Source organism: Hyla sarda, chromosome 2 (assembly GCF_029499605.1).
Source record: "Hyla sarda isolate aHylSar1 chromosome 2, aHylSar1.hap1, whole genome shotgun sequence".
Classification (NCBI taxonomy): domain Eukaryota; kingdom Metazoa; phylum Chordata; class Amphibia; order Anura; family Hylidae; genus Hyla; species Hyla sarda.
In genome coordinates this window covers 350,064,886-350,209,064 of record NC_079190.1, presented here as the reverse complement: position 1 = coordinate 350,209,064, position 144,179 = coordinate 350,064,886, and the positions used below count along the sequence as shown (strand labels likewise).

The 144,179-nt window shown below is 43.7% G+C and overlaps 1 protein-coding gene and 1 long non-coding RNA gene across 2 annotated transcripts; one reads left to right on the top strand and one right to left on the bottom strand.

Annotated features, from left to right (window-relative positions):
* Positions 1-63,480: 63,480 nt before the first annotated feature.
* On the bottom strand, positions 63,481-120,304 carry RAP1A (RAP1A, member of RAS oncogene family). Its single transcript, XM_056558265.1, has 9 exons — positions 120,145-120,304; positions 94,236-94,297; positions 88,389-88,478; positions 81,361-81,429; positions 80,672-80,728; positions 76,917-77,057; positions 70,659-70,802; positions 65,815-65,933; positions 63,481-64,177 (listed from the first exon to the last, which is right to left on the bottom strand). The coding sequence occupies exons 3-8, from the start codon at positions 88,443-88,445 to the stop codon at positions 65,844-65,846; spliced, it is 558 nt and encodes a 185-aa protein (XP_056414240.1). The 5' UTR covers positions 88,446-88,478; positions 94,236-94,297; positions 120,145-120,304; the 3' UTR covers positions 63,481-64,177; positions 65,815-65,843.
* Positions 120,305-120,404: 100 nt separating this feature from the next.
* On the top strand, positions 120,405-122,203 carry LOC130356566 (uncharacterized). The gene is made up of 3 exons (XR_008888921.1): positions 120,405-120,495; positions 121,711-121,842; positions 122,034-122,203. It is a non-coding gene; the product is annotated as an uncharacterized LOC130356566 (long non-coding RNA).
* The last annotated feature ends 21,976 nt before the right edge of the window (positions 122,204-144,179 follow it).

The window sequence follows — 144,179 nt, the reverse complement described above, 5'->3', positions numbered from 1 at the left end:
CGCAGAAGGGCATGCTGGGAGATGTAGTTATGCAACAGTGGGAGGTACACAACTACAACTCCCAGCATGGCGAGACAGCTGTTTGCTGTTTGAGCATTCTGGGATTTGCAGTTTTGCAACATCTGGAGGGCTACAGTTTATAGATCACTGCACAGTGATCCCCAAACTGTGCCCCTCCAGATGTTACAAAACTACAAATCCCAGCATGCCCAGACAGCAAACTGCTATGTGGGCATGCTGGGAGTTGTAGTTTTGCAAGATCTAGAGGGCCACAGTTCACTGCACAGTGAAGTCCATTTTGAAAACTGTCCAGAGCAGCATATGTTTGCTATGGGGATTTTCTCCTGCTCTGGACAGTTACTGACATGGACAGAGGTATCAGTAGAGAGCACTGTGTCCGTGACAGAAAAGAAATCCAAAAAGAAAAGAATTTCCTTTGTTATATACAGACTCTAATAAGTACTGGAAGGATTAAGATTTTTTAATAGAAGTAATTTACAAATCTGTTTAACTTTCTGGCATCAGTTGATTTAAAAAAAAAAAAAAAAAAAAAAAAAAGGTTTCCAGCGGAGTACCCCTTTAACATACATAACACGAACATATAATCTATATGTATATATATATATTTATATATATATATATATATATATAGATATAATCAATATTAATAGGAGTCATCTAGAAGAACATAGTATCACAGTATTATTACTAATCATCCAATATCACTGCTCTACATATCTCCCAAAAGATTTAGGGTCTGCACCAGCAAACATCAACCTTGGAGGAAGCTACAACCGGTGGTGTTATGCATGGGGTCTCGGACGGTACTAGCACTTCTCAATGTATAGGCCACCAAATAACTATACTTTTTAGAGTTTCCTTTTTTTGTGTTTGCACTTTTTTTTTTTTTTTTTTTCGTTTTTCTTTTTGCAAAATGTTGCACTTTTACTTTGGTCTATTCGAATATTGTTAGAGCAATTTATTACATATTATGTATGGAATGTTTAATGCTTTATCATTCTGAATACAGTTGATAAAATCTTTGATTGGCATCTTGTTTTGTTTTGTTGACCCTTTCGTGCTGCTACTCATTTGTGGTAGAAAAGAACCTATAACATAGGTTATTGTCAGATTTATTTTTACTCTGTCTGTGTTGTGCGAATATATTTATATTAAAATAAAATGATTGCTTTTTGTGACTTTTGGCTACAAATATTTACACTTATATACTTTTAACATTATATATATATATATATATGTTATTATTATTATTTTTTAAATATATATATATATATATGTACATATATATATATATATATATATATATATATATATATATAAATGTTCACTACTCTGCTTTGAATATTCCAGCATTTTTTTCTCCTGCAATAAAAACCACATAGTAGTAATTCCTCCAGTAATTGACAACAATATACATTGCTCTCCATATGGAGGGTGTAACGTGCCCCCAGGCTACTGCTTAGGAATACTTGATATTGGCTCAGAATGCAGGGTTCCCCTTCCTGAATAGCCGAACAATATGCTATTATTTATATAAAGCATCACATTAATTCCCTTTCCGCCGTCAATCCGTATGTCTATATTCTTAGCGCTGAACATCTGTACAGAAGATGAACAATGAGCTTGGTGTGGCCTCCACCAAAAACATAATTGCCAATGTCTGGAAGAGGACGGCAATTACCAGATGACAAAGCGCAGTTAGTTCTGTTTTCATAGCGTGATGAATAATACATTGTTCCCCGCTGAATCAAAGATTATTCCAGTCAGCTGCTGACATCATAGCCCAGAGAGTGTGAATCCAAGTCATGCTAGAGGCCAATGCGGGACTTTATCATTTCTATCTGATAAGCGTTTCTTATGAAGCTTCTAAATATCATGTTAGGCGGAGACCAGGAGCATCATGTGTTGTGACAGTGACATCAGTTCCCTACCTGGCTTGCTCAATGTGACTAATATGCCTTGCTTCCAATGCTCTTATTGTAATGATCATGGAGTTAAGTTGGTGTTTGCAGAATGACGTGACACCTTTGACTTTCTTTTTGTTAGTCATTTTCTCACTTTTGAGTTTTTTTTCCTAATTTCGTAAGCAACGATTGAGAAAAAATACAGTTTCATTTATTCAATGTGCAAGTGCATCACAGGGGAGGTTGTAGTAAATGCTAGCTGGGTGAAGTAGTCCCTTGGAAGTAGATGATGATGTCATGTGACAGGGTGGTGCAGCCCACCTGATATTTCCCTATGAGCCCAAGTACATTTTTGTCAAAAAAGTTGTCCCTGTGGTGTGGAGTGCAGGAAGGATAACGTAGAAATAACTATGCAGCAGATGAGTATAACGTTGGTCACTGTCCCTTTAAGAGTTGCCTACCTAGCAGATACTGTACGGAAAGTCTCTGGTGTGCATTTTTCACGTGTAAGTGAGGTTACTAGTGAAAAGCAGTTGATAACAGGATATAGCACAAAAAAGTTCACACTCTACTGCTGATGTCTACACAGGTTCGTTTACTGTGGTGCAATCACTTGAACCTTTGCGGCATGATACCATATGTGTAGGGCATATGCTGAAGACCTATTGTGGTGTGTTCAAGCCACACATCACTAACTCCAACAACACATCACTAAAGAAATTAGTGTATACAGAGGGAACCTTGTTTAGCCTTCTCTTCCTCTGGCTAAGCAATACTCTTTTGGGAGCTGGAAACTTGAGCATGATTTCTTCTACATCAAGGACTGGAGATGACCTTTTGGGCAAATCCCATTAGGACACTGAAATCACAGTATGCTTGTTGCTATGACCTCCAGTATTCAGTGGAAGGGTACCTGCCAGCATGTGTTCAGTTTCCCTGCTGTGCCACCACAGGACAAATTAAGAATTACATGGTGCCATTTAAACTTATTGAGCTTTCTTTGTGGGGTCTGCAGATCCTGAACACAGCACGAAAAACTTGATAGCTTGTAATTACACATACACCATATTGCGCTTATTCAATGCACATGATTTAAGGCTGCAGTGTAAAATCTGCAGCTTCAAATCGTGCTTATTAAATATTCACAGAATACTGTATATGTAAATACACCCCAACAAGTTAAATAATTTTTGAAATTTATGTTTTATCACTATATATAGGCTTTATTTCCTGCATATATACAGTGAGTTTTAACATGATAGAAAACATTTCAGTCCAGTTTTAATACAACGTCACCTGCACTTGCCCTGAATCTGTGGTAACATAGTAAATTTTGTGTGATTCCAGTCTTTAAAGTCATGTATTTTATTACACTGAGATCACAGATGTGCACGGGAAGGTGTTGCTAGGGATTACACTAAAAATAAAAATATTCATGGAAGATGCATCTGCTGATGAGTCAGTTTCCTGGCATAGAAAAACCGATAAAGATAAAAGAACATTCAACCTTCTCTGCATCAGGAGACAAGTAGAGGATAGAGATAGACGACATTTTCAAGTTACTGTGCACCCAACACATAAGTAAATTATTCAACATGTCAATTACATGTGGCAGTTGTAATTCTGCTTGGATCATGTTCATACAGAGCTGATTTTAATGTTGTTTTTTAAAGCTTCCATTTGGAACAACACAGAAGTGTACAGCTAAAAAAAATATGCATAGGAGTGGACACGCATTGGATAGATATTTGTATGTGGCTACTCTAACAATATGTGGGCAATTCACTTAATGTGCATAAAGAATCCAAGGAAAGATGGAAAAATCTCCAAAAGGCATCAAATTACAGATTAGACATTCTTATAATATGTCAACAAAAGTTAGATTTTATTTCCATCATTTGCATTTTCAAAATAACAGAAAACAAAAAAGTGATGTCTGCAGAAGTTTGGGCACCCTGCAAAGTTAATATCTTGCACTGCCCCCTTTGGCAAGTATCATTGTAAATGCTTTTTGTAGCCAGCCAAGAGTCTTTCAATTGTTGTTTGAGGTATCTTTGCCCATTCTTCCTTACAAAAGTCCTCCAGTTCTTTGAGATTTCTGGACTGTCTGTCATGCACTGCTCTTTTAAGGTCTATCCATAGATTTTCAATTATGTTGAGGCCAGGAGATTGTGAAGCCATAGCAAAACCTTCAGTTTACGCCTCTTGATGTAAACCCCGTGGATTTCGAGGTGTGTTTAGGATCATTATCCATTTGTAGAAGCCATCCTCTATTTAACTTCAGCTTTTTCACAGATGGCATCAAGTTAGCATCCAAAATTTGCTGAAAATTTATTTTTTATTGAATCCATTTTTCCTTGTACTCATGAGATGTTCCACGTGCCACTGGCTGCAATACAACCCCAAAGCATGATTGATCCACCCCGATGCTTAACAGTTGGACAGAGGCTCTTTTCATTAAATTCTGTTCCCCTTCTTCTCCAAACGTACCTTTGCTCATTCCGGCCAAAAAGTTCAATTTTAACCTCATCGGTCCACAGAACTTGTTTCCAAAATGCATCAGGCTTGTCTATATATTCATTTGTAAAGTTCAAACGCTGATTTTTGTGGTGAGGACATAGAAGAGGTTTTCTTCTGATGACTTTTCCATGAAGACCATATTTGTACAAGTATCTCTTTATAGTGGAATAGTGTACCACAACTCCAGTGTCTGCCAGATGTTTCTGGAGGGATTGTGCAGTCAAACGTGGGTTTTGAATAGTTTTTCTCACAATCCTGTGAGCTGTTCTGTCTGATATTTTTCTTGGTCTTCCAGATCTTGCTTTAACTTCCACTGTTCTTGATGACTGCCATTTCTTAATTACATTCCGATCAGAGGACATTGACATCTGAAAACGTTTTGCAATTTTCTTATATCCTTCTCCAGCTTTGTGAGCGTCAACTTTTTTCAGTTTCAGATTTCTAGACAACTGCTTAGAAGAACCCATAGTGCTGATTGTTGGGGCAAGGTCAGATGAGTCTGGGCATTTAAAACCTTTGAGATTGACTTCACCTGGTCTTCCCTGATGATGGTTGAAACAATCCATGACACTGGCAGGTCTCAGCTTTGCAAAGGGGCAGTGCAAGCTGTAAATTCTGCAGGGTGCCCAAACTTTTGCAGACGCCATTCTAACTTTTGTTGACATATTATAAGAATGTCTAATCTGTAATTTGATGCCTTTTGGAGATTTTTCCATCTTTCCTTGGCTTCTTTATGCACATTAATACAAATTTTTACCTGGGGTGTCCAAACTTTAGATCCCCATTTTACACTCATTGATGCAAATAACGCACCAAGAAAGAGGTGTTGGAATATGATGAAACCTTATATGTGTGTATGTAACGATAATACAGTAGATTTATAAACAATATAAGAATGAAAGGAGCCGTCACGCCCCCTCCCATAGACTTACATTGAGGGGAGGGGCATAATGTCATTAGGGGGCGGAGTTACGAGATCACGAGATCCTGGCGCCAGCTCCAGCGTTCAGAACAGTTTGTTCCAAACGTGGAGCTGCAGAGTACCCCTTTAAGGGGAAACTGTACAATTGAAACTGTACAATTGAAATAAGGATTCAGTACCCTGTACCCCTTTGATAACCACCTGGAAATGTTCTGAGACAGGAACAGGGGGTTTAATGATGGTGCCACCTGTGTCTGGATGGTGGACAAGGAAACTGTGGGAGCTGCTCGTGCTTGTCAGTGGATCAAACAATTCTCCCTACTGGTGGTAAATTCCAGAGCCTGTTCACCGTGTGTGCATCCCTTCACATAACCACTGTGTCCAACACCTCCTATAAGCTTGGTAAGCAATTTTATTCCCTCCTGTGGCAGGACCCAGTGTCTAATCAGACCACAGCATTAATACACATCTGCCCGAGACATAACTGCATGCTGAGTTTTGCAGCAATTCGACATTTCAATCTAGATGCATTATTCTTTTTTGCCAGTTAGTGTAGTCTGTGGCCCAGATTTATCCATCTGCAGGAGACAAAAATGTGTCTACTTTACCCAGAGCAATCACAATTGAGCCCTAAGATGTGATTGGTTGGTATGCGCAAAGCAGACACATTTTTGTCTCAGGCATATTGGACAAATCTGGGCCATGACTTTGTTTTACCATTTGTATGAGTACTGTGAACTGTCTTACTGGTTGCTGTGTGTTTTATACAGTAATAAAGATAATATATATTTTATGTAGGTATATTAGATATAAGACTATGGACTGTATTAGGGTACGTACGGATCCACAGGGTATTTTACGCTGCAGATCCGCCGCTGAAGGACCCCTACAGGGTGCCTTTAGATTTGCCTGCTCGGAGAGGCAATACGCTGCTACTAGCAGACACTGCACAGACAGTGTACTCGCACACATCGTGGCCGCTCCCCCTTCTCCCTGAGCTAGGCCGAGAGCAGTTGTGATGTGCAAGTATACTGCGCATGTGCGCGACAACTCACACATCGCAGTGTGTCTGCTCGTAGCGGCGGATTGCCGCTCCGAGCAGGCACTTGTAAAGGCAGCATACAGTGGTCCTTCAGCGGTAGATCCGCAGCTTAATAGATCCGCTCGTGTGAACGTACCCTTAGACCTGATTTTGTAGCACGTAAAACAATGTATTCATCGTTTGTTGGGTGATCGCTGACCCTTTACATAGGGAAATATTGGCCAGTTGGACTGATAAAAGCCCTGTCTAAAATGACTCTAAAAACAGACCCACCTAGGTTTCGTTTATGTGATATTGTTCAGTCGGAACTGACATTTCGTACTGTGCCTTATTATATGTATGAAAATGAAATCACGTGTAGTGAATCTCATATTATTAACATAAATCTTGTTATTATTATGTGTAAATGGGCTTCAGAGGAACATTTTGGGAGAGGTTGTACTGTGATAATGCACCTACATGTCTGACAAGATAGTTCTGCTCAATGCCTAATAGTGTGGGGAAGAACTGCAGGAGCTAAACAGAATGATAGAGCTCGAACTGCAAGGGTTAACTAACAAAGCTATAGAGGGATCAATTATTTTAGGAAATTTACAGGGAATGTATTATCACAAAAATGAAGAATTATTTCAGATTCTTAGTTTAAACATATTTTACTAATTTTTCACATGGAAGCCATGAAAGTACACTGACAGCAGTATGGGCAGAGAGAATGAACTAAGTCAGGGGTACTCTACTGGGGGACCGCAGACCAGATCCGGACCGCGGCCGCCACCGCCCCTCCCCTCATTCCTTTGTACAGGTGTCTTTAAGACACCGATACAAATGAATAGTTGCGGCCTGAGCAAGGGAACACTGTGTCCGTGCCCAGCCGCACTTCTCATGTAATGCCGGCGGTGCGATTGGTGCTGCCTGCATAATCTGCTCCTTCCAGACCTAACAAGAAGAGGCCAGCGCAGCGCAGGGCCTGGGACGGGGAGCCAAGCTCTGAGGTAAAAAATGTGTGTTCCCCCACGTGTGACTTTCCAGTTGTTGTAGAACTACAGCTTCTATAATGTCCTTCTGTCTGTGCATGATGGGAGTTGTAGTTTGCAACAACTGAAGAGTCACAGTGGCAAAGTTCATGTGGGGGCACAGTGGCATCCTTAATTCTGGGGGCACAGTGGCATCTTTAATTCTGGTGGCACAGTGGCATCCTTAATTCTGGGGGCACAGGGCATCCTTAATTCTGGGGGCACAGGGCATCCTTAATTCTGGGGGCACAGGGCATCCTTAATTCTGGGGGCACAGTGGCATCCTTAATTCTGGGGGCACAGTGGCATAATTAATTCTGGGGGCACAGTGCCATCATAAAGTCTTGGGGCACAGTGGCATCATTAATTCTGGGGGAATAGTGGCATCATTAAGTATGGGGGCACAGTGGCATCATTCATTTTGGGGGCAGCATGTGGCAGTAATATTGCAGGGGAATAGCATGTGGCAATTATATTTCAAGGTAATAGTGTGTGGCAGAAATATACCAGGGCATAGTATGTTGTAGTAATATAACAGGGGCCCAGTGTGTGGCAGTATTATATTCAGGGGGCCCAGTGTGTGGCAGTATTATATTCAGGGGGCCCAGTGTGTGGCAGTATTATATTCAGGGGGTACAGTGTGTGGCAGAATTATTTTCAGGGGCACAGTTCTTGGCAGTAGTATGTTCAAGGGTACAGTGTGTGGCAGTAATATACCAGGGGCACAGTGTGTGGTAGTTTTATATTCAAGGGCACAGTGTGTGGCAGTATTATATTCAGGGGGTACAGTGTGTGGCAGAATTATTTTCAGGGGCACAGTTCTTGGCAGTAGTATGTTCAAGGGTACAGTGTGTGGCAGTAATATACCAGGGGCACAGTGTGTGGTAGTTTTATATTCAAGGGCACAGTGTGTGGCAGTATTATATTCAGGGGGTACAGTGTGTGGCAGAATTATTTTCAGGGGCACAGTTGTTGGCAGTAGTATGTTCAAGGGTACATTGTGTGGCAGTAATATACCAGGGGCACAGTGTGTGGCAGTTTTATATTCAAGGGCACAGTGTGTGGCAGTAATATACCAGAGGCCCAGTGTGTGCCAGTATTATATTCAAGACGTGCAGTGTGTGGCAGAATTATATTCTGGTTGCGCAGTGTGGTAGTATTACAGAATATTCAGGGGATACAGTGTGCGACTGTAATATACCAGGGGCTCAGTATGCGGCAGTATTATATTCAGGGGTGCAGTGTGCGGCAGTATTCAGGTCCTACATCCTCCACACTTCAGTCGCTCGTTTGCTATTTTCTTTATGGCACTGAGGTCTCTAGCTGTAAACCAGGCCTTAGTATTCAGCTCGGACCTTTACCGGATGGCAGATATCAATAAGCGGACCCTCACTAAAAACAGTTGAGTACCCCTGAACTAGGTAATGCCTAGGGGTGTGTTACGCTGAGCGCTCCGGGTCCCTGCTCCTCCCCGGAGCGCTCACAGCGTTCTCTTATTCGCAGCGCCCCGGTCAGACCTGCCGACCGGGTGCGCTGCGATAATACTCCCAGCCGGGATGCGATTCGCGATGCGGGACGCGCCCGCTCGCGATGCGCATCCCGACCCGCTTACCAGACCCGTTCCCCGTCTGTGCTGTCCTGGCGCGCTCGGCCCCACTCCTTAGGGTGCGCGCGCGCCGGGTCCTTGCGATTTAAAGGGCCGGTGCGCCACTGATTGGCGCATGAGGTTTTAATCAGTACTTTCACCTGTGCACTTCCCTACTTATACCTCACTTCCCCTGCACTCCCTCGCCGGATCTTGTTGCCATTGTGCCAGTGAAAGCGTTTCCTTGTGTGTTCCTAGCCTGTGTTCCAGACCTCCTGCCGTTGCCCCTGACTACGATCCTTGCTGCCTGCCCTGACCTTCTGCTACGTCCGACCTTGCTCTTGTCTACTCCCTTGTACTGCGCTTATCTCAGCAGTCAGAGAGGTTGAGCCATTGCCGGTGGATACGACCTGGTTGCTACCGCCGCTGCAAGACCATCCCGCTTTGCGGCGGGCTCTGGTGAATACCAGTAGCAACTTAGAACCGGTCCACCGACACGGTCCATGCCAATCCCTCTCTGGCACAGAGGATCCACCTCCAGCCAGCCGAATCGTGACAGTAGATCCGGCCATGGATCCCGCTGAGGTCCCGCTGCCAGTTGTCGCTGACCTCACCACGGTGGTCGCCCAGCAGTCGCAACAGATAGCGCAACAAGGCCACCAGCTGTCTCAACTGACCGTGATGCTACAGCAGCTTCTACCACAGCTTCAACAATCATCTCCTCCGCCAGCTCCTGCACCTCCTCCGCAGCGAGTGGCCGCAACCAGCCTCCGATTGTCTTTGCCGGACAAATTTGATGGGGACTCTAAGTTTTGCCGTGGTTTTCTTTCACAATGTTCCCTGCATTTGGAGATGATGCCGGACCAGTTTCCAACTGAAAGGTCAAAGGTGGCTTTCGTAGTCAGCCTTCTGTCTGGGAAAGCCCTGTCATGGGCCACACCGCTCTGGGACCGCAATGATCCTGTCACTGCCTCTGTACACTCTTTCTTCACGGAGATTCGAAGTGTCTTCGAGGAACCTACCCGAGCCTCTTCTGCCGAGACTGCCCTGCTGAACCTGGTCCAGGGTAATTCTTCTGTTGGCGAGTACGCCATCCAATTCCGTACTCTCGCCTCTGAATTGTCCTGGAATAACGAGGCCCTCTGCGCGACCTTTAAAAAAGGCCTATCCAGTAACATCAAAGATGTGCTGGCCACACGAGAAATCCCTGCTAACCTGCATGAACTCATTCATCTTGCCACCCGCATTGACATGCGTTTTTCCGAAAGGCGTCAGGACTTTGTTCGCACAAGGCGGTTTCTCTCCCCGGCTCCTCTCTCCTCTGGTCCACTGCAACCCGTTCCTGTGCCTTCTGCCGTGGAGGCTATGCAAGTTGACCGGTCTCGCTTGACATCTCAAGAGAGGACACGACGCCGCATGGAGAGCCTTTGCCTGTACTGTGCCAGTACCGAACATTTCTTGAAGGATTGTCCTATCCGACCTCCACGTCAGGAAAGACGCACGCTGACTCCGCACAAAGGTGAGACAGCTCTTAATGTGAACTCTGCTTCTCCACGTCTTACTGTGCCTGTGCGGATTTCTTCTTCTACCTTCTCCTTCTCAGCTATGGCCTTCTTGGATTCCGGATCTGCAGGAAATTTTATTTTGGCCTCTTTCATCAACAGGTTCAACATCCCGGTGACCAGTCTCGCCAGCCCCCTCTACATCACTTCTGTTAATAATGAAAGATTGGACTGTACTTTGCGTTACCGCACAGAACCCCTCTTAATGTGCATCGGTCCCCATCACGAAAAAATTGAATTTCTGGTCCTCTCTAACTGCACTTCGGAAATTCTTCTTGGATTACCGTGGCTTCAACGCCATTCCCCAACCCTCGATTGGACCACCGGGGAAATCAAGAACTGGGGTACTTCTTGCCACAAGGACTGTCTTAAGCCTGCTCCCTGTACTGTCAGTCAAGACCCTGTGGTTCCTCCGTTATCTGGTCTCCCCAAGGCCTATCTGGATTATGCTGATGTTTTTTGCAAAAAACAAGCAGAGACTTTGCCTCCTTACAGGCCTTATGACTGTCCTATTGACCTCCTCCCTGGTACTACTCCACCCCGGGGCAGAATCTATCCTCTGTCTGCTCCGGAAACACAAGCCATGTCGGAGTACATCCAAGAGAATTTAAAAAAGGGGTTTATCCGCAAGTCCTCCTCCCCTGCCGGAGCTGGATTTTTTTTCGTTTCCAAAAAAGACGGCTCCCTACGCCCTTGCATTGATTACCGCGGACTTAATAAAATTACTGTAAAAAAACGCTATCCCCTACCTCTTATCTCGGAACTCTTTGACCACCTACGAGGCACCCACATCTTTACCAAGCTGGACTTAAGAGGTGCACATAATCTCATCCGCATCAGGGAGGGGGATGAGTGGAAGACAGCATTTAACACCAGAGATGGACACTTTGAATATCTGGTCATGCCCTTTGGCCTGTGCAACGCCCCGCCGTCTTCCAAGACTTTGTTAATGAAATTTTTCGTGATCTCTTATATTCCTGTGTTGTTGTGTATCTGGACGATATTCTGATTTTTTTCTGCCAACCTAGAAGAACACCGCCAGCATGTCCGCATGGTTCTTCAGAGACTTCGAGACAATCAACTTTATGCCAAAATGGAGAAATGTCTGTTTGAATGTCAATCTCTTCCTTTCCTAGGATACTTGGTCTCTGGCCAGGGACTACAAATGGACCCAGACAAACTCTCTGCCGTCTTAGATTGGCCACGCCCCTCCGGACTCCGTGCTATCCAACGTTTTTTGGGGTTTGCCAATTATTACAGACAATTTATTCCGCACTTTTCCACTATTGTGGCTCCTATCGTGGCCCTAACCAAGAAAAACGCCAACCCTAAGTCCTGGCCTCCTCAAGCGGAAGACGCATTCAATCATCTCAAGACTGCCTTTTCTTCTGCTCCCGTACTCTCCAGACCTGATCCATCTAAGCCCTTCTCGCTGGAGGTAGACGCCTCCTCGGTGGGAGCTGGTGCAGTACTCCTACGAAAAAATTCTTCCGGGCATGCTGTTACTTGTGGTTTCTTTTCTAGGACCTTCTCTCCAGCGGAGAAAAACTACTCCATTGGTGATCGTGAACTACTGGCCATAAAATTGTCGCTTGAGGAATGGAGGCACCTGCTGGAGGGATCCAATTATCCAGTTATTATATACACTGATCACAAGAATCTCTCTTATCTTCAGTCTGCCCAATGGCTGAACCCTCGCCAGGCTAGGTGGTCGTTGTTCTTTGCCCGTTTTAACTTTGAAATTCATTTTCGCCCTGCTGACAAGAACATTAGGGCTGATGCCCTCTCTCGTTCATTGGATGCCTCTGAAGTGGAAGCTTCCCCGCAACACATTATTCCTCCGGACTGTCTGATTTCCACTTCTCCAGCTTCCATCAGACAAACTCCTCCAGGGAAGACCTTCGTCTCTCCACGCCAGCGCCTCAGGATTCTCAAGTGGGGACACTCCTCACACCTCGCAGGCCATACTGGCATCAAAAAGTCCATCCAGCTCATCTCTCGATTTTATTGGTGGCCTACCCTGGAAGCTGATGTTGTTGATTTTGTGCGGGCTTGTACAGTCTGTGCCCGGGACAAGACCCCTCGCCAGAAACCTGCTGGTCTCCTCCATCCTTTGCCTGTTCCTGAACGACCATGGTCTCAGATATGGTCAGGTATGGACTTTATTACTGACTTACCTTTATCCCATGGCAACACAGTTATTTGGGTGGTCGTTGATCGATTCTCCAAGATGGCACATTTTATCCCTCTTCCAGGTCTTCCTTCTGCAAAGTTGGCAAAGCAATTTTTTATACACATTTTTCGCCTTCACGGGCTGCCCACGCATATCGTCTCGGATAGAGGCGTTCAATTTGTGTCTAAATTCTGGAGGGCCCTCTGTAATCAGCTCAAAATCAAATTAAACTTCTCATCTTCTTATCATCCCATATCCAATGGGCAAGTAGAAAGAATTAATCAGGTTCTGGGTGATTATTTGCGACATTTTGTTTACTCCCGCCAGGATGACTGGGCAGATCTTCTACCATGGACCGAATTCTCGTATAATTTCAGAGTCTCCGAATCTTCCGCTAAATCCCCATTCTTCGTGGTGTACGGCCGTCACCCTCTTCCCCCCCTTCCCACTCCCATGCCCTCTGGTCTGCCCGCTGTCGATGAGGTGACTCGGGACCTCTCCACCATATGGAAAGAGACTCAAAATTCTCTCTTACAGGCTTCATCCCGGATGAAAAAACATGCCGATAAGAAAAGAAGAATTCCCCCCATTTTTTCTCCCGGAGACAAAGTATGGCTCTCCGCCAAGTATGTCCGCTTTCGTGTCCCCAGTTATAAACTGGGACCACGTTATCTTGGTCCTTTCAAAATCAAGTGCCAGATCAAGCCTGTCTCTTACAAACTCCTTCTTCCTCCTTCTCTCCGTATTCCCAATGCTTTCCATGTCTCTCTCCTTAAACCACTCATCCTTAACCGCTTCTCTCCCAAAGTTGTTTCTCCCACTCCAGTTTCCGGGTCCTCTGACGTTTTTTCGGTGAAAGAAATCCTGGCATCCAAGACGGTCAGAGGAAAAAAAAAATTTTGGGTGGATTGGGAGAATTGCAGCCCAGAGGAGAGATCATGGGAACCTGAGGACAACATCCTGGACAAAAATCTTATCCTCAAATTCTCAGGTTCCAAAAAGAGGGGGAGACCCAAGGGGGGGTACTGTTACGCTGAGCGCTCCGGGTCCCTGCTCCTCCCCGGAGTGCTCACAGCGTTCTCTTATTCGCAGCGCCCCGGTCAGACCTGCCGACCGGGTGCGCTGCGATAATACTCCCAGCTGGGATGCGATTCGCGATGCGGGACGCGCCCGCTCGCGATGCACATCCCGACCCGCTTACCAGACCCGTTCCCCATCTGTGCTGTCCCGGCACAGGGTCCTTGCGATTTAAAGGGCCGGTGCGCCACTGATTGGCGCATGAGGTTTTAATCAGTACTTTCACCTGTGCACTTCGCTACTTATACCTCACTTCCCCTGAACTCCCTCGCCGAATCTTGTTGCCATTGTGTCAGTGAAAGCGTTTCCTTGTGTGTTCCTAGCCTGTGTTCCAGACCTCCTGCCGTTGCCTCTGACTACGATCCTTGCTGCCTGCCCTGACCTGCTGCTACGTCCGACCTTGCTCATGTCTACTCCCTTGTACCGTGCTTATCTCAGCAGTCAGAGAGGTTGAGCCGTTGCCGGTGGATACGACCTGGTTGCTACCGCCGCTGCAAGACCATCCCGCTTTGCGGCGGGCTCTGGTGAATACCAGTAGCAACTTAGAACCGGTCCACCGACACGGTCCACGCCAATCCCTCTCTGGCACAGAGGAGCCACCTCCAGCCAGCCGAATCGTGACAGGGTGACGCATAGAAGAAGATATGTGTCTGACATCTCGGGACTGCACTTACATGGAGCAAAGAGTTAAACTATGACAACCAAAGAAGAAAAGAGTAATGCGCTCACCCGATAATAGATGGAAATAGGATGTTCTTTCTTTTATGGTACTTGGTACAATAGTGGGAAGAGGAAGGAAAAGGAGATCAAGAGCTCCGTGGTGCTTGTTGATAAATGACACGCATCCTGTCTTCAGTAGCTTTCTTTCGGCTTTGCTGTATAGATTGAGTCAGAATGGGCACTTTGACCCTATCACTCTACAGGAGTTAGCTAACCAATTGCTTTCATACTGGTTTCAGACTAAAATAGAAAGGTTGAGAACACTTAAAGTCCACCCTCACACTCTCACTACTTTAAATGGGTATTCTGTCCCTAGACATCTTTTCCCCTATCCAAAGGATGGGGGATAAGATGTCTGATCACGGGGGTCCCAGTGGTGGGATCTTTGTGCAGCACCCAGCATTTTGAACAGTACGCTGGGGCACATTACACCCCCTCATGATGTCACGTCCCCTCCATTCATGTCTACGGGAGGGGGCGTGATGTCCATTACATCCCCTCCCATAGACATGAATTGATGGGGCGTGGCTTGATGTCACAAGGGGGCGTGGTGTTTTAAACGTACTGTTAAGCAGGGGCGTTGCTAGGACTCCAAAAGACCGGGGGCCAGAGCCCATAGCCCAAGCCATGCCACCTCACCTTACCCCAGTCACGCCCAGGGGTGGACTGACAAAACTCAAGGCCCCCGGACCAAAATAAGCAAGGGCCCCCTGCGATGCTTCTGCCCCTTTTCCACTCAAATCTCTCCACCACCCCTACACACAAAATTAACTACATTCTATACACTTTAAGGTAGGTAAAATAATTTTTCATGACCAATGATACCAGTATACAAGGAGTGAATATATACCACCACACAATAACTGGATAATACCGCCATACTGTACTAAGTAAAAACACTATACACAGACCAGTATACTATACAGGACCTGTATACTATATAAATGATTATATACAGAATCTATAGCGGTAGATACCAGCTGTACAGAGATCTGTATACAATATAAATTATTAAATATAGGACCATATGGCGGTAGATATCAGCTGTACACAGGATATGTAGACCATATAAATGATTACAGTTACATCAAGGGACTCACAATTACATATTTTCTGATCAGCAGCGTCCTCTTTCCTTTTCTGTCCGGATCAGACCGCCATGTCGATCTCTTAACATCTGCAAGACAAACATGTTAGACTCTGCATTGTTCCAGTGCTGTACCTCCTCTACACAATCTTCCCATCTATAGGCCCACATACTGTAATAATGCCCTCCTTGGTATCCTGCACAGTAAAAGGGCAGGTAGGTAGGTAGCGAGGTAAATAGTTTACTAGGTAGGTAGATCAGGAAGACAGTTATGTAGGTAGGTGACTAGCCAGGTAGTTAGGCTGCTAGCTAGGTAGTTAGGCAGCATGTATGAAGGCCAGGTATGTACATAATTATGTAGCCAGGTATGTAGGTAGGTATCAAAATATGTAGGTAGGTAGTTAGGCAGTCAGGTATGTAGGTAGTTTGATAGCCAGTTATGTAGGTAAATAGTTAGTCATCCAGGCAGAGGCGTAGCGTGGGGGGCTGCAGGGGGTGGGGCGGCCACACCGGGCGCAACATCTGGGGGGGCGCGCTCTCTGGGATAGGAATACTTCTTTTTATGTGCCCGGGCCGGCTCCCGTGTGTGGCTGCAGGCGGGGGCCGGCCAGAGCATATAAAAACTAATACTGTATACTAAAAACCAGGGGGCCTCCAGCTGTTGTGAAACTACAACTCCCAGCATGCCTGGACCAGCAAAGGCTGTCCGGGCATGCTGGGAGTTGTAGTTTCACAACAGCTGGAGGCCCCCTGGTTTTTAGTATACAGTATTCGTTTTTATATGCTCTGGTCGGCCCCCACCTGCAGCCACACACGGGAGTCGGCCCGGGCACATAAAAAGAAGTATTCCTATCCCGGACATCCCTGTGTCCCGAAAAATCTTTTCAGGACATAAGGATGTCCGCCGGTCACTCACCATTCCCCGGCCAGCGCGCGTCCTCCTTCGGTCCTTCGCTTCTCCGCCTCTATGGTTGTACGCACAGCACGGGACATCCCGTGCGTACAACTATAGAGACGCAGGAGGACGCGCGCTGGCCGGGGCTTGGTAAGTGACCGGTGGCGCGTCATCTTCTTCAGTGTTCCGGTCACCGCTCCCCCGATCTCGGCACCTACTGCTATGGTACAGAGATACAGGATTGAGGAAGTTGGCTAGCCCAGTCTTGGATCATCTCCAGGGTATGGTTCCATTTTGATGTTTAGTTTCTGTTCTTGATATTTTTTGTCGTTTACGATGGTTGTGAGACGACATATAATAGCATGGCCCATGCTATGTTACTACATTTGAAGATTTGTATTCATAGACAAATAGGAGAATGTGTAATGCATGTTTGCACTCAATAAAGTGTTTGAAAATAAACTTGTATTTAGATGCATTTTACTTTAATTACATGAGTATTTTCATAACAAACAATACATGTGCTTAGTGGGTAAGGGTTTCTTTAACTAATATAGTGGAAGAGACTCGAGTGCTAAAATTCACGGGTTAGGGGGCGCAAATTACTTGCCTTGCCCCGGGTGCTGACAACCCACGCTACGCCACTGCATCCAGGTACAAAGTTAGATAGCCAGGTAGTTAGTCAAGTAGATAGCCAGCACCCCTCCACCCAGTGGCATATCCAGAGTCTAGTCTTGGGAGGGGCACAGAGTATTTTATGTTAGAGAACAGAAAATAAGGTGTTGCTTACGGAACTTACAGGTAATGTCCCCAGGAGGTAGTGGCCCCTAGTAGATCATGCCCCCAGGTAGTTAATGTCCCCCAGGTAGGTAGTCATGCCCCCTGTAAGTAAATCCCTCAGATAGCTGCCTCCTGTATGAAAACCCCTTATATAGGTAGCCCTCCTATGAGTTTGGTAGTTTGTCCCCATATTAGCTAGGCAGGAACAAAGTAGATACTCCCTCACATTAGGTGTAAGCAGCAGAGTTCCCCCACAGTGGGTGTAGGCAGCAGAGTTTCCCCACAATGGGTGTAGGCAGCAGAGATTCCCCACAATGGGTGTAGGCAGCAGAGTTCCCCCACATTAGGTGTAGGCATCAGGGTCCTCCCACAGTAGGTGTAGGCAACAGGGTCCCCCCACTGTAGGTTTAGGCAGCAGGGTCCCCCCACAGTAGGTGTAGACAGCAAGATACCCCACAGTAGGTGTAGGTAGCAGAGTTCCCCCCCCCCAGTAGGTGTAGGTAGCAGTTTTTCTCCCTCTCCAAAGTAGGTGTAGGCAGCTGAGTTTTTCCCCCAACCCCCATTCCCAGGTTGAAAAAAATATGATTACCTGATGTCCCACATAGTGATCTTCTCTGGTGGAGCACAGTAGGGGCCCGCGTCTTCCTTCCTTCACAGTGCAGGTGCCGATGAGTGGCATCATTGGTGCCTGCATTGCATGCTGCGTGGGGGCGGAGTTCACGTCTCCTCTCTCTGTAGGCTGCAGATGCGGCTCACACAGAGGGGACGCCTTCTGCTGTAGGTGCGTGTACCGCCCTCTCCATACTTCCTTCGCAACACTATGACGGACCAGGTCCGTCATGTGTTGCCAAAGGGTTAATTGATTAAAAAAAATTATAATAAAAATAAAAAAAAGACCAGCCAGCAGACCCAGGGCTATAGCGGCGATCAGACATCTTATCCCTTATCCTTTGGATAGGGGATAAGATGTCTAGGGGTGGAGTACATCTTTAAGTCTCCAACTAAAAACATTTTTTTTAAATCAGTCCTTTCGCAGCAGGGACATAGTGGGGCCAGTCATTGGGATCACTACGATCAGGAGCCACAGATCCCAGGTGGGCACCGCTTTCATCTGTATCCCTGCCTTCAGGGGAAAGATCCAGTTGGAAACGATAGTGGAGAACAGAGCCATGGGCAGTCTATGAATGACTGCAGGTGTTTAGGGAAAAGGGACTTTGGATAGGACTCTGATTTATTGAGCTCATACAAAGTCATGTCATGGAAAATGTGACGACAATGATGATCTGTTTAGAAGGAGATAACTGAATGAAGCGAGTTCTACAGACATCCCCTTCATCATATGTCACCTGTACAGTAATGTCTATGGAGGCATGCAATGTTAGCACTGATAGTAATGAGATATGATAGCACAGATGTGGGCACCGTATGTGTCTGTAAACAGGAGCAGAAGTGTTTCTTTTCACTTTCCATTAATTCTCAGCTCTGTATTAGGAATGGAAAGAAAGTTTTCTCCTTTGCACACACACGGCTCCATAACTTCAATTGTCATTAAACATAGAAATCTGGTTATAGTGGTACTCCGGAGGGAATTTTTATTTATTTATTTTTTTCAAATGAATTGGGGTCAGAAAGTTAAACAGATTTGTAAATTACTTCTGTTTCAAATCTTAATCCTTGCAGTACTTATCAGCTGCTGTATCCTGCAGAGGAAGTTGTGTAGATCTTTCCAGTCTGACCACAGTGCTCTCTGCTGACACCTCTGTCCATGTCAGGAACTGCCCAGAGAAAAAGCAAATCCCCATAGCAATCCTCTCCTGCTCTGGACAATATTTTAAATAGAAGTAATATACACCAGTATATTTCTGGCACCAGTTTATTAGAATTTATTTCCCTCCAGAGTACCCCTTTAAGTCCATAAACATATATTTACTGAAATAGGTCATGCCCCCTTTATAGGATACTCTATTTTATGCTGTCAAAATACAGTGTTTCCCAACCAGGGTGCCGCCAGCTGTTGAAGCCCTCCCATTCCCCAGCCGAACCTGGACCCCTTCTCATTCATTTAAATGAGCCGATTGGAGTCAAACAATGACTCTGGTTGGCTCATTTTTGCCCTGTATCCGGTTTTGTGACCGGACCTACGGTTTTAGGTCCGGTCACAAAACCGGATACAGGGCAGAAATGAGCCGACTGGAGTCACTGTTTGACTCCTGTTGGCTAATTAAATTGAATGGGTTTCAGCGCCAGATCGGCTGGGGTACAGGAGCGCCCGGTTTTCCCATTCCCCAGCCGGATCCGGCAGCAATCGTGATGTGAATGCAGCCTAATAGGGGCAGTGCGGGACATTCCCCTGACCACCTGGGACAGTAGGGCAGCACCTTCATTCTGGGACAGTTGGGAGGTATGACATTAGTTATATCATCTGGTCATTTTTAGGCTGTGTTCACATCAACGTTGGAGATCTCCATTCCATTCACTGATTCCACTGAAATGACAGGAGTTTGGCTGAGAAAAAAATCCTGCATGCTAAAATCATGAACAAATAATGGAACTAAGATGGACCCCATTTAAAGTCAATGGGACCTGTCAGGTTCCGTTGATGCACAGTGTCACAACCTCTGCCCTAGCCCGTTGTTTGCAGTTGTAACGGAGCTCGAGAACACGTGCATGGACTGTAGGCTATGACAGAAAGTCCTGCCGTATAGGGTTTTCATTAATTTCAATCTATAGTACACATGCTATATAGTAAATATACATATCGCACTATAAGGCGCAGCTCTACAAGAAAGTTTGAACAGATAACCACCCTTTAAGAACCCTCCCGATCATGTGACCAGACTGCCGTGTTATTTAGTCACAAAACACTATGACCCTTTTGTCTTACTGCTGCAATGTGTCACAACGATACCTAGACCACGGATCTTCCCCTGTTATTGTAAAGGGAGTGTGAAGATAGTAAGGCAAATTATAGACATGATAATGCAGGCCTCATTTCATTCATGTTTTCTTTGTAGTAGTCATAAAATAATACCCATCATCATGATTACTAATACATGCGGATATAAAAGCCTATAGGCATTTACAGGGTGTATAGTCCTGTGTATTAAAAAAAAAGAAAATAAAGTAATTTTACTAATTGTCCTATAAACCTTCCATGATTTTGTGTATACAGCTCCTCTGTAGACCCATGTGTCCAGGGCTGGCGTTAGGACAGGGCAAACCAGGCAATTGCCTTGGGCCCCCATCCCCCAGGGGGCCCCCTGCCAGCTGCACAGCAGCGGATCAGCAGCCTGCTGCAGCCCGGCCACAGCCACTTTAAAACAGCGACCAGCGGCGAGCCCGGACACTCCTGCTTTTTCTATTTGTTCATATTTCCTTACCTGGCCATGCTCGGCAGGCTCAGGTAATGCGGCGGGTCTTGTGGGCTGTGTGGATAGTATGACGAGCTCCTGCCGGCTCCTCTGCACAGTGTCAGGGTCGTCACTCATGATTGTCTGCAGTGGCGGCTGCTTAAGTTTAGCAGTCCAGCCACGGCTGCAGGAAATGATGAGTGACGTCCCTGACACCGTGCAGAGGAGCCAGCAGGAGACGTCACTCGTCATACTATCCACACAGCCCACAAGACCCGCCACATTACCTGAGCCTGCCGAGCGTGGCCAGGTAAAGAAATATGAAAAATAGAAAAAGCAGGGGGAGAGGGGGGACCTCATGTGGGGGAACTATACTTGTAACCTAATGTGGGGGGAACTATACTGCCTACCTAATGTGGGAGAAACTATACTGCCAACCTAATGTGGGGGTAACTATACTGCCAACTTAATGTGGGATAACTATACTGCCAACCTAATGTGGGGGAACTATACTGCCAACCTAATGTGGGAGAAACTACACTGCCAACCTAATGTGGGGGGAACTATACTGCCTTCCCAATGTGGGGAACTACAACCTAATGTGGGGGAACTATACTGCCTACCTAATGTGGGGGAACATACTGCCTACCTAATGTGGGGGAACTATACTGCAAAACCTAATGTGGGGGAACTATACTGCCAGCCTAATGTGGGGGAACTACAACCTAATGTAAGGGAACTATACAGCCAACCTAATCTTGGGAAGCTTTGCTGGCAACCTAATGTGGGGGAACTATACTGCCAACCTAATGTGGGGGAACATACTGCCAACCTAATGTAGGGGGAACTATACAGCCAACCTAATGTGGGGGAGCTATACAAAAATATAAAATTGTACTATTCTGATCCCTATAAATCTTTTATTTTTCTGTATATGGGGATGTATGAGGGTCATTTTTTGCGCTGTGATTTGTAGTTTTTAGCGGTACCATTTTTGTTTTGATGGGACTTTTCAATTGCTTTTTAGATATTTTTTATGGTATTTGAAGTGACCAAAAATGTGCAAATCTGGTTAGTGCACTATTATGACTTTTGGGGCCCCTCTTTTGATTTTGCCTAGGGCCACACTAAGACAATCATTTATAAACAAACAATAACTTACCTTCATGTACTGGATGTAGATTAAGCAAATACTATAGATTTTGTTTTGCCATGTTTAAGAATGGGTTTTTGTTAATCCCCATTCACTTGTATCACACTGTTATTTGTTGCAGATTGTTGTCACTGAATCTGTAGTGAAAATCTATAAACGTTCACCACGTTTATCATGACACTTAGTTTATTGAGCTTTTGTAGCAGAGCTGAGTTTCTGTTATATAATATGGGACAGAGGTTAAATGGGTACTCTGATTATGTGAAACCTATACCTACTCTACAGGATAGGCTATAGGTGTCTAATTGTGGGGGGTCTGATCGCTAAGACCCCATGAGATCCCCAGATCGGCGCACAAATCTCCCTGTGCACAGAGCGCGGGATCAACACGCCCCCTACATGCATTCTTTATGGAAGCACCAGAGATACACAAGCACTGTACTCGTGTATCTCTGTCGCTCCCATATGGAGTGCATGGAAGGGGATCCCAGTGATCAAATACTTATCCCCTATACTTTTGATATGTTTGCAAACACTGGAGTACTCCTTTAAAGCCACAGATGATGCATTAAAGGACATCAGCAGCGTTAGACACTTATCCCCTATTCAGGGATAATTCGACCTCACAGGTATACAGCGCCCTTGGACACTTAGGGGGACATGTATCAAAGATTTTACCCCTGTTTTGTGTGTATTTTTTTTGTGCATAATTTTGCGCAAGCCCTTTGCGCACGTATTGGTAGAGCATGTCCTCCAGATGTGGCTGAATCAGGGTAACTTGGAGTGACATCTATAGTACACATGGATTTATTAACTGCGTACTTTTCCTTTACACCAAAAATTTTGCCACAAGAGCTGTTTTTTTTGTGCAAATATAAGCCATCTTGGACTTAACGTAGCAAGATGCTTTAAATCATCAATTCTATTTTCCAAAGAGTGGATTGAGGAGATGACTATATTTACCCCCAATTTATGAAGCTCATTGCACTTGATTGATAAATTTAGCACTTCTGCACATAATTTAGAATTCGGGAAAAGGGGTAAAATGCTTCTACCATACACAAATAATGATACATGTCCCCCTCAGTCCGTACACAATCCACCGGGGTGCTCAATCCAGAGACAAGTAAGACATATGAGCTGAAAGAATGACGATGGCACTCACCGGGGATGATGAAACAGTGACTCTTCATTGGTGACAACCGGCAGACCACAGCATAGGGATGAGGGACGCCGTGACCCCTATTCAACCTCAGTGAGGTAGACAACACGCGCATTATCCATGCAGAGCCACGGCAATGCCAGGTCCCTGTGCGGGTGATTGCGGCGGGTCCCAGCGGTCAGACTTCCTCCGCGATCAGACACTTATCTTCTATCTCTTGAATATGGGATAAGTGTCTAACACTGCAGTACTTCTTTAATGATATAGCCGAAAGGATATTTTCATGTATCATGGTGGAATCATAGTTTTACTGCAATATTCCTATTTTTGCACAACTAAAATCTCCGTAAAACATGACTCTCTATAAGGCTATGTTTACACATTGCATTTTGCTCAGTATTTGAATCCAAAACCAGGAATGAACGCCGGAGAAAACTCTTTCTGTTTTGTGCTCCTGATTTTTGCTAAAGATACTGACTAAAACATAGCCAAATTAGTCCTGTGTACTAGAAGGAAAAGGGAGTAGTAGAGTGATCTTGGTTTCAGATAAGGACGTATCCATGTGCCCATTATAAGGAATAATGGCAGCCTCTGTGTGAATAACATGACACAATAGTAATGACACTTTTCCAAACCGCTCATGAAGTGGAGCGGGACACTTTATATAGCTTGTGAGTATGGCTCCATCTAGTGGTAGAAATTGAGTAAGCATTTCAAGTGTCTGCTCCAAGGAAAATCTACAGCATGGAATTTACTGTAAAGGCAAAGTGGATGTGATTTAAATAAATGTCATCCACATGTCAAAAAACACAATCTATCAGCAGTGTAACTGTGGTTGCACATATGGCTTTTTTCTGAAATATCCCTGCGTCGAGATATTTTCTGAAAGTCAGATTTACCAACCAGAAAGCCATTTCCAGCATGTTTGGAGTTTTCCCGATTTATTTGGGAATTTCCTGATTTGAGACTGACAAAACAGCTCAGAGGGGGCATGCCTTTTGTTTTTTCATACGAGCTGAAAGAATGACGATGGCACTCACCGGTGATGATGAAACAGTGACTCTTTAGACTTTAGACTACAGTATAGGGATGAGGGACGCCGCAAGCTGACGTCACTGACGTCCCGTGCGTGCGCCCATAGAAACTAAGGCGCCGAGGACCGGAGGATCGAGAAGGAGGAAGATGCGCGCTGGCCAGCTTGGTAAGTGACCAGCGGCACGTCATCTTCAGTGCTCCAATCACCGGTCTCTGGACCTACTACTATAGCCGGAGTGGTGGTTGGAGCACTGAAGTGGGCAGTACACAGGCATACAGACTCCAGCCATACACTGTATATGGCTGGAGGCTGTATGTCTGTGGGGGAACACTGCCTATATAATGTGTGGAGGAACACTGCCTGCGCCTAATGTGTGGGGGAACACTGCCTGCACCTAATGTATGGGGGAACACTGCCTGTGCCTAATTTGTGGGGGAACACTGCCTGCGCCTAATGTGTGGGGGAACACTGCCTGCGCCTAATGTGTGGGGGAACACTGCCTGCACCTAATGTATGGGGGAACACTGCCTGTGCCTAATGTGTGGGGGAACACTGCCTGCACCTGATGTGTGGGGGAACACTGCCTGCGCCTAATGTGTGGAGGAACACTGCCGGCGCTTAATGTGTGGGGGAACACTGCCGGTGCCTAATGTGTGGGGGAACACTGCCGGTGCCTAATGTGTGGGGGAACACTACCTGCTCCTATTGTGTTTTGAATTTGAAAAAATCATATTTTATTTTTCCAATTAAGAAGGGTTCGGTGAATGCGCATATGAAACTGGTGGGAGTCAGTACCTCCAACAAGGTTAAGAACCACTGCTGTAATATAATAGCAGCTTTCAATGTTTGATCTCAGTGGATAAAAATCTGCAGTGATCATGTGATAAGCGCACAATGACTAGTATTGTTTTTTTTTTTTGTTCAATACTGTAAAGTCATAGGTTCGTTGATAGGACCCGCACCATTTGAGAAACCTTGGCGTTGGTGTGCGGGCTCAAGTGTGTCCTTCATATAAGGATACACTCACTGGCTACTGTCTCAATTTTACATCAGTTTTGAGGGTTAGTTAATGTCATTGTTTACATTAACCACAGTTGTGAAACCACATTGTGATCCATAGGTACAGGTCCTCCACTCCAACGTAGGTGCACAACTGCACTTGGGGTTGAGCACCTTGTATCACCTTAGATCACATCAATGTAAGTGTTTGTTTAAAGTCAGTCATGTTTAACGCATCCACATACACATTTATCTAAAGTCATAGGTTCCACTGTTTGTTTAATTTGCACATTAAAAATGGAATATACACTAAACGCATACTTTTTTGTATTGCAAATTTCTAAGGAAGCTAACACAAATGGATGGTGGACATTCTTTTTTTCTTAGTTACATTTATAATACCCTTTCCCTCAAACTATACTGTTTTCAACATATATATATATATATATATATATATATATATATATATAAATATATATATTATGTCACTGAGTTCCAGTATAATGCAAATTTTTGTTAGTGGTTTCCTGTTTTGTAAAAGCATGGGCAACAAGGTTTCTCCTAAATGTTACTGCAATAGTCTGTATGTTGTAGGTTTTTATGGCTATAAGTAGAACCTTACATTGTAAAGATGTTTTCTTCATGATGTGAGGTTTGTTAGGTTTAACATTTGGGCAGCACCCTTTTGAAACCTTATTGGTTGGGCTTCTGATTTGTGTAGTTTATAAATGGAGTCTTAACACCTTAAATGACAACTCCGGAGGGAGTCTTATAAAATAATAAAGGGAGATATAATAAAATAAACCACTACTTACCTCCAGCGCTCCCGCAGTGTTTCCAGTGTCCTGCTGCGGTCCCCCGCAGCAATTTTCTTCTTAAAGCTGCAGCGTGGCTGTCGTCTACGGAAGCCCTATGTGTCAGACTGCAGCTCAGTGATGTCTTGCCTCAGCCAGAGATTCACTGGGCTGCAGTGTGATGAATACTTCAGTAGACAAGTTATGCTGCAGCTTCAGAAAGATGATCACTGCGGGGACCGGAGCAGAACACTGGAGCACGGCAGGAGGTAAGTATGCATTTATTTATTTACTTTTTAATCCCAAACAATGCCCCTGTTGTGCTAAGAGTGGAGTGTAGTCTTCTTTGTGTTTTTTTTTTCCAGACAGGTATTTTTTTCATGGTATTTACAAATTTTTCCCTACGTTTTGTTTTTATTACAACTGCTCTGAGCTGTCAGGTTTTCCAGAGCTCAAATCCACCTCATTTTATTTCAGAACATTAGGAAATGTGCTTGGGATTTTATATATATATATATTTTTTTTTTTAACTGTCGGATACACACACCTTTTTTCAGCAGCCACTCCCCCTTTCCATTTTTTTTATTGGGGGGAGGGGGGAGTTAGTAAAATGGAGAGTTGGACACTTTTTCTGGTAGCAAATTCTGGCGCATGAACACAATTTGGGCGCGAAATCCAAGAAAAAACTGTCGGAAAATGACCCACAATGGTTACCGTTTCAATGCTTTCAAAAGATAACAATGATAACACACCCCACCCCCTTATATGTTCATATGATCGGGATTAAAGGGGTACCTTTAAAGGGTAATGGATTAAAGGTGGAAAACTTTTTTTTAAAAGGGGTTGTGCGCTGCCCTGACTTTCAGAGCTCCGCTCACAGCATCCGGAAGTTCATTACTCCAAATGCTGTGTGCGGGCTTCCTTGTTCGCGGCCGCCGGGCGTGATGTCACGCCCGCCCCCTTGCGACGTCTGGCCTGCCCCCTCAACGAAAGTCTATGGGAAGGGGGCGCGACCGCGACGTCACGAGGGGGCGGGCGAGACGTCGCGAAGGGCCGGGCCTGATGTCATGCCCGGCGGCCATGAACACGGAAGCCCGCACACATCATTCGGAGTAATGAACTTCCGGACGCTGTGAGCGGAGCTCCGAAAATTAGGGCAGCGCACAACCCCTTTAACCTGTTCAGGACCCATGACGTATGCATACGTCTTCACACCCTGGGTCTTAAGGACCCATGACGTATGCATACGTCATGTCTTTTCCTGGTCTCCGCCGCTCACCCGGCGGAGATCGGAAGCGGATCTCTGCTGAAATCCTTCAGCAGGGATCCAGGGCAGACGCCGAGGGGGGTCCCGGGACCCCCACATATCGGCGATCGTCACAGATCGCTTGCGAAATTACGCAAGCGATCTGCTCCGATTCCGGGTATTCGGGTCACTTCGGACCCGATGACCCGCAAAAAAGAAGGTGATCAGCGGTGTACGATACACCGCCAATCACCTTCGGTTGCTGGGAGCGGTGACAATACTGTCACCGCCCCAGCAACGCTGCTATTGGCCGGCGATCGTCCGGCCAATAGCAGCGCGGCAGAGGAGGGGTTAACGGACCACTCACGCAGCTTTGCGCGCTCGCTCGAGTTCAGTAAGCGGGCAAAGCTGTGTGAAGAGGACCGGGACCCCCCCTCTATGATCCAGAGCCCCCTCACAGGAGAAGATTGCCCCCCTAGTGCAGGGAAAGTGTGTCCCTTAGGGAAAGGTAGGTAAACTGAAAGTAAAAGTAACCTAAAAGTAAAAAAAAAAAAAAAAAAAATCCCCCCCCCCACCTGACCCCCTAATAGGCCCCTAGGGTCCTGTGATCAGTGTCACCCGGGACCTATTAGGGGTTCAGGGCGCTGCGTGCGCCACCCCTTTTTTTTTGGCCGCAGCGTGTTTTTTTATTTTTTTCCATTATAACGGTGTGTGAGTGATAATCACACACCGTTATATAAAGTATTACACCAAGCACCACACTACATACTTCCCCACCCCCCCCCCCCCGCACACCTCCCCCCCGCCACCGCCCCTCCCCCCGCCACCGTAGAAAAAAGGCGATGGCTCGCCGGGCATTTTCGGCAGTGGAGGCTTACGCTTTTTTAGCCTCCGACTCCGAATCTGCCAGTGAGGACGATGAAGATCCTACATTTTTGTGTTCTTCATCGTCCTCCTCATCATCTAGCAGTGATGATGAGTCCCCTGTACGGCGGCGGAGACGCCGCCAGGCGAGGCCACAAACCCCCCATGAGAGTGACCCAGTGGCCGACACTAGTACGAGTGGCAATGCTGCTCGTAATAGGAGTCCGGCCCCCCAGACAAGTGCACCGGAGCCCCCTTCCGATGAACCTGTCTGGAGCCCCCCAGAGGGTTATCAGCCACGGATTCCTGAGTATGTTGGCGACTCAGGAATCCGGATTGACACGGCTGGCTTCACTGATCTGGACTTTTTTAAGTTTTTTTTCAGTGACAGCCTGGTCAATCACATGGTGGAGCAAACGAACTTGTACGCCCAGCAGTTCATTGCCCACCACCCAGATTCGTTTTTGGCCAGGTCCAATGAATGGCGCGCCATTGATGCAGCGGAAATGAGGACATTTTGGGGCCTCACGCTGCATATGGGCCTGGACAAAAAACCAAGTGTCCGTCATTACTGGAGCGGGGACGTCCTCTACCAGACCCCACTTTACAGTATGGCGATGACACGGAAGCGGTACGAGGCGATTCGGAAATGCCTGCATTATGCAGATAATGCGGCATGTCCGCCCCGAGGTGATCCCGCCCATGACCGGCTTTACAAAGTGAGGCCGGTCATCGATCACTTTGGGGCCAAATTTTTGGAGGCCTATGTACCGCTCAGGGACCTCTCGGTAGATGAGTCTCTCATCAGTTTTAAGGGGAGACTCATCTTCCGCCAGTATATTCCCTCGAAGCGGGCGCGGTATGGCGTGAAGCTCTATAAACTCTGCGAGAGTACCTCCGGGTACACTCTCAAGTTTAGAGTGTATGAGGGACGAGATTCCCGTATTGAACCCCCAGATTGTTCCCCCACTCTGGGTGTTAGCGGGAAAATCGTTTGGGACCTTATGCACCCATTGCTGGATAAGGGTTACCACGTGTACGTGGATAACTTTTATACCAGCATCCCTCTCTTCACATCCCTTGCCGCCAGATCCACGTCCGCTTGTGGGACCGTGCGGAGGAACCAGAGAGGCCTCCCTCTAAATTTGGTCCAGACGCCTATCCCCAAGGGTGAGTCCCGTGCCCTTACCCATGATAACCTGTTGTTGGTCAAGTATAAGGATAAGAGGGATGTCCTTATGCTCACCACTATTCATGGGAATGGCAGCTCACCTGTCCCTGTGCGAGGTACCGCGGGACCGGTCCTCAAGCCCGATTGTATTCTGGACTACAATCGGTATATGGGGGGAGTTGATCTCTCAGATCAAGTCCTCAAGCCATACAACGCCATGCGGAAAACACGGGCATGGTACAAAAAAGTTGCGGTCTACTTGGTACAGGTTGCCATGTACAACGCTTTTGTACTATCCCAGTACGCTGGCAACACAGGGACATTCCTCCAGTACCAAGAAGAAGTCCTAAGGTTCCTGATCTTTGCTGACCGGGAAAGATCAGGCCGGAGTTCCCAAGGGTCTGGAGTTGTAGGCGCCAGGATCGTCCCAGGCCAACACTTTCCAGGTGTGATCCCCCACAGTGGAAAGTCGGGACGATCCCAGAAAAGATGCAGAGTGTGTCACAAGAAGGGGAGACGGAAGGACACCACGTATCAGTGTGACACTTGCCCAGATAATCCGGGCCTCTGCATAGGCTGCTTCAGGGAGTATCACACTTCCATGGAGCACTAAATTTTCCCTTTACATTTTAATTTTCCATAATTTGACCAATGTACAAAGTCCAGAGTACATTCCAAATTTTAAACCCCATAAACCACTAAATTGCCCAAAAAAACTGAAAAAAAAAAAAAACCTGATAAGACCTCTAGGGGTGTTTTTTTCAGAAATGGGTCATAGGTCACTGAGTCACTATCATCGGGGACTTTTTATGTTGCCTCAAATGCACAGTGCTCTCTCTCCACCTGAGCGGGTGCGCATTTGAGGCAACAGGTTAGGGACGGCCACACACATCACATTCCCAGAATAATGACTCAGAGCATAGGGTTTGGGGCGGGCATATTTTTTTTTAGTTTTGGCTATGCTCTGGGTCATCATTCTGGGAACATATCCTGTTTTATTATTTTATGATTTATAGTTTTCTGGCCCACTGTACCCCATATTATGGGCCTCTGTACCCCACGTGTCTACCCCAGTTACGGCCCGTTGTCCCCCATAGTGTTCCCCTATTTTAGGGCTCAGTGCTCCCCCCATTAATGCTCCTTGAGGGGGGGGGGTCCCACATCCTGGCTGCTATAATAAGCTCAAGGCCCCTGACTGACTTCCCACTCCAAGACCTGGTGTGCACCCGCGGAGCGAAAATCATAAAAAATTAAGGTATGTCCTTATTCCAAAGAAATGTATTTACACATTTTGTGGTGTCTTTTCTGCTATTAACCCTTGTAAAAATGTAAAATTTTGGGGAAAACCCACATTTTAGTGAAATTTTTATTTTTTTATTTTACATGTGCAAAAGTCGTGAAACCCCTGTGGGGTATTAAGGCTTACTTTACCCCTTGTTACGTTCCTCAAGGGGTCTAGTTTCCAAAATGTGATGCCATGTGTTTTTTTTTTGCTGTCCTGGCACCATAGGGGCTTCCCAAATGCGACATGTCCCCCCCATTTCAGCAAAGTTTGCAAATGTGACTCCTTCTCTTCTGAACATTGTGGCGCTCCTGCAGTGCAGTTGACGTCCACTTATGGGGTACCTCCATACTCAGAAGAGATGGGGTTACAAATTTTGGGGGGTATTTTCTGCTATTAACCCTTGCAAAAATGTGAAATTTGGGGGGAAACACACATTTTAGTGAAAAAAAAAAAAAATTTTTACATATGGAAAAGTCGTGAAACCCCTGTGGGGTATAAAGGCTCACTTAATTCCTTGTTACGTTCCTCAAGGGGTCTAGTTTCCAAAATGGTATGCCATGTGGGGTTATTTTGCTGTTCTGGCACCATAGAGGCTTCCTAAATGCGACATGCCCCCCTAGCAAAATTTGCTCTCAAAAAGCCAAATATTACTCCTTCTCTTCTGAGCATTGTAATTCGTCCGTAGTGCACTTCAGGGGAACTTATGGGGTACCTCCATACTCAGAAGAGATGGGGTTACAAATTTTGGGCAGTATTTACTGCTATTAACCCTTGCAAAAATGTGAAATTTGGGGGGAAACACACATTTTAGTGAAAAAAAAATAAAAAAAATGTACATATGGAAAAGTCGTGAAACCCCTGTGGGGTATTAAGGCTCACTTAATTCCTTGTTACGTTCCTCAAGGGGTCTAGTTTCCAAAATGGTATGCCATGTGGGTGTTTTTGCTGTTCTGGCACCATAGAGGCTTCCTAAATGCGACATGCCCCCCTAGCAAAATTTGCTCTCAAAAAGCCAAATATTACTCCTTCTCTTCTGAGGATTGTAGATCGCCCGTAGTGCACTTCAGGGGAACTTATGGGGTACCTCCATACTCAGAAGAGATGGGGTTACAAATTTTGGGCAGTATTTACTGCTATTAACCCTTGCAAAAATGTGAAATTTGGGGGGAAACACACATTTTAGTGAAAAAAAAAATAAAAAAATGTACATATGGAAAAGTCGTGAAACCCCTGTGGGGTATTAAGGCTCACTTAATTCCTTGTTATGTTCCTCAAGGGGTCTAGTTTCCAAAATGGTATGCCATGTGGGTGTTTTTGCTGTTCTGGCACCATAGAGGCTTCCTAAATGCGACATGCCCCCCTAGCAAAATTTGCTCTCAAAAAGCCAAATATTACTCCTTCTCTTCTGAGCATTGTAGTTCGCCCGTAGTGCACTTCAGGGGAACTTATGGGGTACCTCCATACTCAGAAGAGATGGGGTTACAAATTTTGGGCAGTATTTACTGCTATTAACCCTTGCAAAAATGTGAAATTTGGGGGGAAACACACATTTTAGTGAAAAAAAATTTAAAAAAATGTACATATGGAAAAGTCGTGAAACCCCTGTGGGGTATTAAGGCTCACTTAATTCCTTGTTACGTTCCTTAAGGGGTCTAGTTTCCAAAATGGTATGCCATGTGGGTGTTTTTGCTGTTCTGGCACCATAGAGGCTTCCTAAATGCGACATGCCCCCCTAGCAAAATTTGCTCTCAAAAAGCCAAATATTACTCCTTCTCTTCTGAGCATTGTAGTTCGCCCGTAGTGCACTTCAGGGGAACTTATGGGGTACCTTCATACTCAGAAGAGATGGGATTACAAATTTTGGGCAGTATTTACTGCTATTAACCCTTGCAAAAATGTGAAATTTGGGGGGAAACACACATTTTAGTGAAAAAAAAATAAAAAAAATGTACATATGGAAAAGTCGTGAAACCCCTGTGGGGTATTAAGGCTCACTTAATTCCTTGTTATGTTCCTCAAGGGGTCTAGTTTCCAAAATGGTATGCCATGTGGGTGTTTTTGCTGTTCTGGCACCATGGAGGCTTCCTAAATGCGACATGCCCCCCTAGCAAAATTTGCTCTCAAAAAGCCAAATATTACTCCTTCTCTTCTGAGCATTGTAGTTCGCCCGTAGTGCACTTCAGGGGAACTTATGGGGTACCTCCATACTCAGAAGAGATGGGGTTACAAATTTTGGGCAGTATTTACTGCTATTAACCCTTGCAAAAATGTGAAATTTGGGGGGAAACACACATTTTAGTGAAAAAAAAATTAAAAAAATGAACATATGGAAAAGTCGTGAAACCCCTGTGGGGTATTAAGGCTCACTTAATTCCTTGTTATGTTCCTCAAGGGGTCTAGTTTCCAAAATGGTATGCCATGTGGGTGTTTTTGCTGTTCTGGCACCATAGGGGCTTCCTAAATGCAATATGCCCCCCAAAAACCATTTCAGAAAAACGTACTCTCCAAAATCCCCTTGTCGCTCCTTCGCTTCTGAGCCCTCTACTGCGCCCGCCGAACACTTTACATAGACGTATGAGGTATGTGCTTACTCGAGAGAAATTGGGCTACAAATAGAAGTAAAAAATTTCTCCTTTTACCCCTTGTAAAAATTCAAAAATTGGGTCTACAAGAACATGTGAGTGTAAAAAATGAAGATTGTGAATTTTCTCCTTCACTTTGCTGCTATTCCTGTGAAACACCTAAAGGGTTAAAACGCTGACTGAATGTGATTTTGAATACTTTGGGGGGTGCAGTTTTTATAATGGGGTCATTTGTGGGGTATTTCTAAGATGAAGACCCTTCAAATTCACTTCAAACCTGAACTGGTCCCTGAAAAATAGTGAGTTTTGAAATTTTGTGAAAAATTGGAAAATTGCTGCTGAACTTTGAAGCCCTCTGGTGTCTTCCAAAAGTAAAAACACGTCAATTTTATGATGTAAACATAAAGTAGACATATTGTATATGTGAATAAAAAAAAAAATTATTTTGAATATCCATTTTCCTTACAAGCAGAGAGCTTCAAAGTTAGAAAAATGTAAAATTTTCAAATTTTTCATCAAATTTGGGGATTTTTCACCAAGAAAGGATGCAAGTATCGACAAAAATTTACCACTGTGTTAAAGTAGAATATGTCACGAAAAAACAATCTCGGAATCAGAATGATAACTAAAAGCATTTCAGAGTTATTAATGTTTAAAGTGACAGTGGTGAGATGTGCAAAAAATGGCCGGGTCCTAAGGTGTAAAATGGCTGGGTCCTTAAGGGGTTAAAATGAAATGGTGCCAGAAAGTTAAAAAGATTTGTAAATTACTATTTCAAATTCTTAATCCTTTCAGTACTTATAAGCTGCTGTATAATACAGAGGAAATTCTTTTCTTTTCTAATTTCTTTTTTGTCTTGTCCACAGTGCACTCTGCTAACACCTCTGTCCGTGTCAGGAACTGTCCAGAGCAGCATAGGTTTGCTATGGGGATATTCTCCTGCACTGGACAGTTCCTGAAATTGGCACCAGGTGTCAGCAGAGAGCACTGTGGACAAGACAAAAAAGAAATTAAAAAAGAAAAGAATTTCCTCTGTAGCATACAGCTGCTAACAAGTACTGGAAGGGTAAAGATTTTTTAATATAAGTAATTTACAAATCTGTTTAACTTTCTGGCACCAGTTGATTTAAAAAAACACATTTTTTCCATGGAAGTACCCCTTTAACCACTTAAGGACCCAGCCAATTTTCACTGTAGGACCTGGCCATTTTTTGAACATCTGACCACTGTCACTTTAAACAATAATAACTCTGGGATGCTTTTACCTTTCATTCTGATTCTGATACTGTTTTTTCGTGACATATTCTACTTTATGTTAGTGGTAAAATTTTGTCGATACTTGCATCATTTCTTGGTGAAAAATGCCAAAATTTGATGAAAAAATTGAAAATTTTGCATTTTTCTTTTACTTTGAAGCTATCTTCTTATAAGGAAAATGAATATTCCAAATAAATTATACATTGATTCACATATACAATATGTCTACTTTATATATGCATCATAAAGTTGACATGTTTTTACTTTTGGAAGACATCAGAGGGCTTCAAAGTATAGCAGCAATTTACCAATTTTTTACAATATTTTCAAAATCCAAATTTTTCAGGGACCAGTTCTGTTTTGAAGTGGATTTGAATGGCCTTCATATTAGAAATATCCCATAAATGACCCCCTTATATAAAAACTGCACCCCTCAAAGTATTTAAAATGACATTCAAAAGGTTTGTTAACCCTTTAGGTGTTTCACAGGAATAGCAGCAAATTGAAGGAGAAAATTTAAAATCTTCATTTTTTTACACTTGCATGTTCTTGTAGACCCAGTTATTGAATTTTTACAAGGGGTAAAAGGAGAGAAATCATCCTAAAATGTGTAACCCCATTTCTCTCGAGTAAGAAAATACCTCATATGTGTATGTCAAGTGTTCAGCGGGTGCAGTAGAGGGCTCAGTAGGGAAGGAGCGACAGTGGGATTTTGTAAAGTGAGTTTTTCTGAAATGGTTTTTGGGGAGCATGTCACATTTAGGAAGCCCCTATGGTGCCAGAACCGCAAAAAACAAAAAACCCACATGGCATACTATTTTGGAAACTACACCCCTCAAGGCACGTAAAAACGGGTCCAGTGAGCCTTAACACCCCACAGGTGTTTGACGACTTTTCGTTAAAGTTGGATGTGTAAATTTTTTTATTTTTTTTCCCACTAAAATGCTAGTTTTCCCACAAATTTTAAATTTTTACAAGGGATAATAGGAAAAATGCCCCCCCCCCCAAATTTGTAACCCCATCTCTTCTGAGTAAGGAAATACCTCATGTGTGAATGTCAAGTGCTCTGCGGGCGAACTACAATGCTCAGAAGAGAAGGAGCCCCATTTGGCTTTTGAAAAGCAACTTTTGCTGAAATGGTTTTTGGGGGGCATGTCTCATTTAGGAAGCCCCTATGGTGCCAGGACAGCATAAAAAAAACATATGGCATACTATTTTGGAAACTACACCCCTCAAGGCACGTAACAAAGGGTCCAGTGAGCCGTAACACTCCACAGGTGTTTGGATGTGTAAATTATTTTTTTTTTTCACTAAAGTGCTAGTTTTCCCTTCAATTTTTTTCACAAGGGATAATAGGACAAAATGCCCTCCAAAATTTGTAACCCCATCTCTTCTGAGTATGGAAATACCCCATGTGTGGATGTCAAGTGCTCTGCTGGTGCACTACAATCAGAAGAGAAGGAGCACCATTGAGCTTTTGGAATAAAAAATATTTGGAATGAAAGTCATGTGCTTTTACAAAGTCCTCCGTGCTGCCAGAACATTGGACCCCCCCCACATGTGACCCTATTTTGGAAACTACACCCCTCACCCCTCACAGAATTTAATAAGGGGTGCAGTGAGTATTTACACCCCACTGGCGTTTGACAGATCTTTGGAACAGTAGGCTGTGCAAATGAAAAATTAAATTTTTCATTTTCACGGACACTGTTCCAAAAATCTGTCAGGCACCTGCGGGGCGTAAATGCTCACTGTACCCCTTATTAAATTACGTGAGGGGTGTAGTTTCCAAAATGGGGTCACATGTGGGGGGGTCCATTGTTCTAGCACTATGTGGGCTTTGTAAACACACGTGGCCTTCAATTAAGGACAAATTTTCTCTTCAAAAGCCCATGGCGCTCCTTTTCTTCTGAGCATTGTAGTTTGCCCGCAGAGCACTTTACATCCACATATGGGGTATGTTCTTACTCAGAAGAAATGGGGTTACAAATTTTGGGGGGCTTTTTTTCCTATTTTCCCTTGTGAAAATGAAAAATTTAGGGTAACACCAACATTTTAGTGAAAAATGTATTTTTTTTTTTTTTTCATTTTTCCATCCAACTTTGAAGAATTTTCATTAAACACCTGTGGGATGTTAAGGCGCACTATACCCCTTGTTACGTTCCGTGAGGGGTGTAGTTTCCAAAATGGGGTCACACGTGGGTATTTATTTTTTTGCGTTTATGTCAGAACCGCTGTAAAATCAGCCACCCCTGTGCAAATCACCAATTTTGGCCTCAAATGTACATAGTGCGCTCTCACTCCTGAGCCATGTTGTGCGCCCACAGAGCATTTTACGCCCACATATGGGGTATTTCCGTACTCAGGAGAAATTGCGTTACAAATTATTTTTTTTTTTTTTCCTTTTAACACTTGTGAAAATAAAAAGTATGGGGCAACACCAGCATGTTAGTGTAAACAAAAAAATTGCATATGGGTGGACATAGGGGTATTCTATGCCAGTGATTCCCAAACAGGGTGCCTCCAGCTGTCGCTAAATTCCCAGCATGCCTGGACAGTTAATGGCTGTCTGGAAATGCTGGGAGTTGTTGTTTTGCAACAGCTGGAGGCTCCGTTTTGGAAACACTGCCATACAATACGTTTTTCATTTTATCGGGGGGGAACAGTGTAAGGGGGTGTATATGTAGTGTTTTACTTTTTATTATGTGGTAGTGTAGTGTAGTGTTTTTAGGGTACATTCGCATTTGCCGCAGCTCAAACTTCAAGCAGGAAACTTACTGGAAACCTGTACCCTGTACATTCACATGGGGGGCAAACCTCCAGCTGTTTTAAAATTACAAATGTACTGACATGCTGCTGGTGGGAGTTGTACTTTTTCAACAGCTGGAGGCACACTGGTTGGAAGACCTTCAGTTAGGTTGTGTTACTTAACTCAGTATTTACCAACCAGTGTGCCTCCAGCTGTTGCAAAACTACAACTCCCAGCATGTACTGATCGCCGAAGGGCATGCTGGGAGATGTAGTTATGCAACAGATTGAGATGCGCAACTACAACTCCCAGCATGCCGAGACAGCTGTTTGCTGTTTGGGCATGCTGGGATTTGCAGTTTTGCAACATCTGGAGGGCTACAGTTTAGTGTCCACTGCACAGTTATCTCCAAACTGTGGCCCTCCAGATGTTGCAAAACTACAAATCCCAGCATGCCCAGACAGCAATCTGCTGTGTGGGCATGCTAGGAGTTGTAGTTTTGCAAGATCTAGAGGGCTACAGTTTGGAGATCACTGTGCAGTGGTCTCTAAATTGTAGACCTCCAGCTGTTGCAAAACTACAACTCCCAGCATGCCCAAACAGCTGTCTGGGCATGCTGGTAGTTGTAGTTTTGCAACATCTGTAGGGCTACTGTTTAGAGACCACTGTGTTGTGGTCTCAAACTGTAGCCCTCCAGATGTTGCTAGGTTTCCATAGGATCCAGGGAGCCAGATGCACGATATCGCCGCCCGCCGATCACCGTCGCCCGCAGCCTCCGCAGATCGGTAAGTGTACTTCGGCGCCGGACCCTGTCAGTTTTCCTGTCCTGCCCCGCCTATTGTGGGTGGGCAGAACGGGGAAACCGAAAGTAACCCCCCCCCCCCCGCCCCCGATCTGCTATTGGTCGTCGTGTCTATACGACCAATAGCAGGGATAGGAGGGGTGGCACCCCTGCCACCTCACTCCTATCCCTTCAGGGGGATCGTCGGTGTATTGGACAACCGCGATCCCCCTTATATTCCGGGTCACCATAGACACGTAATGACCCAGAATCGCGCAAATTGCAAGTATGAATTCTGAATTCACTTACGATTTGCGGTGATCGCCGACATGGGGGGGGGGGGGTCTGATGATGCCCCTGGGCATTTGCATGGGATGCCTGCTGAATGATTTCAACAGGCATCCCGGACCGATTCCCGCGCGGCGGGAACCAGAATTCTCCATGACGTACACGTACGTCATGGGTCCTTAAGTACCAGGGTGTCATGACGCGTACGTCAAGGGTCCTTAATGACAATGGATGTAAATGTACATCATGATGACATGGTACTTAGTGCACCATGACGTACATTTACGCGCTGCCATGATCGCGAGCACCGGAGTGGTGCTCGCGTCATGCCTGGCAGGTCCTGGCTGCTATCAGCAGCCAGGGACCCGCCGGTAATGATGGAAATCTGTGATCGCGCGGATGTCCGCCATTAACCGCAGCAGTGCGGTACTTTGAATGGATGATCGGAACACCCTCAGCGATCCGATCATCCAGCATGGCAGCCGGAGGTCCCCTCACCTGGCTCCGGCCATCTCCCGGGGTCTTCTGCTCTGGTCTGAGATCGAGCAGACCAGAGCAGATGATGACCCATAATACTGAGCAGTGCTATGTCCTATACATAGCACTGCACAGTATTAGCAATCAAAGGATTGCTATGAATAGTCCTCTATGGGGACATAAAAAGTGTAAAAAAAAATAAATAAATAAAAAGTATAAAGATGTAAAATAAAAAAGTAAAAAAATTTGAAAAATCCCCCCCCCCTATAAAAAAAAGGAAAACGTCAGTTTTTTTCTATTTTACCCCCAAAAAAGCGTAAACAAAAATTAATACACATATTTGGTATCGCCACGTGCATAAAAGTCTGAACTATTAAAATATATTGTTAATTATCCCGTACAGTGAACGGCATAAACTTAAAAAAAATAAAAAAGTCCAAATTGCTGCTTTTTTGTCACATTTTATTCCAAAAAAATCTATAAAAAATTTATAAAAAAATAAAACCTAAGCAAAATTGGTACTGATAAAAACTAAAGATCATGGCACAAAAAATGAGCCCTCATATCGCCTAATATACGGAAAAATGAGAAAGTTATAGGTGGTGAAAATAGGGCAATTTCAAACATACTAATTTTGTTAAAATGGTTTGAGATTTTTTTTTTAAGCAGTACAATTATAGAAAAGCATATATCATGGGTATCATTTTAATCGTATTGACCCACAGAATAAAGAAGACATGTCAATTTTACCGGAAAGTGTACAGCGTGAAAACAAAACCTTCCAAAATTTGCTAAATTGTGATTTTCTTTTCAATTTTCCCACATAAATAATATTTGTTTGGTTGCGCCGTACATTTTATGGTAATATAAGTGATGTTATTACAATGTACAATTGGTGATGCAAAAAACAAGCCCTAATGTGGGTCTGTGGATGGAAATATAAGAGAGTTATGATTTTTAGAGGGCGAGGAGGAAAAAATGAAAATGCAAAAATAAAATTGGTCTGGTGCTTAAGGCCAAAATGGGCCTAGTCTTTAAGGGGTTAAGAGGTTAAGTACATACTGAGTAACATAACATATTTTTTTTTTTTTGGGGGGGGGGGGGGAATGTGACAGGTACTCTTTAACCCCTTAAGGACCAGGCCATTTTACACCTTAGGACCAGAGCATTTTTTGCACATCTGACCACTGTCACTTTAAACATTAATAACCCTGAATGCTTTTAGTTATCATTCTGATTCTGAGGTTGTTTTTTCGTGACATATTCTACTTTAACATAGTGGTAAAATTTTGTGGTAACTTGCATCCTTTCTTGGTGAAAAATCCCAAAATTTGATGAAAAATTTGAAAATTTTGCATTTTTCTAACTTTGAAGCTTTCTGCTTGTAAGGAAAATGGATATTCAAAATATATTTTTTTTTATTCACATTTCCAATATGTCTACTTTATGTTTGCATCATAAAATTGACGTGTTTTTACTTTTGGAAGACATCAGAGGGCTTCAAAGTTCAGCAGCACTTTTCCAATTTTTCACAAAATTTTGAACCTCGCTTTTTTTCAGGGACCAGTTCAGGTTTGAAGTGGATTTGAAGGGTCTTCACATTAGAAATACCCCACAAATGACCCCATTATAAAAACTACACCCCAAAAGTATTCAAAATGACATTCAGTAAGTGTTTTAACCCTTTAGGTGTTTCACAGGAATAGCAGCAAAGTGAAGGAGAAAATTCACAATCTTCATTTTTTACACTCGCATGTTCTTGTAAACCCAATTTTTGAATTTTTACAAGGGTTAAAAGGAGAAAATGTATACTTATATTTGTAGCCCAATTTCTCTCGAGTAAGCACATACCTCATATGTCTATGTAAAGTGTTCGGCGGGCGCAGTAGAGGGCTCAGAAGCGAAGGAGCGACAAGGGGATTTTGGAGAGTACGTTTTTCTGAAATGGTTTTTGGGGGGCATGTTGCATTTAGGAAGCCCCTATGGTGCCAGAACAGGAAAAATAAAAAACACATGGCATACCATTTTGGAAACTAGACCCCTTGAGGAAGGTAACAAGGAATAAAGTGAGCCTTAATACCCCACACGGGTTTCACGACTTTTGCATATGTAAAAAAATATATATTTTTTTTCACTAAAATGTGTGTTTCCCCCCCAAATTTCACATTTTTGCAAGGGTTAATAGCAGAAAATACCCCCATACTCTTCTGAGTATGGAGGTACCCCATAAGTGGACCTGAAGTGCACTACGGGCAAACTACAATGCTCAGAAGAGGAGGAGCACCATTGAGCTTTTGGAAAGAGAATTTGTTTGGAATGGTAGTCAGGGGCCATGTGCATTTACCAAGCCCCCGTGGTGCCAGAACAGTGGACCCCCCCCCACATGTGACCCTATTTTGGAAACTACACCCCTCACAGAATTTAATAAGTGGTGCAGTGAGCATTTACACCCCACTGGTATTTGACAGATCTCTGGAACAGTGGGCTGTGCAAATGGAAAATAAAATTTTTCATTTTCACGGATCACTGTTCCAAAAATCTGTCAGACACCTGTGGGGTGTAAATGCTCACTGTACCCCTTATTACATTACATGAGGGGTGTAGTTTCCAAAATGGGTTCACATATGGGGGGGGGGTCCATTGTTCTGGTACCATGGGGGCTTTGTAGACACAAGTGGCCTTCAATTCCGGACAAATTTTCTCTTCAAAATCCCAATGGCGCTCCTTCTCTTCTGAGCATTGTAGTGCACCCATAGAGCACTTTACATCCACTTATGGGGTATGCTCTTCCTCAGAAGGAATTGGGTTACAAATTTTGGGGGCTTTTTCTTAATTTCCCTTGTGAAAATGAAAAATGTAGGGTGACACCTGCATTTTAGTGAAAAAAAAATGTTTTTTTCATTTTCCCATCCAACTTTAATGAAAATTTGTCAAACACCTGTGAGGTGTTCAGGCTCACTATACCCCTTGTTACGTTCCGTGAGGGGTGTCGTTTCCAAAATGGGGTCACATGTGGGTATTTATTTTTTCAGGTTTATGTCAGAACCGCTGTAAAATCAGCCACCCCTGTGCAAATCACCAATTTAGGCCTCAAATGTACATGGTGCGCTCTCACTCCTGAGCCTTGTTGTGCATCCGCAGAGCATTTTACGCCAACATATGGGGTATTTCCGTACTCAGGAGAAATTGCATTACAAATTTTGGGGGTCTTTTTTTCCTTTTACCTCCCGTGAAAATAAAAAGTAAAGGACAACACCAACATGTTAGTGTAAAAAAAAAAAATTTTTTACACTAACAGGCTGTTGTAGACCCCAACTTTTCTTTTTCATAAGGGGTAAAAGGAAAAAAAGCCCCCAAAATTTGTAGTGTAATTTCTCCTGAGTACGGAGATACCCCATATGTGGCACTAAAATGTTTCCTTGAAATACGACAGGGCTCTGAAGTGAGAGAGCGCCATGCGCATTTGAGGACTAAATTAGGGATTGCACAGGGGTGGACATAGGGGTATTCTACGCCAGTGATTCCCAAACAGGGTGCCTCCAGCTGTTGCTAAACTCCCAGCATGCCTGGACAGTTAGGGCTGTCCGGAAATGCTGTGAGTTGTTGTTTTGCAACAGCTGGAGGCTCTGTTTTGGAAACACTGCCGTACAATACGTTTTTTTTTTTATTGGGGGGACAGTGTAAGGGGGTGTATATGTAGTGTTTTACCCTTTATTTTGTGTTAGTGTAGTGTAGTGTAGTGTTTTTAGGGTACGTTCACACTGGCAGAGGTTTACAGTGAATTTACCGCTAGGAGTTTGCATTGCGGCGAAAAATTTGCCGCAGCTCATACTTGAAGCAGAAAACTTACTGTAAACCCGCCAGTGTGAATGTACCCTGTACGTTCACATGGGGGGGGCAAACCTCCAGCTGTTTCAAAACTACAACTCCCAGCATGTACTGACAGACCGTGCATGATGGGAGTTGTACTTTTGCAACAGCTGGAGGCACACTGGTTGGAAAACCTTCAGTTAGGTTCTGTTACCTAACTCAGTATTTTCCAACCAGTGTGCCTCCAGCTGTTGCAAAACTTCAACTTCCAGCATGTACTGATCGCCGAAAGGCATGCTGGGAGATGTAGTTATGCGACAGCTGGAGGGATTGCAACTACAACTTCCAGCATGCAGAGACAGCTGTTTGCTGTTTAGGCATGCTGGGAGTTGCAGTTTTGCAACATCTGGAGAGCTATAGTTTAGAGACTGCAGTGGTCTCCAAACTGTGGACCTCCAGATGTTGCAAAACTACAACTCCCAGCATGCCCAGATAGCAAACTGCTGTCTGGGCATGTTGGGAGTTGTAGTTTTGCAAGATCTGGAGGTGCACAGTATAGAGATCACTTTGCAGTGGTCTCAAACTGTAGCCCTCCAGATGTTGCTAAGTAACTCACCGGCTTCCGTCGGATCCAGGAAGCTGCGTCGCGGTCCTCTTCTTCCGCCGATCGTCGCCCGCTGCCGTCGCCGATGGGGAAGTGGATCTTCGGCGCCGGTCCCTGTCGGTTTCCCCGTCCTGCCTCACCTATTGTGGGTGGGCAGAACGGGGAAACCGAAAGTAAACCCCTCCGCCCCCGATCTGCTATTGGTGGTCGCGTCTAGACCACCAATAGCAGAGATAGGAGGGGTGGCACCTCACTCCTATCGCTACAGGGGGATCGTTGGTGTCTAGGACACCCGCGATCCCCCTTCTATTCCGGGTCACCGGGTCACCATAGACCCGTAATGACCCGGAATCGGCGCAAATCGCAAGTGTGAATTCACTTGCGATTTGCGCCGATCGCCGACATGGGGGGGTCTAATGACCCCCCTGGGCATTTGCGCGGGGTGCCTGCTGATAGATATCAGCAGTCACCCCGGCCCGGTCCCCGCCTGGCGCGCGGCGGGGACCGAAATTCCCACGGGTGTACAGGTACGCCCTTGGTCCTTAAGTACCAGGGAGCAAAGGCGTACCTGTACGCCCTTGGTCCTTAAGGGGTTAAGCACTATGGGGGAGATTTATCAAAACCTGTCCAGAGAAAAAGTTGCTGAGTTGCCCATAGCAACCAATCAGCACACTTCTTTCATTTTTAACAAGGCCTCTGCAAAATGAAAGACGCAATCGGATTGGTTGCTATAGGCAACTGGGCAACTTTTCCTTTGCACAGGTTTTGATAAATCTTCCCCTATGTCTGTGGCAAATTGCTATTACTACAGGCACCTGTCAGGTTAACCCCTTAAGGACAATGGACGTACTCCTACGCCCCGTTTCAGAGTCCTTAAGGACCGAGGACGTAGGAGTACGTCCTGTCCATTCTCGGCCCCCCGCCGCTAGCCGGAGGGGAGCCGGTGCCCGATGCCTGATGAAATCGTTCAGCAGGCATCGCGGCATATCGCCCAGGGGGGTCATTATGCCCCCCCACGTTGGTGATGGCCGCAGATCGCTGGACAATTCAGTCCAGCGATCTGCGGCGATTCCGGGTCAATCGGGTCTCCAGCGACCCGGAACTACTGGCTGATCGGGGCCGTCAGAGACTGGTGCCACCTCACGATCGCCCTGATTCGTCGGCCGGTTTACCGGTCAACCAATCAGGGCGCCTGCTGCGGGTGTCACTCCCGCAACCCGCTCCGCCCCTCTTCCGGAGGACGTGAGCGGGTGCGGGAAGAAGACCCCGGGTGCTGGGGACCCCGATCCCCGGCGTCAATGTTGGGATCGGGGCCCCAGGAGCGGCGGCGGCGGTGGCGAGGGACTGACCTGATGCGGCGTGGAGCAGCAGCAGGAGGTGAGTGACAGCCTCCTGCTGTTGCTTAGCAACAGCTCCCAGCATGCAAAAAGGGCATGCTGGGAGCTGTAGTTATGCAACAGCAGGAGGCAGACCACCACAACTCCCAGCATGCCCTTATGGGCATGCTGGGACTTATAGTTTTGCAACAGCTGGAGGCACATTTTTTCTATGGAAAAGTGTACCTTCAGCTGTTGTATAACTACAACTCCCAGCTTGCACAATCAGCTAAAGTGCATGCTGGGAGTTGTAGTGGTGCATCTGCTGGTTGCATAACTACCTACAACTCCCAGCATGCCTGTTGGCTGTCGGTGACTGCTGAGAGTTGTAGTTTTGCAACAGCTGAAGGCACACTGAGTTAAGTAGCAAACCAGTGTGTCTCCAGCTGTTGCATAACTACAATCCCCAGCATCCCCAGTCAAAGTAGTATGCCTCCAGCTGTTGCATAACTACAAGACCCAGCATGCCCTTCCGCTGTCCGTACATGCTGGGGGTTGTAGCTTTTGCAACTGCTGAAGGCACACTGGTTGCAAAACACTGAGTTTGTTACCAAACTTGTTACCAAAAAGTTTACAGTAAGTATCCGGCTGCAAGTTTGAGCTGCGGCAGAAAATTCTGCCGCAGCTCAAACTGCCAGCGAGAAACTACTGTGAATCCCCGCCCGTGTGACTGTACCCTAAAAACACTACACTAACAAAAAATAAAATAAAAAGTAAAAAACACTAAATATACACATACCCCTACACAGCCCCCTCCCCTCCCCAATAAAAATGAAAAACGTCTGGTACGCCACTGTTTCCAAAACGGAGCCTCCAGCTGTTGCAAAACAACTACTCCCAGTATTGCCAGATAGCCACTGACTGTCTAGGCATGCTGGTAGTTTTACAACAGCTGGAGGCACCCTGTTTGGGAATCACTGGCGTAGAATACCCCTATGTCCACCCCTATGCAAGTCCCTAATTTAGGCCTCAAATGCGCATGGCGCTCTCACTTTGGAGCCCTGTCGTATTTTAAGGCAACAGTCTAGGGTCACATATGGGGTATCGCCGTACTCAGGAGAAATTGTGTTACAAATTTTGGGGGGTATTTTCTGCTATTACCCTTTTTAAAAATGTAACATTTTTGGGAAACAAAGCATTTTAGGTAAACAATTTTTTTTACATATGCAAAAGTCGTGAATCACCTGTGGGGTATTAAGGTTCACATTACCCCTTGTTACGTTCCCCGAGGGGTCTAGTTTCCAAAATGGTATGCCATGTGTTTTTTTTTTTTGCTGTTCTGGCACCATAGGGGCTTCCTAAATGCGGCATGCCCCCAGAGCAAAATTTGCTTTCAAAAAGCCAAATGTGACTCCTTCTCTTCTGAGACCTGTAATGCACCAGCAGAGCAATTTTCACCCCCATATGGGGTGTTTTCTGAATCGGGAGAAATTGGGCTTCAAATTTTGGGGGATATTTTCTGCTATTATCCTTATTAAAAATGTAAAATTTTTGGGAAACCAAGCATTTTAGGTAAAAATATATATATATATTTTTTTTACATATGCAAAAGTCGTGAATCAACTGTGGGATATTAAGGTTCACTTTACCCCTTGTTACGTTCCGCGAGGGGTCTAGTTTCCAAAATGGTATGCCATGTGTTTTTTTTTTTGTTTTTTGCTGTCCTGGCACCATAGGGGCTTCCTAAAGGTGACATGCCCCCCAAAAACCATTTGTCGCTCCTTCCCTTCTGAGCCCGCTGAACAATTAACAGACATATGAGGTATGTGCTTACTCGAGAGAAATTGGGTTTCAAATACAAGTAAAAATGTTCTCCTTTTTACCCCTTGCAAAAATTCAAAAATTGGGTCTACAAGAACATGCGAGTGTAAAAAAAAATGAAGATTTTGAATTTTCTCCTTCACTTTGCTGCTATTGCTGTGAAACACCTAAAGGGTTAATACACTTACCGAATGTCATTTTGAATACTTTGGAGGGTGTAGTTTTTATAATGGGGTCTTTTATGGGGTATTTCTAATATGAAGACCCTTCAAATCCACTTCAAACCTGAACTGGTCCATGAAAAATAGCGAGTTTGAAAATTTTGTGAAAAATTTCAAAATTGCTGCTGAACTTTGAAGCCCTCTGGTGTCTTCCAAAAGTAAAAACTCATAAATTTTATGATGCAAACATAAAGTAGACATATTGTATATGTGAACCAAAAAATTTTTTATTTTGAATATCCATTTTCCTTACAATCAGAGAGCTTCAAAGTTAGAAAAATGCTAAATTTTCATTTTTTTCATCAAATTTGGGGATTTTTCACCAAGAAAGGATGCAAGTTACCATAAAATTTTACCACTAAGTTAAAGTAGAATATGTCACGAAAAAACAAACAAATCTCGGAATCAGAGTGATAACTAAAAGCATTCCAGAGTTATTAATGTTTAAAGTGACAGTGGTCAGATTTGCAAAAAACGCTCTGGTCCTTAAGGTGTAAAATGGCCTGGTCCTTAAGGGGTTAAAAGGAGTTTTCTCTGCACTCTTCCTTTGTTTTCCCACTAACATTTTCTTTTCCCCTCTCTTTCCACCTTAGGATCACACGATGTATTAACATCTTTTTGCCTCACGGGCTGACCGACCAGACACCCCACGACATAGCTGGTAAGTGGACTACATGGCATATCCCCTACTATGGCAGCTAACATCACACTTACCTCCCTGAATGCTCAGGGATTTAATACACCTGAAAATCGTGCACAGATTTTATACACTTTGCACAAGCAGAGGGCACACATACTGACTTTGCAGGAGACTCATTTTAAGTCCGCTCATGTCCCGGCGCTGTCCACTAAATATTATTCGACCTGGCTCCATAGTAGCAATCCGGAGTCTCGATCAAAGGGCGTATCAATCGCCTTCCATAAATCTCTCCCACTTAAAATCCTCACCTCCCTACCAGACCCACAGGCCAGGTACTTATTTGTCAATTGCGAAATTGCCAACCGGCCATTCACCATAGCCTCTATATATGCCCCGAACAGGGACCAGGTGAAATTCATATTGAAAACCCTTACGGCGTTAAAAGAATTTGCCACTGGCCCCATCCTCCTTAGTGGGGACTTTAACTTACCCCTGTTCCCTCAGGTTGACACGTCCCATGGAACTTCAAGTGTGTCTCACAGTAAATTGAGAGCTCTTAGGAACAGACTGCACTCGATGCAGCTGAGTGACACATGGCGAATATTCCATCCACAGGACAGGGACTATACCCACTATTCCGCGCCCAGAAATTCTTATAGTCGCATTGATTATATTTATTGCCCGCATTTCCTACTCCCTTCTGTAACTAGGACTCATATCGGCCTACGCCTATTGTCCGACCATGCTCCCGTCAGTTGCTCGCTGATGCTTCCCTCTCTGTCAAAACCACAATCCTCATGGAGGCTGAATGAGTCGTTGTTGCGAGACCCGGTATGCTTAGGCGATTTAAAGGACTCCATTACAAATTTTCTCTCCGATCATGCGACAGACGACTCTTCGCCCATGATCAAGTGGGAAACGCTCAAGTGCGTCCTTAGGGGCATCTTAATTAAACATGGTTCCCGTCTGAAGAGGGAAGCGGCAGAGACTATATCCAGATTACACCTCACCCTCCACTCTCTGGAGACACGGCACAAGCAATCCCAACAGGATACTGTCCTGAGGGAACTCATCCAAGTTAGAAGTGAGCTGCTTAGGGCTCTCTCGTCCAAGCATGCTTACTATAAACAACTGACAGGTCGTCTTTACTACGAGTGGGGTAATAGGGTCGGTAGACTTCTGGCCAACGCTCTGAAGGAAAGGAAATCGTCCCTATTTGTCGCGGCGATCAAGAATGCCTCGGGTTCACCCTGCTCTTTGACCCCGGACATCCTTGAGGCGTTCCGACAATACTACACCTCCCTATATAATTTACCTCCACCTTCTCACTCTCATGCGGCGGCACCCGAACCCCTCTCCTTAGCCGACTACATAAATAGAACGGCACTCCCCATCCTTAATCAGTTAGATATCCAGGCTTTGGAACAACCGTTCACGTCTATGGAATTGGAAGCCGCCATACCTTCCCTACCGTCGGGAAAGAGCCCTGGGTCAGATGGTTATATGGCAAAATTTTACAAACTACTATACCCGACTCTTTCTACCTCCTTATTGGCGGCTTTCAATGACATATCAGTGAATACACCCCCCCCCCCCCTCCTTCCTGCGGGCATATATCACAGTGCTGCCCAAAGAGGGCAAAGACCCCTTGCTCTGTCCAAGCTACCGTCCGATATCACTCATCAACACTGACACTAAATTGTTTGCCAAACTGATAGCCAATCGCTTGTCCGCACACATGGGCTCCCTTGTCCACCCGGACCAAGTGGGCTTTATCAAGGGTCGGGAGGCGAGGGATAATACCCTAAGAACATTTTCTGCGATCCACTACGCGAAACGTTCTGATCTCCCCCTTTTCCTCTTGTCCCTTGACGCCGAAAAAGCATTTGACAGGGTGGACTGGGACTTCATGTTGGCGACATTATCGCAAATCGGAATTGGCAAGACTATGCTGTCATGCATAATGGCCCTTTACTCTCACCCCCAGGCCCAAATTCGGATAAACGGACGTCTGTCCCAACCTTTCGACATACGCAACGGCACACGTCAGGGATGCCCCCTGTCCCCCCTCTTATACGTGTTGTGTATGGAACACCTCCTGGTAGACATCAGACAAAACACCGATATTGGTGGTCTTTGGATAGCCCGGGACCATTACAAATGTTCGGCATATGCGGACGATCCATTGTTATACCTCTCCTCTCCCCTGATCTCCCTCCCATCGCTCCTAGCCACAATAAAACTCTTCTCCTCCTTTAGCGATTACAAATTAAACCCCTCCAAATGTGAGGCTCTGAACATCACTCTACCCGGATCCCTAGTACAACACCTGCGGTCGACTTACCCCTTTAAATGGCAACCCTTGTCCCTTACCTACTTAGGCATTCAGGTTCCGCCGAACTTGGCGGACACCTACAAGTTCAACTTCCCCCCACTTCTGAGTTCCCTGAGGAGGGACCTGACGAGATGGGAGAGGAAGGATTTTTCCTGGTTGGGCAGAGTGAATGTCATGAAGATGAATATTCTTCCCAGACTTCTCTACCTGTTCTCATGTATTCCCATCCATCTTCCTCGAACCTTCTTCAGGGAAATTACATCTTTACAAGCTTCTTTTGTCTGGGCCAACAAACATCCTAGATTAGCCAGGCAGGTTCTGATCCGTAAAAAATGCGCTGGAGGCTTGGCCCTTCCCGATTATTTGTCCTACTACCTCTCTTCCATATTGACTAGAGTACTGGACTGTTGCCATCACGGGCAGGATAAGCAGTGGGTAAAGATGGCAAGCTCGATTATAGCCTGTGATTTGAAAGCATTCCTATGGCAATCGAGACTAGAACAGCCACGATTGCCAGTTGCCTCCCTCCCACCGGTACTCCACTCAATATCGAGATCCAGGAAGCTTAACCTAGCCAAACTTGGCCTTTTCCCATTTGAGGGCCCCTTGACCCCCCTGTTCTACAATCCCACCTTTGCCCCTGCGGACCCTAAAGGTAACTTTTTAAATTTTTGTCATGATCAGGGTATCACATTTTACGATATGGTGTCTCACTCCAGCCTTAAAACTCTCTTAACCTTAGTCCCAGAATCGCCCCCCACGACCACTCATATGTTTCAATATGCTCAGCTGACACATTATTATCACCACATGAGAGACCAATTGCAACTGCACAGACCCCTCACTAAATTTGAATTGTTGTGTGTGGCACCTAGACCAGTGGAACACGCAGTGAGCCTACTTTACTCCTATCTATTGGAGGCCTCAACTGCTTCGCCTCTCCCTTACAAACTAGGTTGGGAGAGATCTGGGTCACATTGTTCCGGAGGGAGAGTGGAACAGGGCTATTGTCACTTGCCACAAAATGTCAGTATCTTGTAAGGCACAGGAGACTAATTTTAAAATTCTCGCCCGGTGGTACAGGGTCCCCGCTCTTCTGGCTTCCTTCTATCCGGGGACTTTAGATATGTGTTGGCGCTGTGCTTCTGGCAAAGGTGACATGATACACATTTAGTTAACATGCCCCTTGCTCGTCAATTATTGGACCGGAGTGATGGATGCCATAGCACGTATCACCTCGGTCCGCCTAGCTCTTACCCCTGAAATTGTGTTACTGTCCATGCTCCCCTCGGACACCCCGAAATGCTCCGTTAAATTTCTACTGTTGGCGGCCAGAACAGTCATACCACGACTGTGGAAATCAACATCAGCCCCCACGATTTCGTCATGGCTCCAAGAGGTCTCCCACATCCATAGGATGGAAGAGCTCACTGCTGATTCACACAACCATCTATCAAAATATACGGCCACTTGGCACCCCTGGTCAGAGTTCCTGTCCTCACGGGAGTTCTCCACACTCCACCTCTCTGAGTAACCCATCACACTGGACCCACATGCCCCTTTGCCCTTCTGTACCGCACACACGCTTAGATACACTCAGCTACATTTAGGTCCCCTTATACTTACCCTTCAGAGATCTGGCTGCTGGTCGTGGGGGACTGGTATCGACTCGGCTCGCGTGGTAAGCATTTATCTTTCCTCTAAGATCCTCTCCAATTCTTTCCCCATCCCCCCTTTTTGCTCCCCCCTTTTTGCTCCCCCCTCCTCTCTCTTTCCTTCTTGTTTTCCACGCTCTCTCTTCTTCCTAGACTTTCCCCTTCTTTTGGCCGGCTCTTATGGCTCTCCTTCCACAACTATAATCTGTAGACTCTGTTTGGAGGCGACTTTCTGTGTTTTTCTTATTTTTTCCCGATGACACCGCTGGAGTAAATGTACAGAGTTCAGCGTAGCTTTACTAGTGCTCTCTCTTTAGTATATAGCTGCACCCCCACAGGGCTGTATTCTTTAGCGACCAATATCACTTATCCCATAGCCTGACTAGTGGTATCCTGGAAGGCTCTGATGTACACTTCAGTAAGTTGTTACTTAACCCATGCAATGCCTCCCCTGTCCGGGTTCTTCCAAATTTTATATGCCGCCCCCCCCCAGATATTATTACGAGTTGTGGTGGGATGTGCATTTCTCTTTTTTGTTATTTTTCTTCTTGATGTCGTTTTTCTTATGTATGTCTTTTGAAACTTAATAAAAATTTTAATTTGAAAAAAAAAAAAAAAAAAAAAAAGGAGTTTTCTGGGACTCTAAGACATTTAAGGGGATGCAGATGGGAAAAAGTGTGTGAGTGCATATTATACCACAAAAACAGAACAGGTTACGGCAATGTGGCTCACAGGGACAGAATTGACATCTATTTTTTAAATCTCTTTGAAGAGCTGCTTCTGCATTTTGCATAAAGCAGTTCATATTAACTTTGAATATGCAAAGTACATCTTATCCTCCTAAAATAGACATTCCATCTAATAATAAAATGTGTTTCTGCTTTCGGCAACAGCAAAAATCTAAAAAATAAATTTAAAAAAATCTGATCCTGAAATAACACGACTTGTAGTTCAGGCCTGAGGCTGCACTGCTGCTAGCTTCTCATGTTACCATTTCTATATTCCCCAGAGTTCAGTGTTGAATAGGGATTCTGAAAACTATTAAAATAAAATAATAATCTTGGTCAGGTACAACGTGTCCCAAGTCAATTTCACAAAAGAATATCCTAATGATAAAGGACGAGATTTATCAAAACCTGTACAAAGGAAAATGTGGAGCCGTTTCCTATAGCAACCAGACTGCAGCTTTCATTTTTAAAAAGGCCTCTTAAAATAAAAGAAGCAATGTATTTGGCCCCTATGGGCTACTGCTTCAGGTGTTGATAAATCTCCCCAATAGTGTGGGGGAGGAGGGAAATAAGTTATCAGTGCTGCCCTTCCATCATTGAAAAGATCCTGGAAATGCTCCCCTGTGTGTTATGGATATCTTTATTCCTAAATTTCTCAGCAATAGGAAAGGGCACAAACCTTTCCATAGACCTCCACCTGCACCCAGCATATGTTAAAGAGTTTTTAAAGGAGGTTATCCAGCAATAGAAGAATAAAGCCAATTTATTCTAAAACAACTTTTTGTAGGTTGTGTGGTGGTATTACAACTGAGCTGCAATACCACAACCAACCTGCAGACAAGTGTGATGCAGTTTTTCTATAGCTAACTAAGCCCTTTAACCTGTTAAGGACACAGGGCGTATGGATACGTCCGTGGGAATTCCAGTCCCCGCCGCTAGCAGGTTGGGGACCGGATCGGGATGCCTGCTGAAATCATTCAGCAGGCACCCCGGCACACTGCCCAGGGGGGTCCTGAGACCCCCAATGTCAGTGATCGGAGAAAATCGCATGTCATTTCAGACAAATGCGATTTTCTCCAATTCCAGGCTGATCGGGTCTCTGGTGACCCGATCGCCCGGAAAATAGGGATGATCGGAGTTGCCAGTGACAGCCCCGATCAGCCTAAAGGGATAGGAGTGAGGTCGCAGTGCTGCGATCTCCTCCTATCCCCTGCCATTAGTCACAACTGTGTTCTGAGCAATGGCAGCGCAGGACAGGGGGTTGCCATGGAACCCCCCCCGTTCTGAACCCACCCCTGGGGGCCAAAGGCTGTCTGGGCATGCTGAGAGTTGTAGTTTTGCAACATCTGGAGGGTCACAATTTGGTGACCACTGTTACAGTGGTGCCCAAATGGTAGCCCTCCAGATGTTTCCAAACTACAACTCTCAGCATGCCTAGACCACCCAGGCATGCTGGGAGTTGTAGTTCTGTAACATCTGTCCCTTCAGATTTTGCAATTTTCATGAAATATTTTTCAACATTGCTGCTCTACTTTGAAGCCCTCTAATTTTTTCAAAAAGCAAAAATATGTTCATTTTATGATTCCAACATAAAGTAGACATATTGTATTTGTGAATAAAAATAAAATTTATTGTGAATATCCATTTTCCTTACAAGTGGAGAGCTTCAAAGTTAGAAAAATGCTAAATTTTCAAAATTTTCATGAAATTTGGGGATTTTTCACCAAGAAAGGATGCAAGTAACGCCGAAAATTTACCACCAAAATAAAGTAGAATATGTCATGAAAAAACAATCAGAAAGAATCAGAATATTTGGTAAAAGCGTTTTAGAGTTAACGCTTAAAGTGACAGTGGTCAGAATTGCGAAAAAGGGCTCAGTCCTTAAGGTGAAAAAGGGCTCAGTCCTTAAGGGGTTAAGCACACACCAGTCTGCTACGCATCGGGATATCTATTTTTGTACTCATAGCCCGCTGTGCTTTTTATTTATTTATTTATTTTTTTATCCGGTGGGACACTTTATGTAGTATTCCCCATGTTTACCTTCAGCACAAGACTCCTGTGCACGCCACTGTATTATCTATGAAGAGGGATACACTAGAAAATCTTAAAAACAAGATGTGAACAGTCACATGTTTCATCTGAGTTGTCAACTTCTGGGCTCATGCACAGAGCCTGTAAGGGGTCACATGGAGTTATTACAGTTCAGTAGCACTAAGCTGTAAGCTCTTTGTATGCTTCATTACTATATTGTTACCCTTCTATGGTACAATACTTCTTTTACACAACATCCAAGAACATGCAACAGTTTTTGGCAGAATTTAAAATCTTAAATGGGCACTGTAAGATACAAAAACTTTTGATATGTTGTAAAGCATGTATAACCAATAGGTTTTGCAAATGCTTTCATTAGAAAATTTTCAGTATTTCATACTGAAAAAGCCAGTCAAACAACTGCCCCCCTGCCTGCTTGGACACATACTAGTTCTGCTGTGTCCATGCATCATCACCTATGTCATGGACACACTTCCTTGAGTGACAGCTGTGAGTGCAGGGCGCACAGATCAAGGAAAAATCCTCCCACTGTCAGCTTGTGTCCCGCTACTGTCAGTGAGGACAAGCTGAGAGTTGTAGTTTTGCTAATGCTAGGGGAGATGTGAGCAGGCAGCATACTGAGGGAAGGGGCGGAGACCTGCACAGACAGGCCACGCCCCCTCCCTTTGGGAGGAATTCAGACTAGTGAGCTAAATTAAAAGTGTAATAAAAAAAATATAAATGTGCTGGACACATAAAAATTATATGTACATGTTCAGGATTAGGTACTGAGTGATATATTAAAAAAATATATATGTTTTTTGTTGGATCTGACGGGTACGCTTTAAGCCTAAAGTGGTACAGTTCGACCATTTACACTGCTACGGGGGGGGGGGGGGGGGGGGTGTTGGGAGGATTATGGCTCTGCATTACTTGCAAGAAGAATAAAAGAATAAAGCTGTAATACTGTATGGTTTTATACAGTCATGGCCATAAATGTTGGCACCTCTGAAATTTTTCGAGAAGATGAAGTATTTCTCACAGAAAAGGATTGCAGAATATACATTTTTCAATGGGTACTATAAGATACAAAAACTTTTCATATGATAGCTTGCATTACAAATTTTCAAGGGGGACGGGTATTATAGCTCTCCATTATTTGCAAGAAGAATCAAGCTGTAATAGTGTATGGTTTATACAGTCATGGCCGTAAATGTTTGCACCCCTGAGATTTTTCTAGAAAATGAAGTATTTCTCACAGAAAAGGATTGCATTAACACATGTTTTGCTATACACATGATTATTACCTGTGTGTGTATTGGAACTAAACCAAAAAGGGAGGGAAAAAAAGCAAATTGGGCATAATGTCACACCAAACTCCAAAAATGGGCTGGACAAAATTATTGGCACCCTTAACTTAATATTTGGTTGCACACCCTTTGGAAAAAATAACTGAAATCAGTCGCTTCCTATAACCATCAATAAGCTTCTTACATCTCTCAGACGGAATGTTGGGTCACTCTTCCTTTGCAAACTGCTCCAGGTCTCTTTTATTGGAAGGCGCCTTTTCCCAACAGCAATTTTAAGATCTCTCCACAGGTGTTCAATGGGATTTAGATCTGGACTCATTGCTGGCCACTTCAGAACTCTCCAGCACTTTGTTGTCATCCATTTCTGAGTGCTTTTTGACATATGTTTGGGCTCATTGTCCTGCTGGAAGACCCAAGATCTCGGACGCAAACCCAGCTTTCTGACACTGGGCTGTACAGTGCGGCCCAAAATCCGTTGATAATCCTCAGATTTAATGATACCTTGTGTCACGAACCGAGACGTGCAGGTGGAAGGGTTATCTCTAAAATCACTATTTGTCTGCACACCACCTGCCTGTTTTAAGCAGACAGGAAGCTATCAATCCAATCTGGATATGTTACAATTCCCAAATATAATCTACTATCCCAAGTAGTATATAAAAACAGGAAAAAGATTAATCCAAATCTATAATGTAGCCGAAGTAAATTTAAGACTATAACTTAGCGCTCCTCAAGGACAATGTAAGTCCGTTTTACCAGACATAAGGTGGTACTTAATAAATGAATTATTTATTATGAAAGAAAAATATTCACAGTACATGTAAAAATAGATATTAACAAGACAAAGTTTCACCATACAGAAAATAAAATAAAAAGGGAAAAAACATAGAACCCTTACTTACAGAAAGTTACAGAGCTCTATCCCATGGGGTCTGGTAGGAAATGGCGTCTGGCATCCAAAATTAGATCTTGTCCCCCATGCAAGCGCCCCTAGTCCCCCCAGGTCTGCAGTTTTATACCCTGCTATGGACAGGTGACACCTCTATGTTCAGCCCCTGGGCAGGACAAGGAGGAGAGATAGATTCTGCCCCCTTCCTCTTGATAACCTTATGCCCAAAGAATAGGAAATTACCCCTAACTTTTATCATGGGTCAGGCACCCACATCATTTTGTTATATTTGGGTTCTCCATCAAATCCTCTTTCTAGGGGTACCTGACATGACCCCCTTCTTGTGTATGATTTACCCAGTGCATACAGTTCGGGCAGGGATCAATACACAAGGGTCATGTGAGGACTCATTTTAAAGGTAATATGATGGAGAATCTAAACGTATATAATAGGGCCAGGGACGCACTTTCCTAACCCCCATATTTAATATTGAAAAATATAGGATTTTCCAATTGGGTCAACTTCATACATCTCTTTCATCTATGGACACCCAGGTTGGTGCCTTGCTGGCTAAAATGGTGTTACCTTTCCTGTCATAAAGCAGCTGTGTTAATAAACCCCCTGCTAGGATTAGTCACACCTATACCCAGGCTGGATAGACATGTAGGCTCCATGGTGCCCTGATCAAAAGAGAATTAATTGCCCCCCCCCCCCCCCCCCCCCCCACTGACCACTGGATGCTATCGCTCAGATTGTCGTCTTCCTGACAGTTAGACCAAACAGAAGGGGTTCTTTGAAATGTTAAGTAACGCAGATAGGTGTGTAATGGAATTAACAGTCGTGCATACAGATAGAAATTTTTCAGAACGCGTATCACAAATGACAAGCAATCACAATGCAACATGAATACATATTTTGCCATGGTATATGACACATCCCCCCAATAAGAGACGCTCTGGGAGGAGGCTCACACGCCTCTACCTTGCGTTGTTTACCAAGTCTTCCACTTGACATTGCACCACAGATAGGGTTGTAATTCTCACAAAGCCCAAACAATTGCACGACACACTTTTTTTCATTGTGACACTCAATGACAGCATTCTCTGTCCCACTTCATACATTCTTTCTCGAGTATCCCAGCCATACCACTGCTTCTGCAAGAACTGATCGGTATTCATACTCTCTGGCACCTCCCCCTTTAGGGTCAGCATGTAGTCCCCAAACCTCAAAACAGGCCTGAACACAGACCTTCTAGGGGCACCCAACTTTCCTTCCCACTCCTCTCGAACCGGAGAAGAGGGGCCACACACTCTGACCCCATATAGGAATTCAAAGGAGAAGAAGCTAGCGGATTCCTGCGGACCTTCCCTAAAAGCGAAGGGAAGGTGCAACGGGAATCGCCCCCAGTTCTTCACCTGTGACTCCACAAATGTTCGCCAGATTTCTTTCAAGGTCCCCTTAAACTTTTCAATTAAATCATTCATCTGAGGTTGGTCAGGGATGGTGACCAGATGCTCTACCTGAACCTTTGAGCACAGACTATCAGATCAAAGTTCAGCTGGAGCCCCCGGTCAGTTGGCTTCTCTTTGGGAAACCCCACCTGCGAGATGTTCAACAGAGCATTGGTACCCTTGTCCCAGTATTCCCACTCCTTATGAAGGACTGTGGGATCTGTCTGCTTGACCTGCATACATATTGGATCTTGAGGCTGGGCTGTTCCTGACACAGACAGACAATCACTCACTCTCTGCCCTGCTTTACCGTCAGGGGGCCCTCCCACATGGCATCTCTCATTCTGCCCTATCTCCCAGTGGCACTGCCCCTTTCTGGCTTCAAACGGCACCACACACTCCTCTGGTTCTGGCGCAAACACGCTCTGTCCTACCTCCCAGTGACATGGTCCGTTTGCACTCTCAGCTAGCACCTCATGCACCTCTGGTTCAGGCACAGACTCATTCATTCTGCCCTCCCTCCTAGGGAAACAACCTTGGTACATTCTCACAGGGCATCTCATACATCCCTGCTACCCCAATCTCCCCTGGCTCTGGTACAGCCAGGTACACATGCTTATTCTGGCCTCCCTCACTTGGAGACAGACTAGGCACATTCTCACAGGGCATCTCATACATCCCTGCTACCACAATCTCCGCTTGCTTTGCTAAAGCCAGGTACACCTGTTCACTCAGGCCTTCCTCCCAGCAGGTTAGGCCATGTAAACCTCCACACTCTGCTCTTCCCATAGCAGGACTCCTATGTAGTGGGGGTTGGTCATAGGTATCATCATCTGGCACATACTGAGATAACAATTTACCCAAGTCCGTACCTAGTAATACATTTGTAGGAGGGTAATCAGCCACCCCAACATCTCTGAGACCCTTCCCCGCTCCCCAGTCCAAATACACCCGTGCCATTGGCACTGCAGGACGTACTCCTCCAATTCCTCCGACTGCTAAAGTCTGTCTCGGAATAAAATCCTTAGAACTCACCAGCTCTGGCCGCACAAGAGTCACATCTGCACCAGTGTCTCACAGTCCGACAGCTAACCGACCGTTTACTGTGACTGGTTGCATGTTATTCTAATTGGCACTGCCCTTGGCTCGGGAAACAAACAAAACAGAAGGTGGTAATCCTGAAGGACACCCAGCTCCAGTGGAGGGTCTAAGCGGTAATCCTGAGGGAAGCCCCTCAACGGTAGATGGTGTAGGCCTCCTTTTCTCCTGGCACATAGAACTAAGATGCCCCACTTTATTGCAAACATAACCTGTGCGGTTATCCCCAGGTAGAGCAGTGGTACCAGTTCCCACTCTCCTTGGCGTAGAAGCCGGTGCATAAGAAGGCACAGTAGGCTGGGTGATGGGTGGTTGTGGTGCAGGGGGTCCTCCATCCTTTGGTAAATCCTCTGACCCGGTCTGTGGTTGCCCGGTTGGCGGTGTGGAAATCTGCCATCTCCACAGCGTCCAATGCTGTTTTGGCTTCTCGGTCCAGCAGCCATTCCTGTACGTCTGCAGGAGACAACTGTAAAAACTGCTCCTTGATGATTAGATCCACCAGGCTTTCAAAGGTGTTAATCTCTAGCCCTCTGGTCCACTGTCCAAATGCGGTGGTCAGGTTTCCCACAAGAGCGGTGTAAGTTTCGGTGGATTTCTTCTGCAAAGTCCTGAATTTCTTTCGGTAAACCTCAGGGGTAAGGTTGTACCGTTTCTGCAGGGCAAATTTAATGGTGTCATAGTCCTGGTCAGATTCTGCTGGTAACTCTGCAAATGCTTCCAGTGCTGGACCTCTGAGACCAGGGGTGAGGTACTTTGCCTATTGGCCTCTCGGCAGCTGAAATTGGCGGCAGACTTGAAACAATCTTGTTTTTCCACAATTTTGAAAGGGTGCCAATAATTTTGTCCAGCCCAATTTTGGAGTTTGGTGTGACTATGTCCAATTTGTTTTTTTCCTCCCTTTTTTGGTTTAGTTCCAAAACACACAAAGGGGGAGATTTATCAAAACCTGTCCAGAGGAGAAGTTGCTGAGTTGCCCATAGCAACCAATCATATTACTTTCATTTTTGAAAAGGCTTCTGAAAGGCTTCTGAAAGAAGCCACCTGAAATGAAAGAAGCAACTTTTCCTCTGGACAGGTTTGAATAAATCTCCCCCAAAGGGAATAAAACTTGTGTATAGAAAAAATTTCAGGGGTGCCAACTAGAGATGAGCGAACTTACAGTAAATTCGATTCGTCACGAACTTCTCCGCTCGGCAGTTGATGACTTTTCCTGCATAAATTGGTTCAGCTTTCAGGTGCTCCCGTGGGCTGGAAAAGGTGGATACAGTCCTAGGAGACTCTTTCCTAGGACTGTATCCACCTTTTCCAGCCCACCGGAGCACCGGAAAGCAGAACTAATTTATGCAGGAAAAGTCAGCAACCGCCGAGCTGAGAAGTTCGTGACGAATCGAATTTACTGTAAGTTCGCTCATCTCTAGTGCCAACATTTACGGCCATGACTACAAGTCTTTAACTGGGCTATATCTGCCACACAAATATACTAGAGTATTGTTAGAAGCTACACTTTCATTCAGAATTAGCTACGAGCAAATACCCAATATTCCAACCACTTTAGGTTTTTATTCTGACCTAAAGGAGTATTCCACCTTATGGTGGATAACCCCTTTAATATTCTCCAGACTACTTTCGTTTCAGGCCACCTGGGTGATTTGAGTGGTCACTGCCTTGGGTATACTGAAATATGAAGGGAATTACTTACCGGTAATCTGTTTTCAGTAGGTCATGACAGCAACTGGAGACTACGTCCAAAAAATGGGCCACACCTCAGTTCATAAGAAAGTATTCCGACAAGGAGCCCTAACATGGACATTTATTAATATATTTATTTAAATGTATTTATTTTTGGGAGGGAATAAGTGAGGGGTGCTGTCATGAGCTACCCAAAAACAGATTACTGATAAGTAATCTATTTCTACCCTTCCGCTCATGACAGCACACCTGGAGACTAGACTAGAAGTAAAGCAAGGGTGGGACCATAGCCTGCAAACCCTTGCAGCCAAGTCATATCTGAAGTAGGCAAGAAGACCATGTGGCAGCCTTACATATCTGTTAAAAAGCTTACTCTTTCTCTGCCCATCATGCCTCAACTGCTTTAGTCATATGAGCGGGAAGTACAATGGAGGAGTCTGATCCTAACAGACATAGGTCATGTAGATACAAGCTTTGATCCACTTCCTAATAGACTCTAATAGTTCCCTGGTTGAACTTGATGGACGTATGTCTTTTTTCGACCGTACTAACTATGTAACTATGAAGAAGTTGTATAAGAAGATTCTGATCCTTGGCAGAGTCCAGATATTTTAAATGGCAACGTCTGACATCAAGGTTATTAAAAGCTTGTTCTCTAATGTTTTTGCGTTTGAACAAAAAGATTGAAGTATCATTACTGGGCTTTAATGGAATTTAAACACTACATTTGGAAGGAAGAAAGGGAATGTCTTCCTTATTACTTTATTAACCAGGATTTTACGTCTACTTTTTTACTTAGAATATTTCCTCTTATTACCTCTGCCCCCCCATCCCTTCTGTTCATTTCTTTCCCCCTTCGCCCCTCCCAACCTTCTACCCTCTCTCTATCGTCCCTCCATCCTATATAAACTGACTCATTAAGTTTTCCCATATGCATCAGATCATTAACCCCTTCATGACCCAGGGTTTTTGCACTTATGGTTTTTTTAAAGGTAAGGAGGAAAAAACAAAACTCAATTTTGCACCTAAAAATCCATATGATGGCTTGTTTTTTGTGCCACCAATTCTACTTTGTAATGACATCAGTCATTTTACCCAAATCTACAGAGAAATGGAAAAAAAATTCATTGTGCAACAAAATTGAAGAAAAAACAATTTTGTAACTTTTGGGGGCTTCCGTTTCTACGCATTTTTCGGTTAAAATGACACTCTTTATTCTGTAGGTCCATACAGTTAAAATGATACCCTACTTATATAGGTTTGTTTTTATTGTACTTCTGGAAAAAATCATAACTACATGCAGGAAAATGTATACGTTTAAAATTGTCATCTTCTGACCCCTATAGCTTTTTTATTTTTCTGCGTATGGGCAAATTTTTCTGCGTATGGGCAAATTTTTTGCGTCGTGATCTGAAGTTTTTAGTGGTACCATTTTTGTAATGATCGGACTTTTTGATCACTTTTTATTCATTTTTTCATGATATAAAAAGTGACCAAAAATATGCTTTTTTGGACTTTGGAATTTTTTTGCGTGTACGCCATTGACCGTACAGTTTAATGATATATTTTTATAATTCGGACATTTCCGCACGCGAAGATACCACATATGTTTATTTTTATTTACAGTTTTTTTTTAAATAGGAAAAGGGGGGTGATGCAAACTTTTATTAGGGAAGGGGTTAAATTATCTTTATTCACTTTTCCCCACTTTTTATTTTGCAGTGTTAAAGCTCCCATAGGGACCTATAACACTGCACACACTGATCTTTTACATTGATCACTGGTTTCTCATAGGAAACCAGTGATCATTGATTCTGCCGCTTGACTGCTCATGCCTGGATCTCAGGCACTAAGCAGTCATTCGGCGATTGGACAGCATGGAGGCAGGTAGGGATCCTCCGGCTGTCATGTAAGCTGTTCGTGATACCGCGATTTTGCTGTGGCGATCCCGAGCAGCTCCCTGAGCTATCCGGTATTAGTTTACTTTCACTTTAGACGCGGCATTCAACTTTGAACATTGCGTCTAAAGGGTTAATAGCGTGCGGCACCACGATCACTGCCACGCGCCAGACCCACTATGACGAGGGGCCACGCCGTGGCCCCACGTTATAGAATGGGAGCCGACCCATCACATACATGTATGCCATGGGTCTGGAAGGGGTTAACTTTGGTGAACCATAAGGACATAGTTGGTGCTTTTTCCTGCCTCCACAGTGAAGGAATACAATTCCTAGCTGTTATTACTAAGTACCCAAGCAAAGATTGTTTATATAATCTTATAGGGATGTAATTGTGTTGCAAAAAGATAAAGCCGGTATGAAAGGGAATTCTTTCCCCATTATTTTTCTAATTGTCGCATAGACCTTATGCCAAAAGTCTTTTAGCTCTGGACATGACCAAAAGATATGGACAATATTACCTTTTATTTTCCCACATCGCCAACAGATCTCGCAGTACTGATCTTGTGTTTTATGAATTAAGGTCTAAACCTTATACCACCTTAAGATCTTCTAATTTGCCTCCTGGGGGCAGACATTAATCCTCGCCCACTGTTCCTCTGACAATTGTAATCTTAGATCTCTTTCCCATTTTATTAAGTAGGAAGGCGAATGGGCTATCATTAGTGATAACCATATTTTATATATCTTAGAGACGACATGTTTTGAAGGTTCCCTTGCACTCCACAATTCCATAAAATCGGTTACTTTTTCCGTGTTATGACCTGGGTTAGGTAGTTTATGGAGATAGTGTCTCAGTTGTAGGGATCTCCAGAATCCCAAAGGTGTGGGATCCATCACCTCTGCAACGGTAATCCACTCATTTTGTGCACTAATTTGCCTTAGGTGACCTACTCGAAATTTATCAGACTCAATCTATTGCCGCAACATCAGATCCCCAACAATTGGAGGGAATGCTGCATTTACAATTATTGGAGCCATTAACGAGTTACTCTGCAGCAATTCCCTACGTATTTTCATTTCCCCACAAACTGCCAGCATAGGGCCAATCGTAGGGTGTTGCCGCAATTCTTTAATCTTAATAATATCATGGCACTATGGTAAACATTTAAGTGAGATTACCGTTGCTGCCTGTTCTACTGAGACCCAAAGTTTCTTTGGATTGCTGGCCCTTTAACCAGGAATAAGTGTTCATACCTACCTTGCTGATAATTGGCCTGAGTAAAAGGGCCTAAAACTAGTTGCATTTATTGCTTGTATAGTACTGAAAGTGAACTGTTTATAACCTTCTTTCAGTGTACAAACATAGTAAAGAAATACACATTAGTCCAATAAAAAGCTGGTTGAGAGAACAAAAACACACAATCAAGAAAATGAAAATGTACTAAAATTTAATCATTCATAAAAGCTGTAATTTAATTTGTGACAGTAAAACACAAGAAGCAATATTAGAGTCGTTTTAGTATATTATATATTTCAGCTTTGAAATCCATAGAAATCAGTATACCGGTTTTCCTATAAAAGACCCCACCATCCCTCCCCAAAAGCATTATGCACAAAATGGTTTCTGAATTATAATATAATGGCAAGATGAAAGTTATAATAAACCCAGAAGTTTTAAATATAAAATGAAGTCACCGTGACTCAAAAAGGTATTAGCCCCATTGAGTTCATTAAAGGGGATATATATCTCTCTATATATATTTATAAAGAAAAACTATAAATGGCTACATTTTTAGTGCTTGACACAGGCATGACTAGGGAGGGGAGTTGGAAGGTAAGTCAATATGAAAATCAATGAAGTCATTAAACTAGCAATATTTAACATCAGAAATGCATCCATGCTCTCAAGATCATTCAGAATTGAGTCAAGTAGGTTTATTTCACATCTGTGAGCGCTGCTATTGCAAGAGTTGACACAACAGTGTCTTATTTTCAGAAAGAAACAGCTAAATCATTGCCAGGGAACCTTGTGCAAACAGTATTGGAGATCTAAAGTCTTCACATGATACAGTATATAAAACAGAAGGAGCCTCTTCAGATATGATAAGTTAGGATTGGATATCTCTTTTTACATTTTGGAATGCTGGCACTTTAACCAGGCAACAGTTCTTCATTTCTAAAGTCTACAACGGAGAGAGGAGAGAAAACAAACAGTTAAAGCTGCATGTAGTGCCACCGCAAAGACCTGTTACATGGACGTTTTTACCTGCAGAATGCTAACCAGACACTCAGCAGGGCCCTATCAATATGTTCAATGTTTATATTGCTCGTCTTCCTGGCCTATAGGTTAACTATATGGCTTTACTGATAGGGTGCGTTCACGTGAGTGGATTTACTTTCCAACTCGCAGCGCGTTTCCCCCTGCAAGTTTCAATGGTGGAAGGCTTTCCACTGCAAATTTTAAACACCGAGAGCCCATTGAAGTAAATAGGGTCACCGGCAGATTTTTAATAGCAGAAATCTGCTATTGAAATCTGCTGTGGACAGCCCACGGAAAATACGCTGCAAGTTGAACTAAATCTGCTGGTGTGAACACACCTTTAGTGTAGTACTGGTCTTCGAGTAGCAACAGCCCAAGTTTGTTTTTAGGATTTATATATAAAAATAAAGTTTTCGGACATTAAAAAAAGGTTGTATGTCTACCCTAAAGTTATTATGGGACTCAACTGATCAGCAGAAAAAAGGGGGTGGGGGGAGACGTGCCACAAAAATTGTACAAGGAAAGGAATCCTGTTATTTGTACTTGGACCCTATGATGAATGCACAGTCAACATCTTTCTATGGAAAGTCTAAGGTGGAAACTAGCAATGCTTGACAATGCTAGAAAACTAGCATTAAGGTGCTTCATGTCACAAGGCAAACAAGAGGCTCAACAAAACACAATTTTTGAGTCCATGGCCAAAAAAACTGCCCAGATCTCAATCCCATTGAAAAACCATATCCAATCCTAAAACAGCAAGTGGATGTACAAAAACAAGGAAATTGTGATAAACTCCAAGTACAGATTATGCAAGAAGGATTTGTTATCAGATTCATCCCAGAAGCGGATATCCAGCATGCCAGGGGAAGAGTCAAGGCTGCAAGTATTGAGTTTTTGCATAAACTAAAGTTATAACTAAAAGTTATAAACTGGTTATAAAACTCTACAGCTGGAGATAGAAATTGTAAATTTTTAAATGTATATAAAAGGTTTAAGCCACCAGCAACAGACATTCAGGATACATTCAGCCTGTGTCCCATGGATAAGAGATGTTTGTGGGACAACCCCTTTTAACAGAACAAATTCCAACATAAAAGCATGTTCCCCTTTACTGAAGTTAAATTACAACAGAGTGGGAATTAACTCTTTCCTTGTCAGCACACATGCTGCTTGTTCCACTATGAAATCATTCCCTTTAGTAAGGGAAGAGCTGTGAGTATTTTAGAAAATTGCTTAATATTCAGTTTAAGGTGATTTTCTCCCAGGGTTATTACTTGGCATGACACTGTGCCAGTGACTGATGGACCCCACTGAATACTAATAGACCCTGTTAAGGTTTCTGTCATTCTGATGTCAACAACTGTTTCCAGTGCAATTTTTGTGTCAAAAGAAAACATCAGACAGCACACCAAATGGATGCTTGTTGAACAGGTGTTAGGAGTCAATTACAGAAAAGTAGGTTCAGTAAAGGTGAACAAACAGAATAATAATAGTCTGCTGGCTCGCCTTAGAGACAAGCTTTTACAACGAAATAGACGGATTATGTATATTACAGCTCACCTGGCTCAGACCTGCTGCTTGACACATATCTAAAGCAGCAGACATGATGATTTCTTTTTAGGTTTCTTCTTTTCCACTGGTGTTTTCCTATTTATCTGTCTGACCAAGTCATAAAAGATCTGAAAAAGAGGATATTCTACTTATTAGAAATCATTGAACACTATAGAATGTGAAAAGGATATCAACCTAGTCTTCCCACTCCACTTCCTCACTGACCTGTGTCTGGCTGCAGCTGGAGCCTCCCCCCTTAGGACAAAAACATATGTAAGCCCTTCCCCTAAACCAGTTCACAGTCTAAAACGCAGAGATTAACCCTGATGTTCTGTCAGAATCCTAGAACAATACTGCAGGATTTTCCACTTTATTCTGAAACTGAGGGTATTATCTCCAGTTTAGTCCCTCTTTTGGATCAATCTCAAACCTTGTACACATTGCAGTCTGATACATTATAGCCATCCAACCTGCCAAAAGACTTCATTTACACATACTAATTGTTTTTATGACAAGAATATACATAAATTGAAAATGTCTTTTAAAAGATCATCCTTCCATAAGAGATTTTTAACAAACTGGTCAATTAAAGGTGAAACCATTACCCACAACTGTCATATACAAATACTGACAGGGGGACAGTTCAAAAGCTATGGAATTTTAAGAAGCAGAAGTCAAAAAATCACATTATGTTTAATAAGCTCTTTAAGATAATTTAGTTCTTTATGATAACCCTGTAGTTAGGTTAAAGGGGATATCACTTCTCATAAGGCAGTGTTTTCTAACCAGGGCCAAAGGTTGTACGGGCCATGCAGGGAGTGGTCATTTTTCAACATCTGAATGCACCCCGACTAGGAAACACTGCCAAAAACTGATAGCAAGAGAGTATACCATCACTATTGATCCTGGGACCCACCTATGGGTTAACAAGGGTATGCTGCACTGAAGTAGCACTCTTTGGCTGCATAGGAAGCAGATCCATCCCTTAGAATAGTCCTGTTTCTTGTTTTAAAGAGGTTTTCCCATTTTTCAGACACAGCTTATTGCATTAGGTCACCTATTACAACAAATTCATTTGTTTCCACCCATGAAAACTCCCAAGTTGGTTTATGTAGTTGTGGAGTGCAGCCACAGGTCAGTTTTCCCCCAAAGCAAACATTACAATGAATCTGAAAAAAATGCCAGTCTACACTGTAACCCATCCAAGAAGTCTGTATTTACATAAATGTAAGTGGATGCATTGTTGTCCTATGTAACTGTAAACCAGTATTTCTATTCCTATGAACTCCTACAAACCTTTCACTTCAGCACCAGATGATGCATTGTATGAATAAGAAAGTACAGCAAATGGCTGGCCATTTAGGGGAATTTAATCTAAGCAGTGGGCTCCACCCAATATGACCACACGGGTGCTACCAACGCTGTGTGTGTGTGTGTGTATAATATTATACATACACACATACATACATACATACATACATATACATATATATATATATATATATATATATATACACATATACATATATATATATATACACATACATACATACACACACACACACACACTACTGGACAAGAAAAGCACGGACACAAAGGAGGTGCACACCAATTAATACGCAAACAGTAATTTTATTATAGAAATCACAAAAAAAAAGTAGCCTCACATAAAAGCATTTAAAATGAGGGGGCACAACCTCCTAGCCACCCTCAGCCACAGAGGGGAACTCCAGAGCCCTGGAAGCCCCCCAAGGGACACCTGCTAGATCTCAATATTACAATATACACCCCCTCAACCGGCAACCCTCACAATATTGCACAATACAATTAAATAGTATCAACAGCAGCTATATATTAAAGTGGACAGTCAAAGCAAGAGTATAACAAAATTACCCATCACCTCCACGCCGTAAATTTCCTACGTCATTGTGCGAGCGCAATCAATACTTAGTTGCGCACCAGAACATTAGGTTGCGCACGTGCACAAAAGAAATACATCTTTATATAGATCCAAGTTCGTTCTAATGATGTCTGCGCATGCCAAATCTGTTACCCAAAACAGATCTATATTATGGATGCATCCATTAAAATGAGAACATCTGTACAAGTTACTGCACATTATTGATATTAATGCATCCTTATGATAACAAAATTCTACCACGTATCCACACATACTGCACACTATTAGTATTTACGCTATTATAATATAAAGTTCCTACAGGTTACTGCACACTGTTAGGGTTGTTCATATTATTCTAGTGTATTTACAGTAATAGTATATCTACAATATCATAGCATAGAGTTTCTATAGCGATTGTTGCTTTGGATATTATTATATAGACACATGGTGATTGTTACTTTGGATATTATATAGACACGTAATGATTTTTGCTCTCCTTGATGTGTTAGGCTTGACATTTTCGGGAAATAGGATAGGTTTTATTTCCTTTTTTGGTACTGAATGAACATAGTATGCAAACCCAGGGTCAGGGTAGTTCAATGTGCACCAAATACGTTTTTTTTTTTACAACTTTTGCTGAACTTAAGAACCTTATGACACTATAGAAACTCTATGCTATGATATTGTAGATCTACTATAATACTGTAAATACACTAGAATAATATGAACAACCCTAACAGTGTGCAGTAACCTGTAGGAACTTTATATTATAATAGCGTAAATACTAATAGTGTGCAGTATGTGTGGATACATTGTAGAATTTTGTTATCATAAGGATGCATTAATATCAATAATGTGCAGTAACTTGTACAGATGTTCTAATTTTAATGCATGCATCCATAATACAGTGACCCCACGACCTACGATGGCCCCGACATACGATAATTTCAACATGCGATGGCCTCTCAGAGGCCATCGCATGTTGAAGGCAGCATCAACATACGATGCTTTATGTCGGGGCCATCGCATAAACTGCTATCCGGCAGCGCACACTGCTTCAGCTGCCGCCGGATAGCCATTTACGGTGCCCCGTGAGCTCCGGTGATGGTCACTTACCTGTCCTCGGGGCTCCAGCCCGTCCTCTTCGGGATCCTCTGCATCGTCGGCACTCTCCATCGACGTCATCATGTCGCTGCGCACGCCGTCCTGTCATCCAATAGGAACGGCGTGCATAGCGACATGATGGCGGCGACGGAGAGCGCGATTGCCGTGGAAGCAGAGGCCTTGCCGGAGCGTGGGGGACACCTCGGGGACGCGGCGACAGAGATGGACGGCGACATTCCGGGCAGCGGTGACGGTCCAGAGCGACGGGGACAGGAGAGTACAACTTTCTCCAACAGTGGTCTACAACCTGCGGACCTCCAGATGTTGCAAAACTACAACACCCAGCATGCCCGGACAGCCAACGGTTGTTTCAACAAATGATGGTCCGTTTGGAACGGATTACCATCGTATGTTGAGGGACCACTGTATAGATCTCTGTTTTGGGTAACAGATTTGGCCTGCGCATACGCAGACATCATTAGAACAAACTTGGATCTGTATAACGATGTAGTTGTTTCGTGCACATGCGCAACCTAATGTTCTGGTGCGCGTGCGCAACTAAGTATTCATTGTGCGACTGTACGCGATGATCTAGGAAATTTACGACGCAGACATGGGAGTGATGGGCACGTGCGCAGTGGACGGCGCATGTGAACTACGGCCGGATGTTGGATGGCATTGCTCCGGATATACTTATTTGCTGTATGATGCCAGAACTGTTTGTGCGAGTGTGTGATTGGAGGAGGTGTGGAGTGATTGCGGAAGAGGTACACCTGCCGGCACTGTGTTAATAAAGGTATAAAAAGGTGATATGATCATATGTAGCCATGCGCCCCTGAGGAAGTCACTAGTTAGTGACGGAACGCGCGCGCGTGCGTGCGTGGGGGGGGGGGGGGGGGGGGGGCACCCGCTCTCATGATAGTGTGATGTATCTACTTCCTCCCTTGCCTGCTTACTTTAGTGTAACTGTTTACAACTACTCAGCTGCTATTGTTCACTTTGCTGCAATTTGTTATACTCTTGCTTTGACTGTGCACTTTAATATATAGCTGATTGATACTATTTAGTTGTATTGTGCAATATTGTGGGGTTTGCAGATTGAGGGGGTGTATATTGTAATATTGAGATCTAGCAGGTGTCCCTTGGGGGGCTTCCAGGGCTCTGGAGTTCCTCTCTGTGGCTGAGGGTGGCTAGGAGGTTGTGCCCCCTCATTTTAAATGCTTTTATTATGTGAGGCTACTTGTGTGTGATTTCTATAATAAAATTACTGTTTGCATATTAATTGGTGTGCACCTCCTTTGTGTCCGTGCTTTTCTTGTCCAGTAATTTAGGGGAATTTTTCATGGTGTGTGTGATGTACATGACTTTACCGTGAGTTCAGACTTTGTGTGACTTCGTGCATAAAATAGCGACTGTTTACAAAAGTCCCAAATGATAAACTGTGTGTATACAGAGAAACTGTCGCTCACTATGCGGGCAGGAGTACCCAGAATTAACAGTGTTCACTGAGAACACACAGGTAGGTGGTATTGCTGGCCTTTCCTGCAGATAGTCCATCTGCTGTTTGTCATAGCTACAGCCCTTGCACTACAGAGTGAATGGAGCCCAAAGCAGAAGGCTCTGTACATTGTGTAGTAGATATATATATCAGACATGCCTCAGACAAACCTTCCAATTTCAGGGGGGACTGGACAATTATCTAAGGGTGAATCACTGGATACATATACATAAGGCTGTCTAGTCATCCTGCCAACTGGTTTTTCTGAAAACGCCTTGTGTAAATCCGACCTAGAGACCAGTGCCCCTTCCACACAGGTTATATTCATGAACAGCAGATTTACTCACTCACCTCATTTACATTGATTTTAGACTTTGCAGAAGATTCTAAAAAGGCACAGTTATTCCACTGTCTTGCTAGATTTTGTCCCTGCTCTTTCCCAACTACCCGCTCATCTTCCAAATCACATTTATTGCCCACCAGTATCATTGGAACCTGAAATATGGAAAAGAAAAACATTAGTAGGGGGGTATCATTTTATATGATGCTGCCCTGAAGATAGTAGGCATCTTTGCAATATACCGTATATACTCGAGTATAGGCCGAGTTTTTCAGCACGATTTTTCGTGCTGAAAACACCCCCCTCGGCTTATACTCGAGTGAACTCCCCCACCCGCAGTGGTCTTCAACCTGCGGACCTCCAGAGGTTTCAAAACTACAACTCACAGCAAGCCCGGGCAGCCATCGGCTGTCCGGGCTTGCTGGGAGTTGTAGTTTTGAAACCTCCGGAGGTCCGCAGGTTGAAGACCACTGCGGCCTTCAACATCATCCAGCCCCCTCTCACCCCCTTTAGTTCTGAGTACTCACCTCCGCTCGGCGCTGGTCCGGTCCTGCAGGACTGTCCGGTGAGGAGGTGGTCCGGTGGGATAGTAGTTCCGGGCTGCTATCTTCACCGGGGAGGCCTCTTCTAAGCGCTTCGGGCCCGGCCTCAGAATAGTCACGTTGCCGTGACAACGACGCAGAGGTGCGTTCATTGCGAACGTAATTCTGCGTCATTGCCAAGGCAACGGCTCTATTCCGGGCCGGAAGCGCGGAGAAGAGGCGCCCCCGGTGAAGATAGCAGCCCGGACCACCTCCCCACCGGACCACCTCCCCACCGGACCACCTCCTCACCGGACAGTCCTGCAGGACCGGACCAGCGCCGAGTGGAGGTGAGTACTCAGAACTAAAGGGGGTGAGAGGGGGGCTGGATGATGTTGAAGGCCGCAGTGGTCTTCAACCTGCGGACCTCCGGAGGTTTCAAAACTACAACTCCCAGCAAGCCCGGACAGCCGATGGCTGCCCGGGCTTGCTGGGAGTTGTAGTTTTGAAACCTCTGGAGGTCCGCAGGTTGAAGACCACTGAGGGCGAATGATGAGAAGAGGATGATGAAGGGGGGGTGTGGGGATGATAAGGGGATGATGAAGGGGGGATGTGTGGGATGATAAGGGGATGATGAAGGGGGGATGTGTGGGATGATAAGGGGATGATGAAGGGGGGATGTGTGGGATGATAAGGGGATGATGAAGGGGGGATGTGTGGGATGATGACAAGGGGATGATGATGAGGATGTTAATGACGGGTCTGGATGATGACAGGGGGGGGATGAGGTATTTCCCACCCTAGGCTTATACTCGAGTCAATAACTTTTCCTGGGATTTTGGGTTAAAATTAGGGGTCTCGGCTTATACTCGGGTCGGCTTATACTCGAGTATATACCGTACATCTTATCTAAATATGACTGTCATTATAATGTAGGCCAGACACCCCTGCTGTATGCGGTCAATGCATTCCAAGCATGCTCACTTATAAGTCTCCTGGTTTGGGTACGTGTGTTTAGGAGAGAAATCTCTGGTTACCATCTGACAGGAACTCTATAGTTTTACCATGGATCTAAACAGTTAAGTACCATTGTATTGTGCCCTATACACGGACTGAACAATTGTGATGTACACGAACCTTTCAGGCCTTTTAAGTAAGAAATTGAACAATGGCTAGCTTCTGTGACAGATCTTAGGATTACATTTCAGTCATTTGTTTTCCCACCTTCAGAAGAGAACGGCAACAAAAACAGAGGGAGAGAAGCATGTAACCGAACAAAGCTGAATAGAGAGTGCACTCACGGAAGGGTGGCAAGAGGACAAAAGCCACACAAAAATATAAACATTATACCAAAACAAGTAGATATAACCAGCTTTAACCAGTAGATCTAGTGACCAGCTTTTTTGTGGGTACTACTGGGTGCAGCACATACCAAAAAACATGTCTACTGTAAACCAGCCACATCAACTAAAGCAAAAAAATAAGATTTAAAAAAAAAAAAAAAATATGAATAAATGTGTCTAAAAAACATCTTTTTTGGTGAGAAATAAAGCATTTTGCATTTAAATGGGCACTGTCATTAACCCCTTAGGGACTCAGCCTATTTTCACCTTAAGGACAATTTTTCATTTTGACATTTTCACTTTTTCCTCCTTCCTTTCTAAAAATCATAACATTTTCAATTTTGCACCTACAGACCCATATAAGAGCTTGTTTTTTGCACCACCAATTGTACTTTGTAATCATATCACTTATTTTAGAATATAACCTGCAGCGAAAGGAAAAAAAAATATTTGTGGGGAGAAAAAAAAAAAAAAAAAAAAAAGAAATCCATTTTGTAATTTTGGGGGCTCCCGTTCTACGCAGTGAAATATTTGGCACAAATGACACCTTATCTTTAGTTTGTAGGTCCATATTGTTACAAGGATACCCAATTTATGTAGATTTTATTTTATTTTAAAACTTCAAAAAAATTATGAACTACATGCACAAAAATTAGTATGTTTAAAATTGGCATCTTATGACCGCTATAACTTTATTTTATTTTTCCATGTACGGGGAGGTATGAGTGTCATTTTTTGCGCCGTCATCTGTAGTTTTTATCGGAACCATTTTTGTTTTGATGGGACTTTTTGATCGCTTTTTATTAATATTTTTATGGTATATGAAGTGACCAAAAATGCACAATTTTTGACTTTGGTATTTTTTTTACGTGTACACCACGGTTTAGCTAACCTAATATTTTAATAGTTCGGACATTTACGCACGCGGTGGTACCACATATTTTTATTCTTTATTTTATTTAAAAATTGGGAAAGGGGGGGGGGTGATTTAAAAACTTTTAATAGGGAAGGGGTTAATGAACTTTTATTAAATTTTTTGACACTTTTTTTTTAGATCTTCGATCGCATAACCGAGCTGATCGGGACATCGCGTTCTTGTCGCGATAGTGCCGATAAGCTCCGCTGAGCTGCCGGGATTCGTTTACTTTAGTTTTGAGATGCCGCTATCAACTTTGATCACGGCATCTAAAGGGTTAATGCCGGGCATTAGCCCTGGGTCCTGGCTGGTGAGAACGGTTTAAAACCGGTAAACGGGACCAGGGCTGTCTTTTGCACAGACTTTGGACTCTTGCTGGCCTGGCAGAAGTCCAAAATCAAGAAATGCAGTCTGGAGTGCTGAGAGAGGGTGTACAGCCTTAGCCAATCATAGCTCATCTCACACTGAACTGCTCTAAGCTGTGTGTAGCAGTGAGGGAGGAAGTTCTCCCAATATGGCCTAAGATGATTTCACGCCTGCTACACCCCTTCCCAGTCTGTGAATCTGACTGAGCAGAAAATACAGAGAAATATCAAGGCAGACAACTAAGAAATAATAAAAATAAAGGCAGGGGGTGGGTTATCATGATTGGGACAGTGAACTGGGAGGATTATAAAATTTAAGATCATGACAGATACTCTAATGTTTTGGTGGAGCTGCAGTATTCTACTTTTTCTTGATATGTTTGGGCCCAGAATATCAGGGCCTAACACTGCGTGCACTGGGCAGGATATGATGTCAACTCAACAGTAGAAGCCTTTTTAGGTAGTGCTGCATTTCTTCATATTGATATTTGTGGGATTTCTCCTGCCGTCATTTAGTAGTTTGGGATTTCTGGGAATGGTCACGACACATTGCAATATCACAAAGATATTGCAATCTTCATGCGACAAAGAATAGTGAGTGGCTCTGGCATCAAGAATATATTAGATACATTAGAATGAAATTAGAAACAATGTCTCTGGATACAAGGACTACTTTTCTGTAAAACTGAGCCATTACTCAGGTGATCTCTTCCCAGGGATGTATGCAATACATTATGACTTAAAGCGGTACGCCGGTGGAATACTTTTTTTTTATATGAACTGGTGCCAGAAAGTAAAACAGATTAGTAAATGACTATTAAAAAATCTTAAAGGGGTATTCCAGGAAAACATTTTTATATATCAACAGGCTCCAGAAAGTTAAACAGATTTGTAAATTACTTCTATTAAAAAATCTTAATCCTTTCAGTACTTATGAGCTTCTGAAGTTAAGGTTGTTCTTTTCTGTCTAAATCCTCTCTGATGACACCTGTCTCGGGAAACGCCCAGTTTAGAAGCAAATCCCCATAGCAAACCTCTTCTAAACTGGGCGTTTCCCGAGACAGGTGTCAGAGAGGATTTAGACAGAAAAGAACAACCTTAACTTCAGAAGCTCATCCGTACTGAAAGGATTAAGATTTTTTAATAGAAGTAATTTACAAATCTGTTTCCCTTTCTGGAGCCAGTTGATATATATAAAAAGTTTTTTCCTAGAATACCCCTTAAATCCTTCCAGTACTTATTAGCTGCTGAATACTACAGAAGATTTTTTTTTCTCTTTTTGGAACACAGAGCTCTCTGCTGACATCACGAGCACAGTGCTCTCTTGCTGACATCTCTGTCCATTTTAGGAACTGTCCAGAGCAGCATATGTTTGCTATGGGGATTTTCTTCTACTCTGGAGAGTTCTTAAAATGGACAGAGGTGTCAGCAGAGAGCACTGTGCTCATGATGTCAGCAGAGAGCTCTGTGTTCCAAAAAAAGAAAATTTTTCCTCTGTAAAATTCAGCAGCTAATAAGTACTAGAAGGATTAAGATTTTTTAATAGAAGTAATTTACAAATCTGTTTCACTTTCTGTCACCAGTTGGGAAAAAATAAATAAAAAAAATAAAAGAAAGTTTTCCAACGGAGTACCCCTTTAACCCCTAAAGGACTCAACCCATTTTGGCCTTAAGGACTCAGACAATGACATTTTTACGTTTTCATTTTTTTCCTCCTCGCCTTCTAAAAATCATAACTCTTATATTTTCATCCACAGAGTAGTATGAGGGCTTGTTTTTTGAGCGACCAGTTGTCCTTTGTAATGACATAACTCATTATATCATAAAATGTATGGTGCAACCAAAAAACACTATTTTTGTTTGGAAATTAAAAAGAAAAACGCAATTTTGGAAGGTTTCGTTTTCACGCCGTACAATTTGACGTGTACGTACAATTTGTACGGTAAAAATGGTGTGTTCTTTATTCTGAGGGTCAATGCGATTAAAATGATACCCATTATTACATACTTTTATATTATTGTTGTGCTTAAAAAAAAATCACAAACTTTTTAACCAAATTAGTACGTTTATAATCCCTTTATTTTGATGAGGGCTCATTTTTTGCGCCGTGATCTGACGTTTTTAACGGTACCATTTTTGCATTGATAGGACTTATTGATCGCTTCTTATTCATTTTCTCATGATATAAAAAGTGACCAAAAATTCACTATTTTGGACTTTAAAATTTTTTTGCGCATACGCCATTGACCGTGTGATTTAATTAACGATATATTTTTATAATTCGGACATTTCCGCACGCGGCGATACCATATATTTTTATTTACACTGTTTTTTATGAGAAAAGGGGGGTGATTCAAACTTTTAATAGGGAAGGGGTTAAATGATCTTTATTCCCTTTTTTTTTGCAGTGTTATAGCTCCCATAGGGGACTATAACACTGCACACACTGATCTTTTACATTGATCAATGGTTTCTCATAGGAAACCAGTGATCGACATTCTGCCGCTTGACTGCTCATGCCTGGATCTCAGGCACTGAGCAATCATTCGGCGATCGGACAGCGAGGAGGCAGGTAGGGACCCTCCAGCTGTCCTGTAAGCTGTTCGGGATGCCGCGATTTCGCCGCGGCTATCTCGAACCGCCCACTGAGCTAACCGGCACTTTTTACTTTCACTTTTAGCCGCGCGGCTCAGCTTTGAGCGCGCACTATTTGCGGCTTCACTATGACGCCGGGCCCGCCGTGATATGATACGGGGTCACCGTGGGACCCCGCGTTATATCACGGGAGCGGGACCAAGGACGTACTCATACGTCCTTGGTCCTTAAGGGGTTAATGCTTACTAGAGCTAGAATATAAGGCGGCATTTCCCAACCAGGGTGCCTCAAGCTGTTGGCTGTCCGGGCATGCTGGGAGTTGTAGCTTTGCAACAGCTGGAGGCACCCTGGTTGGGAAACACTGATAAAAGGAACATAGCTTAGACAGACGTGAATGTTGTTCTCCATACACAACCCAAGGCTGAGATGCACATTAACAGAACACAAGCAATCTGTACAACATAATCGCTTCTGGATACATTAAGTCAATAATTTGTAAATTATTCACATCATTCTAGTTCAGACTTACATCTTCTGTGTCTTTAACTCGCAAAATCTGCTCCCTCAAGTCTTGCAAGTCATTAAACGTGGACTGTGCTGTGATAGAGTATACTAGTGCAAATCCCTGACCATTCTTCATATACAGATCTCGCATTGCTGTGAATTGTTCCTTGGAGAAAAAAAACAAAAAAACACAAGTTACATTTGTTATAGGGTATGCAAAAAGTCTATACATTACTAGAAAAATGACATTCACCCCCTTGTGCTTCAGATCGTCCTGTATGATTTTGCAGTAGTATTACAGATCCCATCATTCCTGGACTGTAGGTGGCAATGGTGACTAAAGTTATATTTACATGCAGATTTTTTAACTGAAAATCCACACAATGCATTTGAAAAGTCTTCAGACCCTTTCCTTTTTATCGGTCTGCACTCAGTACCCCACAATGACAAAGTGAAAACAGAATTTTAGAGATTTTTGCAAATGAAAAAAAAAAGGAAAAAGTACTAATTCCCAGGGACATACATATTCAGAGCATTTGTTATGACACTTGGTCACTTGATCATTTCTCTCGGTCGTCTCTAAGATGTTTCTTTACCTTGATTGGAGTCACTTGTGGTCAATTTAATGAATTCGACAGGATTTGGAAAGACACCCTTGTCTATATAAGGTCATGTCATATAAGCAATGAGGCGGAAAGAACTAACTGTAGAGCTTAGAGACAAGATTGTGTGGAGGTACAGATCTGAAGAAGGGTACCAAAACATTTCTGCTGCACTGAACGTTTCCAAAAGCGGAGTGGCCTCGATCATTCCTAAATGGAAGAATTTTGGAATAACCAGGACTCTTCCTTGAGCTTTCTGCTCCACCAAACTAAGTAACTGAAGTGGAAAAGGGCCTTGGTATGAGGTGACCAAGAACTCCATGGTCACTCTGGCTGAGCATCAAAGATCCTGTGTGCAGATGGGAGAAATTTCCAAAAGGTCAACTATCACTTCAGAACAACATTAATTTGGGCCTTATGGAGCCAGAAAGAAGCCTCTCCTCAGTAAGAGACATAAAAGCTCCCCAAAAAAAAAAAAAAATTTAAAAAATAAAAAGAGCACCTATTACACAGACTGTGAGAAACAAAGAAGAAACAAGATTTTCTTGCCTGATGAAACCAAGAGGCACTTATCACTGCCCAATACCATCCCTATAGTTCATTATGGTGGTGGTAAAAACATGCTGTGAGGGGGTTTTTCAGCATCTGGGACAGGGAGACTGCTATGGACATCAAACAGAAAATTCACCTTCCAACAAGACAATGCAGGGAAATTTAGCATTGGATTTGGACATCTTTGTGTTGTAAAAAGTTGCATAGTGGTCGCAGGTAGCGCTTTAGAAGGTTTTACACAGTTTGTGTCCATTTGTAGCAATCTTGTTTTTTGGCAAATGCGGAGGGCATTAAATTAATCAACTGCGACTTTTATAATAATAAAAATAAAAACTGGTCAATTGCAGACACTTCTTTACATACACTGTGTTGGTGTATTTTTACCCCCAGTTTTCATAATGTACCGTATATACTCGAGTATAAGCCGAGTTTTTCAGCACGATTTTTCGTGCTGAAAACACCCCCCTCGGCTTATACTCCAGTGAACTCTCCGCCCTCAGTGGTCTTCAACCTGTGGACCTCCAGAGGTTTCAAAATTACAACTCCCAGCAAGCCCGGGCAGCCATCGGCTGTCCGGGCTTGCTGGGAGTTGTAGATTTGAAACCTCTGGAGGTCCGCAGGTTGAAGACCACTGCGGCCTTCGACATCATCCAGACCCCCCCATCCCCTTTAGTTTTGTACTCCCCTCCGGCAGGACGTTAGGGTGCGCTGGTCCGGTGCTGCAGGACTGTCCGGTGGGGAGGTCGTCCGGTGGGATAGTTGATGACAAGGGGGGGATGATGAAGGGGGGGGGGGGGTGATGACAGGGTGATGATGATGATGAGGTTGTTAATGACGGGGGTCTGGATGATGACAGGGGGGGGGGGATGATGTATTTCCCACCCTAGGCTTATACTCTAGTCAATAACTTTTCCTGGGATTTTGGGGTGAAATTATTATTATTTTTTATTATTATTTTTTGCGCCTGCAATTCTACTTTGCAGTGACATCAGTCATTTTACCCAAAAATCTACGGCGAAACAGGAAAAAAAAAAAAATCATTGTGCGATGAAAATGAACAAAAGACGCCATTATGTATATTTGGGGGCTTCTGTTTCTACGCAGTACATTTTTCAGTAAAAATGACACCTTATATTTTATTCTTCAGGTCCATACGCTTAAAATGATTCCCTACAGGAAAATTGTCATCTTCTGACCCCTATAACTTATTTTACTGCGTACGGGGGCTAATTTTTTTGTGCCGTGATCTCAAGTTTTTAGCGGTACCATTTTTGTATTGATCAGACTTTTTGATCGCTTTTTATTCATTTTTTCATGATATAAAAAGTGACCAAAAATACGCTATTTTGGACTTTGGAATTTATTTGAGTGCACGCCATTGACTCTGTGGTCTAATTAACGATATATTTTTATAGTTCGGACATTACACACATGGCGATACCACATATGTTTATATTTTTATTAACTTTTCTCTATGGGAAAAGCGGGGCGATTTGGACTTATTACGGAAAGGGTTAAATGGCATTTATTAACTTTTTTTCCCCACTTTTTTTTTGCAGTGTTATAGCGCTCATAGGGACCTATAACACTGCACACACTGATCTTATACCCTGTTCACTGCAAAGCCATTGCTTTGCATTGATCAGTGTTATCGGCGGTTGAGTGCTCAAGCCTGCATCTCAGGCTTGGAGTAATCAATCGCCGAGGGGACACGCCGGAGGCAGGTAAGAGGACCTCCGCTCATGTCCCAGCTGATCGGGACACTGCATTTTCACTGCGGTGGTCCCGATCAGCCCCACTGAGCAGCCGGGAAGGTTTCACTTTCGTTTTAGACGCAGCATTCAACTTTGAACGCTGTGCATAAAGGGTTAATAGCACGCGGTAACGCGTTCGCTGCTGCGCGCTATTAGCCCCAGGTCCCGGCTTCAGATACATGCCGGGACCGACCCGATATGACACAGGGTCACCGCGTGACCCCACGTTCTATCGCAGGAGCCAGCCAAGGACGTAAATATACGTCCATGGTCGTTAATAGGTTAAGTGTACTTGAGTAACCCAGCCGGAGCCCTGACTTGAACCCCATCACATGTCTCTGGAGAGTCCCGAAAACTGTTCCACTAGAGGTTCCCATCATCCAGGCTGATCGAGCTTGAGAAGAATGGCAGAAAACCTCCAAATCCAGGCGTGAGAACCTGGTGGCCTCATCCCCAAAAAGCTGAAGGCTGTAAACACTGCAAATGGTGCTTTAACTAAGTACAAAGTAAAAGGTCTTCTATTGATGCAATATTTTCTTTCCTTTTTCTATAAAGTAGCAAAGATTTCTAACATTCTGTTTTTACTTTGTTATTATGTGGTATTGAGCGCAGAATTTATTTATTTTTTTTGTTTTAGTTTGCAACATAACATGAGAAAAAAGTAGTAAAAGGTTTTGAAGACTGTCCAAATGCATTGTACATGTGTACAGCAATTTCACCTACCCCCAGAAAGTTTCTAACAGATCTGTCAGGAGATAACATACCCTATGCTTTGCAATTCATTCCTTTTGTGCAGCTGACAAACCAAAGTGACATTAGTTTCAAGCTTTAACTGAACAGCATAGATAGATAAAGATGGTCAATAAACTTACGGTTCCAGCTGTATCGAGAATTTCAAGCATACATTGTTGTCCTTCTACCTCCACTTGCTAAGAAAAAAGTAAAAAAATTTAAAAAAGTGAATGAATAAATAATTAAAAGTTTTTCTTTTATGTAAAGCATCTGTGTCACGCCCCACAAGGACTGCACTATTGAGTTTGGGGTGTTTTCATGGGTGTTACTGTACCCAACAATATAGATCTGAATATGGATTATTATGATAAGATTGCCCTAGCAATGTCTCTATGTCCATCGTGTGAAATATTAAAAGATGATAACATTTTAAACCTCTACTTTACTGCAGCACTCCTGAGGTACCTCTGTTGTCCTGTTCCAGGCCTGCCGGTAGGACTGTTTTCCTGAGCTGCAGAGTGATGTGTCTAGTCCAGGTAGCACCCAAGCCCAACGTGTCACGCTACAGGTCAGCAAATTGCTGGCCGCAGCAATGTTTAACCTCAGGCAGCAATTCGCTAAGCAGCTGTATAGCACATTGGGCCCAGGTGCTTCTGGGCCGGACACATCACGCTGCAGCTCATGAAGACAATTGCAGCAGGACACCTGGACACTTGAGGTTTGTGTTTTTTGCTCGTTTTTTTATATCCCACAAAATAGGCAGAGTTAGAAACCACCCCTTTAAAAATATTGGAATGAAGTGAAAATATTTTAAATAAAAAAAATTTACCTTTCTGTAGGAATCTTCTATAGTAGGATCATACTTTTCCACAAATATTCCTTGAACAAACTGCACTGTCTGCAGAGAAAATAAAAATGGGTGAGACAGAAAACCAGCATATTGGGCACAGTCATTACAATATCAGTCCTCCATTCACTTCTGTATCTCTCTCCCTGAGAGGCTAAGAAACAACTGAATCTGACAGTATCTAGGAGATCTAGAACATATACATTTGAAGGATATAAATACATTGACATCACAGAGAAGGGTCCCCAGCTTTGAGGACTTAAAGGGGTACTAAAAAAAATAATAATAATAATAATAAAAGTAGTATACAGCCACTAATAAGTACTCGAAGGATTACAATTTTTACTTAGAAGTAATTTATACATCTGTTTAACTTTCTGGCACCAGTTTATTTAAAACGAAGAAAAAACTTTTTAAATAAACGGATGCCAGAAAGTTAAACAGATGTGTAAATTACTTCTAAGTAAAAATCTTAATCCTCCGAGTACTTATTAGCGGCTGTATACTACAGAGGAAATTCTTTTCTTTTTTAGATTTCTTTTCTGTCTGACCACAGTGCTCTCTGCTAACATCTGTCCATTTTCGGAACTGTCCAGAGCAGGAGAAAATCTCTATAGCAAAAATATGTTGCTCTGGAAAGTTCCTAAAATGGACAGAGGTGTCAGTAGAGAGCACTGTGGTCGTGACAAAAATAAATCCAAAAATAATTTCCTCTGTAGTATACAGCCACTATTGAGTACTGGATGGATTAAGAATATTTTATAGAAGTAATTTACAAATCTGTTTAAAGTTGGAAAAAAAAAATAATAATAAAATAAAAAAAAAAGATTTCCACCAGAGTACCTCTCATCAAAAAAACTTTTGATATATTATAGATTAATGTATGCAGAATAACTTCACAATTGCATGTTATTTAAAAATATGCTTCTTTCTATTTAATTTTTCACTTTGAAGAAATGACCACCAGGGGTCTCCCTACCAGTCCTGGCAGCAAGCATTTCAGACTCATGCTGGAGTCCTAAACACTACGAGCTGCCAGTCTGCTTTGTTCACAAAGGAGAACACTCAGAGCTGCCAGCCTGCTTTGTTCACAGCCTGTTTGGCTGTGAACAAAGCAGGCTGGCAGCTCTGAGTGTTTAGGACTCCAGCATGAGTCAGAAATGCTTGCTGACAGGACTGATCGGGAAAAATACAATAGAAAGAAGCATATTTTTCATTAACATGCTATTGGAAAGTTATTCAACATTCATTAATCTAAAATATATCAAAAGTTTATTTGATGAGAGGTACCCTTTAAGGACCAAGCCCATTTTCACCTTAAGGACCCGGCCATTTTTTGCACATCTGACCACTGTAACTTTAAGCATTAATAACTCTGGGATGCTTTTACTTCTGAATTTGGTTCAGAGATTGTTTTTCGTGACATATTCTACTTTAACATAATGGTACATTTTTGTTGATATTTGCATCATTTCTTCATTTCATTAAAAATTTGAAAATTTGAAATTTTTCTAACTTTGAAGCTCTCTGCTTGTAAGGAAAACAGACATTCCAAATAAATTATATATTGATTCACATATAAAATATATCTACTTTATGTTTGCATCATAAAGTTGACATGTTTTTACTTTTGGAAGACATCAGAGGGCTTCAAACCTAAGCAGCAATTTTTAAACTTTTCAGGGACCAGTTCAATTTTGAAGTGGATTTGAAGGGCCTTCATATTGGAAATACCTTATAAATTACCCCATTATAAAAACTAAACCCCTCAATGTATACAAAATGACATTCAGTAAGTGTGTTAACCCTTTAGGTTTGTCACAGGAATAGCAGCCAAGTGAAGAAAAAAAAATTCAAAGTCTCCATTTTTTACACTAACCTGTTCTTTTAGACCCAGTTTTTGAATTTTTACAAGAGGTAAAAGGAGAAAAAGTCCCCCAAAATGTGTAACCCAATTTCTCTAGAGTAAGGAAATACCTTATTTCTGAACGTAAAGTGCTCTGTGGGTGCAGTAGAGGACTCAGAAGGGAAGGAGCGACAATGGGATTTTGGAAAGTGAATTTTTCTGAAATGGTTTTTGGGGGGCATGTCACAATTAGGAAGCCCCTATGGTGCCATAACAAAAAAAAAAAAAAGTGGACAGTGAGCCTCAACTCCTCACAGATGTTTGATGATTTTTTGGTAAAGTAGGATGTGTAAATGAAAATTTTGTTTTCACTAAAGTGCAGTTTTTTCACCAAATTAACCATTTTGTACAAGAGGTAATCAGGGAAAATGTGCCCCCCCCCCCAAAAAAAAAAAAAAAAAAAGCCCCACATGGCATACTATTTTGGAAACTACACTCAAGGAACATAAGGGGAACAGTGAGCCTTAACACCCCACAGGTGCTTGACAAGTTTCCGCTAAAGTTGGACATGAAAATGAAAAATTAGTTTTTTTCCACTAAAATGCTGGTGTCACCCCAAATTTTTCATTTTCACAAGGGGTAATAGGTAATGTTAACCCCCTTTCTTCTGAGTATGGAAATACCCCATATCTACATGTAAAGTGCTCTGCAGGCAAACTACAATGCTCAGAAGAGAAGGAGCACCATTGGGCTTTTGGAGAGAGAATTTTATTGGAATGGAAGTCAGGGGCCATGTGCATTTACAAAGCCCCCATGGTGCCAGAACAGTGGACACCCTGCCCCCATCCCCACATGTCAACTCATTTTGGAAACCACAACCCCTCACAGAATTTAATAAGGGGTGCAGCGAGCATTTACACCCCACTGGCATTTGACAGATCTTTGGAACAGTGGGCTGTGCAAATGAAAAATTTTATTTTTCATTTTTACGGACGACTGTTCCAAAAATCTGTCAGACACCTGTGGGGTGAAAATGCTCATTGTACCCCTTATTACATTACGTGAGGGGTGTAGTTTCCAAAATGGGGTCACGTGGGGGGGGGGGGGTCCACTGTTCTGGCATCATGGGGACTTTATATACGCACATGGCCTTCAATTTCAGACACATTCTCTCTCCAAAAGTACTTTATATCCACATATGGGGTATTTATATACTCAGAAGAAATGGGGTTACACATTTTGGGGGCTTTTTTCCTATTAACCCTCGTGAAAATGAAAAATTTGGGATAACACCAGCATTTTAGTGAAATTTTTTTTTTTTTTTTTTTTTACGTCCAACTTTAACGAAAATTCTTCAAACACCTGTGCGGTGTTAAGGCTCACTATACCCCTTGTTATGTTCCGCGAGGGGTGTAGTTTCCAAAATGGGGTCACAGGTGGGTGTTTTTTTTTCCGTTTATGTTAGAACCGCTGTAACGATCAGCCACCCCTGTGCAAATCACCTCAAATTTACATGGCGCTCTCACTCCTGAGCCTTGTTGTGTGCCCGCAGAGCATTTTACGTCCACATGTATTCCCATACTCAAACACAAATACACAAATTTTGGGGGTCTTTTTTTCCTTTTACTTGTGAAAAGTCTGGGGCAACACCAGCATGTTTGTGTAAATTTTTTTTTTTTTACAACGACATGCTAGAGTAGACCCCAACGTTACCTTTTCATAAGGGGTAAAAGGAGAAACAGCCCCCCAAAATTTGTTAGGCAATTTCTCCCGAGTACGGAAATACCCCATATATGGCCCTAAACTGTTGCCTTGAAATAAGACAGAGGCAAACCTGTTTTAAGACTACAACTACCAGCATGACCTTTGGCTGTCCGTGCATGCTGGGGGTTGAAGTTATGAAACAACTGGAGGTACACTGGTTGCAAAACACTGAGTTTGTTACTTAACTTAGTGTTTCCCAAACAGTGTGCCTCCAGCTGTAGCAAAACTACAACTCCCAGCATGCCCAGACAGCCGAAGGACATGTTGGGAGTTGTAGTTATGCAACAAGTGGAGAACAGTTTGGAGATCACTGTGTAGTAGTGTCCAAACTATAGCCCTCCAGATGTTGCAAAACTACAACTCCCGGCATGCCCAGACTGTCCAGGCATCCCGGGAGTTGTAGTTCTGCAACATCTGAAGGGCTACAGCTTGGGCAACACTGTATAGTGGTCTCTAAACTGTGGCCCTCCAGATGTTGCAAAACAACTCCCAGCTGTCTGGGCATGCTGGGCGTTGTAGTTTGGCAACTTCTAGAAGGCAGCAGTGAAGATTATTTACCACGGATCTTTACTGCTGCCTCCACCACTGCCTCCTTACTGCCGCCTGTCCCTCGCTGCTACGGCAACCACTGCCACCTCACTCCTCTCATTTAGAATGATTGGGGATGTCTCTGATAGCTCCGATCAGCACTATTTTCCGGGCTATTGGGTGAACAGAGACCCTATCAGCCCAGAATTGCCGTAAATCGCCGATCTGAACTGATCGACGATTTGTGGTGATCGCCGACATGGGAATTTTTTTGCGCGTACGCCATTAACCGTGCGGTTTAATTAATGATATAATTTTATAGTTCGGACATTTTACGCACGCCGTAATACCACATATGTTAATTTTATTTTTATTTACACCATTTTTTTTTTTATGGGAAAAGGGGGTGATTCAAACTTTTATTAGGGAAGGGGTTAAATGACCTTTGTTAAGTTTTTTTTCCACTTTTTTTTTTGCAGTGTTATAGCTCCCATAGGGACCTATAACACTGCACACACTGATCTCTTATGCTGATCCCTGCAAAGCCATAGCTTTGCATGGATCAGCGAGATAGGGGCTCAATTGCTCAAGCCTGGAGCAATAAAACCCTGATCGGACGCCGCGGAGAGGGGTAAGGGGACCTCCGCCTGCGTCCCAGCTGATCGGAACATTGCGATGTCCCGATCAGCCCGACTGAGCTGCCGGGAAGCATTTACTTTTGTTTTCAGACGTGGCAATCAACTTTGATCGCCGCGTCTGAAGGGTTAACAGCGTGCGGCACAACGATCGGTGCCGCACGCTGTTAGCCCAGGGTCCGCCCTAAGTCCTTAAGAGGTTAAGTACCAGGGAGCAAGGGTGTACGCCCTTAGTCCCCAACAGGTTAAGCCAACCTTTTGACACACTGCAGACATGTAAAAAGTTTTGATCGCTCAAAGCCTGAGAATTTAGACCCCCAGCAGTTTGTGGGGAGAAACTTGCTGCTGTGCAGTTTATTCCCCTAGATCTTCATCTGTCTCGATAGACTTGTCATGGGACATAAATAGATACTCTATGGTATATGTGTATCCATCAGATTTTTTTCTTTTTTATGTGCTGTAGTCTACATGAAATTTTCCAGTTTTCAAACTGGCCTCTAAAATAGTCCTGATAAGCGGATATTTTTTGCAGCACGTAACTGCATGTGTTATGCCCATCTGTTCCAGCAATATTTTACACTTTCAAATTTTCCTTACAGGAAGCAGAGTCTTGGACTACCATTCCCGGCTCCTGGCTGCAATTAAGCCAAGAAAAGTAGACCTTGCCTCATAGCGCATTGGAAAGTCTTTTTGACACACAAAATGGCTGTTTTTTGGACATTTACATCTCAAAAGGTGCCTCATAAGATGTGACTGAAAACCACTCAGCAAAATGCACACGTGGCTTACTATGAACTACATGGCAAGTATGGGTCAAGCACATAATGTTAGTCTGTGCTGCACTTTGTGGTTTTTGGCCACGCAGCAGTTACCATGGCACAACCACCGTGTGTAAGAGTGCACTAATGCCTTGCGATATGAACTTCAATAGTAAGGACTCTAGCCAGGTGGTAAAACACGTTCCATGAGCAGTAAGCAGAATCACAGCCGCCCATCTGTACATGTTGCTTCATTTAGCAAACTGCATGGGAATAACCTTTGATCTTGCATAATGTTTGATGAACTTGTTCAAACAAAACCAGAGAAGACTATAATGGTTTTCAGTGGCCTCATTTGTTCACTCTTATGGTGAAGAGTAGAACTGATGCTCATTCTCATGTTTCTAATACTAATGGGAAAATCTGTAAGGATGGGAAATTTATACAGGGGTTTAAACTGCCCATGTATAAAATAAATACAGACTGCTATAAATATACATAAAATATATATAAAGTTTGGTTGCAGCAACATGCTCTATTTCTCAGTCTATGCAGTAGGATTGACAAGTGTCTGAAATGTTCTAGTATTCACATTGGCCACAAGAGCAAAGATACGAATGACTGTGTTATCTAATGATCTACCTTAAAAGGGAACGTGTCACCAGAAAATGACCTACTGTCTTCCCTACCTCTTCATCTACCTTCTCTTTCCCTTGCACCATCTGTTTTTCTGGTAACCTAAGTCAGTGTTTCCCAACCAGGGTGCCTCCAGCTGTAGCAAAACTACGACTCCCACAGCCTTCGGCTGTCCTGGCATGGAGTAGTTTTGCCACAGCTGGAGGCACTCTGGCTGGGAAACACTGTTCTAAGTTAATCACAAAGGTAGGATGCTAAAGCTGTGGAGCCATACTACTCTGATTTCTAAGAATCCAGTAGTTGCTACTGTTATGCTTGCTCTGGCTACACTAGTGGATCTTTATCCCACCCCTGTACATTGATACTATTGTGGTATGTATGCGTTTTCTTGTCAGATGGTGTGTTGTATTACATTTTTTGCACATAAATATGGGGTTGTCACTTTGTCAGAGCTGCTAATATGTGCTTTACAGGAGCCACCTGGACATAAGAATGCTCCCTCAGAATAGAACCGATGTACAGGTCCCTGTAGGAAGGTGATCGATTCCCATCACCTATTGTCAGTGATTTAATCCTGCATTATCTGCTTTATAAAAGGCAAGTTCACACACAGTGACCTTCAAACTTGTTGTTAATGGGCATTTCATTTTAAGGTTAAAGCGTTACATGTGACAGCTGTTTGTCAACAGCTCTCCCCCTCTCTACCCCAAGGATGGGGGCAGTTAAAAGCCAACATGGCTAAACCTTCTTCTACACCCCTCCCCCATCATTATTTGGGGAGAGAGTCAGGAAGAATGATATATATCAACTCTTTCCTTGTTAAAAGAGCTAGATTTTACTTACCAGCGCAGATTTCCCAACACCTCCAGAACCAAGGACCACGAGCTTGTACTCGCGCATTGTGGTTTTTGGGTTGTCAAATACTGATGCCAACTGTAAAAAAAAATAAAAAAAATTTAAAAAATATGCACACATAGGAAGTTCTCTTGCTCACAAAATCCGTATTAAAAAGACGCAGGAATATTTCAGAAATGTATTTTATTAAACAGTAAAGCCTTGCTATGGTAGTAATTAGAGATGAGCGAATTTACAGTAAATTAGATTCGTCACAAACTTCTCGGCTCGGCAGTTGATATCTTATCCTGCATAAATTAGTTCAGCTTTCAGGTGCTCCCGTGGCTGGAAAAGGTGGATACAGTCCTAGGAGACTCTTTCCTAGGACTGAAAGCTGAACTAATTTAGGCAGGAAAAGTCAGCAACCGCCGAGCCGAGAAGTTTGTGACGAATCGAATTTACTGTCAGTTCGCTCATCTCTAGTAGTGATCTAACCTGATGATTTTTACTGGCTGTGGTGGAGATAGGGAAAATCAAACAACAGATAGAAGGTAGATATGAAACTGCAATGCATGTGACACAAAGTCCATAAATCTAAAATATTTTGGAACGTTTGGTTCTACTACAAGTTTACATAATGCAGCCCGAGCTACTAGGAATCCAACTGATTTATTATCTTATGAAGACAGAACAAAACACCCAACTAGAACTAAGATAAATAAGTGGCACGTAGTGAAAAGCTTCTCCAAATATATATGGCTTTTAGGGATTTCTCAGGGGACATCTCTTCTCTGCCAAGTTCCAGAGCACTGTTGTTCCAAGCAATTCCTCCATGTTCCCGCTTTGCAGAATTATGCCTTTTTATGGCAATCCATCTCCTTATAACTTCTGGGATACTTATTCACCCCTCCCGTTTCTCTCTGGCAAATAAGGAGAATGACACAGCCGGCAATAAACATCTTTGCTCCTATGTTTATTCTGTCTCCTATTCTATCACTCATGCTGGAGGATTCCTGCTTAAGTTGTAGTAATGGCATTGCCTTACCCCTCCACTACTGCGCACACTTAATAGTCATTTTGCTGGAGCTAGAGAAATACATAAGAGCATATAAAGAGCGGCCTAAGGCAGGGACCGACACTAGTACCAGTGGTCGGTCCATTACACCAGGATGTAGTGTAGGCGAAAACCCCTATACCCAAAATTAGGGAGCACAGCAAGCAAATCGTTCACTGCTGCCCCTGCTAACCCCCAACTGATGAGTGACAAATGTATCCCTATGTCAGTGTTTCTCATCCAGGGTGCCTCCAGCTGTTGCAAAACTAAAACTCCCAGCATGCCCGGACAGCCAAAGGCTGTCCGGGCATGCTGGGAGTTGTAGTTTTGCAACAGCTGGAGGCACCCTGGATGAGAAACACTTGCCTATGCATTGATAGGAAGTAATCTGTCAGATGGGAGCAGTAGTGACTACTTTTTGGCTTCCTGCTTTCAGGTGTAAAGTTCTCTGACCCTGCAGATGGCTGTAAACCATGCACTGTTCTCAAGGGCAGCACAACTTAAATGTCCATTTCCCTTTAAAGGAGGCGACATCCACAGTTACAGTACCATAATTCTAGTAGCACTTATATGGTCACAAGGGGAACCTCTCAGCCCCTTCATGCTGCCCCGTCTAGGAGCAGTACTGTCAGACATGCTGCTTCCAACAGTTCTTAAATAGTACCTCTCATTAAAAAAAAAAAAAAAAAAAAGTTTTTATAGCTTAATCTATATAGATCAACTTTGCAATTGGATTTTATTTAAAAAAAATAAAAATTATATATATATAGGGGGAGAGAGAGAGAGAGAGAGAGAGAGAGAGAGAGAGAGAGAGAGAGAGAGAGAGAGAGAGAGAGAGAGAGAGAGAGAGAGAGAGAGAGAGAGAGAGAGAGAGAGAGAGAGAGAGAGAGAGAGAGAGAGAGAGAGAGAGAGAGAGAGAGAGAGAGAGAGAGAGAGAGAGAGAGAGAGAGAGAGAGAGAGAGAGAGAGAGAGAGAGAGAGAGAGAGAGAGAGAGAGAGAGAGAGATTCCTTTCATGTCTAATTTCGTTTTTGAACTCTGGCCACTAGGGGTCTCCCTAGGAGTCCCTGTGTCAGTGATTTTTGGACTCCGGCCTGGCTGTCTAGTCTGAAATCACAGACTCGACGCAGCTCCCTGCCTGTCAGGTGGGAGCGAGCGCTGTGCGTGTATCCCTGCAGGGCACGGCAGCTCTGTCCTCAGATGTTCCTCCTCTCTGTATGGCACAAACAGAGGAGGAGAACCAGAAGCCTGTACTCAGCCTGTATGTGCGCTCCCAAGAGGGAGCACCGCATACAGGAAGATGGGCGGAAGCAAACACCCCGTCCAGGCATCAGATGATGTCGTGCCTGCCGGGCCCCACCTACTTCCTCCGCCGCACCATACTGAGCTATCGGAGATAAAAAAATATAAAAAAAAAAAAGGTGTATTTATAGGGGGCATAGAATTAAAAGGTCAGGGATAAAGTTAGAGTCATGAGGATTAGGTAAAGTGTAGTTGATGATCAGTGCTCTTTAAACAACCTACAGATTTGATGCTGCAGCATTTCTGTCCCATGCAGCTGCACCACAAATTGAATGCAATGCAGCGTTTGGTTAAACTGACATGTTAAAGGGGTATTCCAGACAAAAACTTATATATATATATATATATATATATATATCTCAACTGGCTCCGGAAAGTTAAACAGATTTGTAAATTACTTCTATTAAAAAATCTTAATCCTTCCAATAGTTATTAGCTTCTGAAGTTTTCTGTCTAACTGCTCAATGATGATGTCACGTCACGGGAGCTGTGCATGATGGGAGAATATCCCTTGCATGATGGGAGAATATCCCCATAGGAGCTGGACAGCTCCCGGGACGCGAGTCATCAGAAAGCAGTTAGCTTCTGAAGTTGAGTTGCTGTTTTCTGTCTAATAACTATTGGAAGAATTAAGATTTTTTAATAGAAGTAATTTACAAATCTGTTTAACTTTCTGGAGCCAGTTGATATATATTAAAAAACTTTTTGCCTGGAATACCCCTTTAACTTTATTCTGCAGGTTGATCCGACTACAGCGTTACCCAATTTGTCTAGTTTTTGTTCTGTTGTACTACTATTAAATTTAGTTTTATTGTTATTTTCTAGAAGCTTTGCATAGTCATATTCTGATCAGTGAGCTATCATTTTTATTGGTACTTATTAGGGGTAGATCTAACTTCATTTTCTAGAATGTCAGGTGACCAAATATAAGCAGTTGTGGTTCTGAGTACCCCATTTCCCCATTTACTGCACTCACCACACTGGAAAAACAACATCATACTTTATAGTTTTTACAAGTGTGTCTTTTTTTTAATGATTTTTTGGTCCCCATTATGGGTTGATAAAGTATTCCTGTACTGCTTCACAATTACTATTACTAGTACTATTGATTTATGGGGGGGGGGATAAAACCATGACTACACTTTAATCCTTCTACTCCATGACAGAACTGTTACATTGTGACATCTTTGAGACCAATTGGTTGCTGCTAACATTGTTTTCATGCCTTAAAACTCCTACACTGCATTTTCCTACAAAGGGTGCAGAAGTACGAAACAGACCATTACTGTGCTCCTCAGCAAAACAATACTTGTCTCTATGCAAATGCTACCTAATATGTTCTATCCTCTTAAGACTTTAAAACGACATGCAGACAGCATTACCGTACTAATGGACAAATCCAAAAGCCTACTGTATGGGTGTTACAAAATAGTCATTTGTTTTCTGTTGGCATTGGATTGTCTTTGGGTGCCCACAGGGCTCCAGATAGTAACTAAAATGGTTGCAAATGCAACTTTTTAATTGTTTATAAAAATTTTAGCTGCATGTCATATTTGACTCCAGTTACCACTCGCTTCTTGACTCCTAAGGATTGTGGAAGTTACCCTGTAAGGCTGGATTCGCATTTTTTATTTTGGTCAGTACTGAAGTCAAAACCAGGAGGGGGTCCCTAGTGCAAAGTGTTCTATTATAGTTTTCTGTCTGTTCCATGCTTTTTTTTTTGCTAAAAAATACTGACCAAAATACTGTGTGTACTTTCAAATATGTAAGGGGAGGTGCACAGAACCTCTCTCTAGTTTTCTCATTCATCTGTACTTTGCTGCAGACTGGAGCATAAGAACATGACCAAACAGCACATGCGCACACTATACAGAAGATTCTATGTATACTACAGATTTGAAAATGGGTATATCAGCTACAAAATACCCATCAAAATCCATGAGAAGGATGCAGCTGTAGTCATGTGTTTCCATACATCTTAGCCACGCTCAATAAAACTCCGCTTTCACAATCTCAGATACCTAATCATATGACACACTAACTAAAATGTGAAATGTCAGAATACTAGACACAGTGGGTAAGTACTAAAAGTAGGACCATTCTGGTGCTATCAAACTTGAAGGTCTACTTAGCTAGTGTGTAAACCACTGTGCCAGAACTTTGGAAGTACTGTATGCTTGAGGTCCTTACATAATTGCCTTTCCTAGAGGTAGTAGTAGATAGGGAAAAGGAAATATTTGGATGGCGAGGGTCTGACAGGGCACTGGAACCGGGTTGAAGAAATGTATAAGAGGGGGGGGGGGGAATGTTTTGCTGAAATGTTGATAATAGAAAAAAGAAAAATAGAAATGTGATTCTAAATAGAATGTATAATTGTTGTGGAAATAAAATGTGTGTGTATGTATATATTATATATATATATATATATATATATATATATATATATATATATATATATGTGTGTGTGTGTGTGTGTGTGTGTGTGTGTGTGTGTGTGTGTGTGTGTGTGTGTGTGTGTGTGTGTGTGTGTGTGTGTGTGTGTATATATATATATAAAATGCCTTTCCTTATAATGCTACCTATTTTGTGTCGTGCAGCAAGGCCCTCCATAATATGATGCTGCGTACCCAGTGCGTCACAGTTCTCTGGCTTGCAAGCCTCCCCCATTTTTCCACATACATAAACCATGGGTAAGTAGAGGCCTAACAGCACCATCATAGCAGGTACTCCACCCCTAAGAGGTAACCCACCCCTAGACATCTTATCCCCTATCCAAAGGATAGGGCATAAGAGGTCTGATCGTGGGGGTCCTGCTGCTGGGAGGAACCCCCACGATCTCTCCTGCAGCAACCCTGTCAACTGGTGTACGGAGCGAGCTTCACTCTGTGCCTGATTACTGGCGATGCAGGGGCCGGAGGATCGTGATGTCAAGGCACCGCCCCCTCGTGAAGTCATGCCCTGCCCCCTTAATACAGATCTATGGGAGGAGGTGTGATAGCCACCATCCTTTGGATAGGGGATAAGATGTCTAGGGGCGGAGTACCCCTTTAATAGTAAGACCATAGTCCCCATGTGCAGTTATGGCAGCTTTGGAGAAGTAGCTTTTTCCTTGCTGAATGTTTTTCAGCAAGGAATAGGATTAGCACAACTCAAAAGGGGAACCTATTCCTGCACTTCTACCTCTAACTGATCGTAGGATTTCTGTACTATGGAGAACCCCATGTTTCTTTAATCATTCCAGAAAATGGATTTTATCAGGCATTAAAATCTCCATTCTCTGGTGATCATAGGATATCTCTTCTGAACCTTACACGTTCTACACAGTAAATATAAAACGTGATACACAAAATAGGAAGTGCCAGACTTGTGTGTCCCAGTGCTCAGCACTAAAATGAGAAAATTGTACCACTTTACATCAAAAACCTGCTGGAAAAATATATCATTTCATGAGAATAGACTCCCCTTTAAAGTAAACCTATTCTTCATGCTGTTTGATACTTACTCGCTATCCTGAGCATGTAAACAGTTTCTGCTTCGTGCTTTTAGAACAATACTGTCCAATACCTACAAGACAAAAATATAGAATTTATTGGCGACCATAGACACATTTGTTTGAAATTTCAGCATAAATATCCACTGGATGCTTTGTGTCCCAATGGGTGTCTAATGCTGTGTTTAACACTACCTCTAAGAGTTCGTGACATTTGTAAGAACTTTTGACCCCTTGTCCAGACATGTCAAAAGTTTAGATTGCACCAGTGTCAGTAACAATTTAAAGTGGTCTTTTCAGACAACAGTGGACTAATGCAGGGTTAACAAGGGACAAATGGAATAGCCGTTTCCTAGTCCCACTTCAATCCTTGGAGCAGGGGGGGGGGGGGGGGTCACAGCTGGACCCTGGAGGAAGGTTCTAGCAATAGCTCATTAAAGGGGTACTCTGTTCAGCATTTTGAACAAACTGTTCTGAACACTGGAGCTCGTGAAGTCATAGCCCCACCCCCTCAATGCAAGTCTATGGGAGGGGGCGTGACAGAGTTTCTGATACAGACAACTGCTATGCAGTTTGCGCAAGTGAATGTGAGTATTTTGTTCACCCTTTAACAACCACGGACATGAATGTATGTCCTGGTGCGGAGATACTCCGCGCACCAGGACGTACATTTTTGTCCCGTACATGACAGAGCACCGCTCCGATCCTCGCGGTCATGTACAGGACGTACACGTCATGCACTGCAGGTCCCGGCTGCTATCAGCATATTTTTGGTCACTTTGTATACCCTAAAAAAATATGTATAAAAAGTGAAGAAAAAAGTCAGATCATAACAATCATAGTACCGATAAAAACTTCAGATTGTGGTGCAAAAAAAAAAAAAAATGAGGCTTCATACCACCCTGTAAACAGAAAAATGAAGTTATAGGGGTCCGAAAAGGACAATTTTAAACATCCTAATTTTGGTGCATGAAGTTATTTTTTTAAGTAGTAAAATAAAGAAATCCTATATAAATTGGTTATCATTGTAACTGTATGGACCTACAGAATATATTATGTGTTATTTTTACAAAAAAAAATGTACTGCATAGAATCGAAAGACCCCAAAAGTGAAAAAATTTTTCCTGGGTTTGCCGTAAATTTTGTGGTGAAATGATTGAGATCATTATAAAGTACAATTGGTGGCGTAAAAAATAAGCCCCCATATGGCTCTGTAGGTGCAAAATTGAAAGCGTTCTGATTTTTAGAAGGTGATGAGGAAAAAAATGAAAGAGCAAAAGCAGAAAACCCCGTGGTCCCGTATGGTGAATGGCGTAAACGTTAAAAAAAAATAATAATAAGTTATTTAAAAAGTTTCATATATGCAAATGTGGTATCGATAAAAAGTACAGATCATAGCGCAAAAAATGAGCCCTCATACTGCCCCATATACAGAAAAATGAAAGCTATAGGTGGTCAAAATAGGGTGATTTTAAAAAAACTGATTTTGTACAAAGAGTTTGAGATTTTTTAAGCGGTACAATGTAAAAGCATATAACCATGGGTATTATTTTAATCGTATTGACCCACAGAATAAAGAAAACACATTTTTACCGTAAAGTGTACAGTGTGAAAACGAAACCCTCCAAAATTAGCAAAATTGTGGTTTTCATTAAAAATTTCCTCCCTAAAAAAAAAAAAAAATGTTTTTTTGGGGGTTTGCCATACATTTTATGGAAAAAATGAGGTGTCATTACAAAGTACAATTGGTCACGCAAAAAAAAAGGCCCTTATAGGGGTCTGTAGATGGAAACAGAAAAAAGGTATGGATTTCAAAAGGCGAGGAGGAAAAAACGCAAAAATTTTGTGGTAACTTGCATCCTTTGTGAAAAATCCCAAAATTTGATGAAAAATTATAAAATTTTGCATTTTTCTAACTTTGAAGCTCTCTGCTTTTTTTATTCACATATACAATATGTCTACTTTATGTTTGCATCATAAAATTGACGAGTTTTTACTTTTGGAAGACATCAGAGGGCTTCAAAATTCAGCAGCAATTTTCCAATTTTTCACAAAATTTTCAAACTCACTATTTTTCAGGGACCAGTTCAGTTTTGAAGTGGATTTGAAGGGTCTTCATATTAGAAATACCTCACAAATGACCCCATTATAAAAACTGCACCCCCCAAAGTATTCAAAATGACATTCAGTCAGCGTTTTAACCCTTTAGGTGTTTCACAGGAATAGCAGCAAAGTGAAGGAGTAAATTTACAATGTTCATTTTTTATAATTGCATTTTCTTGTAGACCAAATTTTTTTATTTTTACAAGGGGTAAAAGGAGAAAATGTATACTTCTATTTGTAGCCCAATTTATCTCGAGTAAGGAAATACCTCATATGTCTATGTGAAGTGTTCGGCGGGCGTAGTAGAGGGCTCAGAAGCGAAGGAGCGACAAGGGGATTTTGGAGAGTACGTTTTTCTGAAATGGTTTTTGGGGGGCATGTTGCATTTAGGAAGCCCCTATGGTGCCAAAACAGCAAAAGAAACAAACAAACAAAAAAAAAAACATGCCATACCATTTTGGAAACTAGACCCCTTGAGGAACGTAACAAGGATAATTACACATCTTATCCCCTATCCAAAGGATAGGGGATAAGATGCCTGATCGCTTGGGACCCGCAGCTGGGAACGCCCGTGATCATGCACGCGGCACCCAGTTTGTAATCAGTCCCCGAAGAGTGTTCTCTCCGGGTCAGATTACGGTCGACCGCAGGGCCGGCGGCGTGTGACGTCACGCCTCCGCCCCCATGTGATGTCACGCTCCGCCCCCCAATGCAAGCCTTACTTTCTACAAGATGCTGGAAACATTCCTCAGAGATTCTGGCTCATAGACATGATGGCATCACAGTTACTGCAGATTTGTCAGCGGAACTCCAGTTCCATTGCATCCCAAAGGTGCACTATGGGATTGATACCTAGTGACTGTGGAGGCCAATGGAGTACAGTGGAGTATTGTCATGTTAACACCTTAAATAGGCGCTGTCCGATACAAAAACTTTTGATATGTTGTAAAGCATGCAAAACCAAATAGGTTTTGCAATTGCTTTCATTAAAAAATGTTCAGTATTTCAGATTGAAAAAGCCAGTCAGTCAAACAACTGCCCCCCTGCCTGATTGGACACCTACTAGTCCTGCTGTGTCCATGCATCATCACCTACATCATGGACACACTTCCATGAGTGACAGCTGTGAGTGCAGGGCTCACAGCTGGAGGAAAAATTCTCCCACTGTCATCTTGTGTCCCGCCACCGTCAGTGACGACAAGCTGGGAGTTGTAGTTTTGCTAATGCTAGGGGAGATGTGAGCAGACAGCATACTGAGGGAGGGGGCGGAGGCCTGCACAGTGAGGCCACACCCCCTCCCTTTGAGATGAATTCAGACTAGTAAGCTAAATTAAAAAAAAATAAATAAAGGCGCTAGACACAAAAATTAGATGTCCATGGTCAGGATTAGGTACCAAGTGATATTTAAAAAATATGTTTTTGTTGGATCTGACTGGTACGTTTTAAGGACACAGCCCATTTTGTTCAACTTATGTTTCTTTATATTTTCTTTACTGTGAAAATATCTGTTTTAAAATACATTAAAAAAAATTAACAAAAGGTCATTACATATTAACAAAACCAAGTTACAATCTGGTAATCTGCATAAATCCGGCTGTCAAGATGTTGTAAAGTCCAGATTTTCTCAGGTCGGCTCTTTGAGTACCCGGGGAAGGCCCCAAATCAAGGACATTAAGCATAGATGGAAGCCGCTATCTGATAAATTATAAAGCAAGGACAGCCCATTTTGGCCTTAAAGGAGAACTCCAGAATATAAAAATTGTCCCCCATACGGTCGGCAATAAAAAAAATAAAAAAGGTGTACATACCTTCCTTCGCTCCCCCTGGGCCTCCGGTAACCGGCTGCGGTCCCCGCCACGATCCTCTTCCTGGTTACCGGTGGTCGGCAAGTCATACTGCACTCAGCCAATCACCAGCCGCAGTGAAGTCCCAACTCGGCCAGCGATAGGCTGAGCGGCAGTGTGAGAACGCTTAAAGACACAAAATTCTTCACTACACCGGCAACTGCTGCCGAGGCCGAAAACTTCACAGTGCCGGTCAGCTTATCGCCGCCGTCGGGACTTCGCTGCGGCCGGTGATTGGATGAGCGCAGTATGACTCGCCAACCACCAACAACCAGGAAGAGGATCGCGGCAGAGACCGGAGCGGGTTACCGGAGGAGCGAAGGAAGGTATGCACATCTTTTTTTTACTGCCGGCAGTATGGAGGACAATTTTTATATTCTGGAGTTCTCCTTTAAGGACATAACTCTTAGATTTTCATCCACAGACAAGTATTAGGGCTTCATTTTAGTGCAACCAGTTGTCCTTTGTAGGGACATCACTCATTTTACCATAAAATGTATGGCGCAACCAAAACAAATATTATTTGTGTTGGGAAATTGAAAAGAAAACCTGCAATTTTGCAAATTTTCACACTGTACAATTTACTGTAAATACGGGGTCAATACGATTAAAATGAAACCCATGATTACATTTAACTTTTTTGGAATATGATGTAACAAAAAAAAGCAACAATTTTGGCCTTTTTTTTATGTTTCCGCTGTTCACCATATAGGATCATTAACATTATATTTTGATAGTTCAGACATTTACGCACGCAGCTATACAAATAGGTTTATTAAATTTATTTTATACACTTCTTCGCCAACATTTATCATTGCCTTTAGACTGTTTTTTTGTATCTAGAAAAGGCGCAAGCTAGGTTTATTTGCGCCTTTTGGTTTACAGATTTCTGCTGATTTTGAGTTGCAATCCACTGATTTTGGCAATATACATAATTTGGAAGGTTTTTATCAACTGAACCTTTTTGTGAAAAGGCACAAAAAAAAGGCACAAAGCCACTGAAAGGTCTCTAAAACTTCACCAACCCAGACTTCGCTTTATGGTGTATGTGAAGAGAGAAATTTTAGAAAATGTGACCTGCACAAAAATGTATCAAATGCTCTGTGACCATTTAAAAAATTTGGTGCTCCCACACATTACCAGTACAGTGAAAAAAAGGTGTAGAAAAATGCTTCACATACACTACAATGATAAATGCTGGCCTTTGTGTGTAAAAATGGCAAAAGGACAATTTACATTTATATTGGGGGAGGGGATTTTTCAAATTTTTTTTTTACATAGGGGACTATCCATAGCAATAATTTTATTGCTAATACTGTTCAGTGCTATGCATATGGCATAGCACTGATCAGTGTTATCGGCCATCTTCTGCTCTAGTCTGCTCAATCTCAGACCAGAGCAGAAGACCCCTGGAGACTGACTGAGGCAGGTGAGGGGACCTCCGTCCGCCATTATGGATGATTGGATCCAAGCAGGGCGATCCGATCATCCATTTTACCGACCGCACTGCCACAGATGCCGTGATCTGTATTGATCACGGCATCTGAGGGGGTTAATGGCAGACATAAGCGCAATCGCTTATGTCCACCATTATCAGCAGGTCTGGGACCTGCTGCGCATGACTGAGCACCGGAGTGTTAAGTACCACTGCACAAGGATGTACATTTATGTTCTGAGTCGTGAAGGGGTTAAAGAAACCAGTTTGAAGTGATGTGAGCTGTGTGACATGATGCATTATCCTACTGGAAGATGAGCACACTGTGGCCATACAGGGATGGGCGGGCATGGTAAGCAACAATACTAGGTAGGCTGTTATCCAACATTAGAAAAACAAAAGCGGATTCCTTTAAAAAAAAAAACAAAAAAAAAACCACCAAATTTGCTTATGGTTTTCCAGCTCAGTTCCATTAAAGTGAATAAAGCCAAGTTTATATACCACACAACCTGCGGAGAAGTGTGGTGCCATTTCTGAAAAACTAGCTGCAAAACCCCTTTAACCCCTTAAGGACCAAGGACGTCCTTGGTCCCGCTCCCGTGATATAACGCGGGGTCCCACGGTGACCCCGCATCATATCACGGCGGGCCCGGCGTCATAGTGAAGCCGGGATCCGCCTCTAATAGCGCGCGGCACTGATCGCGGTGCCACGCGCTATTAACCCTTTAGCCGCGCGCTCAAAGCTGAGCCAAAAAAGTGAAAGTAAAAGTGCCCGGCTAGCTCAGGGAGCTATTCGGGATCGCCGTGGTGAAATCGCGGCATCCCGAACAGCTGTACTACAGGAGGAAGGTCTCTTACCTTCCTTAATGCAGTCCGATCCAGGCTTGAGCAATCAATCGCCGAAAACACTGATCATTGCATCTCTATGGAGATGCATTGAACAGTGTTAAAGATCAGTAAATGCAATATTATAGCCCCCTATGGGGGCTATAATATTGCAAAAGAAAAGTGTAAAAAAATTCATTAACCCTTTGAATTATCCCTTCCCCTAATAAAAATTTTAATCACCCGGCTTTTCCAATAATAATAAAAAAAAAAAAAACCAGCGTAAATAAAAACAAAAATAAACATATGTGACATCGAAAATGTCCGAATAAAAAAATATACCGCTAATTAAACCGCACGGTCAATGGCGTACGCGGAAAAAAATTCAAAAGTCCCAAATTTTGGTCCCTTTTTATATCATGAAAAGATTAATAAAAAGCGATCAAAAAGTCAGATCAATGCAAAAATGGTACCGACAAAAACTTAAGATGACGGCGCAAAAAATTAACCCTCATAGCGCCCTGAACACGGAAAAATAAAAAAGTTATAGGGGTGAGAAGATGACAATTTTAAACGTAAACATTTTCCTGCATGAAGTTATGATTTTTTCTGAAGTAATACAAAATCAAACCTATACAAATAGGGTATCATTTTAATCTTATGGATCTACAGAATAAAGATAAGGTGTCATTTTTACCTAAAAATTTACTACGTAGAAACGGAAGCCCCCAAAAGTTACAAAATGGCTGTATTTTTTCAATTTTGTCGCACAATGATTTTTTTTTTCCTGTTTCGCTGTAGATTCTTGGGTAAAATGACTGATATCATTACAAAGAAGAATTGGTGGCGCAAAAAATAAGCTATAATACAGATTTTTAGGTGCAAAATTTAAAGAGCAAAACGAAAGAGCAAAAGTGGAAAAACTCCCGGTCCTTAAGGGGTTAAACAATGCTCAATTGGTACTAAAGGGGCCCGTAGTTTGCCAAGAAAATGTCCCCTACATCACTACACAACCAGCCGACTAAACTGTTGATACAGGACGGATCCATGATTTTAATTTAGAATTTGTCAAAATCTGACCGTGCAATCCGAATGTCACAGCTAGACTAGACTAGACACGCAACTTTCTTTCAGTCTTATTTTTGGCCTAAATTTTGGGAGCCTGTGCAAATTATAGCCTCAGTTTCTTGTTCTTAGCTGGAGTAACAACCAGTGTAGTCTTCTGCTGATGTAGGTTCGGCCAGTGATAGGCTGAGCCCACTGTCATGTAAGAAGCCGACTTCTTACATGACAGTGCGCTCAGCCCATCACCGGCCGAGGTGGAACATCGCTGCGGCCAGTGATAGGCTAACGGCTGTCCGACGTTTACATCCCCAGCGTAAGGCCGACGGCCATGCGTTAGCTTATTTTTGTTTACCTTTTGCAGCCTGGGCATAGGGACACAGTATAGAGTGTCAGCGCCGGCGGCCACAACATACAGGACGAGGAGGGCAGCACTTGCAGGTGACGTGAGTAGTACCCCGATGGGGCAGCACAGCTGGGCTAATAATTAATTTTGAGGGAGGGAGGGGGGAATACCGTTATATACCGTGGAACCGCCATAAGGTAAAAAAATACCGCGATACACATATTTGGCCATACTGCCCAGCCCTACTTGCAAAAACTACTTTTATTATGTTTACTAATGGACAGCAGTTTGCTGTCCGGGCATGCTGGGAGTTGTAGTTTTGCAACATCTGGAGGTTGAAGACCACTGGTATAGTGTCAGCGCCGGCGGCCGCAACTCGCTGGTCACATATGATTAGTTCACCTAAGTGGGAACAGCACGCTGCGGCTGATAATTCATTCCCGAGGGGGAGGGGCCAAACCGGCATTGCGGTATGGGTAAAAATTCATATCGTGCAGCACAAAAATTTCGGTATTCGGTATGAACCGGTATACCGCCCAGCCCTAGTTGCAAGTGACCATTGTTGCACTGCAATTCATGCTAATAAACATAAAGCCATGATAGACAGTCTGTGTTGGGTCTCACACTGGGGATGGGTGCTAGAAGAGAACAGGAAGCTCTGCCTCATAGCGTATAGTTATATACAGCAGGGAAAACGGAGCCTTGTTGAGCAATTTAGGAGCCAGATTTTGAAAGCACATTATTTTGAAAAATTACTTATGCGCATTTGTGTTTATGTCATTTATAAGAAAAATTGCAATAGCATTAGATACATTTTAAAGAGCTTGTGTAAGATTAGAAAAATGCAGCTTCTTCCCTGCAAAAACAGCACAACTTCTGTCTCCATGTTGTATGTGGTATTGAGGCTCCGCTACATTGAAGTGAATGGGACCAAGTTGTCGTACTACATACAACCTGCAGATAGGAGTGGTGCTGTTTTTTCAAGAAAGCAGCAGTGGCTTTCCAATCCAGGACAGCCTCTTTAAAGGAGTATTCCGGCCAAATACATCTTATCCCCCCCTTCCAAAGCATAGGGGATAAGATGACTGATTGCCGGGGACCCACCACTGGGACCCCCCGCGATCTCCGTGCAGCAACCGCATTCTATACGGGGCTGCGTCTCCAGTCTTGGAAACCTCTTTGTTTCCTGGACTGGAGAGGTGACGTCACGCCATACCCCCTCTATTCATGTCTAGGGGAGGGGGCATGACTGCAGTCCCACCCCCTCACGTAGACATGAATGGAGACGGCGTGGCGTGACGTCACAAGGGGGCGCAGCGTGACGCCACGTCTCCAGTCCTGGAAACAAAGCGGTTTTCTGAGACTGGAGAGACAGGAGATAAGATGCATTTGGCCTGAATACCCCTTTAAGTTAGCAGTCCCTAGGGAATTACACTGGGGTGCGGAGGAGTACTGGGTAAGACCTTTAACTTCTATCTTCCAGTTATGATCTTGAGACACTGATCTTTCTTACTACATCATATAAATGCCATTTGATTTACCTTATCAGCCCTGACGATTGTGGTCTATGGCTTTGTGTGTGCAGTAACATCAATGGCTGTGCTCATTTGTTTATGTACACACACTTTATGAACCCCTGGGGGGAGATTTATCAAAACTTGTCTAGATGCAGAGTGGTGCAGTTGCCCATAGAAACCAGATGGCTTCTTTCATGGTTTGTGGCTTGAATGTTTTTAATATGTATCTAATTATATTAATAATGTATTTATTTTATTATTTATCAGAGGAGTTTATGATTAATTCTTTCCTGTGTAAATTCCCTAGTGATCTCTAGTACTCTCGGGTGGCGCGTTCCATAGTCTCGCAGCCCTCACAGTGCAGGCAGAAGTCATGCAACAAAAACGTGTCCACCCACAGATTCAATATAAAAGTGTTCTAAAACATACAGAAGGTACAAGGCATTCTTACTGGTTTACATAGGCCTCCGTATAATTAATAAGGGCATAGACCAGAGTTTCCCAACCAGGGTGCCTCCAGGTGTTGCAAAACTACAACTCCCAGCATGCCTGGACAGCCAAAGGCTGTCCAGGCATGCTGGGAGTTGTAGTTTTGCAACATCTGGAGGCACCCTGGTTGGGAAACACTGGCATAGATCTTGACCAGTCTGCTGCCACATGCCATCCAGTGGAAGAAAACAATAATCATAATGATGATAATTATAATAATAATAAATAAAAATTATTATAATTAGAGGTGCACCGAAATGGAAATTTCAGAACCGAAACGAAACCGAAATAAAAAAAATAAAAAAAATGTCCGTCCGAAACCGATACCGAAAAGGACTTCTCCCCGTCTTCTGGTAAAATGAAGCACTCCGCTCTCCATCCTCCGGGAGGGGGGATGAGGGGGCATGGCTTCAACTCTGGCTCTGCCCTCGCTCTCTCTTCGGCAATTTTCACCCATCACCGCTAGAGATGAGCGAACTTACAGTAAATTCGATTCGTCACGAACTTCTCGGCTCGGCAGTTGATGTCTTTTCCTGCATAAATTAATTCAGCTTTCAGGTGCTCTGATGGGCTGGAAAAGGTGGATACAGTCCTAGGAGACTCTTTCCTAGGACTGTATCCACCTTTTCGAGCCCACCGGAGCACCTGAAAGCTGAACTCATATATGCAGGATAAGTCATCAACTGCCGAGCCGACAAATCAAATTTACTTTAAGTTCGCTCATCTCTAATCACCGCCTCTACTATTTAACTAAGGTAAGATCGTACAGCAGTAATTAAAAACAATAGCAAACCTGCTATTGGCTATTTCAAAATGCAATAGCCAATCGCAGGTTGGCTATTGGACCCGCCCATTATCTGCAGAGGAGCGGACCTGAAGGAGAACTTACACCTTCAGCAGGCAGAGGGCGGGTCCAAAAGCCAACCTGCGATTGGCTATTGCATTTTGAAATAGCCAATAGCAGGTTTTTCTATTTGGTAAATGGTATACGGGAAGCGGAGCTTGCAGAGGCCCCGGAGCGGATCGGCCAGCGGGAGATGGTGAGTTGGGATGGTCTTGGGAATGGGGTGGTGTGGGGGAGCGGAGTTACCTCTGCAGTGCCTCAGCCATCCAGGCTGGAATCAAGTCAAAAGATAGCTGCCGGCCACCGGGAGCTGATTGTAAGCGCGGGAAATAAATGGATTAGAGGTGCGGGGCGGGCCTGAAGGTATTTAGCTGTGCCGATCCCCCCCCCCCCCCCCCACTCCCTCCTTCATTTTCAATGTGGCCATCTATACCTGCACTGTACGGGAGAATTTTCGCCGCTCGCACAGAAGGTCAGTCTGAGTGCGGTCTTGGCAGAGTGACAGCAAGTGGCGGGGGCTTCAGATTGGTGGGCACTGGCAGTGTTTAACTTGATCTGTGGGCGGGCAGGGGAGGTGGGTCATTATCGGCAAATTTTTTGTTGTTTCGCCATTTCCGCAAAATAGCCATTTTCGGCCGATATGTATCGGCCGCCGATATATCGGTGCATCCCTAATTATTGTTAATAATGATAAACAGCTAGCTTTACAGTCACACTAAGGCAGGGTGCCTCCAGCTGTTGCAAATGTTCACTAAAAACATCTACATTCCAATTTTAGAGATGTATCCAGCATTATTACAGTATGGCTGTAATACAAATGTATAGAGTTGAAGTAGTCAGTGATCAGGTGTAGCACTGCCTGTCTGATAACATTACGGGTGTAGCAAAATTCCAGGGAAATCCCAAAACATCTACAGATATGCAGTAGTACAGAGCGTGACCACTGACGCCACCGATTGGCTGCAGCATTTACGTTGCAGACCGTGGCCCGTGTAACACTGGAGCGCCATAGACAGCAAACAGAATGGGGGATCAAGGAGGGAAAAGAGGCGAAGGTAAGGCTCCTTTCACACTATATGTTGTTTTAAAGGGGTACTCCGGTGAAAACCTTTTTTCTTTTAAATCAACTGGTGGCAGAAAGTTAAACATATTTGCAAATTACTTCTATTAAAAAATCTTAATCCTTCCAGTACTTATTAGCTGCTGAATAGCTGCATAGCAGATGTATGCTAAGGGCAGCATGGTGGCTCAGTGGTTAGCACTGCTGCCTTGCAGTGCAGGGGACTTGGGTTCAAATCCCACTAAGGACAACAATAAATAAAGTGTTATTATAACAACGTCGGCAGAGAGAACTGTGCTCGTGATGTCATCAGAGAGCATTCCAAAAAGAAAAGTTTCCTCAGCAGTAGTATTCAGCAGCTACTAAGTACAGGAAAGATTAAGATTTTTTAATAGAAGTAATTTACAAATATGTTTAACTTTCTGCCACCAGTGGATTTAAAAGAAAAAAGGTTTTCACCGGAGTACCCCTTTAAAGACCTGTTACAATCTTACGTTAAGAAAACCCTTAAAAATGGCAGTTAGAAAATCCCATTGAAGTCAATGGGATTTTTTGATTATCCGTTATCACCGGTTATGAATAACGGACGTTACCTGTGACGGGAGAAGAAACATCACATGCACAGTTTTTTCACCAGTCACAAATAACGTCAGTTATTCATAACAGGCGATAACGGAAACTCCCAAAATCCCATAGACTTGAATGGGATTTTTTTTAAAGGCTGTTTTTAAAGGGTTCTCTTAACGGGACATTGTAACAGGTCTTTAAAACTGAGCAACATCTAGTGTGAAAGGAGCCTAAGCAAAACAGACTGACAACCCCTACAGGAAAGAGCTGACAAAATCCAAGACGCGTCATGGCGACCTGTGGTCTGGGATTTATTGAGCCCTATAATAAGGCCATTGATCTAATGTGTACAGTTACCTCCCATTTTGCCCCAACAGCAGATGTTAGAGGAAGGAGGAATCAAGTATGTGGACTTCAACCTGCCATATCCTTGTTTTTCCCCCACAGTAGATGAGGTATACAGCCCCTCTAATCACACCCCATGGTCCCACTTCCCTAATACACTGCTCAAAAAAAATAAAGGGAACACTTAAACAACACAATGTAACCCCAAGTCAATCACACTTCTGTGAAATCACACTGTCCACTCAGGAAGCAACACTGATTGACAATCAGTTTCACATGCTGTTGTGCAAATGGAACAGACAACAGGTGGAAATTATAGGCAATTAGCAAGACACCCACAATTAAGGAGGGGCTCTGCAGGTGGTGACCACAGAGCACTTCTCAGTTGCTATGCTTCCTGGCTGATGTTTTGGTCACTTTTGAATGCTGGCGGTGCTTTCACTCTAGTGGTAGCATGAGACGGAGTCTACAACCCAAGTGTCTCAGGTAGTGCAGCTCATCTAGGATGGCACATCAATGTGAGCTGTGGTAAGAAGGTTTGCTGTGTCTGTCAGTGTAGTGTCCAGAGCATGGTGGCATTACCAGGAGACAGGCCAGTACATCAGAAGACGTGGAGGAGGCTGTAGGAGGGCAACAACCCAGCAGCAGGACCGCTACTTCCACCTTTGTGCAAGGAGGTGCCAGAGGGACACTTCCAGAGCCCTGCAAAATGACCTCCTGCAGGCCACAAATGTGCATGTGTCCGATGTCCATAGGTGGGGGCCGTGCAGGACCTTTGGCTAATTCGCCACTGGCACCCTGTGCTCTTCACAGATGAAAGACATGACAGAGTCTGGAGATGCCATGGAGAACGTTCTGCTGACTGCAACATCCTTCAGCATGACCAGTTTTGCGGTGGGTCAGTAATGGTGTGGGGTGGCATTTCTTTGGGGGGCTGCACAGCCCTCCATGTGCTTGCCAGAGGTAGCCTGACTGCCATTAGGTACCAAGAAGTTCACAGAATACCTAATCTGAATAGGACAGCTTCAGTCTATTGTTAACTTTGTCTATGGGCCCTGCTGTAAATAATTTCTCTAAATTCTGGTAAAAACAGTTTAGGCAAAATGGCAGCCCCCATAATGTTAAAATATAAAAAATTGAAACTGATTAGAAAAAAATAATTTTTTACTATGTACATCTATTCAGGAAAAAAAAATGTAGGTTATACACTCCCTTTAAGAAGGCTCCCTAGGCTAGTCCTTCAGTACCATATCAGTTAGCTGAACCTTGTCACTTTATATACGGTACATTTTACAGCTAGGTACTACAGCCCAGACCCTTTTAAAAACATAAAATGTTCAGAGCTAGGCCTAGTTAAAAAAAAAAAAACGACGTCTAGAATTCTGCAGGTCCCTCAATGGGCTAATCTGTGAGAGTGCCACAAGTCAGATGCCCATTGTCCAGGAAAGCCATTACAATGTGGGAAATTTACAGCAAAACAGCATATGTCAAATTTCCTATAGATGAGGTTCCACCTGGGTGACCCACATCCTTAGATAGAGGGCTCTCTGGCCTAGGTGTGGATGCCGGAGGTGGTCAGAAAGATTAGAATAGCCGAGGTTGTCACCAGAGATACCTTTTTAGAATACAGCTATTAAAAGCAGTCTGTTGATTTTGCCAAGGGAAGCCACAGCCAGCAGAGCAATTTAGAGAGTGACATAGCTGCCATTCAGATGTATGGGCGTTTATGTTATAAATGGAGCAGCTTTCATAGGGTAGTTGCTTGTTTCTGATTAAACAGAGAAGGGTCCTAAAGGACTGAGGAGGATGTACCCTCTCTACTCTAAAGGAGAAGACAACCTCCTTGCTGTATAGACAATACAGCAAGGGGATTGTCCTCATGAGATCCAGTAAACTTTTGAAGGGTGATCAGAAGCATTACAGTTACATAGGGTAGCACTGCCATAAACAAGAAAAACCCCTGAAGGAAGCTATGATTCATGCTGGCTTTTATAAGAGATACACCCAGTCCTGTCTCAGTGTCCTTGATATACGGTATTTATTAAATGCATACAAAACTCAGGGAGGCCATCGGGACCAACACAGTAAATCGCAGGATCAGGCCAAGCTTTGAGGGCTGGAGGAGGTCCCATACATAGCTCTGTTCAACACTCCATCAGTGCAGGAAGTCTCAGCAACCTGTAGTAACAGAGCACCAATAACATTGATCAATGCTGTGCTATGGTATAGCTTTGTATAGTGTATGAACTCTAAAGTTTGCATATAATAGTCCCTTATGGGGACTAAAAAAAAAGTTAATAAAACCTTTAAAGAAAAAAAAAAATAAGTTATCACACTACTAACAACTACCAGCAATGCTTAAGGGGCAAGTAACACAATAAATTGCATGTACTGCCATTGTATAGTGTTTGGCTGTCCGTACATGCTGGGAGTTGTAGTTCGGCACCAACCACAGAGCTACAGATCACAGACACTGCCAGCGAGAGTGCAGCCGTCCATCTTGCCCCACTCCTGCCGCATTTTTTTTCTTTCGGCACAATTCACAGAACCTAACTTTGGCGGCCAAAATTTCAGTGCATCCCTAGTCCTAACTATAAGATATAACGTGAATGACACAGCACGTAAATGTGTAAGCGTTAAAAATACCAAAGTCCAGAACTGCATGGTTTTGGTTACTTCATATAGCAGAAAAAAAAGCAACACAAAGTGATCAAAAGTCCCATCAAAACAAAAATGGTACTAATAATAATTACAGATCACATTGCAAAAAGTTAGCCCTCCCACATCTTCTCATATGAACAAAAAAGTTATAGGGATGAGAAGACCATTTTAAGCAGACTGATTTTCATACAAAACCTATATAAAATGTGGTATCATTGTTATGGTATTGACCCACAAAATAAAGAGAATGGGGGAGATACCGTATATCAAAATCTGTCCAGAGGAAACGTTGCCGAGTTGCCCATAGCAACCAGATTGCTTCTTGCATTTTGAAAAGGCTTGTGAAAAATTAAGGAAAACAACATGGCGGAGGCCGAGGTTACACAGCAAGCCGCTGGAAGAAAAAGGGGCCAGCTTCCGGATCTTCACAAAAGGTAAGAAAATACATATATACATAATCACAACACACAAAAAAAACCACATCCTTATACACACATAATAACAAAAAAAACTGTATAAACAAGGGAGAACCCCTTTAAGAGCAGTTTGTATGCCTAAAGCATTGCTATCCTTATACAAGACTTTTTAAAGTATTTATCTGTTGGAGTTTCAGTCCATCAATCACATGACATAGCCAGATGAAGTGTGCAGCAGCAGCAGCAGCGCACTTCACTCCCAGCTTGGCGTAATTACAGACCCCAACCAATCGAAACTTTGAAATGTCCGTGCACAATGTCAAACTTTTGAAACAGGATTGTAACACTAAGATTTAACGAAAATAATATCAATGTTTTCATTTTCAAATAAAATTCTAAAGATGGATACTGAAACCGAGCTGGTCATCGTAAGCCGCACGTACACTGAGGCTTGTGGCCTAATATGTCTCTACTGAAGAGTCATGTCATGCTGAAAGCATGATCTAGGCAGAATTTCACAAGTAAATTACTACATAAACAAGAGTCATATTTTAGCCCACTGATCAATCTGCCATCATACCAGCGCCTCCATATATTGCTCACCCCTCCAGTGGTCCTTCAAGTTGTGGGTCATTGTCCTGGAATAATGCAGTGCATCCATAATACAGTATGGCATATCAATGCTTCAAGGAGCTCCACAGAGAGACAAGGGCTGTCATTTCTATATACTTCTTTAAAGGGGTACTCCGCCCCTAGTAGAGCTGGGCGGTAAGACCAAATGTGTATCACTGTATTTTTGTAACTTATGGCGGTTCCACAGTATATAACGGTATTTCTTTCACCCCCCCCCAATCATGTTACCCGCCAGCGCTGTTCTGCTCCGCCGCAATTAATGATCAGCCGCTACCTGTCGACACCCACTACCTGTCCGGAGAGCCTGACCCCCGTACAGAGATCGCAGGGGCCCCAGTGGTCAAACCCCCCCCCCGCGATCTCAAACTTATCCTAGCATAGGGGATACGTTTTTCACCACTGGACTACCCCTTTAAAGTTTATTTTGTTTATCTTTTGCAGCCCAGGCATAGGGATACAGCGTACAGTAGTGGTCTCCAACCTGCGGACCTCCAGCTGTTGCAAAACTACAACTCCCAGCATGCTGGGAGTTGTAGTTTTGCAACATCTGGAGGTCCGCAGGTTGGAGACTACTGGCGTACAGTATAGAGTTCCAGCGCCGGCGGCTGCAACAAAGAGGAGGGGGGGGGGGGTGCTTGCGGGTGACATATGTGAGAAGCACCCCGTTGGGCTGATCATTAATTGGGGGGGGGGAAGCAGAACAGCACTGGCGGATAACATGATTTGGGGGGGGGGAGCAGAACAGCACTGGCGGGCAACATGATTGGGGGGGGCAGAACAGTAGGGGTGTGAATCGCCAAGAATTTGGAGATATGATTCGAATCGCGATACCAGTGTGGCGATTCGATATATTCAGATATATCGCAATGCCGTCTAGGATTCGATATATCGCGATATATCACAATTCTGTCTATTGAACTCTATTGATCTGCGATCCATTGATAGAGCCTGGTCCAGCCAGGCTCCATCAATGACAGAGCCACGGAGAGCAGGGAAGCAGAGGTAAGCCCTCCGGCTACCTCCACAGTGGATCACCCACCGGGGGCCGGGCGATCAGCCGGGGGCCGCAGAGTATGGAGCGGGCACGAGTCAGAGCCCGCTCCATACACCCAGAGCGACGCCGCGTCAGATCCGGCTGACAAAATGTGGAACTTGTATCTCCTGATGCCCGGGACATGCTGTTCCAGCATCAGGAGATCCAAATTCCACATCACTAAAAGAATCGATTCAAAAATATTTTGAATCGATTCAGTATCGGCAAGTCAAAAGTCGCGATAATCGTGCAACTCGATTTTTTCTTACATCCCTACTGAACAGCACTGGCGGGTCACATATGATTAGCTCCCCGATGTGGGGACAGTGCAGCGCAGGGCTAATTCATTCCCAAGGGGGAGGGGCCAAACCGGTATTGCGGTATGAGGGGAAAAAAAAAATCATATCGTGCAGCACAAAATTTTCGGTATGAACTGGTATACCGCCCAGCCCTAGCCCCTAGACATTTTTTCCCCTATCCGCAATCTCCATGCAGCACCCGGCGTGCTAAACATTACATTCAGTATGCTTGGTGCGGGGGTGACATCACACCACACCCCCTCGTGATGTCACGCTCCATTCATGTCTATGTTTTTCTATTACTGGATAACCCCTTTAAGCTTTCGGAAGTTTCACTCGTCTGCACACAGAGTGGACACAGTGTTCCTGGTCATCTCTCTTACCAAGGCCCTTCTCCCCAATTACTTTAGTTTGGTGGGGAGGCCAGATCTAGGAATTGTTTCAAACTTCTACCATTTAATAAATATGGAGGCCAATGTGCTCTTGGGAACTTTAGGTGCAAAGATATTTTTGCACGATTCTCCAGACCGGTGCCTTCACACAATCCTGTCTGAGCACTACAGGCAGTTTATTCCTACTTATAGCTTGGTTTTTGTTCTGATATGCATTATTATCTGAGACCTATAGACAGGGCTGTGTCTTTGCAAATCATGTCCAGTCCACTAAATTTACCACAGGTGACCGCCAAGTGCACTGAATAAAAAAAAATTGTTAGGTGAAATCTTAAAAGAAAAAAAAAAAAAAATAGAGATGCAAATTTTTTTTTTCCCCCGCCATTCACCTTGTGGTCAAAATTACACGGTATTTTGATACTTTAGGTCCACCTGATTACACCAATACCAAATTTGTTTAGTTTCCATCATGTTTTACAATTTTTTTTACTTTCAATTTTTTTATTTTCATTTTTTTAAATTCCTGACCCCATAACATTTAAATTTTTCCGTATACTGGGCTGTCATTTTTTGGGCCGTAATCTGCTGTTTGTATCGGTGTCCTTTTGGTATTGATCAGACTTTTTTTTAACACTTTTTACAGTGGTATAGGTCCCTATGGGAGCTATAAGACTGCAAAAAAAAAAAAAATGTGTAAAAAAAATGTATAAATGTGATTTTCCTTAATAAAAGTTCAAATCACCCCCTTTTCCCATAAAAAAAACCACCATGTAAATAAAAATAGAAACATATGTGGTATCGCCGCGTGCGTAAATGTCCAAACTATAAAAATACATCATTAATTAAACCACACAGTCAATGGCGTGCGCGCAAAAGATTCCAAAGTCCAAAATAACTTATTTTTGGTCGCTTTTTATATCATGAAAAAGTGAATAAAAAGCGATCAAAAAGTCTGATCAATACAAAAATGGTACCGCTAAAAATTTCAGATCACGGCGCAAAAAATGAGCCCTCATACCGCCCTATATGCAGAAAAATAAAAAAGTTATAGGGGTCAGAAGATGGCAATTTTAAACGTATACATTTTTCTGCATGTAGTTATGATCTTTTACAGAAGTACGACAAAATCAAACCTATATAAGTAGGGTATCATTTTAATCGTATGGACCTACAGAATAAAAATAAGGTGTAATTTTTACTGAAAAATGTACTACGTAGAAACGGAAGCCCCCAAACATTACAAAATGGCGTTTTTTCTTCAATTTTGTCACACAATGATTTTTTTTTTCCGTTTCGCCGTAGATTTTTGGGTAAAATGACTGATGTAACTGCAAAGTAGAATTGGTGGTGCAAAAAATAAGCCATCATATGGATTTTTAGGTGCAAAATTTAAACGGTTTTGATTTTTAAAAGGTGAGGAGGAAAAAACGAAATTGCAAAAATGGAAAAAACTTGTGGTCCTTAAGGGGTTAAACATTTATTAGGGGAGGGATTACTGCATATTTACTTTTTTTTATTAAACATGCAATTTTTAGATTCCATACACTGATAAATGCTTCTCCATAGGAGAGCATTGATCAGTGTTATCTGTGCTCCATTGCTTCAGCCTGGTAAAGCTGGCTGAAAGCCTGGAGCAACGATCAGACAGCAGGGAGGAAGGTAAGACACCTCCCCCATCCCCTCAGCTGATTGGGATGCCGTGGTTTCGCTGTGGCCGTCCCGATCAGCCCACTGAGCTAGCCAGGAACAGAGTGTACCCCTTTTAGACACCATGATCAACTTTGATCGGCATTAGCCGTGGGCCCCAGTTGCTGATAGCAACCCAGACCTACCAGGTATGATACACGCTCTCCTGCTGAGCGCACGTCATACAGCGGGAGCCCACAATGGATGTGAATATATGGGGTGCAGCTGTCACGCCCCCTCCCATAGGCTTGCATTGAGGGGCGGAGCATGACATCACACGCCGCCTGCCCCGTGGTCGCCGGTTATCAGACCCGGAGCGAACATGCTCGGGGGACCGATTTTAACTGGGGTGCTGCGTGCAAGATCACAGGGGTCCCCAGCGGCGGGACCCCCCGCTATCAGGCATCCTATCCCCTATCCTTTGGATAGGGGATAAGATGTCTAAGCGCCGTAGTACCCCTTTAAAGACGAGGAGGAAATAAAATTATAATGCAAAATTTAAAACTGACTTTGTCCTCAATGCCAAAATGGGCTGTATTCTTAACCCCTTAAGGACCAAGCCCATTTTAACCTTAAGGACCAGGCCAATTTTACTTTTGCATTTTCGTTTTTCCTCCCCACCTTCTAAAATCCATAACTTTTTTATATTTCCATCTACAGACCCATATAAAGGCTTGTTTTTTGCATGACAAATTGTACTTTGTAATGAAGCCTCTCATTTTACTATAAAATGTACGGCGAACCCAAAAAAATATTTTTTTTAGGGAGGAAATTTAACTGAAAACCACAATTTTGCACATTTTGGAGGGTTTGTTTTCACACTGTACACTTTAAGGTAGAAATTACATGTGTTCTTTATTCTGTGGGTCAATATGATTAAAATGATACCCATGGCTAGATACTTTTATATTTTTGTACCACTTAAAAAAAAAAATCTAAACTTTTTATACAAAATCAGTAATCTAAAAATTGCCCTATTTTGACCACCTATAACTCATTTTTCCGTATATAGGACGGTATGAGGGCTCATTTTTTGCGCCGTCATCTGTACTTTTTATCGATACCACATTTGCATATAACAACTTTTATATCACTTTATTAATTTTTTTGAATTAAATGTGACAAAAAAAAGCAGCATTTTTGGACTTTAAAATTGTTTACGCTGTTCACCATATGGGATCATTAACATTATATTTTGATAGGTCGAAAATTTACGCACGCAGCTATACAAAATATGTTTATTAAAAAAAATGTTTACGCTTTTTGGGGGTAAAATGGGAAAACTGACAATTTTCATTTTTATTGGGGGTGGGGATCTTTCACTTTTTTTCCCCTTTTTACACTTTTTATGTCCCCATAGGGGACTATCTATAGAAATCATTTGATTGCTAATACTGTTCAGTGCTATGCATAAGACATAGCACTGATCAGTATTATCAGCTATCTCAGACCAGGGCAGGAGATGCCAGGAGACGGACGGAAGCAAGGTGAGGGAACCGCCGTCCACCATCACAGATGATCGGATCGCCGCGGCAGCGATGCGGGCGATCCGATCATCTATTATCATGGGCATCTGAGGGGTTAATAGTGGAAGTCGGCTATTACCGGCGGGTCCCCAGCTGCAACCTGCCATGTATGACGCGAGCATCGCTCCAATGCTCGCGGTCATACACAGGATGTAAATGTACGTCCAGGTGCGTGAACTACGGCCAAATCAAGACGTACATTTACATCAGTGGTCATTAAGAGGTTAATACATTTGATCTCAATGGAATTCTGCTATTCAGTGCACAGTACGGATGTTCCAAAGCAACTTCTGTCAAAGATCCGAAATTGAACAAATGAACATGTATGGGGCAGAATGCACAGTGCACACTAGGGAATTTTAGTGGTAGATATTCTGTATCTAAAAGAATGGTCTTGTCCATTATTCAGGCAGAATCTGCTCCGCAGACAGGGCAGTCTATGGGGGCGGCAAGTTCATTCACACTGGCCGCATTTAAGAACGACACATGTTTTCAGTCTGGAGCTTCGTAAGTGTGAACCTAGCCCAAGTCTTAGACTGATAATGGTCTAATGACTCCAACTAAAAGCATCTACACTGTTGATTTCAATGGTAGATTCGCCAAACACACTCTTCCACCTGAAAAACTTACATCACATTGGTGATGTCAAGCCTATTAGCAGTGGCGTTTCCTTACATTGAAATCAAGAAGAAATTTTTTTTTTTTTTATATATTACACATATACATACATACATACACACACACTTCTGTATTTGATTAGGTTTTGTGCCCTTTGAGCGTTTTGTACCTTCATCAGGGCCAAGGATCAAAACTTTTTTTGGAGGTAGATTTTGTACAGGAGGGGAGATTTCTCAAGCTGTCTTATAGAAAGATTTCCTCTGATACCCATAGCAACCAATAACAGCTAACTTATAATTTTACCGCAGCATGAGAAATAAAAGCTGAGCTATGATTGGCTCCTATGGGTAACAGAGAGAACCTTACTATAAGATAAAAATATCCCCAGTGTGTTTTTTTGTTGTGTGAACATGCCACGAGGGAGTGTTCCACATTATTTTGTGTGTAAGGCTATTTGCTCTGCGTAGCTTATAAAAGACTGTCCGCAATGAAAGCAGAACAAGTCTATGAGCTGTAAGCACTGCCAGGTCAAGAAAGGTGTTCAACCTCACAACTTAAACCAGTAGACAAATGATATGGCGAGTTACTAAAACTGCATTGCGACAGATAAGGCTTGTTACTTGTACAATAGTTATATACTAAGTTTACGTAAAAAGGCATTCAATGGGGAAAAATACACTAAAGTCTACTAGAGCTGTGGTCCACCCCGCTGCCGCTTTCCTTCCCCTGATGACACGCTCTACCGATGACATGGAATGTACAGGCAGTGGAATGACCCCCTGGTTAGCACTGTCTTACTGGGGTCCATGGTCAAAACCCAACCAGGGCAACATCTGCATGAAATTTGTAAGTTCTATCGTGTTTGCTTTGCATGAGTCTTCTCCAGGTCGTATTTTACTATAGTTAGATTGGAGCAGGGACCATTGTGGTTCTGAACACCACTGCAGAATAGGTCAGTGCTATATAAATAAAGTAACGTCACAAGGACAGCTGGGAGGGGGCAGCCCGGTGAGGTGGGTGGTAATGGACCAAGGGAGCAGAGTATGCTGCACCTTGTTATTTTACAGCGCTAGTAGGCTGTAGTGTGATCGAGTTCAGAATGACCCTTCAGGTTAAAGGGGTACGTACTCCAGTCCCCAGCGTTAGGAACATTTAGTTCCAAATACTGGGTGCGGACTTCAGGGGTCGCCACGCACCCTCGTGTCATGCCCAGTCCCTCTGACAACAGGCCCCCCTCAATGCAAGTCTATGGGAGGGGGCATGACGGCAGTCACGCCCCCTCCCATAGACTTGCAACGAGGGGGCGTGACATCAGGAGGGACTGGGCATGACATCACAAAGGGGCGTGGAGACCCCTGAAGCCCACAACCAGTATTTGGTACTTAATGTTCCGAAGGCTGGGGAGTGGAGTACCCCTTTAAGAAAGTAGGCCAAAAAGGTCTTTGCTTTCCCTTGCATACTATGCCATGGAACATGACTGCAAAATAGTCACCATTGTTTCTCATGTACCAAAACAGACAAGCTCCTTGTTGGCTATGGACAATAATGTATTTGTGCTTTCCGTGCTACAAGTAAACTATGTCTGAACCCCAAAATCAAAGTCTAGAGAAAAAGCTCATTGTGTAGCAACGGAAAACTTCCAACTCTTTATAAGTTATAAGGGACTGGTCAGTGAATGGGGATGCTAAACCTTGGCTTTATGTGCACTGGAAGTGCCCAAGGATTGGGACAGACAATTAGGCAAAAGGTCTACATGAAATGTGGGAGCTGGAGCCATGACTATTAGATGTTCCTCTTCGATCACTCCTCTGCCACACTGAAGTCCACCCAAATACAGTGTTCAACTTATGCTGGCAACAGCTGGATGACACTACTATTGAAGATTAACTTACATTGCAGTAAAGCGCCAGAACATACATTACTGCCAGCTTAGAAAAAACTAAAAATGAAAACTTCCTGTTTTTAAAGAGGTGGTGTGCAGAGAAGTGTGTCCTGTCACCCCTCCGCCTACAGCAGCACAGAGCGGAATCACTATTAGCATCAATATTAGCGGATCTGACTAACTGTTTCCATTCCCTGACTGGTCCCCTCCTCCAGCTTATCTACTGTACATGTTGCCTTCATTCAAAAGGGACAATAACTAAACCAACAGAAGAAAAAACAAGCGGTCAGGATCAAAATGCTGTGTATAAGCCCTTTCAACATGTCTAAGGTCCTAGAAACTACCCCGACTCCCCCCCCCCCCCAAATGGTCCCAGGTCCAATGGCCCTACCCACCACCAGTCCTATCGACCACAACCGACAAGTCACATCACTTCCCACAGGTTCCAGGTGGGGTTCCCCCCCCCCTTCCCAAACCACACACTGGTCCCAAATCACATCAGCAGTCCCAGGTCAAGATGTTTTTTCTTCAACTGCCCCAGGTCACGTGGACCTTGGCACCTCCCCCACCCCCCATGCAAGATGGGAGAGTTTGAGTTACTACTCTTCACAACCACTGTCCTCATATGCAGCATACTTCTCATAGCACACAGCAGCCCCCCTGTACATGGATCTATATGTATCACACACACCAGTCTCCCCCCCCCATACATGATCTATATGTATCACACACACATCAGTCCCCCTCCTGTACATGGATCTATATGTATCACACACACCAGTCTCCCCCCCCATACATGATCTATATGTATCACACACACACATCAGTCCCCCTGTACATGGATCTATACGTATCACACACACCAGTCCCCCTGTACATGGATCTATACGTATCACACACACCAGTCCTCCTGTACATGGATCTATACGTATCACACATCAGTCCCCCTGTACATGGATCTATACGTATCACACATCAGTCCCCCTGTACATGGATCTATACGTATCACACATCAGTCCTCCTGTACATGGATCTATACGTATCACACACACCAGTCCTCCTGTACATGGATCTATACGTATCACACACACCAGTCCTCCTGTACATGGATCTATACGTATCACACACACCAGTCCTCCTGTACATGGATCTATACGTATCACACACACCAGTCCTCCTGTACATGGATCTATACGTATCACACACACCAGTCCTCCTGTACATGGATCTATACGTATCACACACACCAGTCCTCCTGTACATGGATCTATACGTATCACACACACCAGTCCTCCTGTACATGGATCTATACGTATCACACACACCAGTCCTCCTGTACATGGATCTATACGTATCACACATCAGTCCTCCTGTACATGGATCTATACGTATCACACATCAGTCCTCCTGTACATGGATCTATACGTATCACACACACCAGTCCTCCTGTACATGGATCTATACGTATCACACACACCAGTCCTCCTGTACATGGATCTATACGTATCACACACACCAGTCCTCCTGTACATGGATCTATACGTATCACACACACCAGTCCTCCTGTACATGGATCTATACGTATCACACACACCAGTCCTCCTGTACATGGATCTATACGTATCACACATCAGTCCTCCTGTACATGGATCTATACGTATCACACATCAGTCCTCCTGTACATGGATCTATACGTATCACACATCAGTCCTCCTGTACATGGATCTATACGTATCACACATCAGTCCTCCTGTACATGGATCTATATGTATCACACACCAGTCCTCCTGTACATGATCTACTTGTTGCATTCCCCCGGTTACTCAGTGACAGGCAGAAGCGATCACATAGCAATTACAGGTCACAAATAGCGTCCAGCGCTCAGCCACAATGTCACAAGTCAGCTCTGTTGACACCAGCACCACACCCACCAGCCTCACCACCCACACAGGGAACGAGCTGGGCAGGGGGCACCGCGATGGCACAGCAGTCATGCCCCCAGAGGCAGTGACAGTGCTGAGCCCCACTACAGTGATAGCTCTTGGGGGGTGACCCCAGAACGGCGGAGGTCAGACGCGTTAGTATCACTTCTAGGCACTCATACACACAGTAATGCGGTAGTCACAAGGAAACAGGACGAGGCCAGACGGAGGCGTACACAGAGCCAGAGGAAGCCCCGATAACAGGCCCTAACCCTCCCCACCCAACCCGGACAGAGAGATTACAACCCGGGGCCTAAGGCTGTGGGCGGGCCGCATCCCCGGCATTTCCTGAGCTCCATGGCCGTCCTTCCGTTCACCAGAGAAGCCTAAAGTTCCCCCCAGCCGCCGCTACTTACCGACACACTCGCTTCTTCCACGGCGCTCCTGCTGCCGCTGCCACCTCCAGCCGGATCCCCCGGCCAAGTCCTCCTCCCTTGGTGCGAACACGGAGCCGACTCGTAACCGGACACACAGGCACACAACAGCCGCTACAGGCGCCTCACGCCGGGAACCCGCCTCGCCTGTGCGCGTCACCGCCTCCTACTGGCTGGGAAGAGGCGGGGCCTGCGAGCCGGGGAGCGCGCGACTCGCCAGCATCTATGGAGGCAGCCAATAGGAGACGCCGAGCTGCGGGGACCGTTATGTGATGTAAGGAGCACGGCTTCCTGGACGTGCCTATAGAAAGGGCCTGTAACTACAACGTGTATGTAAGTAGCCAATGGGCAGCCCGGGGTCACGCTATAGGCACGTGACGTATCAGACGTCCTTCCCCCCCTGACCACAGCTCCAGCCTGTCATGTCCTATACGAGCTCATGTATAAAGGAGAAAATGCATCATTGCCTATGGAGACCAATCAGCCTGAAAATAAAAGCTGCAATCTGATTGGTTGCTATGGGCAGTAGCAAGGACACGTTTCTATAATAGAACTGAAGTGTGGCCCATAGCAACCAATTAAGGTGTTGCTTTCATTTTACAATGTACCACTAAAGAGTGAGCTGGTATGTGATTGGTTCATTGCCCTCCTACTAGTGTCCATTACTACAGTGCAGTGGTCTGCCAGCGGTTGCATAACTACAATTCCCAGCATACCTGGACAGCTAACAGTTGTAGTTTTGCAACAGCTGGGGAGCCACAAGTCGGTAACCTCTTCTTTGGTGCACAAGCTGTTGTCTGCACCAAACATTAATTCAGTGTTTCCCAAGCAGGGCGCCTCTTTCTGTTACAAAACTACAACTCAGCCAAAGGCTGTCCGGACATGCTGGGAGTTGTTGTTTTTTAACAGCTGGAGACACCCTGCTTGGGAAACACTGTCCTAATGCGCTAAACAGGTGTTGTTGTTTCTTTGTTGGAAACTCCCTTCACAGTTTGAGATTTTATTGAGAGAAATATTATCACTTTTAATTTTTAATTTTTTTTTTGTATAAAAGGAAGTTCCGCCATATTGATTGTCACTTTGAAGAAGCTTTGTAGGTGTTAATGGTAAAGGCTGATGGCTCCTTTATAAACAGAAGGCATAATGCAGTCACCGATCTGTCACAAAGACGGGCACCATGGCGGAATAGGACCCCATTTTATATTCATGAGAAAAGTCAGTTGCCACCTATGTCCTTCTTGTAACTAGTCCAGCACTGCACTGAGCCACAGAGGTCATCAGAGTCCAATCACTAACCACTGCAGAGGAAATATACAGTACCAACACAAACATGGCTTGGACTCTCCATTCTACCTAATAGAGGGTCCTGATCTGGCACACTCCTCTGTAATGTTCATATGTCCCAACAGACTATAAAAAGGGGTTGTTTGCGTGAATATATGATAGCAACAATTAGGGGTTAAAAAAAAGCATACTCACCTATTCCCATTCCTTGCCACTGACATTCTGATGAGGTCCTGGTGTCCTGTGCTTTGTGATGACATGCAGGAAATGCCCACTGACTGAGGCAGGTCACCGCTGCGGTCAGTGACTGGCTGGGTGAGGTTTCCTATGTATTGGGATGGAGAGCAGGACGCCTTTACAGCAGCGGGAAAAACACCAGTAAGGGAACAGTAGCAGGTGAGTACAGTTATTAATTTATTCCTGACACCCTCTGCACTTTTAAGCATAAAAGTTTTCTCCTGGACCAGCTCCCATAAGTAATTATATAATTATTGTGCCTGGTGGTGTAAAATTAAAAAAAGAAGTTATACTCACCTACCATGGTCCCATGCAGCTCCCAATCCCCACTAATCATTGCTTTTTCTTAGTTCCAGTCACATGTGGTACCCACAGGAACTGCTCCACTCAGGAGAACATGGACCACAGCAGTTTCCCGCATCAGTCAGTGACTGGCCTAGCAAGGAATGTTTGCAGGAACAAGGAAGAAGGAGTGATGAGCGGAGACTGGGAGTTATCAAAAGGCAGTAGCGGGGAATAGGGGTAGGTGAGTATCACTTCTTTTTTATTTTTACACCTTACCCAGCTATACATAAAAATATTACCCCTATAAACGAGTGCAGTTATCCAGCCTCCTTCAACACAGTAGTCTTATTAGACTATGAGGCGATGTAGTAAAAGTGGTGCAAAGGGAGACACAAGTAGTTATTGGCAACCAATTCCAGCAACCTAGTTGCAAGTACAGTGATCCCTCAACTTACAATGGCCTCAACATACAATAGTTTCAACATACAATGGTCTTTTCTGGGCCATTGTAAGTTGAAACCAGACTCAACATACAATGCTACAGTCCAGATCTTTGAAACGTGTCAATGGCTGGAAGAACTGATCAATCAGAATGGGCAATTTACTGGTAAAACTCCTGTATTACTGAAGCGTATGCACTGACTGATGTCTGGTAGCGCCCCCTACAGTACAGGGAGGTACAACATGTTCTGTACACTTTACCTGTACCAGGGTTAGCTACTCGTTTGGACACCAGGTGAGGACGAATCCATTACTTTTTTTAGGACATTGCGTGTACTGTACAGGACCCGGAAGAAGCTCCTGTCCTCTACATAGACCAGTTTTTCCCAAGCAGGGAGCCCCCAGCTGTTGCAAAACTACAACTCCCAGCATCCTGGGAGTTGTAGTTTTGCAACAGCTGGAGGCTCCCTACTTGGGAAACACTGACATAGACCAGTGATTACAGCTCCCAGCAGATCTTTATCACTTTTCTATGTAAGGATTTGCTTTATCTGTATTAGTTATCTACTTATTTTTCTTTAATTCTCACTTTTTTCTATTTTTGGATGACCTTTTGGTGCCTTTAGAACCAATTACCAGGTTTCCATAGAGTTCTGGTCTCAACATACAATGGTTTCAACATACAATGGTCGTCCCAGAACCAATTAATATTGTAACTTGAGGGACCACTGTACTCCATACACCATATGTCTCAGTCTCAGGGTAGTCCCCAGGTTGAAGGGCAAGGATAGTCTTTAATCCATGATAACTGTGGAAAAATAAAAAATTGGGATAAAATAGGGCCTATGAATAGAATACTGGCCTAAGGTGTAGTGCCCACCCCAGGCGGGTTTGGGCTTCATCGAGCTCACATGGAGTTTCTCCAGTCATAATGTTGGGGGGTCTCGCACAATCACGATGGCTAAGTCAATTGACTTTAGTGTCATTTATCTATAGTACAAGACATCAGGTTGTCCAGATTACATTTATTATATGAAATGCTCAGGAGTTTTTCGTTTGGCTATGTATAGTACGAGATCACAATTTACTTTCAGAAAAAGACAAATGTCCCCTGGTTTCCATGAATCTAAACAATAGGCAAAGCATTTTGAATGGCCTAGAGTTATACTCGATATTAATAGTGTATGTAAAGGTGACAATCGAAGAATACTTCCTCTACCGAGCGATACATTATGAGAGTAGAGTCACGTGCTGAATTTAGCATTTTTGTATTTCTTCATTTTGTTTGCAGAAAATACACAGCAGCAGATACACTGCAAAATACGGCACGTGTGACCCTACCCCTAGGCTATGTTCACACGGGGGAGTGTCTGCATGGAAAATTTTCCATGCAGACATGCCACAGACAGCGGAAATGCGCCGTCTCATAGCCGGCAATGCATTTCTGAGTGAAAGCTGCAAAAACAGTGAACAGGTTCCAAGTTTTTGCGAACGCCGGAATCAGGATTTCCTTGGCAGATGTTGCTGCTGCGGAAATTTTGCCATGTGAACAGAGCAGCAGAATCCCATTGTAAATCAATGGGTTTCTGCTGCTGCGGAATGTCCAAGCGGAATATTCATGCAGAATTCCGCATGGACATTCTGTTGTGTGAACTCACCCTTAGGCCATGTTCACACATCCGGAATGTCCACACACAAAAATCTCCACGTGGAGAGCACGGACAACGGCTGCACATTCCGTGCTGTGTCCGCAGAAACTGAAGACACGGGAAACAGAATTTCCATGCCAGAAACACGGAAATTCCAGACGTGTGCACAGTGCGCCAGAATCCCATTGAAATCAACAGGACTCTGCTGCTGCCTGGAATTTACGCAGGAATTCCAATGCGGAATTCTTCCCGGCAATTCTGGACGTTTGAACATGGTCTAAGGGTCTGTTCAAACGGCAGAATTTCCGCTTGCGGAATTTAGCTTCAAATTAAAGCCCATAGACATCTATGAGATTCCGCACTCCCATTCACACTTCTGAATTTCCGCTTCAGCAGAAATTCAGAAGTGTGAATGGGAGTGCGGAATCCCATAGTTGTCTATGGGCTTTAAAGGAAAACTGTCAGCTTTCTCCCCTCCCACTAACCAGCGGTACTGGTTGGTAGTGTGGGGGATGCTGATCAGAGTCTCCCGCATTACCAGCCAGTACCGCTGGTTAGTGTGGGGGGAGAAAGCTGACAGTTTTCCTTTAAAGGGGTACTCTGGTGAAAAACTTTTTTTTTTTAAATCAACTGGTGCCAGAAAGTTAAACAAATTTGTAAATTACTTCTATTAAAAAATCTTAATCCTTCCTGTACTTATTAGCTGCTGAATACTACAGTGGAAATTATTTTCCGTTTGAAACACAGAGCTCTCTGCTGACATCACGAGCACAGTGCTCTCTGCTGACATCTCTGTCTATTTTAGGAACTGTCCAGGGTAAAAGGAAATCCCCATAGCAAACATATGCTGTTCTGGACAGTTCCTAAAATGGACAGAGATGTCAGCAGAGAGCACTGTGCTCGTGATGTCAGCAGACAGTTCTGTGTTTCAAAAAGAAAATTATTTCTGCTGTAGTATTCAGCAGCTAATAAGTACAGGAAGGATTAAGATTTTTTAATAGAAGTAATTTACAAATCTGTTTAACTTTCTGGCACCAGTTGATTTAAAAAAACATTAAAAAAAAGTTTTTCACAGGAGTACCCCTTTAATTTGAGGTGGACGTCTGCAAGTGGAAATTCTGCCGTGGGAATAGACCCTAAGGGTGTATTTCACTAGAAAAACAGGAGCCTCACATGACACTCATGCTCTGAATCTTCTCATAATACTGACGTTTGTACATTAGGATTGTCAGCATCTTACGAAAACTACAGAATAGACCCAGATAGTTAGTTAAGGGTCAATTCACACATAAAGTATCCTGCGCATATTTTATGCACAGGATTTGAAGCTGCGGATTTCAATGTAAATTAAATGACTGAACACAGCTTCAAATCGACAGCTTCAAATCCTGCGCATCAAACATGCACAGGATACTATGCGTGTGAATACACCCTTATCTAACTATCTGGGTCTATTCTGTAGTTTTCGTTAAATGCTGCCAATGTTAATGTACAAACAGCAGTACTATTAGCAGATGGGGAGCGGGTAGTTCCTGCATGAGTGTCATGTGAGGCTTCTGTTCTTGTAGTGAAATGCAGCAATTCTTTAAGGCGCTTATGGTGCCTTTGCTGAAGCAGGAAGCTGTTGATCTGTACTTTCACACTGAAGTAAAGCCATTGTTTTGTGCTGCCTGAAATATCTCAAGTATTTTGGTTTCTCAAGGACTCAATGTATCAGCAAGATAGTTATAACTGAACACAACAGTATGTCCTTTTTATATTGAGAGAGTGGTTACATATTTAGTGCTAAGATATGGGAAACCAGACCAAAATGTCATGTTTTTCTAATATCTGGTGGAGGTGTTTAGCTCAGTAGACATGGGCAAAAGGCATAAAACACCAGTCAGAGACAGCGACACAGTTCAGATACAGGGCTCCTTCTTTAGGCCAGGTTCACAGGGGCTGAAAATGTGCGGAATGTCTGCACGGGATAAACCACGCGGACACCCCCCTGCCGCAGAGTGTCATTGATTTCATTGGGATTCTGTGGCACTCGTCACACGGCAGAATTTCTGCACCAGATGTTTCTGTCGTGGAAATTCTGATCCATGCGTCAAAAGTCTATTCTTTCTGCAGAGTCCGCAAAGACATGCATTGCCGTCTATGAGGGGGTGCATTTCCGAGCAGTCCTAGCGCCCATTAGATTTTTCAAATGCGCAAAGGGGATACGTTTTTATGCATGATACTCCTCCTCTGGAATTTTGTTTTTTTTTTAAATCAACTGGTGCCAGAAAGTTAAACAGTTTTGTAAATTACTTCTATTAAAAATGTAATCCTTCCAGCACTTATCAGCTGCTGTATACTACAGAGGAAGTTATTGTACATCGGTATATGGACATGTATATCTTTAAGATTGGTCGTCTTGGCTGTCTAAATTCAGGTTGGCAAACAATTGTCCAGTCCTTTTTGTTCTGAAGGGAGATGGGCCATCCCCGGAAAAGTCTGGCAGCTGCTTTCTCCCCTCTCTCCATTCAGAATACATGAACGCTCAGCTAAGAATTCATGTGTATAAGGGGTCAGGAGATATAACTGGCGTTTACTTGTTCAGCCAATGTTACTCTAGAGCTGCACGGCTGTGCTTTTAGTGAAATACTGTACTTTATTGCATCATTGGCAAATAGAGGACTTAGATCATTTGCAAAACTACGGCGCCAGTTATAGAAATGTCTATTGAAAACATCCTTTTTATTTTTGGAATACCATGTGCTGATAGGAATATAGAAGTCTTCAGCAGATTGAGCAATTGCTGGTAATGCTGACCAAGTGAATGGGTGTGGGTCAGAAGACAGTAAAAGGAAGTAGAGTACAGAAGACGACATGTACAGATTAAATGTGAGGTTATCTCGTGTTGTTAAAGGGGTATTTTTACACATACATTCATTTCGCAAATTTGCTTTGTTCTCCGCATATTCCTTCTCCTTTTCTCCCCTTATTGGCAGCTCATTGCCTAGGTTACAGACCACCACTCCACTCTAGTTGGTCAGAGGCTGATGTTTATAAACATATATATATATATATATATAAACAAGGTTCCCACCACTCTGACGGAATTAGTCAGAGGGGACTACAAAGTCCTATAACTGAGGACTTGTAGGGCACGTCAGCTTGTTGACCACTACTCCACTCTAGAAAAGGTGGTCAGGCTGGTGTATGCGTATATACAACATATGTGGTGTGCCACAGGGTTGCGATGAGGTGTATGGAGCAGATGTTATTAACCCCTAAATGTTTGTGATGCCAGGGCGTGGTTTTCCTAAGTAACCACCCGAAGGAAGCTCCGCTATCCCTAGGTTAGGCAGGGTAATAATAGTCCAAGACCAGGTTAGGGTTAACGGTAGCTTAACTGAGGTAGACAGATGGTAATAGTCTTTACAGCTAGGCCAGGATCCCAGAGAGGTGGCCAGTAACACAGAGGGGACCCTACAGCTTGCTGGGACTTGCAGTGTTTGGACAAACTTCAACTCAGCCACGCTGACTCTAATAGACTTGACTATAGACTTGACTTGACTGTAGGTAGTGACAGCAGACATAGGTGACTTGAATTACTGGCATGTGGCTGTAGGTTAGGCTTGAGGCTTTCAGGTTTACTGGACACTGGCTCTGAGAGGTCTGGGGAAATTTTATAAAAAAAACTACTTGTCCACAGGACTAAAATGGAGCAAAATCTACTTGTCCCTCATGACGATCCACTTGTCCGGGCCAATTTTCCCTTTTACGCTCTCATTTTTTCCTCTTTGCCCTATAATACATGAAAACCTACTAATGATACCTTTTAAATTTTTCAATAACATATTCTCTGAACTAAAAAAAAAATATATATATATATATATATATATATATATATATATATTAGGTGAAGTGAAATTGAAATAGTAAAAGATAATTTTGCAGATTTGGTGGTTTTCTTTTCTACGCCATTTACCTTGTGGTCAGATAACATGTTAGTTTCACATTTTAGGTCGCCTAATAACAGTAATACCAGATTTCTATAGTTTACGTCATGTTTTATTAATAATTTAAAAATTCTGAACTTTTTCGAATGTTTTTAATTGCCATTTTTTGACCCCTGTAGCTTTTTTTCCCGCATACCAGGCTGTATGAGGGCTAATTTTTTGCGCCATTATCTGTTTTTTGTATCGGTACCATTTTGGTATTGATCTGACTTTTTAATCGCTTTTTAACTTTTTTTTTTACATTTACCGTACGGGATACATATTGTTATATTTTAATAGGTTGTACAATTTTGCACGCAGAGATACTAAATTTGTTTATTTTTATTATGTTTGCATGGTTTTATATAGGAAAAGGGGGTCATTTTAACTTTTAACATGGAAGGGGTTAAGGTGTGTCTTTTAAACTTTTATTAAAACTTAATTTTATTTTTTTTTACACTTTATTAGCCTTTTAAGAGGAATCATTAGATTCCACATACAGATGAATAGAGTTCTATAGAACTCCATTGATCTGTGTGCTCTGCGATCCATTGATAGAGCCTGGTCCAGCCAGGATCTATCAATGACAGAGCCGGGACAGCAGGAAGCAGAGGTAAGCCCTCCGGCTACCTGCACAGTGGATTGCCCGCCCGCGATCACACTGCGGGGGGGGGGCGATCCACCCCACTCTTCCCCTCAGCGCTCCGAAGCTAGAGCTGTGTGGAGCAAAGGCAGAGGACGCAAGTCTGCACGGGGAGAAAGAAGGCAGAGCAGGGAAGATAGGACGTACACAGCTTCTTATCTCCCCGCGCCCTGCTCTGCATTCGGAGGATGCAAGTTTTTACAGCTGGGGGCTGCAGAGTACGGAGCGGGCAGGAGTCAGGAGCCGCTCCATACAGACTGCTGAGCGCCGCCAGGCTTGTCAGGTCCGGCCATGCTTGTCCGAAGCCGGGCTAAGGGCCGGAAAAATTTACCTGCCCGGCGCCTGGAACTGCATGTCCCTGGAATCGGGCGATAGGAATTCCACATCCCTGTGGTCTTTACTGTATCTCAGCAGGAGTCATAAGAGATAAGAGGCAGATTGCAGCTCCTCCCTTCCTTATAAAGGAGGGCTGAGCAAGGAGCCCATAGGTCAAGCTGCAGGTTATCTGGTGCTCCCTGGGTAACAAACATGTGACAACAACATCATGTGACTAACTCAAAGGTCTTTAGAGGTCCTTTATACCTAATACACCTAATATACAGATAACACAATGGGGGAGACCCCCTAGGACACATGGGACTCAAACTGACAGGGCCTATGTACTGTACGGGACTATATCCCGTACTGGGACATCACATATGTGTATATATATCACATACACCAGCCTGACCACCTTTTCTAGAGTTGAGTAGTGGTCAACAAGCTGACGTGCCCTACAAGTCCTCAGTTATAGGGCTTTGTAGTCCCCTCTAACTAAATCCGTCAGAGTGGTGGGAACCTTTATTATAATATGGCCTGGGTTCTCTGTGATGACTGTAGTGGTAGTTGTTGGGGGGGGGGGGGGAGGGATGGGGTTGTGTGCATATTTCAAGGGGTTTTCCCACAAAGCATAGTAGGTAAAATCAGATGTGACCAGATACATATATGTGTTTTAAGTAAAATGACCTCACCCCTGTACTTTTTTTACTTTCTAAAGATTTTACAGTTTCTACAGCTTTCTATTTAAAGGAAGTTCAACCGTGAGAATAGCTTTAACCCCTTAAGGACGCAGGACGTACTCAAACGGCCCCTGTTTGAGTACGTCCTGTCAAATCCCAGCCCCCCGCCGCTAGCCGGAGGGGAGCCGGTGCCCGATGCCTGCTGAAATCGTTCAGCAGGCATCGCGGCATATCGCCCAGGGGGGTCATGATGACCCCCCACGTCGGCGATGGCCGCAGATCGCTGGACAATTCAGCCCAGTGATCTGCGGCAGATTCCGGGTCAATCGGGTCTCCAGTGACCTGTGACCCGGAATTACAGGCTGTTCAGGGCCGTCTCTGATGGCCCCGAACAGCCATAGCCAGCAGGGGTGAGGTGGCACTGGTGCCACCTCACGATCGCCCTGATTCGTCGGCCGGTTTACCGGCCGACCAATCAGGGCACCTGCTGCGGGTGTCACTCCCGCAACCCGCTCCGCCCCTCTTCCGGAGCACGTGATCGGGTGCGGGAAGAAGACCCCGGGAGCTGGGGACCCCTATCCCCGGCATCAATGTTGGGATCGGGGCCCCAGGAGCGGCAGCGAGGGACTGACCTGTGTCCCAGAGCAGCAGTAGGAGGTGAGTGACAGCCTACTGCTGTTGCTTAGCAACAGCTCCCAGCATGCAAAAAGGGCATGCTGGGAGCTGTATTTATGCAACAGCAGGAGGCAGACCACCACAACTCCCAGCATTCCCTTATGGACATGCTGGGACTTATAGTTTTGCAACAGCTGGAGGCACATTTTTTCTATGGAAAAGTGTACCTTCAGCTGTTGTATAACTACAACTCCCAGCTTGCACAATCAGCTAAAGTGCATGCTGGGAGTTTTAGTGGTGCATCTGCTGGTTGCATAACTACAACTCCCAGCATGCCCGTTGGCTGTCAGCGACTGCTGAGAGTTGTAGTTTTGCAACAGCTGAAGGCACACTGGTTGTGAAACACTGAGTTAAGTAGCAAACCAGTGTGTCTCCAGCTGTTGCATAACTACAATCCCCAGCATCCCCAGCCAAAGTAGTATGCCTCCAGCTGTTGCATAACTACAAGACCCAGCATGCCCTTCCGCTGTCCGTACATGCTGGGGGTTGTAGCTTTTGCAACAGCTGAAGGCACACTGGTTGCAAAATACTGAGTTTGTTACCAAACTCGGTGTTTCACAACCAGTGTGCCTACAGCTGTTGCAAAACTACAACTCCCAGCATGCACTGATAGACCGTACATGCTGGAAGTTGTAGTTTTGCAACAGCTGGATGTTTCTCCCCCCCCCAATGTGAATGTACAGGGTACACTCACATGGGCGGAGGTTTACAGTAAGTATCCGGCTGCAAGTTTGAGCTGCGGCAAATTTTCTGCCGCAGCTCAAACTGCCAGCGAGAAACTACTGTGAACCCCCGCCCGTGCGACTGTACCCTAAAAACACTACACTAACACAAAATAAAATAAAAAGTAAAAAACACTACATATACACATACCCCTACACAGCCCCCCTCCCCTCCCCAATAAAAATGAAAAACGTCTGGTACGCCACTGTTTCCAAAACGGTGTCTCCAGCTGTTGCAAAACAACTACTCCCAGTATTACCAGACAGCCACTGACTGTCCAGGCATGCTGGGAGTTTAGCAACAGCTGGAGGCACCCTGTTTGGGAATCACTGGCATAGAATACCCCTATGTCCACCCCTATGCAATCCCTAATTTAGCCCTCAAATGCACATGGCGCTCTCACTTTGGAGCCCTGTCGTATTTCAAGGCAACAGTTTAGGGTCACATATGGGGTATCGCCGTACTCGGGAGAAATTGTGTTACAAATTTTGGGGGGTATTTTCTGCTTTTACCCTTTTTTTAAATGTAAAACTTTTGGGAAACCAAGCATTTTATGAAAAAAATAAAAATTTTTTTTTACATAAGCAAAAGTCGTGAAACCCAGTGGCGTTGCGACCGGGGTGCGGGGGGTGCGACCCGCACCGGGTGACACCATCCTGATGGGGTGACACCAGGTACGCCGCCGGTCCTCAGTTGCGCTGCCTGTCTCCGTACTAACAGCCACCACCCCCCGGCGCCCACTTGCGTTGTCTCTGTAATAGCATCCCCCCCCTCCGGTCCTCACTTGTTGCGCCTCCCTGTCACCTGCACAGTGTACCGGCCTGCGCCCCCACGTCTTCTGTTGCGCCCCCCCCCGTCACCTGCACAGTGAACCGGCCTGCGCCCCCACGTCATCTGTTGCGCCGGTCCGACGTCCCTCCGCAGGGCCGGCGCAGGAGGACGTTACGTCACTCGCAGAGCGCCCGGAGAGAAGGAGCGCTGCGCTGGATGGGTGAGTGTGTGTGTCTGTCTCACTCTCTCTGTTTGTGTGTCTCTGTCTGTGTGTGACTGTGTGTGTGTGACTCTGTGACACTGTGGGTGTGTGTCTGTGAGTGTGTGTCTCTCTGTGTGTGTTTGTGTGTGTGTCTGTCGCTATCTCTGTCTGTGTGTGACTCTGTCTTTGTGTGACTCTGTGTGTGTGTGACTGTGTGTGTCTCTCTGTGAGTGTGTGTCTCTCTGACTGTGTGTATGTGTGTCTCTGTCTCTCTATCTGTGTGTGTCTATGGGGGTGACACCATTTTCTACCGCACCGGGTGACACCAACCCTAGCAACGCCACTGGTGAAACCCCTGTGGGGTATTAAGGTTCACTTTACCCCTTGTTACGTTCCCCGAGGGGTCTAGTTTCCAAAATGGTATGCCATGTGTTTTTTTTTTTTTTTTTTGCTGTTCTGGCACCATAGGGGCTTCCTAAATGTGGCATGCCCCCAGAGCAAAATTTGCTTTCAAAAAGCCAAATGTGACTCCTTCTCTTCTGAGACCTGTAGTGCGCCAGCAGAGCATTTTTCACCCCAATATGGGGTGTTTTCTGAATCGGGAGAAATTGTGCTTCAAATTTTGGGGGGTATTTTCTGCTATTAACTTTTTTTTAAATGTAAAACTTTTGGGAAACCAAGCATTTTAGGAAAAAAAATAAAAAAAAAATTTCATATGCAAAAGTCGTGAATCACCTGTGGAGTATTAAGGTTCACTTTACATTCCCTGAGGGGTCTAGTTTCCAAAATGGTATGCCATGTGGGTTTTTTTTTTTTTTTTGCTGTTCTGGCACCATAGGGGCTTCCTAAAGGTGACATGCCCCCCAAAAACCATTTGTCGCTCCTTCCCTTCTGAGCCCTCTACTGCGCCCGCCGAACAATTAACATAGACATATGACGTATGTGCTTACTCGAGAAAAATTGGGTTTCAAATACAAGTAAAAATTTTCTCCTTTTTACCCCTTGCAAAAATTCAAAAATTGGGTCTACAAGAACATGCGAGTGTAAAAAATGAAGATTGTGAATTTTCTCCTTCATTTTGCTGCTATTCCTGTGAAACACCTAAAGGGTTAAAATGCTGACTGAATATTATTTTGAATACATTGGGGGGTGCAGTTTTTATAATGGGGTAATTTGTGGGGTATTTCTAATATGAAGTCCCTTCAAATCCACTTCAAACCTGAACTGGTCCCTGAAAAAAAGCGAGTTTCCAAATTTTGTGAAAAATTGGAAAATTGCTGCTGAACTTTGAAGCCCTCTGGTGTCTTCCAAAAGTAAAAACATGTCAATTTTATGATGCAAACATAAAGTAGACATATTGGAAATGTGAATAAAATAAAAAAATATTTGGAATATCCATTTTCCTTACAAGCAGAGAGCTTCAAAGTTAGAAAAATGCAAAATTTTCAAATTTTTCATAAAATTTTGGGATTTTTCACCAACAAAGGATGCAAGTTACCACAAAATTTTACCACTATGTTAAAGTAGAATATGTCACGAAAAAACATTCTTGGAATCAGAATGATAACGAAAAGCATTCCAGAGTTATTAATGTTTAAAGTGACAGTGGTCAGAATTGCAAAAAAACGCTGAGTCCTTAAGGTGAAAAAGGGCTCAGTCCTTAAGGGGTTAAATTTGGATGTAACACAGTACCATACCATAAAATGCTCTCCAAAAAGTAAATGTTTGTATGGGTGTAATAGTATCAAGACTTTAAATAGGACCTTTATTTTTTAAAGGGGGTGTCCAATTAAAGGAGATATCTCATACTAAAAAACGTATCCCTTATCAGCAGGATGGGAGATTGCAGGGGGTCCCAGTGGTTGGTCCCACCGCAATCAGACACTGATCTGGGATAGGTTTTCTTCAACTAGATTTCTTCTTAAAAGCTATTCTCATGGTTGAACTTCCTTAAAATAGTAAAGTTCAAAAGTTAAATGTTTAACAGAGTATTTCACACATTTATATTCCCCTGCTACTCATTTACTTGTATTTGAACCTGGTAATGTAAATGATTTTTTCACATATTAAAGCTTTTGTCATGTTGTATGTTGAATATACCACTCAACAGAGCTAAACGACCAAATATGTTCTTTAAAGCTCTCCCATAGAGATACATGGGTGGGGTGTGTCGGCTGCCACTTGCAGGAGATCGCAGGGGTCCCAGCGGTCAGACCCCTGCAATCTAAAGTTTATCCCCTATCCATTGAATAGGGGATATATTTTCTACATGAACTTCTCCTTTAATTCCTTCAGGAATGGGCCAATTTTCATATTTGCATTTTTGTCATTTCATCCTTGCATTTTAAGAGCCATAACTCTTTTATTTTTCATTCAACTGACCCATATGAGGGCTTGTTTTTTGCATGACCAATTGGTTTTTATAATGATGCCTTTCATGTTACCTTAAAATTTACTGTAGAACCAAAAAAATGATTATTTGTCTGGGGAAATTGAAAAAAAAAAACACAATTTGAACAAATTTTGATGTTTCTTTGTTGCGCAGTGCACCGTTTCAGGGAAAGTGACATTCTATCTTTATTCTGTTGGTAGATACGATTAAAATAAGACCCATATTTACATATCTTTTTCATATTGTACTACTTTTTTAAAAAGTCAAACCTTTTTATGCTTAAAATGCTTAAAATTGCTTTATTTTGACCCTTACAACTTTTTTATTTTTTCATATACCGGTCTGTATGAGATCCAATTTTTTTGTGCTGTGAATTTTAAATTTTATCTGTACCATTTTTGTTTTGATGGTACTTGGGACTTGGCACTAGAGGTGATCAGGCCCTGCCAGTGGGCACTCTAACCTAATTAGCATCTTATAAAAACGTGGATTATGCCACCACCAAACCCAGGGGTAAATGGCTCTGAAAGACTCCCTGTAATTCTTTCATATATGTACATATTGTGGTAACCCATGAGTGTATGGCGGGACCACGGGTGTAGCGGTGTGAGTGGTGGAATCAGATAGTATTAACCCTGGGGGCAAGATGTTGTTAACCCCTAGTGTTCATGACACCAGTGTGGATTTAGGGTTCCGGAACACCACATGCCCGGTTTCTCTGCTATCCCAGTTGCTAGTAGTAAAATGAAAGTCTACACCCAGTTATGGTCAAACGGAGGCTTTACTGAGTATAAGACAGAGGGAATTATCTTCACAGCTAAGGCCAGAATTCCCAGAGAGGTGGCCAGGACCCAGAAGGACCTTGCAGCTTGCTGGACCAATATACTTGTAATTAACTTGACTTGAGATTGGACTTGACTATATGCAGGACTGGACTCGTTTCAGTGACAGCTGACATAGACTTGAGACTTACTGGAATGACTGTAGCTTTTGGGGTCTTCCAGACGCTGATCACTTGCACTGAGATCTCTGGTGGTTGCTGTGCTCAGTAATGTAGCATAAGAGCTAAGAGAGTGAATTGTAATGGCCGCCCCTTTATATAGTGGGGGAATGGACTAAAGCCCATTGGTCAAGCTGCGCGTCATAGGTTAAGCCGGTGGTCTCTGGTAGAACATGTGGCAACAAATCATGTGACTGCATAACATATGACAGACTTACACAGGTCCTTTAGACCTCCCAGGTCCTTTGTACTACCTATACATTAGGAGATTGTCTAGGCATTAAAGCAATCTACACAACATTGTGGAAACAACAGGGGGAGATCTTGCAGGGGAGCCCCCAGGTCACTGAGGGTCTCAACATGACAGGGCCTAAGGGTAGTACAGGACCATGTCTTGTTCAGGGACATTACAAACCCCCCTACTTAACACAAGTCATCCTCGAAGTGGCCGCGGGGCCAGATGCAGTCCTGAGGCATTTAGTACACAAATGTCCATTTCAGGCTGATGAACTAATAAAGAACATTAGAGTCTTTGTATAAATTGTCCATACACTCTCTGATTTGTGGTTGAACAGGATTAGTGATGACATTCTTGTACTTCTTGTAAGTTTACTTTACTTGTAAGGACCTTTGACTATGAACTTACTAACTTACATAACAGTTTACTAGACATAACATGACATTTTGACTATGTATATGATATACTGTACATGACTAAACTATATATTAGACATTGTATACACGATTAGACTTATGACTATGAATTACACATTGCGGATTGGGTTGCCTGAGGCTCTCTGCCCAATTGGCTACTGGGGTTCCTAAGCATCAAAAAGCATTAAAACACATCTCCCCAGAACACTATTTTTAGTTTTTTCTAGACATATTTATGCTAGACAATGAACACAGATAACTTTATGACATTTCTGTTACCTTATACTGAATACGTGCTTTAAAGAGGCACTGTCATTGTTAAAAACTTTTCATATATTGCAGGACTCATTATAATATGACATTTCACAATATACACCTGTTAAAAAAAAATTACATTTTCACCTGAAATTCAATCTCAAAATAGCCACCACTAGGGGTCGCCTGTCTTTTAGCCAGACAGACTAGTCTAGATTTTACAGCATACTGGATACCGGCCGTAAAGCATACCGGTATCCAGTATAGGAGATTTCTATTGTTTATGCAAAACTACAGATAAAAAGTGTGTGGACATGCTGGGAGCTGTAGTTTTAAAACAGCTGGAGGCAATACTGCTCTAACACAGTTATTAACAAACATTGCAGCTTCAGTTGTTACTAAACTACAACTCCCAGCATGCTGAAATAGTCAAAGCTTTCTTGGACTCCTGAATGACAAAGAAGTTGATCAGACATTCAGGAGTCTGTGAAAGATGAATGACACATATAGTGACAGCTATGCTGATTAGTATCCAGCTTTACTAGGAGAAGATAAAGCAGATAGAACATGTATTCATAAAAATGCTGTACTTTTATCTAAAAAAATCCTTGCACTAATTTTATAAAGATCTATTCTTATATTTATACATTTTATCCTGTTATGAATTCACCATAATGTCTTCTGATTACTGCAGGCAAGCTCCAAGTATCTTCCTCTGACACATGACACAGCATAAAACCAGAGAGGAAAGGGTTACAGAGTAGAGAGTACTGATTGGCTGACTGCACAGGCTTGCTCCTGTGAGGGAGACAGACTGACACGCCCCCTCCAGCCTGCACAATGAAAAAGTAACTCACCAGCAGGTAAATGCTTATATCTCTGGATATATAGGTCCGAGACGCACAAAAATTATATGCACATGATCAGGATTGGGTCCTGAGTAACATATCACTTTTTTACTTTTTTTTGCACTATGACAGGTATGCTTTAATTTAGTTTGAGGAGTACTTTCTGGCCAGGAAAGTATCCTGCGCACAAACACAAGAACATATGACATTGGAGACATTTGAAAACAAGTAGACTGTGTAATGTGAGTGATACAGTACTACTGTATGTGACTGAGGTTTTCTTGACTTTAGGGTACCATACATACTATTTTGTACATGTACAAGATGCTGGTGAAGGGGTGACATGTGCTCCTCCCGATTACATCAAGACAAACCCCTGTAAGGAGATAACCAGATATCCAAAATGACTGTACACCATGACTTTTAGTGTGCAATAACTTTATACATTTCGTTTGACATTGATAACACAATATAGGACCATCACATTAGGACTACAACAACACAGTGTACCTCCTTAACCATTTTTACTGAACCAAAATATATTACTTTAGATATTCACAGAAGAGTTCATGTACTGCTCAGTAGTCCATGTGCATAATGAGTTCATGGTCCAGTCAACTAAGAGTCCCCATCCTAAGAAGACTGGTATGCAGCTTAATAGAATCTCCTACCTCAAGGAGTCTCTCGACTGATGCCGGGCACATGACTTACTAGGGTTGGTTGTAAACAAAATAACTTTTCTTGACACAGTCTTGTCAGGCACAAATCGTGAACTGTTGCAGGAACCTGAAACAAAAAAATGTGCTACGGCACGACAGTCAGTCTTGCGACCAAGTCTGGTATTTTACTGTACACAAGTTACTTAAACAACCTTCTTTCTTTCCCAGTCTCGCCTTCCAGGTGGGGTCTTGGGCTGTGAGATGAACCTAGGGTTGCGAGACTGGGCCCCTTGCATGGGGTCAACATGGGTAACCCAGGACACAGGGGACAGGCTAGAATTGGTGATGGAGGAACTGACAGCAACCACCACCTGCACTGCAGTGGCTTGCGTAACAGAGGGATTACTAGTTGGTGCCTGCTCTTCAGGACAAACCTCCGCAACTGCAGGTGTAGGCCCTGGCACGTCCGTGGGTACCCGTTGGTTAGGCCAAACCTCCTTGACAGCTGGAGTAGGCTTGGGTACATGAGTTGGTGCATGGTGGTCAGGTCAAACCTCCTCACCCACAGGAGCAGGCCTGGGCACATCTGCATTGGAACGTTGACCCGAGCGACCTTGGTACTTGGGATCCATCGCTGGAGAATCAGGATACTCCTCCTGGACGACTGCTCCTTTAACACTTGGAGGGAGAAGACCAAAGGGTCGGGTGGACTTGGACAAGTATGGTGGAGCAACAGTGGGCTCCTTGGGTATGCCGGATTAGGCCTGTTGACCCAGCCTCAGCTCTGTGGCTGCTAGAGTGGGTCAGGACAGGCCCCCGGGCAATTGATCCAGCAACTTGACTTTACAAACATACACAAATTGTAGGGGGCAGATGGATTGGCAGGCCTTTTTACATTTTGGCCTATGCTGCCCGTAATCAGTTTGTTAACAACCTCCTTTAGGGCCTGTGTTTGCACCTCTCGGGTCAGAGTCTCTACTATCTTTCGGCAAATCTGACAGACCTGTTAATATGGGGCAGGGGAAGTTTTTTTCCCAGATCGTTGCGCTTCTTTAACGATGCGGTGCAACTGAGACAGAAGAAGTAGCCATCTGCCGTCGGCATGGCGGCATGTGCTTTAATTTTTGCCCACCATTTTCTTTGTATGGCTGGGGCCCTTGATAACTTGTGGGCTACTGGCCCTTTAAGAGGCCTAGTGTAGGGCTGCGGCGGCCGGGGTTGTTGTGGCTGCAGCAGCCTGGACTAGGAGGGACCCCCTAGATAGTGTTTCCCCTTTGTGGTGGAAGTCTTTGGGGCCAATGTTGGACACCATACACAGTGACCATACACAGGGGCCCCCCAATACCAGCGACTTACTTGTTAGAAGAGTAGGCAGAGTCTGCCCAGCAGCGGGTACTTGACCGGAACCTCTGGAGCAGGGCGCAGTCACTGGCTCTTGTGGCACGGCTTTGTCCAGGGATCTTCCTTCTTTGGCCCCTCTCAGGGGGGCTGGCTCCGGTTCCATCATGGAACTCCCGGCACATGTGGATCGCTGGGACTCCGCCATCTTGCTGCTCTCTGCCAGCACTTCCTGTAGACTGAAGAGGTCGGGCTCCGCCTCACCTTTAATATCTGTCTCTGACAAAATGGCCGCCGGCCGGAAGGACATCATCAGCGGGGCTTGGGACCGGAAGTGACTCAGTGGTGCATCCCTGGCAACAAGGGGCGGACCTTTCAAGTTCCATTTTGGGCTGGACACCACGACATTGTTTTCACGCCCGGGGGTGGGACACTGGCTCTGGTGGGAACCTTTGGCACACTTTTCCAGCACATCTTTAACCCTTGCAGGTACAACAAACATTTTGGTGCGCAACTTGGCTTCTGTTCTAATCTTGCACATTGTAAATCCAACTTTTGAAGACTTCTTTACCACCGACAATACTGTAATTTTCACCTCCCTCACTACTTCTTCAGCGCCAACACATAAACTTATTTCAATGACACAGTCCTGTACACTTTGCTGGTGCACACTTTTTTGCAAAGGCATGCAATTTTCAGTTAGACAAAGTTCAGACTTGGGGGGTAGGACTTGCGGCAACTTGCCTTTGGCACACACCCGCATACTGTTAATGGGTGGCCTGACTTGATTTGACTAGGCTGAGTGGTTAAGGCACACACCCATAACCTGTTGTGGTGACCCACGGGTGTATGGGGGGGACCACAGGTGTAGTGGTGTGAGTGGTGGGATCAGATGGTATTAACCCCAGGGGCAAGATGTTGTTAACCTAGTGTTTGTGACGCCAGTGTGGATTTAGGGTTCCGGAACACCACACACCCGGTTTCTCCACTTTCCCAGTTGCTAGTAGTGAAATGAGAGTCCACAACCAGTTATGGTCAAACGGAGGCTTTACTGAGTATAAGACAGATGGAATTATCTTCACAGCTAATGCCAGATTTCCCAGAGAGGTGGCCAGGACCCAGAAGGACCTCGCAGCTTGCTGGATCAATATACTTGTAATTAACTTGACTTGAGATTGGACTTGACTTGACTATATGCAGGACTTGACTAGTTTCAGTGACAGCAGACTAAGACTAGAGACTCACTGGAATGACTGTAGCTTTTGGGGTCTTCCAGACACTGATCACTTGCACTGAGATCTCTGGTGGTTGCTGTGCTCAGTAAGGTAGCATAAGAGCTAAGAGAGTGAATTGTAATGGCCGCCCCTTTATATAGTGGGGGGCTGGACTAAAGCCCATTGGTCAATCTGCAGGTCATAGGTTAAGCTGGTGCTCTCTGGTAGAACATGTGACAACAAATCGTGTGACTGCATAACATAACATGTGACACACAGGTCCTTTAGACCTCCGACAGGTCCATTAGGAGACTGTCTAGGCATTAAAGCACTATACACAACATTGTGGAAACAACAGGGATAGACCTTGCAGGGGAGAGCCCCCAGGTCACTGAGGGTCTCAACCTGACAGGGCCTAAGGGTAGTACAGGATCATGTCCTGTACTGGGACATTACAATATTTAAACTGTACATGTATCTGTACATGTCTATACGGATGTCCACAAAAATATTATTAGGTTTTTATTACTTTTTGTAGAATATGTTTACTCAGTTTCCTTTAATCTCTATTATTAAGCAGTCTAAATGTGAACTGCCAATTCCAAAGTTTTCTTCCTGTATTCCCAGCCGAGTGTCTATTGTTACCTCTAAATTGGGATGTAACCAGTCAAAATGCTCTTGTTTTTATGCTCATAAAAACTGTCATTACTGTATTCTGCAAAATACAATGGCAGACAACATACTTCAGCGGTTAGCAGCTTTCAAATCAGCACAGAAAAACTATAATGGAAAGATGTGCCCCTTTTTTTGTGTTTTGGATGCATTAGCGATTTTGGCTAAAAATACTAACCGAATGAGGACTAAAATACTATGTGGGATCCTAACTTAAAGGGGTTGTTCCTCTTCACTAGTTCTGGGTTTTCCATATGCTTCAGCCTTTTTGCAGCCGACGAAAGTGGTCTGAAAACCTAAAAGCAGCCAAAGCAGGGAAGTTACACAATTTGCGTAACTCCCATTTACTTTAATGAACGTTGCGCTACTCTCAACTTAGTGCAGAGAGCTACTTTGTTCATTTGACGCCCAGAATTACATAAACAGAGTAGCCCAAAATTGTAAAGTGCTGCAGAATCTGTTGGCGCTATATAAATAAGATTATAATTATTATAGCCCACAGGGCTATGCCCTTTGCACAACTCCCATTAAAGTCAATGGAAGTTACGCAAATTATGTAACTTCCCCGCCTTAGCTACTTTTGGCTTTTCTGACCACCTCCGGCCAAACCTGAAACTACTTAAAGGAGTAGTCCAGTGGTGACTCAGTGGTTTACAACTTATCCCCTATCTTAAGGATAGGGGATAAGTTGCAGATCGCGGGAGGTCCGACCCCTGGGGCCCCCCGCGATCTCCTGTACGGAGCCCCGACAGCCCGCGGGAAGGGGGCGTGTCGACCTCCGCACGAAGCGGCGGCCGACACGCCCCCTCAATACAACTCTATGGCAGAGCCGAAGCGCTGCCTTCGGCAATCTCCGGCTCTGCCATTGAGATGTATTGAGGGGGCGTGTCGGCCGCCGCCTCGTGCGGGGGTCGACACCCGCTATCTCGGCGGAGAGCCGGGGCCCCGTACAGAGAGATCGCGGGGGGCCCCAGCGGTCGGACCCCCCCGCGATCTCAAACTTATCCCCTATCCTTAGGATAGGGGATAAGTTTTTCACCACTGGACTACCCCTTTAAGTCATAAGACTAGGTCATATATTTAGTAGTTGTTCCTCAGTCTGTGAAAGTTGCTTGTAAACTTCAAATGGTTGGGGAAGCTGGGTGGGTTGCACATTGGATCGCATTGGTTACTTCTACCATTTGCTGCCTGCCCATGATTGACAAATTTTGCCCCCTTAGAGTTCTAATTTCCTGCTGTCAAGTTTCCCTTAATCATTTGTGATCCCTGTGGGAATTTCATACTTGAAATGTATTACTATGGTAGGTATCCTGTACTTTATAGTTGTAGAAATACTACCAATGTAACTTTACTAGGAAATTTCTTCCAATTAACTCCGACCCACATGACTACTCTATGCTAAATGGCTCAGAATGTCACAGAGCAGATCGAACAAGCTATTTCCCGACCCCCTAATGGATATTTCATTGGCACCTTTAAGTTAAGTAATCACATACTATATTTTATGAAGACATGTATAAAAACATGTTAGGTTCCTAGTACCATATAGTAGCATTAAAGGGGTTTTCCCCTTAATATATATGATCTGTCATAAGTGCCTGATTGCTGGAGGTCCCACCTTGTCCACTGGTTTAATGAAGTGGCTGTTAAGACCTTGGCAATCTCTGTCAGTCCCACAACCTTTGAATAGAGCAGCAGCATACATTCATCACTGCTGCTCTATGGTTGGCAGCAATAAGATACTTATCACCTATTGTAGGAGGTGCTAACATTTTTTGGTTTAGCACCCAATGTATATGTTAAACAGATGTAAGACAGATGTCCATTAAGAATATGTTGTGAATTTTTCAGCAGCTTTCCACAAGAATCCTTTAAAGGGGTTGTCCCATCTCATCTTTTAATTTCTCCAGCCACCTCCTGCCTGTTTGCGGCTGTTAGAGATGGTCTGAAAAGCCAGAAGCAACCGAAGCAGGGAAGATACGTAATTGGCGTAACTCCTATTGACTTTAATGGTAGTTGCGCAAATTATATAGCCCCACAATCTATGTTGTTCACTTAACTCCCGAAGATACCTAAACAGCGAAACTCATGGTGCTATACCATTTGCACAACTCCCTCTACAGGCAATGGGAGTTAAGCAAATTGCCCCGCTTTGGATGCTTTCGGCTCTTCAGACCATCTAGTGGTGTCAAGTAGGCTGGAGGTGGCCGAGAAAGCTAAACAATTGGAACAACTTATCCCCTATCCACAGGATAAGTTGTTTTTCACTGGGCCACCCCTTTAAACGAATACCATTACCCATACTCTACCATATTAAAAAAAAAAAAAAAACAGATACATATTGGAGGTATTTTTAAATGCTTACAACACAAAACTGAAGAAAAAAAGTAGCTAATTTTTTGAGCAACACTCTCAACTCTCGCACATGTTTGAGCTGAATGGGGCTTTAGCCAAAATATACAAAAATGAGGCAGCCAGATATGGCCAAAAGAACATTCTTATGGTTTCTGCCTGCAATAGAAGTGTGGTGGCCCAGTACGGGATGGTGTTTCCCTGTGCCTTTCTTTCAGGCAGTGTCCCCAGGACCCCCTGCAGTTGTTTCCCCCATGTAAATATGTTGTGTATTATATTATGTCTTGTATCTTTAAAGGGGTAGTCCAGTGGTGAAAAACGTATCCCCTATCCTAAGGATAGGCGATAAGTTTGAGATCGCGGGGGGTCCGACCGCTGGGGCCCCCTGCGATCTCTCTGTACGGGGCCCCGGCTCTCGGCCCAGATAGCGGGTGTCGACCCCAGCACGAAGCGGCGGCCGACACGTCCCCTCAATACATCTCAATGGCAGAGCCGGAGATTGCCGAAGGCAGCGCCCCTTCCCGCCGGCTGTCGGGGCTCCGTACAGGAGATCGCAGGGGGCCCCAGCGGTCGGACCCCCCGCGATCTGCAAATTATCCCCTATCCTTAGGATAGGGGATAAGTTGCTCACCACTGAGTCACAACTGGACTACTCCTTTAATAAATGTACCATGTGATTGTTACCCAGGAGGTACTAGTGACCAGCTGACCCCAAAGGTGACCTATGGGCTCCCTGTTAGTCTATAAACCCTGG

Coding starts and splice junctions, on each gene's coding strand:
- RAP1A (XM_056558265.1), bottom strand. CDS start 88,445: ATGCGCGAGTACAAGCTCGTGGTCCTTGGTTCTGGAGGTGTTGGGAAA. Junction 70,803..76,916: donor GAGTTAAAGACACAGAAGAT/GTAAGTCTGAAC, acceptor TCCATATTTCAG/GTTCCAATGATACTGGTGGG. Junction 65,934..70,658: donor CTAAAATCAATGTAAATGAG/GTGAGTGAGTAA, acceptor CCTCTTTTTCAG/ATCTTTTATGACTTGGTCAG.